Below are 144,179 nucleotides of genomic sequence, written 5' to 3' on the forward strand. Positions count from 1 at the left end.
AAGGGAAGAGTGGATTAAGGATAAGTGATAGGATCAGCTTGTGATGTATCCTTTCAACAACTTGTCCCCAAACATATGCTCAGGCAAGTGTACCCCGGGGAGTACTTATTATAGGAAAGGAATAAAACAGTCTGAAATGCTGGTGACTTGAAGAAGGGCTGGCTATCTAGATGCCATGGAGTAAAGCCGATCATGACTTAGCAAAGCAGTACCATTATAAAATTATGAAACTAAATTTCTGCAAAGGATAAGTGTTTACCAAAATGGTGTTTAAAACCCTGATATGACCTTGCATCAAACAGAGCCTTCACGGAGCACCAAGCAGTGGGACTAATCTTAAAGAAAGATATAAGGATTTGGAAGCAGATACAGGAAAAACAATAAAGATGACCAGGTTTATAGAATATCTAATTTTTTTAAAGGGTAAAAGAGTTGTGTCTATTGTGCCTCGAGAAAAGAGGAAGGCCATGGTATGATTTTAACAATCATCTCTAAGTTTATGATGTGCAATTATAATAAAATGAGAATGATATTCAATCCTGCTTCTTTTCCTTGGGAGTCAGAACTTCATAACAGCATCACTTGTAGTGTAGGTCTGTTGTTGATTTGCTTCCTCAGGAAAACTATTCTCTCCTTCCTTGGAAAAGAGTGACTCACCAAGATGTAATGAAAGCTTCTCATCTCACCTACTGGAGAGTTTCTAAGAAATTGGTCCTGTGTTTCTAAGTAATCCTGCTTTACTACAGAGAGAGGGTGACTGTGGTTTGTGTGCTTTGCACCCTTGAGGATAGAAATCTGAAGCAGAAGAGTGTGAAAACATGAAGGGGCTGGAGGAGAGATTAGGAGATGGGAGCGTACCTGATACCATCCCCAACCAATCTCACAGCAGATCCCAGGACTGAAACGGACACCCTGGAAAGGTCCAGAATCCCCACACAACTAAGTCTAGCACTGTGGTGGCATGGTGACAGTTCAGCAGAGCCCCACATTCCTGGAACTGACTACTTGCCCAAAACTCAGGATCCCTCCTGGCAAGCTGCTAACCATCAGGTGAGTGGGAATGGTGGTCCTCAGATTTGAGTCCTCACACAGCAAGAATTTAGCCTCCCCTTGAGGTCTCATGCCCACCACACCCCAGGGCGATGGGAGGGACTTACCAGATGGGGTGGGAGCATCTCCCATATGTATCTTTGAAGTTGGACTAAGACACTGAGAGCTGGAAACAAGGGGAAGAGAACACCCCTGAGACAGAGTGAAAGAGGAACTCCTGTGTAAAGGTAACCTGTGAACTTAGGCTAAACATAAAGAAATTCCTGACACAGCACAAACACTAAAGTGCCTCACAAAGATGCAAATTACTGGTCTTGTAAAGTCTTTAAAACAGACTACAGGGGTTAGTTTAATTTTACCTTTAGCAGATAAATATCCTAGATGGTTTCTGCTAGGTTTTTTCCCTCATAATTCCTTATTTAAAACAAAATAAAAAGTATTTATATTTTACTTCCTTCTGCAGTGGCTTATAAGAAAACTATAAGAATACAAAGGAACTATGGCAAAAGGAAGAGTCAAGCAGCATTGTAAGATAAAGTTAAAACAATAAAAAAGTAAGGAACTAGACCGGTTGGCCTTTGTTCTGTTAGGAGAGTAGATTGTGCCAACAGCTGTAGCTGGTCAGTTTGTGGTGGTAAGTTCATTGGAGTGGAGTGTGCCTGAGAAACTAGTCGACTTTGGCAAACGGTCTGCAGTACTCTTGAGAGCAATTCCTCACTGCCCACCTGTCATGGATTAAATACTCAGAACTACAGTGCTCCAAAAGAACATGACTTATCAAGATGCCTAGACACAGTTGTCCTGTTTGATCTAAGAACTAATAAATAAACCCAGACATTCCCAGGGCCCGACATGACTATCACTTCCCAGCACAGTCAGCCCAGGCCATGAGTGGCCACCCAGTGTGGTCATAGTGCCCACCTTTTGGTTTATTGGTTCACCTGTTTTCCTCTCTGCTTGATCTTTTAGAGAGAGGCTCTGATCAACGGCCTGCCTTAAAACTCAGGCAAATTGAGCAAACAGTATTCGAGAATCCCGTTATTTTTTATTAATAAAGGGAATGAATGAACAATGAATCAGTAAGAAGAAACTGATTCTAGACTTGTTAATTTCTGAATAAATCCATCATAAAGGGCAGGAGAGAAGCAGGAATTGGGCTTGCCTGGGCTGGAGGTCAAGTGATAGTGAGTTCCTTCTAATCTTCTTGTCTTTCCCCACCTCCCAGCAGGGAGCTGATCTCCAGGTGCTTCCTTATGCCTATTCTAGGGAACCCTACTCACAACATTCCTCCTGTTTGGGATGCTTCTCTCCTCCTTTGTAATCATCTCACCCCTGCCCCTTTCTTCGACTTATTCTTTCCACAAAATCTCCTTTGTATCCAAAGCCACCCTGCTTAGTCTTTTTACTGAATTCTTAAAGCATTTATTCAGTTCCTCACAACTTAATACTTACTCAGCTATGGCCTTCAACTTTCCTTTAGTTCTTTCATTTATATAAGTCTTTTCCCCAAAGCATCATAAACTCAACAGGGTTAGATCCCCACAGCCAGACAATTTCAAGTGTTTTGATCAGGCCCAGCAGGCCCAGCACTTGGCTGTGAACTAGATAAGAAAATGATCAAGAATCTTTTCAGAGGAAATGCCTTTTGGAAACAAGTGCTGAAATGTGAAGTAATCGTCCTTCTTTCCTCCCCCACCCCTCCCCTTCTCTTTACTGTTAATAGTAAATGCCTTATCCATTTAATGCTAATGCTAAGTGGCCCAAATGGTAGCAAATCCCTTATCAGTGGTGAAATGCTGCTCCGCTGGGTGGCTCTGAACGTGCTGGGAATGAGGACAGTGGCCGAGGCTTTCATGCTGTTATTTTCCAAGTGCATCACCGGTCTTGCCTGTGTGCTTTCTACCTCTGGACCCTGCATCACTGAGAAAAATGCTTCCCTTCAGCTGACTCATCTTCTTTGGTCAATGTCCCAATTCTTTTGCTGTGTGTTTCTAACAATTTCATAGTAGTGTGTCTTTCATATCTCAATCTTAAGCATGAGAAGTTCATTAGTTATTTGTCAGTATTCTCAGAGTGGGTGGCTTCTGAAAAAAAAATTAATAAGGGGGTATGAAAGGTTGAGCCTTTTCTCAGTGAATATTAGCTCTGATTTAAAATAAGATCTGCTGGTAATTATTATTAGGTATATCATTTTGTCTTCAGAAAATGGATTTTTTTTTTAATGGAAGCTTTTTGATCCTTAAAGTTTAGTTTCAAAGTGTTGTATACTATGAAGCTTTTCAACCTTTGATTTTTTTTTCCCTTTGATTCTTGGTATATGTAAATGTTTATATTAGCCCTACCACCCACTGCAAGAAACACAAATTTCTAAGAGATAATTTAGAAAGGAGAACTATTGATAACGTTTCTGCTCATAAAAGTCCCATAAATATAAACCACACTTGTTTCACAGCTTCAGAAAACCGTGACACAGATGATTCACAGGCACCAAAGAGACATTTGGCTCTTGAGTCCTTACTGACTTTCAGCCATAAGATGGGAACTCCTTCAACTTCCTACAACTGTGGCTACAAGTATATCTGTATCTATAGCCAAACTTTCCTCTTTCCTTCCTCTTATAATTAAAAAAAAGAAAAGCTGTCAGCCAACCAAAAGCCAGTCCTTCCTCACATATTCCAAAAGTTATTTCTTCTTCCTTCCCAGAGATCTCACTTTGGCCGCTGTATCTTCAACCTCTTCCGTGTACCAATTGCTCCCCATCAATATACTGACATAATAAATTTGCTCTACTTAAAATAAAAACAACAATAAAAGCAGCCTCCTTCCCCTTTCACTCTCTTCATGCTTTCTCAAGACAGTCTCATCCACCCAGTTGAAATACCTACAACTTACAAGATTATAGCTCCAGCCCAGCCTCTCTTCCCACCTTGACTATCCTGTTGTCATGTCTGCTTGCACGTCCCACAAAATATCTCAAGCTTGTTCAAAATTGAACTTGTAATCTTTGTTCCACTATCATCCCTCCCATGTTCACTATCTCAGAAAATGATGCCACCTATTTATTCAAGTCAGAAGCCTGAAAAGTCTTTTTGAGGCAGCCTTCTCTTTTCACCCTTCCACCTTCAGACACTCACCCAGTGTTGTGCATTCTACCTTCTGAATATAGCTCCAATCAGTTCACTCTCTCCATCTCTACTGCTAAAAATGGAGCCCAAGCTACTGATATCGCCTGATCAGTATTTTTTCAACATATTGTGGAACAGATGCTGCGTGGAACTTCTTCGTGGTTTTGTCATTGACAGCTGGGCCCCAAACATGAGGACTTCAACATGTAAAGTACTCCTTATGGTAGAAACAGTAACAAATAATTGAAGGCCAGAGAACCCCTCCAGTTATTAAGTGGTAACTAAACTGATTCTGTTACACATAAACATTGCCCTCATCCTTTTAAGGAAAAGACTAGGGAAGCAGGAGAGAAGAGAATCATTCAATAGATGGTGAACCTCTAGGGAAGCAGCATGGCTTGTCCCTCTTCTCTCTACCAGAGAAGAGAAGAGGACTCCTTTTCCCCCACGCTCCAAAGTAAAGCAATGGTGGGTCCAAGAACATCACTCACATTGGGGAGGTCTGCAAGAAGTGGAGTGTGTAAGTCTAAGTTCAGCAGCAGAAAAATAGAAAACAATCTAGTTAGTTTAACGAGAAAGAGTAGTTACAGGACAATAAGTTTATAGAATCATCATTAGGGCTGATGAAAGAATGCTAGGGGATGCCCAGGAAGCCACACTGTAGAGCCAGACTGCCAATGCGCTGCTGCCCCTTCAATGAGCAAGAAGCTATGACTGGGAAGCCATGCTACAGCCGCCAATTTCCATTAACACACTACCTTCTCCATGACCCGTTTAAGCTAAAACAAGGTCTGAGACTCTCCCTTTTCCATGAGACTCCATTCTAAACTTAGTTGAATAGTACACAGAGGATGAGCATATTTATGCTTTTGTTTATATGTATATACACACACACACACTTTCACACAGTATATATGTACATACACACATACATCAGGAATATATACACACACACACACACACACACACACACACACACACAAACATATATGAACAAAGTTCTGAAAGTTATACAGTCGTCCCTTGGTATCTACAGGGGACTGATTCCAGAACTCCCCACAGGTAACAAAATATGTGGATGCTCAAGTCCTAATACTATGGCTTAGTATTTGTATATAACCTACACACATCCTCCTGTATACTTTAATCTCTCTAGATAAACTTATAATACCTAACACAATGTAAATGCTATGTAAATAGTTTGTAAACACAATGTAAATGCTATGTATATAGTTGTCAGTGTGCAGCATATTCAAGTTTTTGCTTTTTTGGAACTTGTATGGAATTTTAAAAATATTTTTTGATCCATGGTTGGTTGAATCCACAGATGTGGAACCTGCAGATATGGAGGGCTGACTGTACTTAATGATTGTATACCTGAGACTAATGTCAACAAGACGATAGAATAGGAGGCCCCTGGCTCATATTGCCCAGCAGCAACCATCATTCAGCAAGCCATCCACAGACAAAAGTGAACTCATGGGGAGTCTGGGGATCCAAGTAGGCAGCTGCAAAGTCCCAGTGGAGCCCAGACTAGGGAGAGCCAATTTGAGAAGGCAGGTCCCTGCCCAGGTGGCAGGCTTGCCAACCATGGGTCCCAACAACAGACCATCCCATAGTCCCAACAGCAGACCATCCCATAGTCCCACCTTCCTGTGAACTTGGCTATGGGCCCTGTTTGACCTTCATCCCACCACCAGCACCATCTGCCCAGTGGCCCAGGAGGAGTTACACCACCCATGCCTCGGGTAACAGGCCCACCAACCTCAGTCCAACTGCAGATCTTGAAACATCCCTGTAGCTTGACTTCAGGAGCCGTCCTGCCCAGCAAGAGGCCTGGTAACAGACATGCCTGTCCATGCTCCCAGACGCAGGACTGCAGACCTCAGTCCTGGCCGTGGACCCTAAAACAGTCCCGTGACTCAGTTCCAGCCCCTCTCAGCTGTCATCTAAGGTCAGACTTGCTTACACAGGATCCCACCCAGTGGCCTGGTGGGTACCCTCCCAGGAACCTGGCTGGAGTCACACCTGTCTGCTTACCCGTGTAACAGGTCTGCCATGTACGGATCCAACCATTGGACCTTGAAGCAGTCCCCTGTCCCAGCACCAGCCCTACCAACAAGGGTCCCTAGAGGCAGAATCCACACACACCTGAGCAGCTGGTAACAGGACTCCCATCCACCAATGAACAGATAAAGAAGACATAATGCATAATGAAACATTATTCAGCCGTAAAAAAAAAAAAGGAAAGCCTGTCATTTGTGACAACATGATTAAATCTGGAGAACATTTTGCTACGTGAAATAAGCCAGAACACAGAAAAACAGATACTGCATGATCTCACTTATACATGGAATCTAAAATGTCAAATTCATAGAAGCAGACAGAAACGGTGGTTCACAGGGCTGGGGGATTAGGAAAATGGGTGATGTTTGTCAAAGCATCCAAACATTTAGTTATAAGATTACTAAGTTCTAGGGATCTATGCAATCTCTTGGACAGTTTTAAAAGTACTGAAGACTAAGCACCATCTTTAGAGATTCTTTTGTACTTTGCCCTCACGTAAGTATTTTTATCAGCTCTCAGGTGATCCTAATGTACAGCCAAGATTGAGAACCACTCTCCTAGAGGAAACAGATGTTTAATGGCATGCCTTATGACCAGCTATGTCTGAAAAGCAATTTAGAGCTCCGTCACTTTCCTGAATCAGTATAGACTCCATGCCGAGGAAATCTGCTTTCAACAGTCAATCCATCTTCAAGGCAACAACTTGTGTTCTCCAAATAACTATCTAATTGAAAACAGCCACAAAATTGATGGAACTTGGTGGCATTCCAGTTCTACTGGAAATTACAGATGATAATAACATGGATAAATGCAGTCATACTTTTTTTAAATTCACTAAAAAGTACAAAAATAATGAACAAAAACAAATTTCAGTTCCAGACTCTCTTGCAGCCCAAGATCAGTTGTCACATATCCTCTGCTATCTTTTTAATGTATCTAACTAAGTGACTGGGTGTCATCCCCTGAATTCATTTCTTAATTACCTACCCCAAGTGTCAATAAACATTTTTGATCCCCATTCTAAAAATGAATTTTACATCTAAGAATAAAATTACTGTCATGTAAACTCATCCTTGGGATACTTTTTAAAAGACAAAAGACCAGATGTGTGATGTAAAGGGAACTTGGAAATAAAAAAAGTCTAAGGAGGCCTACAAAAGCAATCCAGTCATGAATCAGGGACATTGTTAAGTGAAGCCCCTCTTATGATATCCGTTACATCATCTTACAATTTTAAAAGTATCAGTGTCATCCATCATAATGAACAGTAAGAAAAACTTCTAGTTTAATGTATTAATAATTTAATCAATTGTACTTACCTTATGAAATGATAAAGTTATTTTCTAGACAAGACTGACATTCAACTAGTACATATTGCACTTATGGCACCAGTAATCTGGTGGCATTGACTCTGAAGGATTTTTTTCTGTGTCACATCAGTCAAACATTTTATTCAACATGGGATCAGCGTTATGCAGGAAAAACAGCACTCCACAAAATAAAACAAAAATTGCTTTATATCTGTAGTGGTTAAATGATGACCCCCCAAAGTCCATGTCCTCATCCCCAGAACCTGTGAATTTTACCTTATCTTGCAAAAGAATGAATGCTACTTTATATGGCAAGTGATGTGAATAAATTAAGGATCTGGAGAGGCTTATCCTGGATTAGCCAGATGGGCCCTAAATGTAATTACATGTATCCTTATAAGAGAGACAGTAGGAGTTTTGAGAGAGAAGACATGAACATAATGTGACCACAGAGGCAGAGAGACTGGAGTCATGTGACACAGGACAAGGGAATACCAGAAGCCACTAGAAGCTGGATGAGGCAAGGAATGGATTCTCACCTAGAGCCTTCAGAGGGAGCACAGCCCTGCTAACACCTCGATTATCGAACCCTGTCACAGCAACTACAGAAACTAACACAGTAACATTTGCTAATTTGTGTGGCATAATAATCCCATTGTGTTCTGATTTTCAGCTACCAACATGTAGTCACTGATCAAAGTTGGGAAGGGATGCACACAGTTGGTCATCCTGAGCTGGTACAAAGCCTGGTTTCACTATGCTGTTGGCCATGGATACAGATGCATTTTTTTCCAATTCCCCTCTAATTTTTTACTTGCTTTCATTTCATTTCATTTCTTTCTGCCAGAGACAATGAAAGGAGGTATGCTGTGTACCCCCTTATGTCAAAGTCACCCAGAAAAAGTCAATATAATTGACTACAATTTTACTCTAATTAGTACATTAGAAGAAAGCTGGCATTTTCATAAACTCAAACAAATGCACTGATGAATTTAAATGACATTATAATATAAAAAGTACAGTAAGCCCGCTACATACAAATGAGTTCTGTACTGAGAGCACATTTGTAAGTCCGAGTTTTTCGTAAGGCCAACAAAGTTAGTCTAGGTACCCAACTAACACAATTGGCTATATAGTACTGTACTGTAATAAGTTTATAATACTTTTCACACAAATATACATAAAAACACAAACACAAAAATAAAGAAAACGTTTTAACTTTACAGTACAGTACCTTGAAAAGTACAGTAGTTCAGTACACTAGCTGGCATACAGGGGCTGGCATCGAGTGAACAGCCAAGAAGAGTTACTGGCTGGAGGAGGGAGAGGAGGTGGGAGATGGTAGAGCTGAAGGATTATCAGCAATAGGAGACGGAGGGCAAGCTGCAATTTTACTCACACCTGATGTTGATAGAACACACATTCACATCTTTGAAAGTTTGCAACTTGAAGGTTCCTATGTAGGCAACTTACTGTATAGCTACAAAGTCACATGCACTAAAACTTGCCTCCGCTTAGTAACAGGCTACTGTCAGTGAATCGCTGAGTTTGTTTTTCTACCTGCATGGAAAGTGCTTTTCTAGTAGTAAGTGCTCAACAAAAAGCTAGTTAGAATTATTTTCCTATCCTCGACATCAATGGTGAGAATGATAATAGCAGAAGTAATAGTAAACAAGTGGCAATGGTAATAATAGTTATAGTAGTTTATTAAAGATGGATAGACACTTTTATTCATTTGCTGAGATAAGGAAAAAAGTAAAGTTGGAGATCAAAGACCCTTACTGGGGGCTGTGCAACAGCAACTCTCACGTGTAGGGGATCCAGAGTTTGGAAGAAAGAGAAAGGAGAGGTGAGCAAAGAGCAATGTGGCAATGAAAGACTTGCAGAGGGAAGAGAAGAGAGATTCTAACAATTACCCTGGGCTTTGTGGAGACAAATGTCTAAGAGAAACTTGGAGGAGGCTGAGCCACACTCTCTGCTGTGCCACTCCTCCAGGGAAAGGAGTGGCAAGAGGTCCCACTGTCACTAAACTAACCAAACTGATGATTTGGTGATGAGTGGACAGGCAGAAATAGCCTTCAAGGTAGTCAAGAATTATTTAGGTCATATACTGCTGCTTTCATTATTATCTGGGTTGGCAGAATTGATAAAGACTGGAGCAATTATTTGGGAACCTTATCAATGAAAACAACTATAATTCTGTGTTTAGCTGGTGTTCAAAGCCTCTGCTTCCACTCTTTTACCCAGAAGGCAGGCAGGTGGAAACAATATTTGCAGGGCAGTAAGCTGCTGGTGGATAATGATGGCCTCAATTGTATTTGAGCATGTTTCAAGAACACCAAACCTTCAGTGTTCATTCTGATTGTACTTCCTCCCCAAAAGTGCATCATGCCAATCAAGTAATGTAAATTCGACACTCAAGTTTCAGAAATAAAATAGATAATGCTATATATCTAATCCCTGTCTTCACCTCCCACTCTTTGGTCCCCAGTATAAGAGACTATTCTTAGCCATGGTTCTACAAACTGATGCCAAAGGTCAAGTTTATTTAAGACCGTAATTAGACTGTTCTCTGTAAAAGAATGGTAATAGGAAACATCATTCAGCATCTTTTGTGCATAAATACCATGCAGTTTTCACCTTCACTCTTATATCCATTCCCCATTTCTGCTATTAATACTGCCAGGCAAAGATTTCTATACAAGATCAAGTGGGAAATATTTTAGAAATAGAAATTCCCATAACCATCCCCTATCTGTTACCAAACTGAACTTGGGGTCCCCTCACCTGATGCACAGCAAAGCCAAACTACTGACACCTGGTTGTGGTGAAAAAAAGTACAGCATTTATTACAGGTACCAAGCAAGGAGAATGGGCAGCTTGTGCTCAAAAACACTGAAATCTCCCATGGCTTCCAGGGAAGGATTTTAAAGAAAGTGTGAGGGAGAGGGTTACAGGGTACATGTTCAGCTTGTGCACAATTCTCTGATTTGTTGATGGTGAGGTAAAAGGGTGATGTTACAGGAATCTCAATCATCAACCTTATGGTTTCCAACCAGCCTGAGGTCTACTTACTGGTTGGTCAGGATGCAGTTAACTTCCTCCACCTGGTGGGGGTTTTAGTATCTGCAAAACAGCTCAAGGACATGGCTCAGGATATTATCTATGGCCCTTTAGGAGGAAATAAAAGTCCTTGACTTTGTTTTATGGCTGAACTATTATTAGTTTGTCTTGTTTGACTGCTTTCCTTTGTTTCTGCATTTTCTCACTTCTCTGATTAAATTTGCTCTTTGGAACTTGGGGAAGGCCTAGGAGGCTAAAGGTTTTCTGCAAAGAAGAGGCGAGGGATATGGCTTGGTGCAGGGGGAGGGTGTCTGTCCCTGGGAAGATTCTGCTGGTCCTCTCAGTTTTACTACTGAATCAGTCTCAGGGAATAGTTTTTAAATTTTCCCAGGTGATTCTGAACCTCACACAGATTTGGGAACCACATGTCATACACTGTGGCAACTTTCCCTCCAGGAGCACCTTCCAGGTGTCCACACAAGTATAATGGAGGACCATCAAGAGGTTCCAGATCTCATTTAGATAGAACTTCTACTCTCAACACATACTGTACCCTTTCTTCTTCATCCTGCCTATGTCCGCTTTGCTTAGGGCTGCCTGAGACTTTATTATAATGATCCCACAACTGCCTGAACAGATTATAGGAAGGAGGATGCAGGAACAACAGAACATACATCCACAAGGAGTATCAAAAACAAACAGAAGGCTTCCCTGGTGGTGCAGTGGTTGAGAGTCCGCCTGCCGATGCAGGGGACACAGGTTCTTTGCCTCGGTCCGGGAGGATCCCACGTGCCACAGAGTGGCTGGGCCCATGAGCCATGGCCGCTGAGCCTGCGTGTCCGGAGCCTGTGCTCCACAACGGAGAGGCCCACAACAGTGAGAGGCCCACGTACCGAAAAAAACACAACAAACAACAGAAAAATAGAAATATTTTTTATCATGTGGATCAGGTACTTTGCAAATATATTCTATTTAATCCTCACAACAATAAAGAGGTCACCTATTATCATCCACCTGATTAAACTCTGGGGCAAGAGATATTCAATACATCACAGAGTTAAACAGCTATTTGAGTTGTAAACTAGAAACAGACCCAGGCAGTCTGAATTCACATGCTTAACCACAAAGCTCTAGCTCCACAAAACAGGACATTTTGTGTTTGATGTGAGCTGGAGGAACAAAGAGAGTCACCATGTTCCCCTGAAGCATGCAGAGCAGAAGGACTGGGGCTGGGGCATCTTCAAAAATCGTGGAAACAAGATGCGGGAGGGAGTATCAGACCCCCTAATGAGCCCCTCTTCCAAATACTCAGTCTGGCAAGTGGCAGTGCAGATCTGCTGCCATTTGTCAAGGACATTTTTTAAAAACCCTTAGAATATGGAATGACCTCTGGTGCCATTAGACTAATGTACAACAGGACGCTTCCAGTGTCTCTGTTTCCAGGGAATCACTGCAAGTGGATGGACCTGAGTAGCAATAAATACCAGCCAACCCTCAGCAGATGTGATTTCAGAGCCTTCTCTCTGAAGACACTGTGTGCCTGTGGAGAGCGCTCTGCTGCTTCTGTCGAGCCTCTTACCACTGAATGGACAGTAAGCAACATAATAATTCATTACAAGCAGATACCTGAGGAAGACACTCAAGTGATTCTTTAGGCTCGGTAGGAGGGAATGGATTTATCTAGGAAGATAAAGTGATTCTATTTGAAAAATGTGTGTCAGACCAGTCCCAATTAGGGATTGGGTAAAAATTCAACTGACCAAAGGACTTGTGAAAATATGACATTGAAGATGTGATGGTTTATTAAATTGAAATGCACTATATTTGTGCTGCCTTTTATGTGCTGTAACTCCTTTCCTTCTATGTTTCAAACAATAGTGTTAAAACAAATCTTGACTAGAATTTCTGTAGCCCTTGTGCCAGAAATACTTATCTCACAAAAGGCCTGGGTTATTCATGGACATCATGATTCTTTTTATTACCACTTCCATTCCAAAACACAGGAAAATTCCTTATTAAACATCGCAGGACACAGATACCCTTTCCTTGGAACGCAAAGCACAGAGTAGCAGAGGAGAGCTTCATGAGAGGGGATGGAAAGGGGAAAACTTTCTGTAACTTTCCCTAATGAACTGCAATATCTGAGAGGCAGACAGGTGCACCACATTACCAGATGAAAATGGTAGTTAATCATCAATACACCTGATGCAAAATACTATTTTGCCATTTTTACAGTGTCACAGTCCAGTCCACGGAGAATCATGCTCCACAGTCTCAATTAACAAGTAAAAAGCTTTTCTTACCGATATCTTTTATAACTCCAATACATAATTATGCTAAAAGTACCCCCTTTCCATCAAAAATGAGGAAGAGAAGAAACAAAAAGTTGAAAGGGAACAGAGTACCTTATCCTGCCACACAAACAGAGTAAAGTAGCAGCAACCTATAGTCTCACAAGGTGTCCACAGCCCTTCAATTGTTCACGGATTACCAAATGTCCCTTGATGAGGAATTTTCTTCTGGACCCAAGTCCCTCACAACCAAAATGTCTGCTGCACCACCCTCTGCAGATCAGGTCACCACTCAGCTTGCGGGGTTTGGGTCCAGCCATTATTCTATGTTGACAGGACCAGGAATCTCCCACTCCCTCTGCTCTTTCAGTAATAACCTCTGCCCTTTCCAATAGGCATGATGAGGTCAGAAATGCCACCCTCTTTAGGACAACTTAGCTGTTTAAGGTTGAGCTGCACACAATTGACAGAAGCCCATGGAAGATGGGGTCTCCTTGACTGCTTGCTGAGGCTTTCCCTGTCGTGGCTCTCCCCCCTGAGCCTCCCAAAAATGAGGATGAGCTGAAGAATCATGGCCCAAGTTTCATTCCAGCTCAAGGGGCAAATTCCTAACCTCCAGCTGCTGGCTGGCAGCCCGTGTATTCTTCGGTTTAAGCTCATTACCACAAGATAGGCATAACTAAATGACTTAGGGCTTCCTGACACCACCTCCGGGTAATGATTGGCTGCTGAGATGGAGGGTGTGTTGGTGGGAAGGAAGCTGTCTTCAAACTTCAAAGGTTAGACCCTAGAATCTTTGTGTACCTAAATAGATCCAAGTTAATAACTAGTTGCAACAGAATCCAGATGTCATTTCTTTTTATGATGAGCAATGGTTCATTATTTTAGCCAAAAAATATTCTCTATAATAAACCAAATTATTTATTTAAACAAAATACTATACTAATAATAAGAATGTGGAGCAGTTGTTCCTCAAATTTCTATATTTCCAAAGGTTTATACTATATCATTTCCTGGGAAAATAGGTCGTTCTCTTTAAAATGTACTCCCTCTCTCTTTGTTTCTCTATCCTTGAGGAAAAATAAGCTGAGTGCAATTAATCACAAGAATTTAGCAGGTCCCCAGTTTAGTTTTACCAAAATCACTGGCTGGGAAAACTGACAGCATTTTGAATGCATGTATCAAAGTTTATTTTGTTTTGGCACCCTTGTGTAGAATACACAAGAATGTATTCTAATAAGTCAAAACATAATATTAAAAACTTAGTGCTTACATTTCCTTATTTTGCACAAGCTTATAAAACAAAGCAAACTAAATTTAAGCCCTACTTTAGCACACTTTATATCATGAAGCCTTTTCCTGATTTCTTCTCCACCCTGGCAAAATACTCATGAGTATACGTTTGAAACAGTCTAATTAAATTGCTTGACCTTTATTTGCTCTTAAGACAAAAAAGTATCTGGTTTTTTAGTACTTGACAGTCCTCCCTTCTGATTTCAATCCTCTTAGGTATATTTCTCAAACAAAAAATACTTTTTATTCCAACTTTCTCATCAGTTTTTCTGCTTTTCTTCAGGCTGTTACTTTTCTTGGTTCACACCAAGATTTAATATGTTAGTAGAAGATGCACCAAAGGCTAATTACAACAACTTTGCTGGTAAAGGCTAGCCAGTTCATCACACCTTGCCTACTGGGAGGTTATGTAGACATATCTCAAAATCTGACTCATCTTTGATGCTTTCCTGACTTTTTTTAAATGAATCATGGCACACCAATTTCCTCACCTATGCTCTCTTTCTTATATAGTTGCATAACTGGACAAACTACACTTACCCAGCCTGGAGACACAAATGGGGTTAATTAACATCAATAAATAGTTCTCAAAAGCAAAATATCAGGTTTCCTTTCACCACTAAAATGGTACTTATTAGTAGAGTGACCAACCTTCCAGTTTGCCTGTAACTATCCCAATTTTAGCACTGGAATGTCCTTGGTTCTGATTAATCTTCAGTCCAGGGCAACCTGCAACACAAATGAATAGATGTTCTAACTTGGTAACAATGTGACATGAGAAAATGTCTACTTAATAGTGTTTTCTTGGATCCATGACTTTGTCATAAGCTTTGGAATAATCTAAAATCCATAACAAACTATCTATGCTTTATCTCCCAACACCAAACCTAACTTGTCTCATATAGAAAGTATTAGGCCTTATCAAAAGTAGTTATAATCTGCTTAAAAAGTGAATCCCCAGACCTGAAACACAGGGATCTGAACTCTGGATTTGCCTCCACTTCAGAAGCAAAGAGCTACTTGACTGTAATCACTTTTGTGGATTATTACTCCCTAATGGTAAATTCCTTGAAAAGTAGGGATCATTTTTTCTTTCAATATGAAATATTTCAAAACATACAGACAATAATAATCACCTGTGTACCCACAACTTATGTTTTTAAAATATTACATTAATGATATTAACATTTAATTATATATAACTACAACCTTTATTTCAGTATCTTTTTAAAATACTTAATATTACAAATATGGTTATAGTTAGTCCACTTTCCTCATTTCATTTCCCTCCTCTTTCTAAGAATAAGGACAGGTCTGAAGTCAATGTCTGCTTCTCTTGTATGTTTTAGATTTTTGCCACACATGCATACACTTGTCACAGTAAGTGACATGTTCTCTTATGTCTTATACTTAATTGTACCCTCACATCTTACTCATAGTAACTCTGAAAATTCTTTAGTCAAATTGAATTGAATTCACTACCTAAATCTATGAGAGGGAGAAAAACAATAAAATTCCCTACTTTCAACAGGTCAAGCTAAAATTTAAATAGTCTAAGAATAAATATTAAACTGAAATCAAGAAAATTACTTTCTGAATAGTCTTGCTTAGATGTTAGTCCCATATTCCTTCAAGTTACTCAGAAACAAATGGTTTTGTACTATTTCCATAGAGTTTCCATTCTCTTATCATAACTATAATCCTCACTTTCTCTAACTCTGTAAAAATTCTGCCTACCTCCATATAAAGAGTAATTTACATATTTAAATTTTGATAAACATCTCCTCCTAAACAAAAATCACCATCATGAGTTCCACATTAATATTAATACTTTCCAAAGTCAGAATATAATTCAATTAAAAAATGTATGCTCTTCTACTTATCATTGCTTTTTTCCAAAACCGTATTATCTGTCAGCATTAGTGACACCTACCACCCAAATTTTGCCCAGGTTCTATAAATTATCTAGTGAATGTAACAAATGAATGCACAACGAATAATCTGTAAGGGGGGAAAAAAAGGAAAAATGCTTTGTCTTAATTGATTGAGCACAACTTTGTCTAACACAATGATGATTTATGGTTCTGCCAATCCATTCTTATACCTTTCACGGAAACTACAATAAAAGTTTCAAAGACCTTTTACAATTTGCACCCTAGCAAAAACCAGTTCACACTGTAAATGTTGCCTCATGACCTGGAGTCTTCAAAATGTGGTCCATTGACCAGAACATTGGTGTCACCTGGTACTTGTTAGAAAGGCAGAATCTGGGTCCCACCCAGACCCCTCCTGGATCAGAATCTACATTTTGCTGTTGTTTTTTTTTACATCTTTATTGGAGTATAAAATTGCTGTTACAATGGTGTGTTTAGTTTCTTCTTTATAACAAAGTGAATCAGTTATACATATACATATGTTCCCATATTTCTTCCTCTCTTGCGTCTCCCTCCCTCCCACCCTCTCTATCCCACCCCTCATAGGTGGTCACAAAGCACTGAGCTGATCTCCCTGTGCTATGCGGCTGCTTCCCACTAGCTATCTATCTTATGCTTGGTAGTGTATATATGTCCATGCCTCTCTCTTGCTTTGTTACAGCTTACCCTTCCCCCTCCCCATATTCCTCAAGTCCATTCTCTAGTAGGTCTGTGTCTTTATTCCTGTCTTACCCTAGGTTCCCTCGTGACATTTTTTTTTCTTAAATTCCATATATATGTGTTAGCATACAGTATTGTCTTTCTCTTTCTGACTTACTTCACTCTGTATGACAGACTCTAGGTCTATCCAGAATCTACATCTTAATCGTACAACCTAATATTGTAGCTTCTTGGTCCATGTGCGTGTAAGTTGTACCTCCATCCAAATTAGTTGAAGTGTCTTTTACAAAAGCAGACACAAAGCCTTGTGCTTATGAGTGGCTGGTCTGTATAGTATGCCTAACAGCGTTTAACAAACAGTGGTGTTGCATTGAGAATCAAGTCAATAGTCAAAATTTGATTGTTGAAACAGACACTGCATGCTCTTCTCCCTCACATTATTTCAACAGTCACTTAAGATAAAATGAATGATGATAGAATAATCACTATTATGGAAAAATATTAATAATATTAATGTTCTGTTTTCTGTCTCAAATGGACAGATACTGTTTTTGTCCTAAAGGATATAAAATAGCAGGGAAATCATCTAAATATTTATCAATTATATTTGCTAGCTAGACTAGACAGTATGGTGGTTAAGAGCAAACTACCAGCTGTGTAAATTTCTGTACTTCAGTTTCCTCCTGTGTAAGGTAATACTTATGTCATAAGGTATAGATAAGTTAACATTTGTGAAGTCTGGTGTGCAGTAAGCCTTAGCCACTATTATTATTTTACACACCAATATTTAACTTTCAGAGAAAGAATCTTCTTAGTTCTCTCTAAAGAAAGTTTTTCTCTCACTTTTATGGCTCTTGTTCTTCTTCCACCACCACCCATCTCACTTAATCTCCCATTTTTTTATTTACTTAAAGTGTGTCAAAACTGTGCCGTAGTTTTCTCCTGAGTTTTCAGTTAATGCTTCTCTCCTGCACCTACAAGCAGGAAATATAAAATCTACCTATCCAGATATGGCATCTCTCCCTTACCAATGCCTCATCCCCCAACTGCTCCCAATGTTTCCATCTGGATGCTAAGCAATGGCTATAATTTTGGAGCTTTTATCTAGCAAGAATTAGCTCCTTAATCCTTAAAGCTGTTTCTGGAGTAATTGTTACTCACTCTTTTAACTGAGGGTCAGAGAGGTTAATGACTTAATTGAAAGTCATCACTTAACAGTAGAATCGAACTGGAAATAAAACACAAACCTATGCTCTTAACAGCACATTAGACTGTCTCAAAGCCATGAAAAGTCATCACATTAGAAGTGAAAATTACCATCCCTAGCCACCAGCTTCTCCACTGCCATTAGTATAATCACCATTTCCTTAAGTTACTTCGCAGGCTTTCTTTCTTGCTTGCATTACATATTTCATCATATATTAAATACTGAAGTATTTTGACCTGCTATGCCTCCCAGACTCAGTGCTCGCCCCGCCATCAGCACTCTGGGATGAGCCTCCCTCACTTATGACATGGATTCTGAAGCAATGTCTGAACAGCTCCTTTTACCTCCAGTCTTCATAACAGCAAACAGGCTTCCCGGGCTTTGAATTATTTTAAATGTAACTAAAGAATATACACTACCTATTTTCCTATTTCGTCAAAGGTCCATTAGTCAGTAGTATTACCACTCTGGTATCTTTTCATGCCTTATATTCCCAAGTTATTTGAAATTCCCCTACAGTGGAGGTGATTGGTCATTCAATAAAACCTCAGGAAGATGCAGACAGCACAAGGGAATGCAAGGGAATGACACCCAGAGAAAGATCTTGGAATCCAAGGACCTCAGCCCAGATGCACATTTAGGTCTCCATTTGGATATATCAACATGAAAACTGATCTCTCTTTACAGGAAAGAGGAAGTCAAAACAGATTCCAAAACCTCTACCTGCACAGATATTTGAAACTTCAGGAAGAGAAGAAGAAAAGGGCAATAACTCTTTGAATAAATAGAAAGATGGAGTCCTAGGTATCATCATTTTGGGTTTCTCTAGAAGTGGAGTTTGAGACAAGAAACTTAGTCTCAAGCATTTACTTGGGGAGTGGCCTGAGAAAGTAGTGCTGAGGGAGTCGGGAGAGTGACAGAGAAGGAGGAAAAGCCAATATAAAGGTGTGTGATCAAGGTGTGCTATGGCAAAGGGCTTACTTCCACAAGACCTCAGAGAAGCACACAGAATGCTTCCCACATTCTCTACCCTGAGGACAGGAGGCCAAGCATCTGTCCATTGGTGCTCACTCCCCATTGGCCCAGAGTTGCCCTGACTTCCCTACTATTCGAAGTCCCACTTGTGCAGGCAAGAGCTAACCTGCCTCCCTTAGTTTGGAGAAAGCTCTGAGGCAAAGAAACAGGAATCTGACTAATTTGATTACATCAAACATGTTATAATATACCCATATCCCACATAAAATGGTACTGTGTTCCTTAAAATGGGAAGAGATTTTTATAATTTTGTTTTTAAAAGTACTATCTATTTTAATATTGCAATTTTTGTTTCATATTTTTAACTGATTTTCTTTCTAAGTCAAATATTTTTTAAGGTTTCAAATATTTTAACCAAATGGATAAAACAGCCCTGAAACCACCTCCAAAACTGCTCAATAAGAACAATTAGCTACAAGAACTCTACTCCAAACCCTATGCTTTAAACTGTTGTGGATAGATACTGAGAACTCAAATTCTCTGAAATAGGTATTACAAGCCCTAATGCCAGGCAGTAACCATTCCCAGTGCAAACAGGCGTGGAACAAGGACCGTGCAGCACAAGAAGAAAATCATCAGAGAAATAGAAAACAAAAGCAGAATAGAATAGAGAACCGACCAGGAAAGAGAGATCCTTATCAATTTCACCTGGTAAAGACTTATCAATTTCCCAGTTAAAATGAAAGTATAAATGAATATCGAATCATAAAAGATGATGTAATCATCATAGTCCATTTAGCCATCTCATTAACTGTTCAAAATTATGACTCAAAAATGAGGATTTATATTTCAAATTAATCTTCAGGCTTTCTTTATAAAATACAAATCAGGAGTCTTTCTGGGCATTGATGAAACAAATTGACAATTGTAAAGGTGTGTTCTCCAGAGTAAATGAAGGCAAGAAACACTCTACAAAATACTGCCTTAGCAAAGCTCCTTTTGTCTGCTTCTATTTCTTAATATACTCAGACTGAGGACCCCTTATACTGTCTTTCCTCCATTCCCCAGTTCAGAGGCATCCTTGAGGGTGTTCTCACTCTCCACCATCCCCAATAGACCTTGAGAGAATCATTAACTATCTTTACATCAATGAATCCATCTTCCATGGTACACAACCAGGACCCTACTACACAGAATTGCCTGTGTGAAAAGAAACTCAGTTGCAAAAAACATGTCCGCAATCCAAAAATCTGCCCATGAGGTTTTCATTAAAGTTCATATTTAAAGGTGCTTTTTATTTCATCTCTCTTGGGACTCTTGACCATTAGAGAGATAGCCTTTCATTCAAAACAGTAAGTCTGTTAAAGTGGAAATTCTTTATAAAAAATCACTGTATACATATAAATATACACTCACCAGTCTTTTGACATTAGGCCAAGCTTATTGTTTTTCACACCAGTAACACATAGTCTACCATGTCAAGCTTCATTAAAAAAAAAAAAATAGTAGTGAAAACTTAAGATGGAGATGAAACAATCTGAGGACAGAATATATTTTTTCTCCTAAACGTATTGCAGGTTTTTTTTTCAGTGATATCTATTTGAATGCAGTTGAAGACTGGGAAATAACAGGGTCCTAAATTTTTGCCCAGGCCCAGTTCTCTTCTATTTCTGCAATTCAGTATCCTCTGCTTTCTCAAAACTCAATCTAAAACTCACTTTCTCAAGTGTTTTCACAGACCTCTCCTTGCACTCTTTTGCTCTGAATTTCATTGGCCTGTGACTTTATATGTTCCTGCTTTCTGATTACATGCTTGTTTTCTAGTCATCAGGTCTGCAGGATAGTAATGTACATACACCACCAGGGTGTGGTATTTTTCAAACTGCTGGTCATGGTGCCCATTGTGAAGAATGATACTGATATAGTGGATCCAGCCAAGATTTTTTTTTTAATTAAATAAAATAGGAAATACCAGAGTTGCAAAACAAGTAGTAAGTACATAAATTATTTCATGGAACTTTTTTTTATTGATATAGTTTCAGGTGTACAACATAATGATTCCATATCTGTATATATTTCAAAATGATCACTATAATCTAGTTAATATCCATCACCACATACAGATAAAATTTTTATTTCTCATGATGAGAATTTTTAATATCTGCTCTTTTAGCTACTTTCACATATACAATACATTGTTACTAACTATAGCCTTTTATAGAAATTTTTTATTTTTATACGTCTGTGTATGATTGTGTGAACTGGATCACAACATACAAAGTAATTCTTACTGTGGGTTACAGTTAGAAAAATTTAAAAGCTGCTGATTTAAGCCAGTACTGCTCAAATAGTTATTAGCTAGCAAGTATTTGTTGGTAGCTTTAAAGAAAAATCATTACTCAATATAAAATTTTAATACCTTCATCAGAACGGTCTATAAAATACTAACATATGCAGAAATAGTTATCAATACTTATTTGTGCTAACCACAGCAGATACAAGAAAGAAAAACAGTTCTTTTCTTCAAGGACTCTAAAAAGCAGTAGAGAAAACAAGTAAAGCAGAAATGTTAATTCAGTACATTAGGACATAAAATCAGAAAGGCATGAGAGCACAAAGAAAGTATTCCTAACTCTGTCTCCCAGGAATGGGTTTTTCATTGCCCTAAACCTTTAGAAAATTCTAATCTCTAAAGGGTCAGAATTTTAGGCCAAGAGGATACCTCTGGAGAAATGTATTCAGCCAACATTCTATGTGATTAGCATCATGTCAGGCTACACAGTGGAAACTCAGCTGGACTAACTAGATTTTCAACCAGGTTTTTAATTCTATTTTTTGACAAGTAAAAGTTGTATATATATATTTAGGTATAAACTTGATATTTTGATATATTTATACATTGTGAAATAATTATCACAAACGAATTAACAGATCTATCTCCTCACATGGTTAGTATTTTCTTTCTTCTTTGCTTTTTCTGTGATGAGAACACTTAAGATCTACCCTCTTAAGAAATTTCAAGTACAATCAGCCCTCCAAATCTGAGGGTTTCGTATCTATGACTCAACCAACTACAGATCAAAAATACTAAAAAAAAAAAGAAACTAGAAATTTCCAAAATGCGAAACCTCAATTTGCTGTGCACCAGCAACTATTCACACAGTATTTACATTTTATTTACAACTATTTACATAGCATTTACATTGTATTAGTTATTATAAGTACTCTAGAGATGATTTAAAGTATCCAAGAGGAGGTGCCTAGGTTATACACAAATACAGTTGATCCTTGAACGATGAGGGGGTTAGGGGATACTGAATACCCCCACACATATACAGTCAAAAATCTGTGTATAACTTTATAATTGGTTCTCCATATCCATGATTCCAATCCACAGACTCAACCAACTGCAGATTACGTAGTATCATTGTACATATTTGTTGAAAAAAATCCGCACATATGTGGGTCTGCATAGTTCAGACCCATGTTGTCCAGAGGTCAGCTGTACTATGCCATTTTATAAAAGGGACTTGAGCATCCACAGATTTTGGTATCTGCTGGGGATCCTGAAACCAATTCCCCATGAATACCAAGGGATGACTATATATAATATAGTACTGTTAATCACAGTCATATTGATATATTAGAGCTCCAGAACTTATTCATCTTGCATAACTGAAACTTGGTACCTTTGATCAACATCTCCCCACTTCCCCCTCCCTCCAGCCCCTGGCAACCTCCATTCTAGTCTCTGCTTTTATGAGTTTGGCTATTTTAGATTCCACACATAAGTGAGGTCATGCAGCATTTATCTTTCTGGGTCTGGCTTATTTCACTTAGCATAATGTTTTCCAGGTTCATCCAAGTTGTCTCAAATGTCAGGATTTCATTGTTTTTAAGGCTGAATAATATTCCATTCTGTATATGTATGTTTCCATTCATTCATGGACAGTTAGATTGTTTTCATATCTTGGCTATTGTGAATAATGCTGCAATAAACATGGGGGTACAGATATCTCTCCAAGTTCCTGATTTCATTTCCTTTTGATATATAACTGGAAGTGAGATCGCTAGATCAGGTGGGAGTTTTAGTTTTTTATTTTTTGAAGATCTCCATACTGTTTTCCATAATAGTTTTACCAATTTACATTCTCACCAACAGTACACAGGATTTCCTATTTTCCATATTCTCACAAATACTTGTAATCTCTTGTCTTTTTGACAGTAGCCAGTCTAACAGATATGAGGTGATATTGTGGTTTTAATTTATGTTTCCCTGGTAATTAGTGATGTTGAACACTTTTTCATATACCTGTTGGCCATTTGTATATCTCCTTTTGAAAATGTATTTTCAGGTTCTTTGTCCATTTTTCAATCAGTTTATTTAGGGTGGTTTTGGGGTTTTTTTCGTTTTGGTTTTGTTTGTTGTTTTCTATTGAGTTGTATGAACTCCTTATATTTTTTGGATATTAACTTCTTTTCAGATATATGGTTTGCAAATATTTTCTTCCATTCCATAGGTTGCCTTTTCATTCTGTTGCTTGTTGATTGTTCCCTTTGCAGTGAAGAAGCTTATTAGTTTGATGCAATCCCATTTGTTTATTTTTGCTTTTGTTGCCTGTGCTTTTGTTGTCGTATTCAAAAAAATCATTTCCCTGACCAATGCCAAGATGTTTAAATTCTCCAGAGGGAGATGAACAAGAATCAATAAATATAATAAATAAGAAAAATATACCACATGTTGGAAATTAATAGCAATGGAAAGAAAAAGGAAAGCTAAGTAAGAGTGATCAGGAGGGCCAGGAACTTTAAATAGCCTGGCCAAAGTAATCCTCATTGATATGTAAACATTTGAGAAAACACTTGAAAAAGATGAAAAAAAAAAAAAAAAGAGATGTTATAGAGTTTTGATGTGATAGCCAGAGACTAATGGATATATAATTTAGAAAAAGTACAAATTTCTCTTTTGAGAGTGTTATTGACATTTAAGTCTATCCTAAATGTAATATATCTAAGAAAAGAGAAAATAAATAAACTCTGGTATACGTTATTCAAAATAATTTTGATTGCAAAAATTTTTTTTATAGATTTCTTTTTATTTTTTAATGATTGATCAGATGGAATAGAGAATTAAGCTTTAGAATCCCAGCTGGTGAGAACCCTGGAATATACAAAATACAGAAAGGTGGTTTTAGGATTTTGTGGTTGAAATTTGAACTCTTGTGATTTTTCTTGTATAAATTAAAATATTATTGATCCTGGTGGCTCAACCCCAGCCTCAGTCTCCTAGATAATACATGTTCATAATAGCATTTTAACTTGCTGAATCTTTGGATAGATGCTACTATGATCCTACTGAAATACTGTTTTACCAACTAATATTTTCAGGATGTTTTGAGACTAGCAAAATTTTGAGAGGATGAACCATAAATTTTAATGTTTAGTATTATATACTCTATAGTTCTTTGACATAGTAGGACATTGATAAATATTTTGACTGACATTTGCAAATATAGAGAGAAGCAAATATGCACATGTTTTTTGCTTTTTTATTTCATTTGAGAAAGTTGCAGATGCAGTTAGAAATTCTTATTTATATAGAGCTAATAATCATTACAGTGGTTTTTATATTGAACCAAAACTCCTTGTAAATTCTGTTGACCTAATTATGCCCTCCATTGTGAAAAAAAGCAATAAGTGCAACTATTTTACCTTTTATTGAGGGTGATCTATGAAAGCTTTACATATGTTGTTTCACTAAATCACCTTATCTTATAATGATTCCCATTTACACACAGGGATGTTGAACGTCAGAAAGGAGGTAACTTTGCCAGGACTGCACAGCCACTTGGTGCTGGATATAAACTCCTGTAAGTCCGAGTCCAACACTGGTGCCCCTGCTCCTCTCTATAGGGTGGGTCTCTTCTTCCTGATTAAAGCCTCACAAATAGTTGAAATTGTGATTTTCTCTTCCCCAATTGATCTATAACCTCTTCCCTTCACAGTTCCCACTACTTCCCATTTCTTTGCACACACTGTGGTTCCTTTAATCTTATTGTCTCCTCCATACCTGACAAACTGTCCATGTCTGCTGAAACGGATTCCCACTGTAAAGGATTTTGAACTAAGTACACTTGACATATTGAATGAAGTCAAATAGTGAACACATTCATAGGTCAAGCCTCCAATCTATAAGAGTTTAGTCTTTAGGATCCTCTTTACTTGGGAGATTTCTGAAAGGTCCCACATTACCATTGTTTGTCTTCCATCTCCAGCTTTCTCCCTGATGACAAAATCACCAGACAACACAGAGCAGGAGACTGGGTCCTCTCCCTTGTCATCTTCCAGACTCTTCAGTGTCTCATACTCTAGGTAAAGCTATGGCCAAAAATAAACCATTTTTTAAAATAAGACTATAACATTAGAAATCAGTCTTTTGAAATCCCTCTTCTTCCTTTATTTTACTACCTAATACAGCAGTATCAGCATCATTTTTGCTTCCTCTGGCAACTGAAGAACCACTTTTCCACCCCCTGAGTGGAGTGTAGACTGACTGCAGCATTACAAGTGTCTTCCCAAGGACATCGTGTGCTAGTTTGTCATCGCCTGCCTGAAAGGTACAAGGCATCCTTCCTGCCTTTCTCAGATTCTTCAATGTGTCAAGTGTACAAAATCGAAAGAATAACTTCATATTAAGGTAATATAGGAGAGATGGAAAACATGCTATGACAAAAATTCTTGTTGAATAAATTCTAACACCCATCTAAATACTTGTTCTCATACAATTAATCTCCCTATCTTAAAATTAAAATAAAGTTTTGTTCATTAAAATCCCACACAGAACATTGTAATGGTTTAAATACTGCAGCGTCTCATTTTATCCCATAAACCTTTACATTTGAATAGTTCTTTACAGATTATAAAGCACCTTTAGATCCATGTTATGTACTCTGAGAGCTAGAAGGGAATCTTAAAATTACTAAAACAATCCCATAATTTCCTCTGATTCTCACAGCAATTCTATGAAGTATTTATCCAAGTGTTGAGTTGATGCTGAGTCTGAGTCTCAACTGATGGTTGAGACTGAGCCCAGAGACTTTTACATACTTTTCTAGATCTCAGAGTTAAAAAGTGGGACCTGACCTCCAAATCACAGCTCAGTGCTTCTTCTAAAATATCATGCTGTCACTCCACTAACTGACGCTTACTAAGGAATTTGTTTATTTAGCTAAATGAATTTTCTAGAAAGCTAGAGCTTTATCCCATTAAGTGGTTAGGTATTCATCGTCATTGTAAATAGTCATTATTATTTTCCTTAAACATTACACTTGTATATACCTGCAGAAAATAACTCTGTGCTCTCCTTTAAAGGAAGGCTTTGTTCTATCTTGTTCCAAAATCCAACAGCAAATGATTATAGGAATACAGCAACAAAATGTGACAGAAAATGTTGAAACTGAAAATTAAACTTTTTTTTTTTAGTTTTAGAAAGATTTGGATTAAAGACTCTTCTTTGGGTGAAGGAGGTCAAAAGTTACAAATTTCCACTTATAAAATAAATAAGTCCTGGGGATGTAATGTACAGCATAGTGACTATGGTTAATAATCCTGGGACTTCCCTGGTGGTGCAGTGGTTTGGAATCCGCCTGTCAATGTAGGGAACATGGGTTCGAGCCCTGGTCTGGGAAGATCCCATGTGCCACGGAGCAACTAAGACTGTGTGCCACGGCTGCTGGGCCTGTGCTCTGGAGCCCGCGAGCCACAATGAGAAACCCGCACATCACAATGAAGAGTAGCCCTCATTTGCCACAACTAGAGAAAGCCTGCAAGCAGCAACAAAGACCCAACACAGCCAAAAATAAATAAATAAATGAATAAATAAATTTATTAAAAAAATAATAATCCTGTATACCAAAAAAGCATGCAGATGGCCAACAGGCACATGAAAAATTGTTCAATATTGCTAATTTTTAGAGAAATGCAAATCAAAACCTCACTCCAATCAGAATGGTCATCATCAAAAAGTCTACAAATAATAAATATTAGAGAGGATGTGGAGGAAAAGGTACCCTCCTACACTGTTGATGGGAATGTAAATTGGTACAGCCACTATGGAGAACAGTATGGAGGTTCCACAAGATTCATCCTTCTTGGTTTCTTTTATCCTGCCCGCCCCTCTGTAAATATTTCCTTCATAAAAAATGTCTTCAAAAATCCTAGCTAAGCGTGCTATCTGTTTCCTGTCAGGACTTGGATTGATTACACTGATCAATAAATACTGAGTATTTTTTTTTAACATTGCTCTATGATCCAGCAATCCCACTCCTGGGCATATATCCGGAGAAAACTCTAACTTGAAAAGATAGATGCACTCCAATGTTCATAGCCGCAGTACTTACAATGGCCAAGACATGGAAGCAACTTAAATGCTCATAGAAAGATGAATGGATAAATAAGATGTGATATATATATATATATATATATATATATATATATAGTGGAATATTACTCAGCTATCAAAAAGAATGATATAGTGCCGTGTGCAGCACCATAAATGGACCTAGAGACTGTCATATTAAGTGAAGTAGGTCAGATGGAAAGACAAATGTCACCTGATAATACTTATATGTGGAATCTTAAAAAATGATACAAATGACACAGACCAACATGCTGTACTCCTAGGGATCCCTTCAGAGGGTGATAGAATGAAAAGAGATTGACGACCAGGAGCCACTGAGAAGCGAAGGCTCTCCCTCCTCTATTGTGCTGATTAAGGAGCATAAAATTAGTGACCAAGACTAAGGAAATAAAATCACTTGGTCCTGCCCACAGCTACTCCTGGATCCCTCATTCCTAACAACTCCTCAGCACAGGGTGTTTCATACTCCAAAGTTGTACTCAAGTACAGTATTTGTTTAATAAATGTCAGTTCATTAGACTTTGGTTAATCATAAATATAGATATTAAAATAGTTTTCTAAACCTAGATAAAATCTATCTCTAACAGAGATTGGTATTGTGGGTGAAAGACATGATAACAACCTAAAAGAAGTATCTTTAAATTGAGACACATAACTGTTCCACCCACCTTTCCTCCTTACTGCCAGCTGGAAAAATGACGTGATGCATGGAGCTCAAGCAGCCTCATTGGACCATGAGACGAGGGTCATGCTCAGGGAAGTGAAAAGAAAGCTACAAAGAGGCTAGGTCCCTGCCAACTTTATGGAACTCTCATGTTTACTCTTTACTCCCCAAATTCCATACTTATGTGGAAGAAATGGACCTCATGTGTTTAAATCATTATTGAGTTGGGTGTTCTGCCTTTTGAGCTAAATCTAATCCAGAAAGTTATACCACACATGCTTCTTTTCACTTTCCAGATTCCAAAATGTTCTTTCTATAATCTTCTCTCCTGCTCTCCTTGTCCTTATATATTTACCAAAACAAAATAAAAGTACTGCTTTTTGATATTTTAATGAGCTTTCAGTAGAAAATGCCTATAAATATATGTGTCCAGTCTACCATCTTTAATAAAAAAACAAACAAACAAAAAACTGTCTTGATTACTGACCAATGATACAAATTAAAAAACAGAAATAGACTCACAGACATAGAAAACAGACTTAAGGTTACCAAAGCAGTTAGTGGTGGGGTGGGTGGGGAGACAAATTAGGATTTGGGATAGCATATACACACTACTATATATGAAATAAACAACAAGGACCTACTATATAGTACAGGGAATGATATTCAATATCTTGTAACAACATATAATCGAAAATAATCTGAAAAAGAGTATATATATATATATGACTGAATTACTGTGCTGTACATCTGAAACTAACACAACATTGTAAATCAAATATACTTCAATTAAAAAAACAAAATTAAATAAACCATAATGTTATAAAAGACCACAGATCCCTACAATATAGAAAAATAATAATAATCCTGTGTAACATATTTGAAGGCTGCTAAGAGAGTACACCTTAATATTTCTCATCTCAAGAAAAAAATTGTAACTGTGTGGTGACAGATATTGACTAGACTTATTATGGCAATCATTTCAAAATATATACAGATATTATATCATTGTGTTGTATATCTGAAATTAATATAATGTTTTATGTCAATTATACCTCAATAAATTTTTTAAGATAATAACTTAAGCACTAAAAATAAGAAGACTGTTCTTTGGAATTATGACATAAAATCAAATCATAAAATCTGTATTTGTCATGTTTGTCAGTAAGTGCCACCCTCAGGAAAACACAGTCTGGTTAAGAGCAGGGGCTATGTGCCACATGAAGCAGCTGACTGAGCTGGAAGAGCTTTTCCTTCAGGGGCCTATAGACCCATGTCAGTGACCTACCATCTGTATGTGTCTCACTTCTCTGTGTCTCACTTTCCTCCTCTGTAAATCTGTGATAATACCTACTTCACATAATGTCTGACATACTTTCCATTGGCCTCAACTCTTTCTCTGTACTTCTGTGTCCCATTTCTCTGCTGACCTGTAAAGACCACATCAGCTTGGCTCCCAAGCCTGTATTCTGGACAAGGGGAAGCACTGTCAGGAGATGGGAAGGAAGGAGGAGTGAGAATTCAGGGGAAGTCTCCCTCCTGCCCCCTGACTTTGCAGGGAACTTCCCTGACTACAACTCAGGCTGAACAACCCTCCTCTGGCTCTGGGTCACCCAGGAATACTGTGCCTTCTGTGTCCCTTTATGTCAGGGACTGATGACTTTCTACGGTGCTAGTCCCAGGATGAACCCACAAGATTCATCCTTCTTGGTTCCCTTTATCCTGCCTGCCCGTCTGTAAATAGTTCCTTCATAAAAAATGCCTTCAAAAATCCTAGCTAAGCTTGCCATCTGTTTCCTGTCAGGACTTGGGTTGATTACACCGATCAATAAATACTGAGTATTTTTTTAAAAACATCTTTAGTGGAGCATAATTGCTTTACATTGCTGTATAACAAAGTGATTCAGATATATATATATATATATATACACATATATCCCCATATCCCCTCCCTCTTGGGTCTCCCTCCCACCCTCCCTATCCCACAGCTCTAGGTGGACACAAAGCACCGAGCTGATCACCCTGTGCTACGCGGCTGCTTCCCACTAGCTATCTGTTTTATATTTGGTAGTGTACATATGTCCATGCCCCTCGCTCACTTTGTCCCAGCTTCCGCTTCCCCTTCCCCGTGTCCTCAAGTCCATTCTCTACATCTGTTTCTTTATTCCTCTCCTGCCCCTAGGTTCTTCAGAACCTTTTTTTTTTTAGATTCCATATATGTGTGTTAACATACAGTGTTTGTTTTTCTCTTTCTGACTTACTTCACTCTGTATGACAAACGCTAGGTGCATTCACTTCACTACAAAAAACTAACTTTCATTCCTTTTCATGGCTGAGTAATATTTTATTGTATATATGTGCCACATCTTCTTTATCAATTCATCTGTTGATGAACACTTAGGTTGTTTCCATGTCCTGGCTATTGTAAATACAGCTGCAATGAACATTGTGGTATATGACTCTTTTTAAATTATGGTTTTCTCAGGGTATATGCTCAGCAGTGGGATTGCTGGGTCGTGCAGTAGTTCTATTTTTAGATTTTTAAGGAACCTCCATACTGTTCTCTATAGTGGCTGTATCAACTAACATTCCCACCAACAGTGCAAGAAGGTTCCCTTTTCTCCACACCCTCTCCCACATTTATAGTTTGTAGATTTTTTGATCATGGTCATTCTGACCAGTGTGAGGTGATACCTCATTGTAGTCTTGATTTGCATTTCTCTAATGATTAATGATGTTGAGCAACCTTTCATGTGTTTGTTGGCAATCTGTATATCTTCTTTGGAGAAATCTCTATTTAGATCTGTGGCCCATTTTTGGATTGGGTTGTTTGATTTTTGTTATTGAGCTGCATGAGCTGCTTGTATATTTTGGAGATTAATACTTTGTCAGTTGCTTCATTTGCAAATATATTCTCCCATTCTGATGGTTGTCTTTTCATCTTGTTTATGGTTTCCTTTGCAGTGCAAAAGCTTTTAAGCTTCATTAGGTTCCATTTGTTTATTTTTGTTTTTATTTCCATTTCTCTAGGAGGTGTGTCAAAAAGGATCTTTCTGTGATTATGTCATAGAGTGTTCTATGTTTTCCTTTAAGATAGTATCTGGCCTTCCATTTAGGTCTTTAATCCATTTTGAGTTTATTTTTGTTTATGGTGTTAGGGAGTGTTCTAACGTCATTCTTTTACTTGTAAATGTACAGTTTTCCTAGCACCACTTATTGAAGAGGCTGTCTTTTCTCCATTGTATATTCTTGCGTCCTTTATGAAAAATAAGGTGACCATATGTGTGTGGGTTTATCTCTGGGCTTTCTATCCTATTCCATTGATCTATATTTCTGTTTTTGTGCCAGTACCATACTGTCTTGATTATTGTTGCTTTATAGTAGAGTCTGAAGTCTGGGAGCTTGATTCCTCTGACTCCATTTTTCTTTCTCAACATTGCTTTTGCTATTCAGGGTCTTTTGTGTTTCCATACAAATTGTGAAATTTTTTGTTCTAGCTCTGTGAAAAATGCCAGTGGAAGTTTGAGAGGGATTGCATTGAATCTGTAGATGGCTTTGGGTAGTACAGTCATTTTCACAATGTTGATTCTTCCAATCCAAGAACATGGTATATCTCTCCTTCTGTTTGTATCATCTTTAATTTCTTTCATAAGTATATTATAGTTTGCTGCATACAGGTCTTTTGTCTCCTTAGGTAGGTTTATTCCTAGGTATTTTATTCTTTTTGTTGCAATGGTAAATGGGAGTGTTTCCTTAATTTCTCTGTCAGATTTTTCATCATTAGTGTATAAGAATTCAAGAGATTTCTGTGCATTAACTTTGTATCCTGCAACTTTACCAAATTCATTGATTAGCTCTAGTTTCTCATACAGTCTTTAGGCTTCCCTATGTATAGTATCATGTCATCTGCAAACAGTGACACCTTTACTTCTTCTTTTCTGATTTGGATTCCTTTTATTTCTTTTTCTTCTCTGATTTAGCTGTGGCTAAAACCTCCAAGGCTATGTTGAATAATAGTGGTGAGAGTAGACAACCTTGTCTTGTTCCTGATCTTAGTGGAAAGGCTTTCAATTTTTCACAATTAAGCATGAGGTTGGCTGTGAGTTTGTCATATATGGCCTTTATTATGTTGAGGTAAGTTCCCTCTAAGCCTACTTTCTGGAGTGTTTTTATCATAAATAGGTGTTGAATTTTGTCGAAAGCTTTCTCTGCATCTACTGAGATGATCATATGGTTTTTATCCTTCAGTTTGTTAATATGGTGTATCACATTGATTGATTTGCATGTATTGAAGAATCCTTGCATTCCTGGGGAAAACCCCACTTGATCATGGTGTATGATCCTTTTAATGTGCTGTTGGATTCTGCTTGCTAGTATTTTGCTGAGGACTTTTGCATCTATGTTCATCAGTGATATTGGCCTGTAGTTTTCTTTCTTTGTGACATCTTTTTCTGGTTTTGGTATCAGGGTGATGCTGGCCTCATAGAATACGTTTGGAAATGTTCCTCCCTCTGCTATATTTTGGAGGAGTTTGAGATGGATAGGTCTTAGCTCTTCTCTAAATGTTTGATAGAATTCACCTGTGAAGCCATTTGGTCCTGGGCTTTCATTTGTTGGAAGATTTTTAATCACAGTCTCAGGTTCAGTGCTTGTGATTGGTATGTTTATATTTTCTGTTTCTTCCTGGTTCAGTTGTGGAAGGTTGTGCTTTTCTAAGTATTTGTCCATTTCTTCCAGATTGTCCATTTTATTGGCATGTTGTTGCTTGTAGTAATTTCTCATGATCCTTTGTAATTCTGCGGTGTCAGTTGTTGCTTCTCGTTTTTCATTTCCAATTCTATTGATTTGAATCTTCTGTCTTTTTTTCTTGATGAGTCTGGCTAATGGTTTATCAATTTTGTTTATCTTCTCAAAGAACTAGCTTTTAGTTTTATTGATCTTTGCTATTGTTCCCTTCATTTCTTTTTCATTTATTTCTGATCTGAGCTTTATGATTTCTTTCCTTCTGCTAACTTTGGGGTACTTTTTGTTTTTCTTTATCTAATTGCTTTAGGTGTAAGCTTAGATTGTTTATTTGAGATGTTTCTTGCTTCATGACGTAGGATTGTATTGCTATAAATTTCCCTCTTAAAACTGCTTTTGCTGCATCCCATAAGTTTTAGTTCATCATGTTTTCATTGTCATTTGTTTCTAGGTATTTTTTGATTTCCTCTTTGATTTCTTCCATGTTCCCTTGGTTATTATGTAGTGTATTGTTTAACCTCCATGTGTTTATATGTTTTACAGATTTTTTCCTGTAATTGATATCTAGTCTCATAGTGCTGTGGTTGGAAAAGATACTTGATATGATTTTATTTTTCTTAAATTTACCAAGGCTTGATTTGTGACCCAAGATATGATCTATCCTGGAGAATGTTCCATGAGCACTCGAGAAAAATATGTATTCTGTTGTTTTTGGATGGAATGTCCTATAAATATCAATTAAATCCATCTTGTTTAATGTATCATTTAAAGCTTTTGTTTCCTTATTTATATTCATTTTGGATGATCTGTCCATTTGTGTAAGTGGGTTGTTAAAGTCCCCTATGATTATGTTACTGTCAATTTCCCCTTTTATGCCTGTTAGCATTTGCCTTATGTATTGAGGTGCTCCTATGTTGGGTGCATAAATATTTACAATTGTTATATCTTTTTCTTGGACTGATTCCTTGATCATTATGTAGAGTCCTTCTTTGCCTCTTGTAAGAGTCTTTATTTTTAAGTCTATTTTGTCTGATATGAGAATTGCTACTCTAGCTTTCTTTTGATTTCCAGTTGCATGGACTATCTTTTTCAATTCCCTCACTTTCAGTCTGTATGTGTCCCTGGGTCTGAAGTGAATCTCTCATATGCAGCATATATATGGGTCTTGTTTTTGTATCTATTCAGCCAGTCTACATCTTTTGGTTGGAGCATTTAACCCATTTACATTTAAGGTAATTATCCATATGTATGTTCCCATTACCATTTTCTTAATTGTTTTGGGTTTTTTATTGTAGGTTTTTTCCTTCTCTTGTGTTTCCTACCCAGAGAAGTTCCTTTACATTTGTTGTAAAGCTGGTTTGGTGGTGCTGAATTCTCTTAGCTTTTGCTTGTCTGTAAAGGTTTTAATTTCTCCCTTGAATCTGAATGAGATCCTTGCTGGGTAGAGTAACTTTAGTTGTAGGTATTTCCCTTTCATCACTTTAAATATGTCCTGCCGCTCCCTTCTGGCTTGCAGAGTTTCTGCTGAAAGATCAACTGTTAACCTTATTGGGATTCCCTTGTGTGTTATTTGTTGTTTTTCCCTTGCTGATTTTAATTTTTTTCTTTGAATTTAATTTTTGTTAGTTTGATTAATATGTGTCTTGGTGTGTTTCTCCTTGGATTTATCCTGTATGGGACTCTCTGCACTTCCTGGACTTGATTGACTATTTCCTTTCCCATATTAGAGAAAATTTCAACTATAATCTCTTCAAATATTTTTTCAGTCCCTTTCTTTTTCTCTTCTTATTCTGGGGTCCCTATAATTCGAATGTTGGTGTGTTTAATGTTGTCCCAGATGTCTCTGAGACTGTCCTCAATTCTTTTCATTCTTTTTTCTTTATTCTGCTCTGTGGCAATTATTTCCACTATTTTATCTTCCAGGTCACTTATCCATTCTTCTGCTTCAGTTATTCTTCTATTGATTCCTTCTAGAGTATTTTTAATTTCATTTTTCTGTTGTTCTTTATTGTTTGCTCTTTAGTTCTTCTAGTTCCTTGTTAAATGTTTACTGTATTTTCTCCATTCCATTTCCATGATTTTGCATATCTTTAATAACAGTACTCTGAGTTCTTTTTCAGGTAGACTGCCTATTTCCTCTTAATTTGTTTGGTCTGGTGAGTTTTTACTTTGCTCCTTCATCTGTTGTATATTCGAAGATAATTACTGTTTACTATATAGAATAGTCAGTGTGGATGAACAGTGAAAACATAGCCCACAGTGACTGGAGCAAGCTCCTCTGCTGGGGACCCCATCCCTACCCTGTGGACCAGGCTGGCAACCTCTACCCGTCCCTGGATCCCCGAGCCTTTTGCATAATGCTGAAGTGGGGCAAGCTGCAGGCAGTGAAGTCCCTTGACTCAAAGTAAAGACTTGGGTGAGCACTGGGGGTATGGCGGCGGTGGAGAGGTTGGGCAGGCCCCTACAGGCTAGGTGGGGGAGCAGCAGAAGTGGAGGAAGCCAGGAGCTAGGGAGATGTTGTCTATTTTTGTTTTCTGAAAAGGGGCACACAGGGACCTGCAGGCAGTCAGGCAGCAGCTGAGGTGGGTCATGCGCTGACATCTTTCTCATCACCTGGCTTGGAGGCTTCCAGCAAAGGGTCCCTGGGACTCGTCTCCTCCTCCTCCTTGGCCTCGTTGGACTTGGAGTTGGGGACCCAGAGACTGGAGTTGATGCAATGATGCATGTGGTACTTCATGTCGGTGGGATCCATCTTGCTGACAGCATCTTGCAGAATCTGCACATCATTCACCTCAAAGCATTTCTGGAGTTCCTCAGGGAGGGACTCGTATACCTCAATGGGGTCCAGGCTGCTCGACCAAGCTGCTGCTTGCACTCCTCTTCCTCGTACTCCTTCATGACCTTCTTGATGTGCAGCTTGGCCTGGTCCCGCACGCAGTCTTTGAAGGCCTCCAGCTCGTCATTGAAGCCCTCCATGTACTGACGGTTGGCAGTCTTGAGTCTTGATCTTGGTGAAGAACTGCCAGAAGCAGGCACGAGGGTCCACCTTCAGGCTCTTGGCCAGTTCCAGGATGAACTGCATGACAATGGTCTGGTGGGCCACCTGCTCCATCAGTGCACATTTCTCCTCCGCCTTTAGGTCAAAGCACCAAATAACCAGGTAGTTGGCGGTCTCCTCGCACACCAGGTGGACGTTCTCCAACAGGTACTTCTGGCTGTCATCCCAGCAGCGGAGCATGCTGAAGTGCTTGATCTGTTTCTCATACTTTTCCATGAAGATTTTGTGTTTCTGCTCCCTCACCTCCTCCAACTCCACCTCCGCCTGCTCAGGCTTGGTATTGACCATGCTCTTGCTGAAGCCGTCCTTGCTGAGCGTGTCCATGTTCCAGGGCATGCTCTTCTCTTTCTTGCGCATCTCCTCTAGCTTCTGCTCCCAGCTTCACTCCTCCTTGCGCAGCTGCTGTGCCTTAGCCTGTAACCGTTACAGCTGCCCTCACCCTTGGCCACCTCCAGCCCCTTCAGCTTCCACTGGCACTCGGACACCTGTCTTCTCATTTTGCTTAACTTACTGTGTTTGGGGTCTCCTTTTTGCCGGCTGCAGGTTCGTAGTTCCCATTGTTTTTGGTGTCTGCCCCCCAGTGGGTAAGGTTGGTTCAATGGGTTGTGTAGGCTTCCTGGTGGAGGGGACTGGTGCCTGTGTTCTGGTGGATGAGGCTGGATCTTGTCTTTCTGGTGGGCAGGACCATGTCCGGTGGTGTATTTTGGGATGTCTGTGACCTTATGATTTTAGGCAGCCACTCTGCTAATGGGTGAGAATGTGTTCCTGTCTTGCTGGTTGTTTGGCATGGGGTGTCCAGCATGGGAGCTTGCTGGTCATTGAGTGGAGCTGGGTCTTAGCATTGAGACGGAGATCTCTGGGAGACCTCTCACCAATTGAAATTACATAGGGCCAAGTTGGCTCTGGTGGCTTAATGTCCTGAATTTGGCTCTCCCACCTCAGAAGTTCAGGCCTGACACCCGGCCAGAGCACCAAGACCCTGTCAGCCACGTGGCCATGGACGTAGGGAGTTTCTTGCATTTTGGGAAGTCTGAGGTCTTCTACCAGTGTTAAGTCGGTGTTCTGTAGGAGTTGTTCCACATGTAGATGTATCTTTGATGTATTTTTGGGGAGAAAGGTGATCTCCATGTCTCACTCCTCTGTCATCTTTTTTTTTTTTTTGTGGTACGCGGGCCTCTCACTGTTGTGGCCTCTCCCATTGCGGAGCACAGGCTCCAAACGCGCAGGCTCAGTGGCCTTGGCTCACGGGCCTAGCCACTTTGCGGCACGTGGGATCCTCCCGGACCAGGGCATGAACCCGTGTCCCCTGCATCAGCAGGCGGACTCTCAACCACTGTGCCACCAGGGAAGCCCTCCTCTGTCTCTTGAAGGTCCTCCCCTGTCACCCTCAAACTCCACGGTCAGTGAGAAAAGCAATGAGCAATGAAGGGCTCAGTGTGGGTACTGTCAATACTGAATATTATTATCATAAGTCCTAAACTTTTCATACCTTTTGTAGACACTATACATTTGGAAAACATGGTCATAAATGAAGAGCAGAGAATTCATGGAAGGTTCCTACAGAAAACAGGCACTGAGGATGTGAGGACGATCTGACCACAGCAGCTGTCTCTCCTTTAATGGCCAGGGGTGATTTGGTTGATCTGAATATATATATACATATATATTAGATAGCATGTAAGTTTTTTTGTTTATTTTACCAGAGAAAGCAGTTTTAAAATGAAACCAAGAAACTGGTAAAAAAGATAATCAAAGGTGGCTCCTCTTTTATGTGCTTACTCTCCATGGCCTGCTTGTCCGTCCATCTATGACCCCCGGCATGAGAATGCAAACAGACATTCCATTGAAGGGATTTCAAGGAAGGGAAGAAGTAACACACAGAATGTTATTATGTTTGTAGGGTGAGTGGGAGAGTTTCTGCTGTTAAAGAATTCTGCCTCTGGGGCTTCCCTGGTGACGCAGTGGTTGAGAGCCCGCCTGCCGATGCAGGGGACACGGGTTTGTGCCCCGGTCTGGGAAGATCCCACATGCCGCGGAGCGGCTGGGCCTATGAGGCATGGCCACTGAGCCTGCGCGTCCGGAGCCTGTGCTCCGCAACGGGAAAGGCCACAACAGTGAGAGGTCCGTGTACCGCAAAAAAAAAAAAAAAATAGAATTCTGCCCTTGGCCCTAGGCACACTGCCTGTTTAGGTGCAGGTGGGAGCTTGCACTCTCACTCTCATAGTTTCTGCCTCGCAAGGCTTCCTCTCCTCATTCCCTGACCTCCTTTCTCCTTGTTGCTCTCTCTTGTCTGCCACGAGGATTATAGGCATGGTCACCCAGTACCACCTGGAGCCCATCAGTCAGGCAATAGATTTTCCCAGAGTCAGATGATACAAAACTTACATAAAATCACATGTACCTACTTTGCTTTTCTATACGGAAAGCTTTTCCATTCATTAAAAATAAATTGTGGGAATGTAAATTGATACAATCACTATGGAGAACAGTATGGAGGTTCCTTAAAAAACTAAAAATAGAACTACCCAGCAATCCCACTACTGGGCATATACCCTGAGAAAACCATAATTCAAAAAAAGTCATGTACCACAATGTTCATTGCAGCACTATTTACAATAGACAGGACATGGAAGCAACCTAAGTGTCCATCGACAGATGAATGGATAAAGAAGATGTGGCACATATATACAATGGAATATTACTCAGCCATAAAAAACAAACAAAATTGTTATTTAGTGAGGTGGATGGACCTAGAGTCTGTCATACAAAGTGAAGTAAGTCAGAAAGAGAAAAACAAATACCGCATGCTAACACATATATATGGAATATTAGAAAAATGGTATTGGTGAACCTAGTGGCAGGGCAGGAATAAAGACGTAGACATAGAGAGTGGACTTGAGAACACGGGGAAGGGGGAAGGGTAAGCTGGGACGAAGTGAGAGAGTGCCATTGACATACATACACTACCAAATGTAAAATGGCTAGTGGAAAGCGGCCGCATAGCACAGGTAGATCAGCTCGGTGCTTTGTGACCACCTAGAGGGGTGGGATAGGGAGGGTGGGAGGGAGGGAGATGCAAGAGGGAAGAGATATGGGGACATATGTATAACTGATTCACTTTGTTATAAAGCAGAAACTAACACACCATTATTGTAAAGCAATTGTACTCCAATAAAGGTGTTATACTCCAATAAAGGTGTTAAAAAAAAAAAAGAAAATATATGGATCGTTCCCTCAGGACCTCAACTGGTAAACACTGTCTGCACATTTACATCACATTCTCATTTTACAGTAGATAATAAAAATAAAGTTAGCTGTTTCCAGCCCTGCTCTGATCCTCTGTGAGAAGTAGAAACTGTCAGAGATGAAACAGTAACACATAAGCAACCCTGGCATCTTTCAGTCCCTTATAGGAAATTCTGAGGTATGGAAAGAAAACAACTGAAAAATCAATGGTCTAGTTCATATTTTAAATAACGAAGAAGGCTGAAGTAGACTCTTCCATATCATCACCCTATCATATATAAACTACCCAGGCGTGTCCCCACACAAATCTCTGGCTAAATCTGCAAGGGGCAGTACCGTCTCCTCGAAGACTCCCACCCCTCGTTCCAGAAAGCCTAGATTTATACCAGAGGGAAAAATTTAATTAAAGGATTAAAATAAAAGTCATTAATGCCTGCTGAATTAAATGTGGACACCAGGTGCTATTGAAAGAAGAGCCTTCTCTGTTATCTTTGCAGGATGCATTGTTAAGAGACATCTAGAGATGCTCGCAAATAAGGCATTGACCTCTTTGGGATGCAGCAGCATTCAGGTTAGTGACATGGATGAAGTGACCAAAAGATGTGAGGTCTGTGGTGTATTTCAATAGGAAGAAGGGAAAATATATCAGAAAACAAACCCATAAAGAGGCACTTAACACAGTCCCCAAGATATATGATCTGTTAACAGAAGAACAGACCTTTAAAAACTGTTCTAGAGATGGTTTGGAGTATTCTCAGCTGCGTTTTGGCAAATTATGTGTACAAAATTGCATAGGAAGTCATTTAAAAAAATCATTCTTGGGTTCCACCCTCAGATACTGTGATGTAATTGGAATGGGGTATAGCCTGGACATTAGGATTTTTTAAAGGTTTCCCAAATGATTCTAATGTGCACTAAGGTTCAAGCACCAGTGGAAATCATTATATTAGACCATACAGGGTTTTGTTTCTATTCAACCAACATAGCATTTACCAACCCATTCTATAATTATATTTTCATTAAAAGCAAAAATTACAATCACTTATCAATTAAATATAGTGGAATGGGAACTTGCAGTGTAGAAGACCTGGGCCCGCAGCTCTGCCAGTGTATTTACACAGGCTTAAATCTCCCAGATTTGTCTGGATCTGGGCTTCATCAGCTATAATATGAAAAGAAGATTCACGACCAACAGATTTGTTCTCCTAGCACTGTGAAGTATTGTCTCATTTAAACTACACTCAGTTTTGTGGCTGTTTACTGTTTATTACAGATGAGAAGACAGACTCAGAATATTCCAGCTCATATAACTACTAAGTGTGAAAATGAGGGCTTGAAACCTGGCTTTGCTGCCCCCAGGTGGGACAGTCAGATTCATCCCACCAACATCTTGATGCTCTCAAGAGGCCCCAAGAGCCTTAAAATTCTGTAAAACTATCAGCTACAAATATGATCAACACTACCAGTTGCTCAAGGAATGTATCATACTGGGGTAAAGGATAGAAAGCAGTGGCACATTTTATTGTTTTTCAAGAAGGGTAAGTGTTAAACACTACCAAGTGTTAAACACTACCAAAAAAATTCTTCTTCTTGACGGGATTTAACCTCTCCTTATACCCAAGGGCTTAAAAAATGCATGAGACCCAATTGCACAATGTGACTCAGCAAGAAAAGCCACCAAACAAATTAATAACAAAATCCAGGTCAAAAGAAATAAGAAGAGATAACAATCCTGAAAGATGCCTAAGATAAAAAGCTAGTGAGATCCACTAATGTGCAAAACTTATCTTCAATGAAAATTTCATAATTTTATATTTTCTGAAATACTGATATAAAACTAATTAATATAAGAGAAAAAATTTTCTTAGAGAAATTTAATTAATATAAGAGAACCTAATTAATTATAATTAATTAATTATATTTAATTAATATAAGAGAAAAATATATTAGAAAGATGACTAGAAAATAGAAGACCATGGGAATTATCTGAGCATCATAATAAACAGTTATAATATTTTCATTATACATATTGGATAGATCATTTTTCTCAAAGGAAACACAAACCAAAATATTTGGTCTAAGATCTGAGTATACAAGGTTTTTAACAAAGCAAAGTAAAAAATAGATATACTTTTCATGCTGAATCTCATTTTAAGTAACTACCAACATCATTAAACACTTCTGCCTAATAATAAATAGTCAATTCCTTGTGAATCTTGCAGGGAACTGGTGAAACTTATAGGAGGATACAGAAAAATAAAGGGTACACTGGGAAATAATCATCAGGTAAATGCATTATTTCCCTTATGTCTAATCTGTCTCATAGAAACTACTCAGACCTCTTCATGGCAATTCATTATTCATTCATTCACCTGACAAAAATTTATGGAGTGCCTAAAAAGCAATTCTGTTAAGTAAGCACTGAGGTTACAAGTGCAAACAATGACACTCATGCACCTCTCAGTCTGGTAGGGAGGAGGAACATTAATCACCCAAAAGAGTAAGCACATAATTATACACTGATGTAACTGCAGTGAAAGTCGGTAAGACAGTCCTAGGACAGCATATAACAAATCATCCTCAGGTAATCTCTTGGGTCAAAGAAAGATAACTAAAGAGTGATGAGATCTCTTTGAAGAGAAACTCAGGTCTAAATATACAATCCAGGAGGGAAAATATCCTGGCAGAGGTAAGCAGCCAATGCAAAGGCCCTGAGGCAGGAGGAAACCTGGTGTGTTCCAGAGCAGGGAGCCAGGAAGAGATTAGGCAGAGGCCAGATCAGATGGGAACTTTGATCAGGCATTGGGACCTTTTTTTTTTTTTTAATGTTGAGCCTTCTTTTAATTAATTTATTTTTATTTTTGGCTCTGTTGGGTCTTCGTTTCTGTGCAAGGTCTTTCTCTAGTTGTGGCAAGCGGGGGCCACTCTTCATCGCGGTGCATGGGCCTCTCACTGTCGTGGCCTCTCTTGTTGTGGAGCACAGGCTCCAGACGCGCAGGCTCAGTAGTTGTGGCTCACGGGCCTAGTTGCTCTGCGGTACGTGGGATCTTCCCAGACCAGGACTCAAACCCGTGTCCCCTGCATTAGCAGGCAGATTCTCAATCACTGCGCCACCAGGGAAGCCCAGGCATTGGGACTTTTAAGAGCTTCCTGGGTTATTCTAATGCACAGCACATTTCTAGAACCAGTGAGAGCCATACCATATTAGACCATACTTTTTTTCTTTTCAACCAAGTTAGCATGTATCAACTTAATCTACAACTTTATTTTCATAAACAAAAATCCCACAAATCACATGTTAATTAAGTGTAGTGGAATATATGGTCATTGGAACTTGGAGTCTAAAATCCTGGGCCCCTAGTTGGTGGTAGGAGCAGAACAGTACAAGATCTGTGGTTTGTGAAGATTGCTGGCTTCAGTGTGGAGGATGACTGGGAGGGTAAGAGATGTGGAGCCCAGCTAGGAAGCGACAGTGTCAGTCTAAGGAAAGAGATGACGGTATGGGCATCGTTGCATCTTGCCTTTCTTATCTGTAAAACACAGGGAGTGGGACAGAACAATCCCTAAGGACCCTTTCAGCTTAAGAGCAGACACAAAAGGAGATGCTGTGATTGGAGAAGGCTATGTGTCCAGGACACATCCCCAAAACAGGAAATGACAGCTTGGGGTGCTCGGAAGGTAGACTTCCTCTCTATCGTTCCCACCAGCATTAAATATGCTAAAACTAATTTTTTTAATGCCTTGACCCTATATCTTCCTCTATCTACTGACACTTTTTCTCAGCTCCCCATGACAGCAAACTGTATGAAATAGAGCCTCCACCATAATTACAAGCTGATGGACACCATATTAACTGGAGTTTGTGGAAAGAGTATATTTGGCTAGAAAAGAAAACATCCTTGGTTTAAAGCCTTAGTAAAGACAAAAATAAAAGTCTTAAGACTATTTTGGATTATAAATTTTGCCATTATCCAAAATTATATACATAGACATTTTATTCACAATAAATTCCTTATTTAACTCTGTTCTCCCTTCTTTATGCAACATCCACAATAGGGCTTTGCAGATAAGGAGTGTACAGAACAGATGTGCTCCACAAATGAATAAGCAGGACTATTTACAGATTTTTTTCCCCCTTGGAGTGTCTCTTTCCCTTGGGAAATTTGGTTTTGATTTTATATTTTTTTTTTTTTTTTTTTTTGCTATACGTGGGCCTCTCACTGTTGTGGCCTCTCCCGTTGCAGAGCACAGGCTCTGCACACACAGGCTCAGTGGCCATGGCTCACAGGCCAAGCTGCTCCGCGGCATGTGGGATCTTCCTGGACCGGGGCACGAACCCGTGTCCCCTGCATCGGCAGGTGGACTCTCAATCGCTGCGCCACCAGGGAAGCCTGGTTTTGATTTTTTGAGGGATGTTATTACTCTGTGGACTGATCAGCAGCTGATTAATGTATATTTACTGCCACAAGACATGACTTGGGACATGGCTCTGATTCACTATTGAACACCTACTATGCGCAGACACTATTCTAGGCTCTGGGAAGTAAATGCAGATTAAGTCTGACTTCACTGAGCTTGCATTCTAATGAGGAAGAAAGACAACGATAAATAAATACAGAATTACATCAAATAACATCAGATAGAAATAAGAGTCGGGGGGGTAAAAAAGTAAAATCTTATATGGTTTTAGGGTTAACACTGCTCCATTATGTATAACATTCACTTTAAAAGGCATTTCAGAGGCTGGAGAGATCAGTCAGGTCTGTGATAGCAGGAGAATTCCTCTAAGGAAAAGGCATGAAAGGATGGGATGCAAAAATAAAAAAGGTGAGGAAGGTCAAGAGATAGTGACCATCAGGGAGAACTGCTTTAAATGGGCTGGTCAGGGAGTTTCCTGGTGGTCCAGCGGTAAAGAATCCGCCTTCCAATGCAGAGCACATGGGTTTGATCCCTGGTCTGGGAACTGGGATCCCACATGCTGCGGAGCAACTAAGCCTGTGCGCCACAACTACTGAGCTTGCACACCACAACCAAGAGAGCCCACGTGCTGCAAACTACAGAGCCCACATGCTCTGGAGCCCATGCGCCACAACAAAGAGCCCCTGCCACAATGAAAGACCCCACACGCCTCAACAGAGCCCCCACATGCCACAGATAAGACCCAAGGCAGACCCCCTAAAAAAGAAAATAAATAAATAGTTGGTGTGGTCAGTTCATCAAAGACCTGAGTGGGGTGAGGGGGCAGATCATGTGAGAATCTGGGGATAAGAATTCAAGTCTCCGGCAACAGCAGGTACAAAGGCCCTGGTGGGTGCACCTTTGCACCTTCAAGAAATATCTTTGTGTTTACAGAGAATATTGACGGGGCCCGCAGGGATGGAGAATTTGAAAGGTTAGAGCGGCTATTAGAGATCAGACTAGTAAGGATATGCTTATAGCAAAATTTTCAATTTTATTTTAGAGGATTGAAAGGAAGATGAAACTTTTCATTTCTTTAGAATCACAGTGGCTGCAGTTTGCAAAACAGGTTTTAGAGGCAACAAGGAGACTAATTAAGAGGCTATTAACAGTCTCCAGGCAAGAGACGATGGTGGTCCAGATGCTACTCATGGCAACATATATAACATTTTGTGCAGGATATATTGTAAAAGTAGAGTCAAAGTACTATCTGGATGTTGAGTGTGAGAGAAATAGAGGATTCAAGAAAGACTTCAATATTTATGAAATGAAAGCCTTATCAGGGACAGAGATAGAGATTCTGAGGTAGGTACATGGGTATAGAGTGACATATGTTATATGTCAACTTGGCTAGACTAAATAACCCAGATTTTGTCAAACATCAGTCTAAATGTCACTGTTAAGGTATTTTTCAGATGAGGTTAAATTTAAATCAGTAGGTTTTGAATAAAGCAGATGATAGATAGATAGATGATAGATAGACAGGTGATAGATGTAGAGTAAAAGAGAAAAAAAAATGAAAATACTGAAAAGATCTGGAGATTGTGACAGAGATAAACCAGGAGAATAGTATGCTTCACATGAAGAGAGTGTTTCAAGAATAAAGGATATAAACACTGTGAAGCTCTCTAGAGAGGTGAAGACTGTAGACTAACTGCTGGGTCTACCAGTGTGAAGGTCATCAGTTATCTTAACAAGAGCAGTTCACTGGAGTGGTACAGAATATGTGTTTTTGTCCCAAGTATTACTCTCATCTTTGCTTTGGTTGCAATTCCAAAACTCTATAGAGAATTGTAATGTTTAGTATGATATATTCTAAACTATATATTTTAATGTTTATTTAGGAGGCAAAGCCTTCAAATAATATTTAAATTCCACAAGACAAGCCTTGATCACAGCCAGTAACCAGTTTCAAGTTGCCAGAATTCTGTAATAATTCTTCTCACAAGATGCTAAAAATTTACAAAGCACAGTCAAATTTTATTTTCCTATTGTCTCCTAATTTATTACCAAAAAGTATTATCTTAACCAAGAGAATGAGAAGAGAAATAAATATTTAAACTACAAGATAATTTTTCAGAAAGACTTGTCAGAATGACATTTTAAAAGTGTGTGAAGCAATTCAATTAAGGTTTTTGCCTATTTCAAGAAAACACACTAGAAACCAAGCTATACGATTTATATGATTATATGACATATGAAAAATATCTTTATCTTTATGGTTACTTATATTTTTTTTAAAAGACTCTATAGGTGATTATCACAAACCTAGAATATTACCAGTTACTTGTATACTTTTAGCATAATTTTTGTACTATATTTTTTAATATAGTTAAATAATGCATAACAATTTCAGCACCCTTTCAAATTTTTTTCTGTTTTTATTAGAATGATGCATGAAATAAAATGACCATGTTGTCAAACCACAAGAATACTTTTTTTTCAGAAAAAAACAGTCAAAAATCAATATCCTTTTTCTTAAGGGTAAATGGAATATTAGAAAATCTTTATTCTGTGTTTTTTTTTAATTTATAGTTGAAGATATGCAAAAAAACATAATAAAGCATAGTGCAAATATATAGTCTTTTAAAATACAATAATGACACCAAAAGCAAACTTCATGAAAAAAATAATTAATAAGCTAGACTTTATTAAAATGTAAAACTGTTGCTCTGCAAGAGACTTAGAAGACAAGTTACAGGCTGGGCAAAAATATTTGCAAAATAAACATCTGTAAAAGAACTTATCCAAACTATACAAAGAACTCTTAAAACTCAACAATAAGAAAACAAAAATTTCAATTAAAAATGGATAAAAGACCTTAATAGACACCTCACCAAAGAAGATATACAGATAACAAATAAGCATATGAAATGATGCTCCACATAATATGTTATCAGGGAAATGCAAATAATTATCATCAATATATACTGATATGCATGCCTTTGGTTCTTATATCCACTTTTTTCATCACAAAAGTTATATATGTGCAACTACACAGAGGCAACTTTAATTTTTTAAATTGACATATAATATTGTATTAGTTTTAGATGTACAACAAAATGATTTAATTTACATATATTTTGTGAAATGTTTTCCATAGTAATTTTACCTAACATCCATCAACACTCATAGTTACAAATTTTTTCCCTGTGATGAAAACTTTTAAGATCTATCTCCTAGCAACTTTAAAATACTCAGTACAGTGTTATGAACTATAGTCACCATGCTGTACATTACATCTCTAAGACTTATTTTTCTTATAACTGGAAGTTCGTACCATTTGACCACTTTCACCCACCTACCCAACCCCAATCCCCACCTCCAGCAACAACTAATCATCTGTTCTTTTTTGATTAGTTTGGTTTGGTTTTTGCATTGTTTTTTAGTTTAGATTTCACATATAAGCAAAATCATACAGTACTTGTCTTTCTCATTTGACTTATTTCACTTAGCATAATGCCCGCAAGGTCCATCCATGTTATCATAAATGGCAAGATTTCCTCCTTTTTTAATGCTAAATAATATTCAATTGTTTATACATATTTTATTCATCCATTCATCCTTCATTGGACACAAGTTATTTCCATGACTTGGCTTTTTAAATAATGCTGCAATGAACATGGGTATGCAGACATTTTTTCAAGATAGTGATTTTACTTCCTTCAGATAAATATCCAGCAGTGGAATGGCTGGATCATATAGTAGTTCTATTTTTAATTTTTTGAGGAGCCTCCATGCTGTTTTCCATAGTGGCTGCACCAATTTACATTCCCACCAATAGTTCACAATGGTTACCTTTTCTCCACATCCTCACCAACACTTTTTACCTCTTGTCTTTTCATGATACCCATTCTAACAGGTGAGAGGTGACACCTTATTATGGTTTTGATTTTCATTTCCCTGACCATTAGTGATGTTAAATACATTTTCATGCACCTGTTGGCCATTTGTATGTCTTCTTTGGAAAAATGTCTATTCAGATGCTCTGCCCATTTTTTAATCAGCCTGTTTTGTTTTGTTTTGTTTTGTTTTGTTTATACTACTGAATTGTGTGAGTTCTTTATATATTTTGGATATTAACCCCTTATCAAACATATGAGTTGCAAATATTTTCTCCCATTTGGTAGGTGACATTTTCATTTTGTTGATGGTTTTCTTTGCTATACAAAAGCTTTTAAGTTTAGCTAGGTCCCACTTGTTTATTTTTGGTTTTATTTCCATTACTCTAGGAGATGGATCCAAAAAGATATTGCTGAAATTTATGTCAAAGAGTGTTCCACCTATGTTGTCCTCTAGGAGTTTTATAGTTTCCAGTCTTATATTTAGGTCTTTAATCCATTTTTAGTTTATTTTTGTGTATGGTGTTAGAGAATGTTCTAATTTCATTCTTTTACATGTAACTGTGCAGTTTTCCCAGCACTTATTGAAGAGGCTGTCTTTTCTATTGTATATTCTTGCCTCCTTTGCCATAGATTAATTGACCATGGGTGCATGGGTTTATCTCTGGGCTCTCTATCCTGTTCCACTGATCTATATGTATGTTTTTGTGTTAGTACCATACTGTTTTGATTACTATAGCTTTGTAATATCATCTGAAGTCAGGAAGCCTGATTCCTCCAGCTCTGTTCATCTTTGTCAAGAATGTTTTGGCTATTCTTTTGTGTTTCAATACAAATTTTAAAAGTTTTTGTTCTGGTTCTGTGAAAAATGCCATTAGTAATTTGATTAGGATTGCATTAAATCTGTAAATTGCCTTGGGTAGTATAGTCATTTTGGCAATATTGATTTTTCCAATCCAAGAACACTTCTATCTGTTTGTGTCATCTTTGATTTCTTTCATCAGTGTCTTACAGTTTTCAGAGTACAGGTTTTTTGCCTCCTTAAGTAGTTTATTCCTAGTTATTTTATTATTTTTGTTATGATGGTAAATGAGATTGTTTCCTTAATTTCTCTTTTTGATACTTCATTGTTAGTGTATAGGAATGCAACAGATTTCTCAGTATTAATTTTGTATTCTGCAAATTTACTGAATTCATTGATGAGTTCTAGTAGTTTTCTGGTAGCATCTTTCAGATTTTCTATGTATCATTTTTGTCATCTAAATAGTGACAGCATTACTTCTTCTTTTTCACTTTAGATTCCTTTTATTTCTTTTTCTTCTCTGATTGCTATGGCAAGGACTTCCAAACCTATGTTGAATAAAAGTGGCGAGAAGGACATCCTTCTCTTGTTTCTGATCTTAGAGGAAATGCTTTCACCTTTGAATATGATGTTAGCTGTGGGTTTGTCATATATGGCCTTTATTATGTTGAGATAGGTTCCCTATATGTCCACTTTCTGGAGTGTTTTTATCATAAATGGATGTTGAATTTTATCAAAAGCTTTTCCTGCATCTATTGAGATGATCATATGGGTTTTACTCCTCAACTTGTTAATATGGTGTACCACATTGATTGATTTGTGGATACTAAAAAATCCTTGCATCCCTGGGATAAATCCCACTTAAGCATGGTGTATGGTCATTTTAATGTATCACTGGATTTGATTTGTGACTGTTTTGCTGAGGATTTTTGTGTCTATGTTCATTAGTGATATTTGGCTGTAATTTTCTATTTTGTGGATCTTTGTCTGGTTTTGGTATCAGGGTGATGGTGGCCTAATAGAACCAGTTTGAAAGTGCTCCTTTCTCTGCAATTTTTTCTTCTCTGTTTGGTAGATTTTTCCTGTGAAGCCATCTGGTCCTGCACTTTTGTTTCTTGGGAGTTTTTAAATCACAGATTCAATTTCAGTACTGGTAATTGGTCTATTCAAATTTTCTATTACTTCCTGATTCAGTCTTGGAAGACTGTACCTTTCTAAGAATTTGTTTGTTTCTTCTAGATTGTCCATTTTATTGGCATATAGTTGCTTGTAGCAATCTCTTATGGTCCCTTGTATTTCTGTGGTATTCTTTGTAACTTCTTTTTCATTTCTAATTTTATTGATTTGGGACCTACCTCTTTTTTCTTGTTGAGTCTGGCTAAAAGTTTATCAATTTTGTTTATCTTTTCAAAGAATCAGCTTTTAGTTTCATTGATCTTTTCTGTTGTTTTCTTAGTCTCTATTTCATTTATTTCTGCTCTCATTTTTATGATATCTTTCCTTTTACTAACTTTGGATTCTGTTTGTTCTTCTTTCTCTAGTTGCTTTAGGTGTAATGTTACATTGTTATATTTGAGACTTTTCCTCTTTTCTGATGTAAGCTTGTATTGCTATAAACTTTCTTCTTAGAATTGCTTTTGCTGCATCCCATAGGTTTTGGATCATTGTGTTTTCATTTTCATTTGTCTCTAGGTATTTTTTAATTTCCTCTTTGATTTCTTCAGTGATCCATTTGTTGTTTAGTAGCATATTGTTTAGTATCCTAGTGTTTGTGGTTTTTTGCAGTCTTTTTTTCTTGTAGTTGATCTTTAGCATTGTGGTCTGAAAAGATGCTTGATAGGATTGCAGTTTTTGTTTTTTGGTTTTTTTTTTTTAGTTTGCCAAGGCTTGCTTTGTGGCCCAGAATGTGATCTATCCTGGAGAATGTTCCATGTGCACTTGATGCATTCAGCTGCTTTCAGATGGAATACTCTATAAATATTGATTAAGTCCACTGGGTTTAATGTGTCATTTAAAACCTGTGTTTCATTATTGATTTTCTGTCTGGATGATCTGTTCATTGATGTAAGTGGGGTATTAAAGTCCCCCATTATTATTGTGCTACTGTCAGTTTCTCCTTTTATGTCTTTTAACATTTGCCTTATATTTTGCAGTGCTCCTATGCTGGGTACATATATATTTACAATTGTTCTATCTTCTTCTTGGATTCATCCTTTGTGCCACTCCTTCTGGCCTGCAAAGTTTCTGCTAAAATGTCAGCTGATAAGCTTAGGGGGATTCCCATGTATGTTATTTGTTGCTTTTCCCTTGTTGCTTTTAATATTTTCTCTTTATCTTTAATTGTTGTCAGTTTGATTACTATGTGTCTCAGTGTGCTCCTCCTGGGGTTAATCCTGTGTGGGACTCTCTGTGCTTCCTGGACTTGGTTGACTGTTTCCTTTCCCATGTTAGGAAAGTTTTCAGCTATTGTTACTCAGCTAATGTTATCTCTTCAAGTATTTTCTCAGGCCCTTTGTCTCTCTCTTCTCTTCCAGGAACCCTATAATGTGAATGTTGGTGTGTTTGAGGTTGTCCCGGAGGTCTCTAAACTGCCCTCATTTCTTTTCATTCTTTTTTCTTTATTCTCTTCTGTGACAGTGATTTCCACCATTCTCTTCCAGCTGACTTTTCTGTTCTTCTGCCTCATTTATTCTATTATTGATTCTTCCTAGTATATTTTTTCATTTCAGTTACTGTATTCTTTAACTCTGGTTTCTTTATATTTTCTAACTCTTTGTTAAAAACTTCTTGTAACGGGCTTCTCTGGTGGCGCAGTGGTTGAGAGTCCACCTGCCGATGCAGAGGACACGGGTTCGTGCCCCGGTCCGGGAAGATCCCATATGCCTTGGAGCGGCTGGGCCCGTGAACTGTGGCCACTGAGCCATCGCGTCCGGAGCCTGTGGTCTGCAACGGGAGAGGCCACAACAGTGAGAGGCCCGCGTACCACCAAAAAAAAAAAAACAAAAAACAAAAAAAAACAAACAAAAAAAAACTTCTTGTAACTTCTCACTCTGTGAATTCATTCTTTTCCCGAGTTCTTGTATCATCTTCACGATCATTACTTTGAATTCTTTCTCAGGTAGGTTGCCTATCTCCACTTCCCTTAGTTGTTCTTCTGGGGTTTTATCTTGTTCCTTTACCTGGAACATATTCCTCTGCTGTCTCATTTTGTCTAAATTCTAGTGTTTGTGGACTCAGTTCCACAGGCTGCAGGATTATCATTTTCTTGCATCTGTTGTCTGTCCCCTGGTGGGTAAGGCTGGTCTAGAGACTCATACAGGCTTCCTGGTGGGAGGGGCTGGTGCCTGCCCAATGGTGGGTGGAGCTGTGTCTTGACCTTCTGGTGGGTAGAGCTGTGTTGAGAGTCATGTCTATAGGTGGCTGTGGGCTCAGGAAAGGCGGTCTGTCCAGCCTGTCTGCTGATGGGTAGGGCTGTGTTCCACCCTGTTGGTTGTTTGGCCTGAGTCCTGGAGCCTACAGGCTGTTGGATGTGGCCAGGTCTTGGTGTCAAAATGTCAGCCTCCAGGAGAGCTCATGCTAATGAATACTCCCTGATACTTCTGCCACCCGTGTCCTTGTCCCCAGAGTGAGCCACAGCTGGCCCCTCCCCCTGATACCTTCCAAGGCCAATAGGTAGGTATGGCCCAGTCTCCTATGAAGTCACTGTTTTTGGTCTGGGTCCTGGTATGCCTGAGTCCTTGTGTGTGTCTTCCAAGAGTGGAGTCTCTGTTTCCCTCAGTCCTGTGGAGCTCCTTTGATCAAGAGCTGCTGGCTTTCAGAGCCAAATGCTCTGGGGACTCCTCTTCCCAGTGCAGACTCCCAGGCTGGGAAGCCTGACAAGGGGCTCAGAATTCTCGCTCCTGCAGAAGAACTTCTGTGATATAATTATTCTCCAGTTTGTGGCTTGCCCAACCAGAGGGTATGGGATTTGATTATATCACAAGTGTGCCGCTCCTGCCATCTTGTTTTGGTTTCTTCTTTATGTCTTTGAATATAGAATATCTTTTTTGGTATGTTCCAATCTTTTTTATCAATGGTTATTCAGCAGTTAGTTGTGATTTTGGTGGGCTCATGAGAGAAGGTGAGTTTAAGGTCTTTCTACTCCACCATCTTGTCCAGGAAGCCCTCTTAAACTCTTGTTTCTGATGCTTGTTCAGGCTCTTTAAACTGTGTTTTGTTTTATTTTGTTTTCCCTTTAGTATGCCTTATAATTTTCTGTTGAAATGTAGACATGACATAATGGGTAAAAGGCCTTTAGTAACATAATGGTAAAGTGGGAGGGAAAGCGTCATATGGTCTTATAATTATGTCTCAGACCTTTGGTGAATCTGTGGCCCTGAATTGTGACTTTCACCATTGCTTGTCTGCTTTTCCCCCCTAAGGTGGAACTGGATGGCTAGAGGGAGCTGGATTTAGGTATTTCTTTTCCCCAGGTAAGTTGGTCTCTGCTAAAACCCTACCAGCTTTAGCTCTGATAAAATAGTTTCACCAGAAAGCAGGCCTTGTAAAGAAAAGCAAAATGTTCTGGTATTTTCCTGAATGGTTCCTTTCCACTCTCCCTTCCAGAAACACCAGGAGATTTTTCTTCCAAATTTACTGTGAGAACCAGGTTGGACTCTTGGTCGTAGAAGTCACAAAAGTGTGGGAACGTTATGACTGTGTTCTCCTGGAGTTTTTAACTCTCAGACTTGTCCAAACTGAGCCTGCAACAGCTTGGCAATTATAGTTCAATTTTTCCTACTCCAGCACTAGTTTCTGCAGAGGTTTTTGCTCATGTGTTTATGCTCCAATAAGTTGTGATTATCTGTCTGTCTCTCCAGGGACAGCAGTTTGCCCTGTGGCCTCACTTTTCTTCTGGATCTAAGAAGAATTATTGATTTTTCAGTTTGTTCTGCTGAGGACAAACTGAACAATTTAAGACAGAGTGGTGATTTCTAAGCTCCTTACACATTGGACTAGAAACCAGAAGCCCTGTGCTACCTTTTAAACATAATATGTTGCTCTTCACTCATGAAATGTCAATAGTAAAACTCAACATTTGAAGGGTACCATGTGCCATGGAAATGTATGGTAATTATTGTTTAATAGCAGACTGAGCTATCCTAATTTCAGTACATTGGATATGTAGAAATCTTGGGCAATATTTTTTCATTAAAATATTAGTTCACACCTAGCTTATTAAATTTTCCTTCATTTTGCAAAACAAGTTAACTGCAGGCAGTTTAATTGACTGGTAAAACAATTCTATCTGAATATCTCTATCTGGAATCAATGAATCATCCATCATTCTTAAAATGCATTGAAGCTTCCTCAAATTTAGAACTTTTATCTTCTTGTGCAATTAAACAATAACCACCCAAACCAAAGAATCACCACCCACAAGAGAGAACTGAAATTCAATGTTATAAAACTAAACTTAATAATCCAAAATTGGACTGCCTAAGCATAGTACCAATGAATTCTTAGCTGAATCCTGATAAATATAAAATTTTTTTCAAGAAAAACAGTCACTATTAAAAAATCCAATGAGTGAAATGAAAAGGAAATCTCACAATGTTTGTGAGATTTATGAACCAAAACTGATATTTTTTCCCCCTAATTATTACAATTCCCCTGATTTCCTACAAGCTATTTTCTTAACTGCTTTTGTAATGTTAGCTGCTTCAAATTCATATGCACCATTTAAGAAGGGGGAAAAAAGTAGTTAACTTGTTTTCTGTCTGCCTTATGAAGTTTCCATTTCCCTATCCTGAATCCTTGCTTTATGAGATGGGGATGGAATACTTATATCCCTTTCTTTCAAAATGAGTTCCTGCAACAAAACAGAGATGACTCAGTCTTCCAAGTGCCTGCTGAGCACCATAGGGGCAAGTTATCTATGAAGGTTTACAGGGTACAAGGATTTTGCTTATTGATTCAACCTTCCTACAAGTGTTTGGTGAGTACCACAGAGAACACACTGTTTGCTAAGGTTGACAGGGTAAGGGGGTTAGTGCCTCCTTCCAGCAGTTTATTATATGCTATGCTTAGGTAGTCTGTCTTAGCAGCTGTATTTATGGTGCCAGGAGGCTATGGAGGTATTAGCAAAGAGCTTCAGAGGGGGTTAATTAACCTAAAAACATTTAAACTAAATATAATAGACCCCCAAATAGAATTTTACTTGGCAAATTTCTAACAGTCTTGCCATCTGACTGTTGGACCTTAAAAGAATCCTAACATAATGACAAATTCCTAGATCTAGAAATTAGGCTATATTTACCATCCAATAGCAAGTGTGCTCAAAACAGTGACATCCTGGAAGTACTTTCAGTTTATTATCATAATTATGACCTTTTTGTTCACTTTAGGGCTAGAGATAAAAAAAGAGGAAAAGTAGGGTAGACCAGACTAAAAGAAAATAATTTAGTAGACTAGACTAAAATAATAGAAATCATTAATAACATCATTTTGTAGAATGGCAGTTCATATCAGTTGACTTAGAGAACAAAATCACCCTAACAGTGACTGAGATATCAGACAGGTCTCCTGACTCCTGGTCTATGCTCTGTCCTTTAAACCAGAACAAAAGCTGAACAGTGAATTTATAGAAGGAGATGACAAGTCACATCAGAATCTGAAACACTTGCAACAGTGGAGTGAAGCTGGTGACAGGGGTTGTGGGGCCGTTAGGGACTTTCCACCCCCTCACTTGTTCCCGTAAACCAATTCTTCTCCCTATCGTGCGCCACTCCTTCTCCCTATCGAAACCAATTCTTCTCCCTATCGTGCGCCACTCCTTCTCCCTATCGAAACCAATTCTTGGAGTTTTTCAGTTGACGGGGACTTGCCAGACAGCGGGTAATTTTCCAGTTGCCCGTAACAGGTATACGCCCTAACCGCCACAATGAACAGACAACTATAACGGCCAGAAGGTGGGACAAAAGTTCCTAAGCCAATGAATTCAAAAGTCACCACATTTACCCAATCATTGTGAGAATATACCCGCCCTATGAATAAATAAACCTATAAAAAGTATGTGATTCCGCTTTTAGGGGTTCCCCATCGGCCTCCTGCGTGAGGTTCAGGGAACCCCGGTGCATCGGCTCCTAATAAACCTCTTGCGTGTTGCAACGGCTCTCGACTCTTGGCGGTTCTTGGGCGAGTTGGAATCCCTCGTAGACCGCTTGGGTCTAACATTTGGGGGCTCGTCCGGGATCCCCACTCGCCCCCGGGTCACAAGAACATCGGGAGTCGGAGGTATCAGGTAGGCTCGAGCCCAATTGTCTGTTTGTTTGTCGTTTGTTTGTTGCTAGCCGCCATTAGGAAAAAGCCGTGTGAACCGGCTTGCTGTGGAATCTGTATTGGACTCCTGGCTAGGCAGACGTGCCGAAAGCTGGTGTCCACGGGCCCCGGGGGACGCCCTGGTGGTCCATCTGGAAGGAGAAACAAATTTTGTCTCCCCTTCATCTGGTTCTGGCAGGTTATATAAGCTGCCATCTGAATTTGAGTTGGTTTCGGGTTTAAGTTCGCGGCGGCTGGTTCTGGCAGGTTATATAAGCTGCCATCTGAATTTGAGTTGGTTTCGGGTTTAAGTTCGCGGCGGCTGGTTCTGGCAGGTTATATAAGCTGCCATCTGAATTTGAGTTGGTTTCGGGTTTAAGTTCGCGGCGGCAATATCAATGTGTGTCTTTTGAAATTTTATTGTTTTTCTGTACTATTATCTTTCTTTTGACGGACGACAATGGGACAAACTATGACGACTCCTCTTTCTCTTACCCTAAGCCACTGGACCGAAGTTAGGGCTAGGGCCCACAACCTTTCGGTAGAAGTAAGGAAAGGAAAATGGCAAACGCTGTGTACCTCTGAGTGGCCTACATTTCAGACAGGGTGGCCACCCGAAGGATCTTTTTTGTTAGATAAGGTTGGGCTAGTCAAGTCTAGGGTCTTTAATACAGGACCCCACGGACACCCAGACCAGATACCATATATCTTGGTCTGGGAAGATCTAGTTCTCTCCCCGCCTCCGTGGGTCCGGCCCTTTGTTTCCTCAACAGGCACGTCTGCATGCGCTCCAGCACAATCGGAGATATTGGCCCTGAAGAAAACCCCAGACACGGAAAAGTCATCTGCTGCCCCGGACCCGCCAAAGGCGATATATCCTGACCTGCAGTCTGATTTGCTTCTTCTAGATTCCCCACCTCCTTATCCTCCGGCCCTAAATCCCATGTCGCCCCTAGGACCCCCAGCTTCACAACCCTCCACACCAGTAGGGCCACCTGTTATGGCGGAAAGGGGGGGTCCCTCGGCGGGCACCAGAAGCCGGAGGGCTGTTTCCCCGGATCCTACTGCTTTACCCCTTAGAGAATATGGCCCCCCCGATAACCACGGGAATAGGCCCCTTCAATACTGGCCCTTTTCCTCCGCAGATCTTTATAATTGGAAGATGCATAACCCTACTTTCTCTGAAAACCCACAGGCTCTTACTGCTCTAATAGAGTCTCTTGTCTTCTCCCACCAACCCACCTGGGATGATTGTCAACAGCTCCTCCAGACTCTCCTCACAACTGAGGAGAGGCAACGGGTTCTCCTGGAGGCTAGAAAGAATGTGTTAGGCGCCAATGGACAACCTACCCAGTTGCCTAATGAGATTGATGCCGGTTTTCCACTCGTCAGGCCGAATTGGGACTTTAATACCCTGGAAGGTAAGGAGCACCTGAAAATGTATCGCCAGGCTCTGGTGGCGGGTCTCCATGGAGCGGCCAGGCGCCCCACGAATTTGGCTAAGGTAAGAGAGGTAACTCAGGGGCCCCAGGAATCGCCAACCGTGTTCCTAGAACGCTTAATGGAGGCTTTTAGACGATTCACTCCTTATGATCCAACCTCTGAGGAACATAAGGCCACCATAGCAATGGCCTTTATTGACCAGGCGGCCCCTGATATTAGAAAGAAGTTACAAAGGCTGGATGGCCTACAAGGTTTCTCCCTTCAGGACTTAGTAAAAGAGGCAGATAAGGTATATAATAAGAGGGAGACAGAGGAAGAAAGGGAAGAAAGAAAGCAGAAGGAACAAGAGGCTCGTGAGGTAAGACGAGATAAGAGGCAAGAAAGACATTTGAGTAAGATACTGGCCACTGTAGTCAGAGGAGGAAACAGTAGAGACAGAAATAGACAGGAAGGGCGAACAACGGATAGAAGGCGGCCATTAGACAAGGACCAATGTGCCTACTGTAAAGAAAAAGGTCATTGGGCAAGAGAATGCCCTAAAAAAAGGAACGGGGGAAGGCCAACCAGAGATAAAATCTTAACATTGGAAGAGGAAGATTAGGGAAGTCAGGGCTCGGACCCTCTCCCCGAGCCCAGGGTAACTCTTAAAGTGGAGGGGGAACCCGTCCAGTTCTTGGTGGACACCGGAGCCCAGCACTCAGTCCTCCTTCATTCAAAGGGCCCCCTTTCAACTAAAAGGTCATGGGTCCAGGGGGCCACTGGAAATAAGCAGTACTCATGGACCACCCGAAGGACAGTAGATCTTGGGGTGGGACGAGTAACCCACTCATTCTTGGTCATACCTGAGTGCCCATACCCTCTGCTAGGTAGAGACTTACTCTCTAAGGTGGGGGCCCAAATCCACTTTCAACCAGAAGGGCCCACCATAACTGACAACCAAGGGAGATTACTCCAAATCTTGACCATGAAACTGGAAGATGAACACAGGATATATGAAACACCCTCGCCTCCACAAGCTGACATGCAGGATTGGATGACTAGGTTTCCACAGGCTTGGGCAGAAACTGCCGGTATGGGAATGGCAAAATATCGGCCCCCTGTGGTGGTAGAACTTAAAACAACCGCCACCCCAGTAACGGTCCGCCAATACCCCATGAGTAAAGAAGCCCGAGATGGCATCCGTCCTCAAATACAAAGGTTACTGGAATTAGGGATCCTGGTAAGGTGCCAATCTGCATGGAATACCCCTCTTTTGCCAGTTAAAAAGCCAGGAACTAATAATTACCGACCGGTACAAGACCTACGAGAGGTAAATAAGCGGGTGATGGACCTCCACCCCACGGTACCCAACCCCTACAATCTCTTAAGTACTCTTCCACCTCAGCACACTTGGTACACTGTTTTGGATCTTAAAGATGCTTTCTTCTGCCTGAGACTTTCTTCTCTCAGTCAGCCTTACTTTGCCTTCGAGTGGAAGGATCCAGCCTCTGGGATGTCAGGCCAGCTGACATGGACTCGCCTGCCACAAGGATTCAAGAACTCCCCCACCATTTTTGATGAGGCTCTCCACCAGGATTTGGCATCTTATAGAGAATCCAATCCCCAGGTAACTCTACTTCAATATGTCGATGATATTCTTTTAGCTGCTGAAACCCAAGAAGACTGCATCAAGGGAACCGAGAGGCTGTTAACAGAACTGGGAACATTGGGATATCGGGCTTCAGCAAAGAAAGCACAAATATGTCAACGACAGGTTAGTTACCTGGGGTACTTGTTAAAAGGAGGACAGAGATGGCTTTCGGAAAGCAGGAAAGACACTGTTGCCCGGATACCGGCCCCCAAGAGTCCCAAACAAGTTAGGGAATTTTGGGGGACGGCCGGATTTTGTAGGCTATGGATTCCGGGGTTTGCTGAATTAGCAGCCCCTTTATATCCCCTGACCAAAAATGGCATCCCTTTTGCTTGGGGTGATAAAGAACAACGGGCTTTTGACCGAATTAAACGAGCCCTACTATCAGCCCCGGCTCTGGGGCTACCAGATGTTACTAAGCCTTTTCATCTGTACGTGGCCGAGAATAAAGGCATCGCAAAGGGAGTACTAACTCAGAAACTGGGCCCCTGGAATCGCCCGGTTGCGTACCTATCAAAGAAATTGGATCCTGTGGCAGCAGGATGGCCCGCCTGTTTAAAAATAATCGCCGCGGTGGCCGCTTTGGTCAAAGATGCTGACAAACTGACTTTGGGGCAGAACCTAACGATAACAGCCCCCCATGCATTAGAAAATGTAATTCGCCAGCCACCCGACAGATGGCTAACAAATGCCAGGATGACTCATTACCAAGCCCTGCTGTTAAACTCAGATCGTATTAAGTTTACCTCAGCCACAGGACTCAACCCGGCCACCTTGCTACCCGACCCTGACCTGGAAAGCACTACCGTCATCCATGATTGTCAGGAAGTACTGGCTGCAGCACACCGTAGCAGACCAGACTTGATGGATCAGCCCCTCCCCAACGCCGACGTTACCTGGTTTACTGACGGAAGCAGTTTCCTAGAGGAAGGTAAGCGTCGGGCGGGAGCTGCCGTGGTAGACGGGAAAGAGGTCATCTGGGCAGCCGCATTACCGCAAGGGACATCGGCCCAACGGGCTGAACTAATCGCCATGACTAGAGCATTGGAACTAGCAGAAAACAAAAAGGTAAACATCTATACGGACAGTAGGTACGCATTTGCTACCGCCCATGTCCATGGGGCCATTTACCAACAAAGAGGGTTGCTCACCTCGGCGGGCAAAGAAATTAAAAACAAAGAAGAAATAGTGGCACTGCTAGCTGCCCTCATGCTCCCCACTAAAGTCAGCATCATTCATTGCCCCGGACACCAGAAGGACAATACCCCGGTGACAAGAGGCAACAACATGGCAGATAGGGTGGCACGAGAAGTGGCTCTACGGGAAATCATACTAGAACTATCAGATGAGAGTCCTGGGAAACCAAATGATAGGGGAACAATTACCCCAGCCATAACTAAAGGAACATTATCTCCTCAACAAGCAAAATCCATGCTACAACAGATTCACAGATGGACACACTTGGGAACCAAGAAGATGGTATCCCTATTACATAAGACAGGTTATGATACCTCTGGATTAACCAAAATAGCTGAGCAGATTGCACGAGAGTGCATTCCATGCCAACAGGTAAACTCCCATAAAGGAAAACTTGAGGTCGGAAAAAGGCTCAGAGGAGACCGCCCAGGAGCCTATTGGGAGGTCGACTTCACTGAAATATGCCCTGGAAGGTACGGTAACAGGTATCTTCTAGTTTTTATAGATACCTTCTCAGGATGGGTAGAAGCTTTCCCGACGAAGAAGGAGACAGCTACTGTGGTGGCCAAAAAGATCTTAGAAGAAATTTTCCCCCGGTTCGGGGCACCAAAGGTAATAGGATCAGATAATGGTCCCGCCTTCGTCGCCCAGGTAAGTCAGGGTGTGGCCAAATACCTGGGGACTGATTGGAAATTACATTGTGCCTATAGACCCCAGAGTTCAGGACAGGTAGAGAGAATGAATAGAACTCTAAAAGAGACCCTAACTAAATTGTCCATAGAGACTGGCGGTACAGATTGGACGGTGCTCCTTCCCTTAGCCCTGTTCCGGGCTAGAAATACCCCCTCCCGCTATTATCTTACTCCATTTGAAATACTATACGGGGCCCCACCTCCTCTTTTTACGCTAAGGGAGAAATTAAGTCCTGACTGCCAGAATAACACTGACTTATGTGCTAGGCTGTTGGGACTCCAGTTGGTCCAAAAGGAGGTGTGGTCCCAGCTGGCAGAGGCTTACCGACCAGGAACACCAGCAGAGGCTCATCCCTTCCAAGTCGGAGATTCCGTGTACGTCCGTCGGCACCGAACCCAGACTCTAGAGCCTCGGTGGAAAGGACCATACATCGTCCTGCTCACCACCCCCACGGCTATAAAGGTAGACAGCATCGCTGCGTGGATCCACGCTTCACACGTGAAGGCCGCACCAGCATCTGCAACATCGGAATGGCGAGCCCAAAAGACCAGCAACCCGCTCAAGCTCAAGCTTCTGCGATCATCAGATTTATAACTTTAACTCTGTTACCCCTACTGACTGTGAGTAATTTTAGTCCTCACCTGCCCCAGCATTTAACCTGGCAGGTAATTTCCCAAACTGGAGATGTAATATGGTCTGTTAGCCATACTGCTGCTCCTTGGACCTGGTGGCCAGACCTTTTCCCCGATGTTTGTAAATTAGCCATAGGAGCTCCCAATTGGGACACAGCACACTCCCATGATCGTCAAAATGCCCCATCCATACCCGGTCGGGCCGGCCAATACGGCTGCCAAAACTCGGGTACGCGACAGAAACTTAGCAACCCTACCTTTTATGTATGCCCGGGATTTCATCGCCATAGGTCCCTAAATTATCAATGTGGGGGAAAGGAACATTTTTATTGTAAAAGCTGGGGGTGTGAAACCACAGGAGACACCTATTGGAAGCCCACCTCTGGCTGGGACTTTATTAAGGTGACAGCCAATTATACACACCCAACCAACCCCTTAACTTATAGGCCTGAATGTACTAAATGGTGCCATCCCCTTAAGATCTCTTTTAGTAAACCAGGAAAAAAGGATAAAAACTGGATAAATGGCCATTCATGGGGAATCAGGTTTTATAAAGAAGGATATAATGATGGATTACTAATGACCATCAAACTAAAAATTGAAACCCCTACTCCAGTTCCTATAAGCCCCAACCCTGAGATAGGGCACTCTTTGCTACCTTTGGTCCCTCCCACAGCGTTACCAGAGATAAGAAACCAAACTTCTGAGCCAAAAGGAATAACAATCAAGCCCAAGACCCCCCGGGACCGAATGCTCTCATTGGTCCAGGCGGCTTTTGAGGTTTTAAATGCCACAAACCCGGAGGCTACCAAATCATGTTGGCTTTGCTATGCTGCTCCTCCCCCTTATTATGATGCTATAGGATATAATTCTAATTATAATAATGTTAACACTCCAGATCAATGTCGATGGAAACAAGAAGGAAATAGTAAATTGACCCTGGCCTCAGTATTAGGAAACGGTACATGTGTAGGAACGCCCCCCTCGTCCCACCGACATCTTTGTGCCAATTTAAGCCTCCCACAGGGCTCAGGGTATCTCCTCCCTCCTCCGGATGGATGGTGGGCATGTAACACAGGATTGACCCCCTGCATTTCTTTAGAGGTCCTTAAAGCTTCAACCGATTTTTGTGTGTTAGTTCAGCTGGTCCCCAGACTCATTTATCATTCAGATTCATCCTTTCTAGATGAATATGAGGGCAGAGGAAGGTTTAAGAGGGAACCCATAACACTCACCCTGGCTGTACTCCTAGGACTAGGAATGGCAGCCGGGGTAGGAACGGGTACAACAGCCCTCATCCAACAACCCCACTATTATGATGCCTTAAGGCAAGCTGTAGATGTTGACCTCCGGGCATTAGAAAGTTCCATAACTCAGTTAAAAGAATCCCTCACCTCGCTTTCAGAGGTGGTAATGCAAAACAGGAGGGGATTAGATCTGCTGTTCCTTAAGGAGGGCGGACTATGTGCTGCACTAAAAGAAGAATGCTGTTTTTATATTGATCATTCTGGGGCTATTACCAAAACAATGGACAAACTTAGGGAGCGCCTGGACAAAAGACAACAGGAAAGGGAAAATCAAAAAGGATGGTTTCAATCATGGTTTGATAAATCTCCCTGGCTTACTACTTTAGTTTCCACCTTGTTAGGGCCCCTCATTATTTTATTGTTGCTTTTAACTTTTGGACCATGCATTCTGAATCGCCTGATAGCCTTTATTAGAGAACGCATTAGTACGGTACAAGTTTTAATGCTAAGGCAACAATACCAAAACTCGCAAAAAGAAACTGAAACTCCATGATTGGAATTAGTTACAAAAAAAAAAAAAAAAGGGGGGAATGTGGGGCCGTTAGGGACTTTCCACCCCCTCACTTGTTCCCGTAAACCAATTCTTCTCCCTATCGTGCGCCACTCCTTCTCCCTATCGAAACCAATTCTTCTCCCTATCGTGCGCCACTCCTTCTCCCTATCGAAACCAATTCTTGGAGTTTTTCAGTTGACGGGGACTTGCCAGACAGCGGGTAATTTTCCAGTTGCCCGTAACAGGTATACGCCCTAACCGCCACAATGAACAGACAACTATAACGGCCAGAAGGTGGGACAAAAGTTCCTAAGCCAATGAATTCAAAAGTCACCACATTTACCCAATCATTGTGAGAATATACCCGCCCTATGAATAAATAAACCTATAAAAAGTATGTGATTCCGCTTTTAGGGGTTCCCCATCGGCCTCCTGCGTGAGGTTCAGGGAACCCCGGTGCATCGGCTCCTAATAAACCTCTTGCGTGTTGCAACGGCTCTCGACTCTTGGCGGTTCTTGGGCGAGTTGGAATCCCTCGTAGACCGCTTGGGTCTAACAGGGTAAGCAACAAGAGCTGAGAGATTGCTAATAACAGCACCAGATGTGCCATTAGGAGAAAAAGGTATATTGCCCCCAAATCAAAGAGAGTGAGCTCTAAAAGGTTATCATTGCTTATGGAGATATAGTTCCCACTAAACAAAGTACAGGAGTTAATGGGAAAGGTTAACACTAATGCAGGGGCCATTTGGGTCATTTCTTGTACCCTGAGACATGATGGGATGCTGTTACAGGTCATGTTTTCTAAAACAAAAAAATAATTCAATTTCAAAGAGAATTCAGCATATTGTCAACTTCTTTCACACTGCCAGAGAAACAGTATGGATTTCAGTTTGCTTCTAGAATTATCTGTATCAGAATAATGAGGATACGTTTGTTAAAACTGTAGATTCCTAGGCCTACAGAATCAGGATCTCTGAATTAGTTGATTCTGTGCAGCACCATAAAGTCTGAGAACCATTGAAAGAAAGCTCTTACCTCTTGCTTACCTCTAAATTCTGCCTTAACTGCTGTAATTCTTTTCTGAGTCACTGAACAGAAGTTTGAAATGCTGCAAAAATCACTTAAGTCTTCCTACATTTTACTCTGAACAGTTTTTAAAGTTTGCTTTCTAATTCTCAGAGCCTTGGATAATATTGTTTTTAAGTGTTCCAAATTTCTGCTTAAACTAGGATAATAATGGTGGAAAAGAAATGCTTTCAAGAGATATCTAGGATGAGGGAGGTAATAGCCAAAGCTTACAATATGTCAGGCATTATTTTTACTGCTTTAGATGTATTAATTCAATTCCAAAACAAATTTAAGATTTATTACCGCTGATAACATCATTTGCATTTTGGAGTTGTAGAAACTGATGCACAGAAGAGTTAAATAAATTTCCCAGGATAAAGAACTAGCAAATGGAAGAAGCAGGATTCAAGTCAAAACAGTTGAGTATAATCACCAGTGTTCTTAACCATCACCCTACTGGCTCCCTGTGGAAGTCAGTAAGATTTAGTGACTGGTTGTATATGAACTGCAATGCCAAAGGTGACGCTTTGCTTCTGATAAGTTATACTCTTGATCCACATTCACTGAAATAGGAATAATTACTAACAAGTGCAATAGCAATATAGAATGGTATTGTCTCAGCCTATCAATAAGCAATGTTGTGGCTGGACCAGATCTTGTGTTTCTTATTACAATTGTAAGACGCCCTTTAGAAACAATCATCAGAAAAACTTGAAAAAAAATAAAGGCTTATTTCTAATAGGATCAGGAAATTGCACATCTGGGGTAACACAGTGAGGAGGGCATGGGTAGAGTGAGAGAGAGCATAAGAGCCTGGGGTTCTGTTTTTATTGGGGTCAAGGGTGGGGCCAAGGAATTCAAGGACTCATTCTTTATTGGTGAATTTAAAACATAAAAGTGGGAATTTAAAGCTCTGGAAGATAAAAAAAAAAGTTGCCCAAATGTCAATTATCCAAATCAGTCAAAATCTCTAAAACAAAGAAACCTCAGTGAGGCAAGGTCCTGTGACCAGCGTTTACTGCATTCCTGGGATAGATGGGAGTGATAGCCAGCTTTGAAATGGATGCCTAGCAATCAAAGCCTCAGCCAGTCATTTGCATTACAAAAAAGGGGGAAAAAACAACAACTGTCAGGTTTACACTACTGGTTCTACCGTAACAACATTTTAGAAGAAATTGCTGATTTCCAGTACCAACCAAGATGGAATAAGCCTAGTATGGACTATCTCTCCTGACAGATTACAACCATACACTCTGAGAAAATACAAAAGCAACTACCTGAAAACTCTGAAAATTAAAAGGTAGAAGAACAACCAGGAAGAAAAATCAAAACATGAATAATGGCCAGAAGCATATATTCTCATTTATCTCTAGGTTTTCACCCAAAAGTGGGCCAAGTCCCAGAACTGTGCAACTGGTATGAACAGTTGGAAACTCCAGGAAAAACACCCTCTCTCTAGCCAGAGAACCAGAAAAGAGGTCCTCTGCACGCTGATGGGTATGCAGAGATTCCCTCCTTTCTTTCTCTTTTTCTTTTTCCATCTCCTGGCCTTCCCTGAGGCCAGCCCCAGTCTCAAAATGGCAATGCTGTGGCAGCAGTAGTACTGGCAGCCATGTAGTGGGCACCCAAAATCTTAATGGAAAACCCTTCCCTCTAGCAAGAGGAATGGAGAACTGGACTCTTGTGTTTCTCACAGTGTTGGGAGGAGGGGAGGATTTCTTTCTTTTTTTATTTTCCTCTTCTTTCTTTATCCTAAGGGTAGTCGCCACTGCACAAACAGCGCAACTGCATGGGGAGCCAAAATTCTGAGAGTAAACCCAGATTCTGAGCCAGAAAACAGTTGCCCTAGGAAAGCATGGCTGCAACTACAGACAAAATTTTACTGATTGCTTTACTATGTAAGTTCCACTCCCCCTGTGGGTTTCAACTACCCTCTGTGATTTATTTGCTGATTATATTCCAGCAAAACCTGTATGGCAATAATTCTCACTCCTACACTCCCCAACAACTATAGGTAAATGGTTAGATGGGGGAATACAGCAGGGTCTTCTTCTGGGTGAGAACAGAGTCTCTTCAGTTTAGAAATTGGAGTTGGTCCCTTCCTCTTACACTGATGGGAAAAAGACAGAAAGAGCACCTTGAACTATATCCTCAACCTCAGAAAATAGTCTCCAGAGAACCACTTGTAAGGTTTGAAGTTGATAGCAGACTATAATGGACTTCTAAATACTTCAGCATAGACCATGTGATAATTTATTTCCAGCAGCTGGTTAAAACTCTAAGTCTAGAGGCAGTTGCCCTAATCAAGAATGCACAGTCCAGAGTGGTCAACTAACATTATATCAAAAAGGTTCATACTCTAGAAATTGCTATTATAAATACTTCTTTTATCCTGTACAGATCAACTATTGACACTTTGGCAATTATCATACTGAGTATCAGACATGGATCTTTACAACTGAAACTTACGGCTTTAGTATTTAGAATATAAATCTTAGAAACTGGCTCTTATTGGTGAAACAGGCAAGCATTTATGACATGTGGGCTGACTAAAATACTTGAGATATGCTCCCCATCCTTGGATGAAGAAGTTATAAAAATCTACCTATCTTTCACCTTTAGAGATAAAACTTAAGTCTTGAATCCCTAATCTGTCCTTTGCCTAGTCATTGATACTGAGAGGATTTCTGAATGTCTGATATAAGAATAAAATAATCCCACTTCTGTAATGCTGTTGTGTCTGTTTCAAGTGAAACTTTCATTCAAGGTATGGTCACCTAAGTGAATGAAGAGTTGGGACTTTATTGAGCCTATAGGATAAGTTGTAGGAAATATCGAAGACATCATATGCTAATAAACTTTAGCTTAATACATCTCTGTATATGAGGCATAAATTTTCTTTTGTTATAATATAATAGAGAGATCATAGCCAGCCCTCACCACTTTTTCTTTGGCAGCTATATTACATATCAACAAGAACCTAGTTATGGTAAGCGGCCAAATTATTTTAGGTCAATTCTCATAACTATGGGGATGTCCTCCTTCTCCACTGAGGTACTAAACAGCTTGAGATTCATGTTAAGTGCCAGAGCTGTGGAAATTTAAGGATTATGGTACAACATACCTAATACACAGAGAATATGTGGCTGTACTATGGCTCTGAAAGGGCACAAGAGGGGAGCCAGAAAGTTCCCACAATCCTTAGAGAGAAAAGCACAGAGGTTATTCTGGGGAGCAACCTCAGCAGGTTTCCCCTAAAGAGTTTTACCACTTTGAGAAGATGCCTGCACCCAAAGAGGTGGGAGTGAAAACCACTGGTATAGACAGACATCATTTGCTACGTCACCCTGCCTTGGCCAGACCATGGGGAGGAGTAATCAATACGCACATCAAGACCACTCTGGCTACAGAAATCCCCACTGAACACCCCTATGCAACTATATCCATTATAGTAATAAAATGCTCTTGAAACATAACACAGTGCTGCCAATACCAATCTTATACCAGTTACTGATTAAGCAAGTAACATCATTTTTCCAAGAAGCTCAAGGTTACTGAAACTGAGAGGAAGAAATCGTCAAAATACTCTTCTAGTCCATCAGTCTTCTCCTGGCTTCACTCACCTCCCATCAGGCCTTGACTCCAAACTCAGTCTTTAACCACTGCTCCCTATAGTGTCACGTAAAGTCATGCCCTTCCTCCTCAGCCATGACAATTTTCACCCAAAGCCACTCTCACCATCAGTTGTCTCTAGTTCCACTCCTAGGGCTACCACACTGTTTACTGGGATGACGGAAATTGCAACTTAATCTTACCTGAGTCCTTACTGATATTCAGTTCTCAGATAATCTTAGGGTTGGAAAAACTTGAGGTGATACTCAGTTCAACGTTCCCATTTAAGACAGAATTGCCCTCTACAATATCCCTTAGAAATCCAATTTATGACTAAACTCACTTAGCAATATGTCAATAATTTTCCCTGAAATAAGTTCCCTAAAGTTTTACACAATGTATAAGAACTGATAAAAGTCCACCTCACTAAGTTTTCTATCAAATGATTTTGGTTCTGTCTTCTGTCAAAAGGAAAATGAATCTGCTCCCTAAGCTATATATCATCCCCTCAGTCATTTGAAGCCCATTCCCCTGTTTCTCCTAAACCTCCTCATCATAAAATAAGGTTACGGTTTCCTTTTATGACATGGTTTTTAGATCCTTCTCCATCATGGTTGTCTCTTAAATTATAGGGAGTGAGCACAAATTAGATTGGGGTGAGGTGGTGTGGAAGTAGTGAAGAGACAGATCATCTGGTGCCCAAGGAGAACATTATTAATCTGAGGAGGAGAACTGGTGAGGAATAGAACAATGGAAAAATAGGGCACTATCAGATGTCTACTTGACAATGGTTTCCAAAGTTTCCACTAAATTAATTGGTGCCTAGTTCCACGGACTACCCTGACCAGCTTTGTTCTACAAGATCTTATCTAGAGGTACACCCCATTTAGTGCTTGCCACCCAACACACTAGATATTTGAATAAAGAAAATAGAGAAATTCTTGGGTTCTAAGAATGTCTACCTCATAGAGAGATATAAAGTTGCTAGATATTTTCATACTTTAGGAAAAACCTTAGGGTTTTTCTGAGAAAAAAATTAAAATATAAAACTTGAAATTTTAGTGTGCTTTGCAATTTTTGTCATTTCATCATTTTTGAAATGGGTCATCTATAATTTGCTCAGAAAAATCATTATATTTTAGTGTATTTAAAGGTAAAAAACCCCAGAAGAAAAAAAATGATATAATTGTTAATTTTCTGTATTGTTAAGTGTGGTTTGTTTCTGTTTTGTTTTTGCATTACAATCATAGGGAAAAACAAAAACAAAATTCCTTGGCCAGCAGGAAGAATTTCACTCAGGCCTTTCAAAACTTCAGCCTCGGGGCTTCCCTGGTGGCGCAGTGGTTGAGAGTCCGCCTGCCGATGCAGGGGACACAGGTTCATGCCCCGGTCCGGGAAGATCCCACATGCCGCAGAGCGGCTAGGCCCATGAGCCATGGCCCCTGAGCCTGTGCGTCCGGAGCCTGTGCTCCACAACGGGAGAGGCCACAACAGTGAGAGGCCCGTGTACCGAAAAAAAAAAAAAAAAAAAAAAACTTCAGCCTCTTTCCAACCAAATCCTTCTCTCCCTCTGCTCCCAAGAAATTTGTATTCCCATTTTAAAGCTACCCTGCTCGCACCCCAGGCTTAGCTCCCCCAAATGAATTTCCTAGATACCCACCAAAGCTACTTTCTTCTGATCTTCAGGTCCTACTTATGCCTGGGTACCTCTAGGAAATCACCAGCAACTTTCACTCAGCCACCTCTTTTCACATTCCTCCAAACTACTTCTGACTTTTGCTTCAAGGCCTATTGACTTACCTTTGATGTGAATTTTCAGGGATAATCTGTTTCTTCTGAAATCTAGATGTGTCTCTTTAACTCAAAGGTCCTAGAAATAATCCATTCTGTACAGATGCACAGAAATAGCTATATTACACTGGAAAGAAATTACCAACAATGGACAAATAAAACAAACAGAAGCAGACTCGTAAATACAGAGAATAAACTGGTGGTCACTGGAGGACAGGGGGTACAGGGCTGGGCAAAATAGGTGAAGGGAATTAAGAGATACACACTTCCAGTTATAAGATAAATAATTCATGGGAATGTCATGTACAGCATAAGGAATATAGTCAATAATATTGTAATAACTTGGCACAGTGACAGATTACTAGACTTATCATGGTGATCAATTCATAATATATATAAATGTTGAATCACTATTTTGTACACCTGAAACTGACATAACATTGTATGTAAATTATACTTCAATAAAAAAAAGAAAAAGAAAAATATCTATTTCTAAAGGGCCAGAAGACAGGGACTTCTCTGGAGGTCCAGTGGTTAAGACTTCTCCTTCCAGTGCAGGGGGTGGGGGTTCCATCCCTAGTCGGGGAACTAAGATCCTCCATGCCTCGCGGCAAAAATACCAAAACATAAAACAGAAGCAATACTGTAACAAATTCAGTAAAGACTTTAAAAACAGTCCACATCAAAAAGAAAAACAAAGGAGTCATAAAAGAGCCAGAAAACAATCACCAACAGGCTATGGTAAACGCAACTATAGTATAGGTAACAACTTCTTTTCTTTCAAGATTGGTTTTAGCAATAAAAAGACAAGACAACAGTAATATGAGAGCTGAAATGCAGGAATTGCACAGATTAAAATGTTTTAATAATAATAATTGACTTCTGCAGCACAGTGCTGAACCCAAGACTAATGGGCTTTCTCTGAATGATTTTGGAAATTGTGGAGTATTTTGAGCTTCCCTGAATTCTGTTCAGAGATTATGCTGACATTTTTTGGTGTGCCCAATATATTTCTCATCCATCTATACTGTTTCATTAATTCAATTAGATGCTGACTCTTCAACTGGGAATTTGTTAAATTCTGAGGCATAGTAAGCCATCTATTCCTGGCTGGGAGCCAGGAATGATGGGAAAGCATTTCACAAAGAAACTGCTTGAATATAAATGTCCCAGGATAGTTCTTGAAATTATGGTTCTAAATGCACCCACCAGCTTTAGATCATACTAGGCAATGCCAAATTCTCAGAAAATGAAATCATCAAGATAGAATGGATATTGAATAAGTTAACCTAAAAAAAAAAAACTATTATAAATACAGAAGATAGAAGATTCACATCACATTTCCAGGAAAACCGACTCACATACACTGTCAGAAAAGCAGAATCTGTGTAACTTACCCAGAAAAATGGAGGAGCCAATGCAGGGATCATTGACAGGAAAATTCAGCAAAAGAGAGAACTAATAAAGCATGTGAACTTGAACAAGGCATATAAGCTCCCTGGGCCTCTGTTTCCTCATTATTGAAATAATAAGATGATTGGAATGAGTGAATCTGACTCCAAAATTAATTATAATTTTGACCAGAAGGATTACAAGAGGAATTGTCCATTGTCCCTTCCTTTTTTTCTTCTTTCCACAATATTGATTTTAAAAATCCTTGAAAGCATCTAGGTTTGTATTTAATAATTGCCCTCATCTATGCAAAAATTTTAAACTTTAAGTTTTTTGCACACTTACGATTTAAGTGGAAGAGATATATTTACAGCAATAAAAATAATGGGAATTAAATTATATGCAATAGATGTTCAAAAAAGAAATGCAATAATAGCATTTTTTTCTAATTCACGGAGGTTATGAAAATATTAAAAGTGCCCCACTTCATATGGGATTGTGGGTAATTCATACTTTTTCTTTATTCTGTTTTCTAAATTACCTTCAATGTCCATGTGTAGCTTCTATTATCAGAAAAAGAAAATGAGTTTGTTTATAAAGAAAGGGGAAGGGAAAATAACCTATTTTGTATATCAACTATGAAGCATTCTTTTTTATATAGAATATATTAATTGAAATGCTTATCTGCATAAGTGTTCCAGTTCTTTCCCATTTTATGATATTTTCTATTTCTTAAAACAATTTTCTCAGTTTTAAGAAAAATCGAGGTAAATCGTGCTTAAATTTAGACTGAAGTTAAGGATAGAAGGGAAACATTCAACCTGAAAATAATTTGGTACCTTAAGAGTTTAGTAAGTATCACTAGTTATTTGACTTAGTTGGTATAGACAAGGAAGGAAGATTTGTCCAGAGCTAAGGGGTCTCTGCAGCCATTTAGAGAGAGCCAAAGTGTCAAGGGCTTGAGGGGTGGGGTGGGGGGTTGTGAAGGACACACCTCATAGAACATGTCAGTCACAGCACCTGGGAGTCAAGGCATGAGCTTTGGAAGACTCTTCCTCAGACAAAGGCAGGGATAGGACAGCATGAAACATGGGGGCAAAGAAGAAGGATGGGAAAGTGAGGTCCCCTCCAAATGTGGGGCCTCTGGGTTCCTGAGGAGCTATCTTTTCTCCCATCTGGAACCAAGAGTTGTCCCTTTCCCATCTCTGTGGCCCTCAGAATGCCTTGTGTAGAGTCACAATAACTACTAGCTATTAATAACTACTGACTAACATTTATGAGCAATTGCAAAGTGCCAGACACTATTCTAAATGCCTTACACATATGAACTCATTGAATCCTCACAGCAGCAAATGTTTTTACGGATAAGGAAACCAATTCAGAGTGATCCAGGGACTTGCTCTAAGGGCCAGAGTGTTGGAAGAAGCATTCAGCCCAGGTAGTCAGACCTCAGAGCTGGCATTCTTCCCTGCTTCTCCGCAAGTGGAGAAAGGAAGGAGGGAAGGAGGTGAAATATCTTATAATGAAGAGAGAGGTTTTTCCACGTATAGGGGGCAGTAAAGAAAATCAGCAAAATGTAGCCTAATAATCCACAGGGGCAGAGAGAAGACTCTGGCTTCTGGGTGTGGGTTCCTGTTGTCTTCGCCAGGAAGCTGCTTCGTCAGTTCCCAAGACCCCCAGCTAGAGAATGCCTGAAAGACAAGAAACTATTGATCAAGAAACTATTCGAGTAGGTTAGAGACATACAGCTACCATGCGAGAGGAGACTGAAACTCCAGCGAGCAGTGCCAAAATCAACCCTTTCCAGAATGAAAAAACTCATCTCTCAGTACTTCTCAATCTAATTGAAATCCACCTCTATGGGATAGATTCACAGACAGCAGATAAACTATGATTCCATAGTTGAGTACCCTCTCAGCACAAATAATACTTGGGCTGAATTCTCAGCTGCAAATATTCAAGTTAGACAAAAGCAAGAGTAACAGAAAAGCACTGTTTTTACATATCTGAAATATACACCCCCAAATCTCCACTTGGGAATAAGAATAGTTGTGTGTATATGTATTTTTAATATATTATTTGTACATATTACTGTGCCTGGTGGGAGATTGGGGTGGGGATTTTTATGAAAGAGATGTGTAAAGGGAGTGTTTTCCAGAGAAGCCTGAGGGAAGTGGTGCGGGGTGGGGTGGGGGTGGGGGTGTGGCTCAGCCAGCACGTGGCTAAGTATGGCTGGAGACAGCTCTTCCTTTTTTCCATATTTCTTGCCATAAGGTCTAAATTTAAATTTGGTTAACAAACAACTTTCATTTCAACGTCCATTTCATTTTTATTTTTCTATGAAAAGTAAATCGTATGATGCCAGTAATGCAGACATACTATAGCTGTTTCTCTTTTCTGTATCAAATCTGAAAATAAACTTGAAAAGCTACACCTTACAACTCTGACATTTTCTGAAGTTTTTGTTCTAGTTAAGACTTAGTCTTTTATACTTACAGAATAAATTCAGTTAATTCTGGTACATAGTAAACCCAGGCTCAAAGTGTTAGGTTCACAAAGAGATATCCGCTTTCCTAAATATGAAATGCAAGGAATGGGCTGCAGCCAATGTGAGAGCATAGACAAATGTGCATCCTCTAGAATTTGAACCAGGAAAACACAACCAATGGTGTCCATCCCTAAAGTGACACGAGAGGTGGCTTAAAACAACAACACGACTGATGAAAATATTTAAACTCAAAATTGTTCAATTGTAATAATTTATTTCCTGCTGACTTCAATTTGGAATTGGAAATAGCACCACCCTTAACCTATCTCATGCTATATTGAGATTATTTTGTTTGGCATCTGTACAAATTCAAAAGTATGTATATTGTAATTTTTCCCTCCTATATGTAACTCAAATGGTTTTACCAAAAAAAAAAAAAAAAAAAAAATCCTTTCTGCCCGGTCAAATAAAATAAGCTTGAATCACACCCCACGAGAGGAGATCATTCCTCTAGCTACTCTAAACATTGAGAGGGATGAAGTCATGGATTCAGATTAACCTCTGACTCTGAGCTCCTGTTTTAGCTTATGAATTGTTTTACTCTTATTCTGTACCATGTCAACCCAGATGTAAAACTGAAAACTCTTTCCTGTTTGCCACCAGAATCCACTTGCACAAGGTTTTAGTGTTAAAAGCATCGACTGAAAGCTTTGGTGAGACAGGGAGGTTTACAATTGAAACTGTAAAGTCAGATCTTAAAATAATTCTTTTTCTCCCCAAAAGTTATATTTTGGTAGATTTTTGCTTTAGTGCATTAACCAAAAACAAGTTCCTTTCTGAGCCTTTGAACTACCTGTCATCTTTGCAAGACTGAGGATTTTGTTTCCGTGCAGCTTCTTCAACCCTGTGCAGCACACATTTTTGTGCATCTTCCTTTCTCTTTCTGGCAGCCTTACCTATGGTACCTGAGTTCAAACTGGCACTCTCATCCATAATGAGGAGTTCCTGAGATCTGGTGTACACAGAGGCACATACCCATAATTACATCCATTAAGATGTTCACAATAGCAATTAAGAATAAATGTCCAAAAAGAACTTACTAGTCCGTCTTATTGGGAAGTCCAGAGGCTGGATGAGCCTTGAAGTTGGTTTATACAGAGATGTCATAAGGACACAGCGCCCTTCCTTCGCAGTCAGGGCCATCCCAACGTGGCTTCACCTAAGCCCTAGGAATGCTACTGATGTTTCCTCACTTTACCAGTAGGACACAGAGCTTGAGTTCTACAACCTTTGAACAGAATTCCTCACATTTTCAGTGACTGAACCACCCCAAACTCACCCTTGTAGCTGGGAGCATGCCAGACACTGACTGGCTTTGTTGTAAATGACCAGAACTGTAGCCAGGAGGAGGCGATTGCCCTCTGGGTTTACACCAAGCCAGGCTGGAGACAGGGTCAATGCTAATGGGGGAGGATGTTAATGGATGTTGAGGAGACTCACAGCATCCACAACAAGAATGAGGCCTCATCTGCGGGGCCAGCAGCCCAGCATGCTCTGTGGGGACTGCCTACTAGAGACTTTTAAGTTTCAGCAGCTCTTGGAAAGTCAAAGAGGATGAGAGTGATGGTGGTCAGAAGATTTTAAGACAGAGAGCGGAAAAACAGATACCTGAGATACAGAGGCGGAATATGCTCAGGAAGAAAGCAGGATGCAGCCTTGGAAACAAATCCTATGAACAGATAGACATGCAGACCCTGCCCCAGGAATCCCACTCTGTCAAGTCCTGTGTGGTGTAAGCCATAAATCTATCCCCAGCAGGTGGCAAACATGACTTAGTATGGTAGTTTCCCCACAAGCTGTTCACTCTCTCATTTCCACTTTGCCTCACCATTTGGACATGATAAATACCCTCACTTCCTCACTTCATCTTCAGGGGCTTCACAAAGCTATCGCGCTCATCCAAGCCAGCCACTGCTGCCTGCTCGGCCTTAAGAGAGCTTCACTGTCCTGTGACCTCTGCTTTATTCCTCATTCCTCCAGGCTCCTGCAGCCCTGAGGAGTACTCACCCCTGGGCTTTGTTAGTGGAATGCTAGACACTTACAAACATGCAGAAAGCACATTTCTATATAATAAATCTAATAGTAGCCAAACATTTTTCCTAGCCTAGAATGTGCTCATTTCATCTTTGTTTCCATATTATAGACACATGTTCTGTGTCTGGCACTGTACTAGATAATTTTTAAATCTTAATAAATTGTAATAAATCCTCACAACCAAAGAGTGTTTAACAACCAGTTTACAGTTGGGAGACTCAGGCTCAAGTGAAATAACTTGTTTGAATCATTTACTACAGTGGCAGAGCCAAGTTTGTCTAATTCTCTCTCCACCAGATCACAGTAAAATACAGCCTTCTTCCCGAGAACGCTATACTTATATATAAAGAGTGCAAAGAGGTGCAAAATACTTTATTATTTAGCTTAAGCTTTGGGTCCAAAATCCATTGTAGGAACTAGGATATTGGGCTGGACCACAGGAAAATTCCGTTTTTTGCCTTGGTTAGAGACTTGGGGATCCTTCTTCCCCTCAAACCCAGACTCAAAACTTGAATCTTAAAACTCAAAGAAAAAGAAAATCCACATCCCTTAGGGCCAGGGATATTGGAGATGGAGACAAGGGGAAAGAGGGAGCAGATTACTCAATACTCATCTTATATTAAAGTGGACCAGGCCACCTGCCCTAGGTTTTTCAGGCTGATATGGGAGTAGTAAACTTGGCTGCATGTGGGCAAAGTGAAAGTGAGAGCTGGCTAGGGCTGATTGAGCCCAGATTCTTAAGTCCAGACACAGAGAAGAAAACACATCCATGCAACCCACCTAGGGGACACCAGCTCTAGGAAAAAAAAAAAAAACCTTCCAGGATGTTCTAGCATTTGCACAACACATTTGCTTTTGAGAGTGATTGCTCTCGCCCTAACTTCTCTTTAGAGGGTTATAAAAGGGGTATCAGGGTAGAGAAACTTTGAATTCCCTCTTCACATAGGCATCACATATGCTAATTATAACTGGAAATGCCTTGCTGATAGATTTCATTATTTATTACGTGCAACAGAGAATAAAGTTGTAAGAAAAATTCCTTTAGTCAGGATGGGTTTAATATGAGTAAAGTGAGAATATTAATGAGTCATTGGAATACTCATTTCAGATACAAGAACACTTTTTCAGATAACCGTGCTGCACCTCCACAAACCGAAATCATCCCCATCCTTTGAGTCCTAGCGTGTGAGTGATGGAGACCCCACTCACTGCTCCTGTGTCAAAGCCACCTCAGTGCCCTCAACAGAGGATGGCCATAGCCAAGGCTGCCTGTTGACTGAGACAGGAAAAGAACAATTTGTGCAACAAAAGGAAAAAAGAAAAGAAAGAGAAAGAGAGAAAAGCCTTGAATACAGAGTAAAGCAGTTTTTTTTAAAGGGCCTGGTCTGCTTGCTCAACTGACTAAGCTAGTTCCACATAAAAGCATAAAAGAACATTCATCAATTGAAGAACCTAAGCATAGTGAACTGAGTGGTTCACCACCAAGACCAGTAAGTTGACCTTATTATCTGCCTGCTGCATACATGCCATCAGTAACAAAGGATGGAGCCTTCATTTAAAATTTGAGTCTTTGGTCCTTCCACAATAGTCTTTTCAGGGTCTCAAAACTCTTGATACTTTTCCAGAAGTTCTTTATTACTCTGGACACTTACTCCTTCCCTCCCACTCAGAACAGGAAGATGAAATTGGAGTTAAAAATATTCACAGACCCCAGAGATAAATTTGGTTTTTGTTCATTTTATTTTCCTTTAGCTAAAACCATGTTTTGTGCTACAAATATTAAAGCCCTGCTCATGTGTATTCTAAACCTCCAGATAGTAGGACTCACTGCTCATATTTAGTTTCAAGTAGAGTTTGTGTTGGACCCTTTTTAAGCAACAGATCAGGTTCATTTGCAATTATCAAGATTCATTTCAATTGTTCTTCTCTGGCAAGTTCAATGCGTTCCCCAAGAAAGGGTTTATGTAACAATATCCAGGAACTTCCCTGCTGGTCCAGTGGTTAAGACTCTGTGCTTTCATTGCTGTGGGTGTGGGTTCGATCCCTGTTTCGGGAACTAAGATCCCACAAGCCACTCAGCGTGGCCAAAAAAACAACCCCAAAGAACAATATCCACAAAGAATGAAAATAAAAGTTTCAAATCAGCCTCAAGTCAAATAATGACAAATAGACAATTGATAAAGCTGGCTTTGATGGAGTTCTGCTGTATATTCCGACCTTCATAGAAATTAAACTTTTGGGTTTTTTCTCCTAATCTTCTGGTTGCCACCAAGTATGATGGCAACTTACTGTGCCCCAAACCAATATGTGATATAAGGGCAACACTTTCTAAGTCCCAACTTCCTAATGCATAGTGAAAAAGAAATTTAAACATGCCCAATCTATCCCTCAGAAATTTTATGAAAATAAATGAGATTTTATGAAAGCACTTTGCCTTATCAAAGGAGGAAGGAGTGTGACATAAATAAAAGAGTGTGATAACTGGTAGCAAAAAAAAAATTAGTCCTCTGTTATTCCAATATAAATCATATTTCATACATTATAACAATATGGGCACTCATCAGGAATAAAATAACCTTCAATTAGATTGAAATAGAGACAGGTGTGCAATGCAATGCCTTCTGACCGAATGCCAACATGAAATAAGTCCCTAAGGGTTTAAAATGCTTAAAGAATAAGCACCACAAAGATGAGCAGCCTCACTGGGATATAATTCAATCTCCACTTTTATTTCCAATTCCCCTTTCAACCCACACACCTATTGTCTGCTCTGCATATGTTATTGATATGCATCTACATCATTATTATAATCAGTAACAGAAAAAAATCAGTGCCCTTAGTCTTGCATAGCAACACTTTTCACATCTTCTGTAGTGTCTGCAAATGAGATGAATCATAGAGACCATAAGAGAATTTGGAGAACAAATCCCATTATATAAATATAATTTACATAAAAATGCAGATTCCTATGTGGAAAAGCTGAAAGGTCTTTGCTAAACTCTTTCCCCCCCATTAGAAATACATATTGAAACAGAAAAAAAGTTCTCTATTTTTCCCGAAGCATATATTGCTACTAAAGATGATAAATCAAATGAAGGGGAAGCGACGGGCTTCTTCGAACACAGAATTGTAAGGTGAGTGGGCAGGCTGTACTTACTACAGAGTCCTTCCCATGTCATAGCCCACCTAGTCAGTTTCAATAAATTGCATGTGGATATTTGTAGGAAAACAAACAAACAAACAAGCAAAAAAACCTAGAAACTGAAACTTTTAAATAAGAAAGGGACTGGTCCAGTGACATCACATTGTTTACCCACATTCTACTTCCAGTCAGTCATCATACATCATTTCAAGGAATAGCTTTGCATCCATTGAAAGTACTTTCTCTTTCACTATCCCTCCAACCCTCTTGAGCTACAGGAACACAAAATGTTCTCATATGAATTATCACCTGGTTTGTTCTGTACTGTTCTGCAACCTTAATGTGTCCTAAAGAGATCTTTACATGGTACCGTTAAATTTGCCCAAAATTATTATATCTGTGCATGTCCCAATGTGGGTTCCCTGGGAAACAAACTCTGAGAAGGTTCACTGGGGAGGACCCTCAGCACCAAGGGGTGGTGAGGGGGAGGGAGGGCTGAGGACTGGGCCGAGGGAGGAGCGACCGCACTGCACACACAAAAGCCTCAGGTGATCCCACTGTGAGCTCAGGGGCTAGGAGGGCCCCTCGGCAGAGCCTCGAATCCATTACATTCCTTCTCAGACAAGTCATTGGCCTCAAGCTGACTGAGGAGGTGCCTGAGGTGACTTTGGGCAAGGCTGCTCACCCCAGCTGAGGGCAGTGTTTAGGGAGGGACTCAGCTGAGTGTTCAGCGCAGCCTCTCAGAGTGTTTCACTCCCCAAGGGGGAGGTGTGGCCCATGCACCAAGGCATCCCTTGCAGTGCGACAGAATCTACAGGCTTCACCAGCAAAGCAGCCAGTCGCAATATGCAGGGCGTTTACACTTTGGTGGGTGCCAAGATCACTGCTTATCCTCTCTATTACCACTTCCACAAACTTCTGACAAAGGCAAGGGTCATATTTTGTCAATTACTTATCAAGTGATGTTTTAAATATTGTCCATTCAGTGTGGTAATCTTGCTAGGGCTGTCGTGCCTGAGGTGTAACTAACACATACCAGTAAATTGTTTTTTGAATATTTACATTTTTAATACAATTTGAATTAAAATGTTAACCCAGGGTTTCTTAACAGCAACACTATTGGCATGTTGGACCAGATTATCCTTTGCTGGGGTCAAACATGTTTAGCAGTATCCTCTGTCTCTACACACTAGAGGCCAGTAGCATTTTTCCCCACAGCTGTGACAGCCAAAATATCTCCAGACATGGCCAGATGTCCCCTAGGGCCAACTTGTCCACTGTTAAGAACCACTGAGTCAGCCTCTGAGGCCCACATGCTCAGGGACAGCAGATGGGTTTGAGATGATCCAATGAGAACATCCTCCTGCATTCTGCCACTGAGACACAGACTCCTCTTTGTGGAGAACTATATGCAAGATAGATGAATTTCTTCTCTTCCACAGAGAGTCACTGAGACGTGAAGTTTAAAATAAGCCCCTGCCAAATGACTTGCTCTGCAGTTGGGCTGTGTGGTCCCATTTGGTCTTTCCTGCCTCTCCCCTCCTCCATTGTTCGCCTCCTGTGTCCTCAGTCTCTGGCCTGGGTGGGAGTGGACTTGAGAACTTGGGTGCCTGATGCTGTGCTTCTCAAAGCAGCAGCACAGCAAGCCCTCGTAGGGGCGCCACCCTCTGCAGAGAGGAAAGTGCTGTCTGGGAGGAAAGGGCTAAGTTAGCAAGGTTGGGAAAGACATTAGGAATCAAAAAGAGGGAAAATACATTGAGTTTGGCTCTGTTTTTTCAACATTTATTGAGAACTTATGTCCTCATGAACCAATCTGGATACTTGATGAAAATGTAAGTAAGACGGAGCCTCTATGCTCTCGGTTTCAGGGCTTCCATCCAAGTGCTCACATTAATGTGACCCCAGGAGAGCCTCATCTGAGACATGTTACCATGTCAGATTCTGTCCTCAGCTCTGCAGATTCTGCCTTTCATGGTTGCCAGTACCCTGAGAGTGGGTGCATCTCTCCAGCTTGACTTAGACAAATAAAGCTCATTAAAAGTCAGACAAGCTAAAACAGCCATGGATTTAGCTATGCCAATAAATATGGCTGTCAAAGAAAGCAGACACTTCAACAGGCCGGCACATTTAGGGAAACATCCCCGGAAGTCAATTTATAATGACTAGTAGACGTACTCAGGTCACAACCTTGGGTGTGCAAAATATAACTTTACACTCCTACAGCTCCCCTGAACCTCTGTTTGGTACCGTATTTTTCCAGTATGAGTCCTAAAATAGCTAAGTTGATTTGGAATTGCCAGTCTTAAGTACAAACTTGTTTTTAGGAATAGTCTCAGTGAAATTCAGTATTTTCCCTCTCTCGATTACACAGGGTGGACTTAACTCCAGGGCAAATGGTTGGTCCTTGACATCTGCTGAGACGTGGTCCCTTTCAGTCCCTGGATGGTGTCACTTCTCTTCCTTGGTGCATGCTGGTTGACCACATCTCCATGGGTGTCTGTCACAGAACTCTTTCTTGTTCTGAACCTGAAATCCCTGAATCCATCCCTCTCTCTGACACAGGCAAGGCCCGCTCATGCTTGCGGGCCTCTGTCAGGGGAGGCCGGTGGGCCCTCTCTCAGCCACACGGGAGGGTGCTTGCTGTGGGGCAGGGTTCTCTCTGAGGATGCCTCAGCCTGGTCTGCTACTCCTGGCAGCCCCGTATACACACCTCCACTCTCTTTCTGGGGTCCTAGTGGCACAGGAGCTCAGGGTGGGACTGACCATCTCTCAGATCTCCAGGCAGAAAGCAGTACACAAGTTATTCTACTCCTGGGTTTCCCAAAGTTAACCTAGAGAGTTCTATCAAACATTGCCTCCACTCCCTCGCCTACCCACCCAGTCAAGCCCGAGTCTAGCAGCCCTTACAAAGGTCTGACTCTTGTTCCCTCTCCAATTCTGCCTTTCCCATCAGAGGCTCTTCTTGATTCATGCCTGGAAGGAGGATTATGCTCAGTCAGTAAATTTTTTTTCTAATTATGTTGGTCCTATGCTGAGGCTGCAACTTTTAACACCCGAAAGCTAAGAAAACGTCATTTTTGTTTTCTTCTGTCAACTCTGAGAAAATGCAAGCTTAGGTGTCAGAACCAAATGCAGACACTTAAAACAGCAAAATATATTATTAATAAATATATTTAAGCACATCTGTCTGTGAGAAATTGACACATCATCTCCATAACAAGGAGCAGTCTGCCTCAGGGACCAGAGAGGTTGAGGGCTGATTTAGGGAAGGGGAGCTGTTCCAAATATGTAAGAACCAGGAATGACCCATCAGATGAGGCCCCTGGTGGAGAGGAAGCCAGCCACATGGAACTGAGTGTCACAAGTCCTTGCTTAGGGCACACCCATTCCTGGAAAGGGGGTCCTGCCCACTGAACTCTGGACAATTTTTAAAAACAGATGAACAAAAATTGACAGCCTAATGGTTGACAACAAAGATATTTTAAGTTCAATAAAAATAAAACAGAAACAGAAAAAACACTTTGTTCTGATGTGATGTTCTGAAACAACCAACTCTGAAAGCCATTTACTAAGAAAAGACAAGGTAAAAGTAATTATCTAAACGAAAGCAGTTGTATGGCATTTTACAATGAAACTCTCCATTTTCCCTTGTGTATTCATTACCCTTCCTAAGCAAAATATCAAACATTTGGTCCATGGGGAAATGTGTCCTTCACTAACCTGGGTTCACAAATTGTGATTTCCCACCCTCCAAGTTGGGATAGAGCTGGAACAGTGAAGAGATGTTTTGAACCAACTCTGGTTTGTATCCTTTGAGTTTTGTAATTGTGAAGCGTTTTGTTCCCTGTGCCATTAAGAGGTTGGTTAGCTGATAGCGCTGTGCCCACAAGGACTAGTGGGGCCTTCTATTTTCAAGAATATTGAACAATAAGAAGATGTGGATGTTGAAAGGCCATTGCCTTTCAAGTTTGGTCATAATTAGAAATTATAGTGAGTGAATTTTCCCATGTTTAGACAAACCTCTGTAAAATAATTTTCATCAAGTAGTAAATATTAGAATAAACATTAAAAAAATCCTACTCATGTTTTTCAATTTAAAAAATAAATTTATTATTTTCAGTTATAAAATATATTTCACATAATTTAGAAAATCAATCTAGGACTGAATTTAGAAACTCAATCTAGCACGATGTAAAAGTTGAGAATTATGTTTTATTTAGCAGACTTTCTGAGGACTTCAAGCCCGGGAGGCAGGCTCAGGGATCACTCTGAGGGATGGTTCCCAAGAGGGAGGGGAGGAGCCAGGATATGTAGTTTTTGCAACAAAGACCAGGAAAGTCAGAACGCCAAAAATATTATTGTTAATTAAAGAAAACCAGATATCTCAATTAATGAATTCAGTGCTTTTCTATGTATGGGAAGTTGCAAAAGTCTGGGCTCATTAAAATCATTCCTTTGATATGCAGTTCAGCTAGCTAAGGCCAGTACCCTGTGCTCTTTCATCCTGAGTCTCCTCAGAATGCACCATTGGGGATGGCCGCAGTGTTTAACTGCTTGATGGCAGATATCCTGTTTCCATCCTGAGTTTCCTCAGGGCTCACCAGCGGGGACGATGGCTTGACGACTGCAACATCCTTTGTTTACTGATATGGCAGGCAAGGTTTCTCATTCACAAGTCCTTGAAGCACCTTCACTGTGTTTGCCACTAGGGAGCATCACCAGGACATGGAGCAGATGGTCCAGTGCACAGTCATAGGCAAACGGCAGCAACACGACAGCCACTCAATGAACAAAGCTTAACTTGAAAACTGTAATTGTAAAGGGAATAGGAGCTATATAGGTCATTGTCCCAAAAAAGTAGTGTTTATTTGTCCTTAGGTTTGGTGCTTCCAAAACAGGCCTTCTGGGAGGGAAATAAAATGCTGTCAGAGTAACACCAGAATCTGGTCTTACCTCCTTGCTCATTTGCAGAAAGTTCAGAATGCAGTTAACTGACAGCTCTCAGCTGTAGCCCGGGATGGCAGCCCCCCAGAGAGCTCTGAGGGACTGTTCTGAAGACCGAAGGGAGGACCTGGGATACTTAGATTTGCTGGGGGAAAAAAATGTAGTCGACCATCAAGAGATTACTGCTAATCACAAAATCATTCATTTCAAGTTAACTATTTTAGTGCTTTTCTCTGCATGGGAAGATGCAAGAGCCTGGGCTTACTGAATCATTCCTTGCATATACATCTTAACTATCTAGGGCCAGTATCCAGTTTTTCTCCATCCTGAATCCCCTCTGGGTGCACCATCAGCGGTGCCTGCAGTGGCTGATGGCTTTACAGTGGCAGTATCCTTTGTTTATTGAAACAGTAGGCAGGCTGTGATATTTGTCCTCAATACTTTCAAATAAGCAGCAGACAATACAGGAGTCAGGAATCATCAAACCTTGTATTTATGTCCCATATTTAAATTAGATTAGGAAGATAAATATTCAGTTCTGGAGCTGGGAGGCCAGCCTGTGGTCCTGACTTATACCCGCAGGTTAAGTGCTTCCCGGTGTGCATGAAGCAAGGCCGCGAGGTACCTGGACCGGCGGGCCAAGTGTTGCAGGGGTTGGGTCTCCTGCACTGATTGACACTTCCCCTGTGACTTCCTCCATCCCACAAGCTGGCCAACAAGCTTTAAGGAACCCCGCCATCAAATGAGTCTTTGAGATGAGTATATGGTGAGGGGCATGACTCCTGGGCAGGGTGTGGGGAGGACTGGAGCAAAGTGAGGCCAGGCAGGGCATGACAAGGGTAAAAACAGCATAAGAATTGGCCAGAGCCAACCGAGGCCGCTCCAGCAGGCAGCCCTGCTAGGTATCTGGATACTAGAAATGAGGGGGGGGGCGGGCAAGAGGTAAGGGCAGATGATGGGCCACAGAAACAGAGGGCTTCTACCTGCTGCACCACTCAAGTTTCCCAAAGGTCACAGGCCCTGAGGAGTACTTCCACAGAGGGAAATGGTGATACAGTATCCATTGAGGACTGGTTCCAAGATCCCGGTCCACACCAGAGCAGGCGCCCTCTCGAGTCTGTTGTATAAAATGGAGTAACACAGTCGGCCCTCCTACCTGGGAGGCGGAACCGAGACGGGGCGGAACCGCGGCAAGTGGAGGTCTGACTGTATAAAGGACTTTTGGGGCAGACACACCCGGGTTCCAGTCCACGGCTTTAATTCACCAATTGAGTAACCTGGGAAATTTATGTGTCAGAGTTTCCGTTTCCTCCTGGAAATGGTAATACTTGCAAACCAATTTTGCAAACTTCCTACACAGATACATGCAATAGACATGTAAATTGCTACCAATTATTAGTAAGCACTCAATAGATATTAGTGGTTCTCATTATTGTAGTTGCTCTCCTGTTTTCTTTTTCATCTTCTCCTTTGCACTCTCTAGCATTTAAAAGGAAGCCTCCCCTGTTTTGCCGTTTAAACCTTATTTCCTTCATGTCCCTAAGGGCTCTCAGTTCCAGCTTTAGACAGGAGATCCGTGACTTACAGACTCTGAGGGGTGCTTGAGGGTTAACTGAAGACAGAGCAAAAGAGGGGCCTCCTCTTGGGTTATGCAGAGGTAGTGGTCTCGTCATTTCCTGAAGCACAAAAAAAAAAAAAAAACCTAAAAAATACCTCAGGAAAAACTTAAAAATGTTTTCACTGTAATCTTGGTACACTGTTATTCATACACTCACGGAACGCATAGACAAATTTACCAAATTTGGTCACAGTTAAAAAATGTAATTCATGAATATTTTAAAATATTATGGACAATGTATCCTAATATTGATGTATTTTTTGAAATGAAATTCTGCTGCTTTTGTGTCAACTAATTCATGGGTGATTAAGTTGTTCAAGTTTTCTAGTTTGCACACCAAGGGGCCATTAGAAATTAGCAAGTGACTGAAATAATGAGCCTTGACTTTCTCAACTGTAATAATCTAAATGTAAGTGTTTCATTCTAGAACTAGAATGTCCTTTCATTGTATGAGTAATACATCCAAATTAATTAATCCAAACCTGGATTTGGTATATAAATACCCAGGGAGAGATTTATGTATTGATATAAAAATGCAAATATTTGAAGTGAAAATGTGGAAAGTGGCCATCAGATAACTAAAGCCTTCAATGTGCTGACATCTGATAGCTGTCTGGAAAATTTACAATCAAAACTGGACTAGAACATGAGAGAAGCAAAAGGAAAAGAACCTTTGGGAGAATGTATCACTAAACAGCACTAACACGGTATGATAGGTGTCCTGAGTAGAAGTGACTGAGAGAATGCTAATGCCTTGAGGATGCAGTGTCTGGGGGGACTTGGACATCATGGCCTCCTGAGGAATTCAGGTAGGTTATCACAACATGAATAAACCTTAGGTACATAAAGTGTAACAAGAAATAGCCATGAATTAACGGGCTGGTCATCCCCAGGTCACTAAATTCCAGAGGCAAATGGAATGGGGTTTATACAACAGAAGAACAAGAGCAATCTGTTTTTATCACTTCACTGAAGGATTTACAACAATAAGGGGACAGAAGGAATTCTGCAATTATTCCTTCACTCATTCATTCCTTTAATCAACATGCATTTTTAGAGCACATCTGATGTTCAGAGCATGATAGCGACCATCTAATATTTGCTTGACCTTTTTTGTCTCTAGTTTTATCCGTCGTACCCCTCTTCCAGAAAGCAAATTCCATTTTGCTGAGTTACCTCTCCATCTAAATTCTTATCGGCACAGCCAATCACACCTCTGGGAATCTTTCCCTGGACAGAAAAGCACCAAATGTAAAGATATATGAACAAGAAAAATGGATTGCAGCCTTTTTTATAGGGGCAAAACCTGTAAACAAAAGGAATATTCATCAGTGGGAGAATGAATGAATATATTGTGGTTTATCTATGACATGAAAAAATATGCAGCTTTTTTAAAGAATGATTTCAATCCATACCAATGAACCTGAAGGAACTTCTACAACTTATTGTTGACTTACAAAAGCAATAGGGAGAGATGTATATATAATGAATTCTACTTTTGTAAAACAATGACTTAAAAACTTCCCTATAATGTGTGTTTATATATGATTATATGTCCTGGGAAAGGTATGGGGAGATGCACACTTGGCAGTTAAAAATGACAAGGTGGAGAGAGGACATAAAACATAAAAGATCTAAGATGTCACATTCAAAAGCAGCATGTTTCATATATCATTTAAGTAAAAATTTAAGCTATGTGTTGTGTAGGTATAAAATGTTAATGGTAGTTATCTCAGGGTGGTGGAACTTTAATTTACATGGCTTTCATTTTCTTCCTTACACTGTGAATTTTTTTCAACTTTACAGTATTAAAAATCTGTTAATATTACAAAAAAATTTTTTTGTAATTTTATAGTAAATCACCAGGCCACAGATTCCTCACACTAGACTCATAAAAAAAAAAAGTCCTGAATACTGGGCTGCTTTCCATATTTAATTTTTCTATTATTTTTATTGAAGTATAGTTGATTTACAATATTATATAAGTTATAGGTGTACATTATAGTAATTAATAATTTTTAAAGGTTATACTCATTTACAGTTATTATAAAATATTGGCTATATTCCCCGTATTGTACAATATATATTTATAGCTCATTTTATACCTAACAGTTTATACTTCTTAACCCCCCACCCCTATATTGCCCCTCCCCTCTTCCCTCTCCCCACTGGTAACCACTAGTTTGTTCTCTATATCTGTGCGTCTGCTTCTTTTCTGTTGTATTTACTAGTTAGTTGTATTTTTAAAATTCCACATATAAGTGATATCATACAGTATTTGTCTTTCTCTCTCTGACTTATTTCATTTAGCATAATGCCCTCTAAGCCCATCCATGTTGCTGCAAATGGCAAAATATCATTCTTTCTTTATGGCTGAGTAATATTCCATTGTGTATATATGTACCACATCTTTTTTATCCATTTATCTGTTGATGGACACTTAGTTTGCGACCATATTTTGGCAATTGTAAATAATACTGCTATGAATATTGGGGTACATGTATCTTTCCTAATTAGTGTTTTTATGTTTTTCAAATATATACCTTTTGGATATATATGCTTCCCATATTTTCTTCCCATAGGAAGATGTGGGCCAATGATACTAATGTTGATGCTGGTTTTCCACTGGCCATGTGACCACAATGTTACACTACCTTCTGCACATCTTATTCAAGCTTCACCGTATCATTTGTTTGGACTAAATTTCGCTATGGAAACCAACATATTCATTAGAGCTTATGTGAATGTTATTCACAGAGACTGGAAAGAATCATGTAAATGTTTTCCCAGACCTTGCTGCCCCTAAGTGATCATTCTGCCAAAAGCAGGCTTGATATTTACCTCTCCTACCCCTTACTAAGCTCATAACAGAACAATGTAATGATGACCTCCCTCTTATTGTTCTATAGATCTTGAGGACCTCAGCTAAGCATGCACATTCCAGTGGTCGCAAGTTAACCAGGACCTGGTTAGCTTTGCAGAGCAAGGTGGCAGAAAATGTCCATTTATTTTGTTCTATCAGAGAGAACGAAACATAATGATAACAAAAGCTTTTCACTAATGTTAAAAAGGAATTTTAACTTTTCATAAGCATTATATAGGGCACAGTCAAGAGTTTAAAAGTTCACTCAGACACTTTATGCTCAGTATAAACCAAGTAAACCAAATAAGCTCCCAATGGGTGAGGCTCCTGGAGGTGGGATTTGTAATGCCAATGAATACCCAGCAGTGGCACCAGAAACAGAGGGGAGTTTGTCCATCAAACATGATTGTCCCTCCTCCAAGAGCAAGCAGCACTGTAAAAGTCACAGGCCAATTGACCTCCAAGGAGGTCCAAGCCATGATGATTTCTGAATTAATTAGGTATGTTGCTTTCTAGTTTTCTGCATACATCATCCCCTGAATTTAACACATTTGTTGAGTATTTGTGTTCTAAGTTTTTTTTTAGTAGATAAGGAAAGTGAAGCAGACAGATTTAAGAACTTATTTAAGCAAAACAGCTGACAAGGGCTTCCCTGGTGGCACAGTGGTTGACAGTCCTCCTGCTAATGCAGGGGACACGGGTTCAAGCCCTGGTCTGGGAAAATCCCACATGCCACGGAGCAACTAGGCCCGTGAGCCACAACTACTGAGCCTGCGCGTCTGGAGCCTGTGCTCTGCAACACGAGAGGCCGCGATAGTGAGAGGCCCGCGCACCGCGATGAAGAGTGGCCCCCGCTCGCCGCAACTAGAGAAAACCCTCACACAGAAACGAAGACCCAACGCAGCCAAAATAAATAAGTTAATTAATAATTTAAAAAAAAAACAGCTGACAAAATAAGTTAAAATTTGTTGTCTGTGTGACCTTTTCAGAATATCCAGAATGCAAGCTCCCTGAGGGCAGGAGCATTTTTTACTATGTTCATTTCTGTATCTCTAGTGCCTGGGACACTCGCCAGCACATGAGAGGCTTTCGGTAAATATCTGTTGGTTGGATGAATGACTCCGTTCACTAGAGTATTGTCCTTTATATTCTATTAAAAAAATTGAAGGAAGTTTATTGATATGGGGTGTCCAGAGCCTGCAGAAAGAAACACAGCATAGATTAAACCAATTACTTTTAATTCCAAATGCTTTAAATGCAAACATTCCCCATTGATTGGAAGACAGTGTTGTAAAAAATGTAATTACACATTCATTTTGATGAGTCCTTTCACCTGTTCTTCTTGTGCACATATCTTTATAATAATTCTCATAGTGGAAAACTGCAGGGAGTCCCATGGCAACAGGGCCTATGCTTTGTCAAGAAGAGACACACAGGTTCCCTCATTTTGTGATTTAATTTACCAATGAAGCAGGGAAGAGGAACTACAGGAAGAGATAAAAAGGAAAATCATTATCTCAGTGAATCATCGATATTTTCTAGGTGGATGCATCCATGGAGTTAATAAACTGGTAGGCAGTTCTGATGTATTCACTGTCCTCCCTATCCTCTCTGCAAACACGGAGACACACCCTCAGCCCTAGCAACTCCCAGAGCCACCCACAACAGGAATGCATCACTGAGCACCCACATCATCCTTTGGCTTCTCTCTCTGAGCTCCCTGATACCCTTCCTGTTTTCTGATCGCTGCTCCCCTGCCCATCTCTCTCCCTGCCCTCTCAATGCCATCACCCTACAAGGTTCCATCACAGTTCTTGGCATCTGGGCACCCCAGCACAGCGTCCCCTTACCCCTTGCCACAGCATCAACACTTCCACTTTTGCAAATCTGGATCTCCAGCCCCAACTCTCTCAAGGGCCCAAGGCCAGCATTTCCAACTTTGTGCTTGTCATCTTCCAGAAGGGAAGGTATGTCACAGGTCAAACACTGCAGAAAGGTGGACAAAGGGAAGAACTGAGATAACACTTTGGGATCTAGGACATCATTGATGATGTGCAGGAGAGCATTTCTGTAAAGCACTGAGAGAAGCCATATTAGGAAGCTATGTATTGACCACCCAACCAAAAACCACTTGCCTAACCTGTAATCTCTCCATATTTTGACATTACCCCTTTTATCCAACCTGTATATTCCTACTCCTCATTAACTCAGAATCTCAGTCACTCTCACACTTTCCTTCCTATCTTTATTACTACTGTTACCTATGTTTCATCCATTTACAGAGGCTCAAGTTTCACCCTCTCTGCTAGTGACTCAGATCCTTCTGGATTACTGGGTTCAGTGGATCATACTGAACCACTGCACCTTCATATACCCTAGTCTATTATCCTTTTCTTGTGACGTGAACCTAATTTAGTTTGGCCATATGCACTTCTTAGGATAGACCATGTCTGTAGGTAATCCTACAAAGTTTTATTTGATATGGAGAGTTAGCTTCTCCCCCACAACCTCTCTACTGGGCTATAATAAAAGCAAGTCTCAGGGGGCTTCCCTGGTGGCGCAGTGGTTGAGAGTCCGCCTGCCGATGCAGGGGACACGGGTTCGTGCCCCGGTCCGGGAAGATCCCACATGCCGCGGAGCGGCTGCGCCCGTGAGCCGTGGCCGCTAAGCCTGCACGTCCGGAGCCTGTGCTCCGCAACGGGAGAGGCCACAACAGTGAGAGGCCCGTGTACCGCAAAAAAAAAAAAAAAAAAAAAAAAAGCAAGTCTCAGAACAAATTCTCTCATATAAATATAATTATTACACAAATATTCATTAGCATGTAGGCAAACAAATGTTCATATAATCTGTTGGAAGCTCCATGAATTCCAGTTCTTTATGTTTTTACTGTTCTAATTACCTTCATACATTAAATGTCTAATCAAGGTAAAATGATAATATTTCAAGGCAGAATTCTGTTTCCTTTACAGTTGGCATCAGGAAACCAGAATCCTTTGACTTAATTGCTGGACCCAGAATAATTAAGGATTAAATCTTGAATGTCATGCCTGCTAGCCTTGCTCTTATATCCTGTTCATGAAAGGGTAGAAGGACAGAGCGTGTCTTTAGGTTATGCTAACCAATCTACACAATTTGAATACCTTTAATTTCACCAGTGAGAACCCGTTTCTGACATTTAGCATGTTATTAAGCAAGATATCTGATGTCAACTGATTTTATTTGTTTAACACTTATACAGCATTTACTGCGTGGCATATACTACTCTAAAAATGATATCCATATTAATTCATTTAATCCTCTTAGCAGCCTATAAGGCAGCCACTAGTATTATTCCCATTTTACAGATTCAGAAACTGAAGTGCACGTAAGTTAAATTCCTGAGATTTTATAACTAGTAAATAAAAGAGCCAGGATTCCAATGGAGGCAGTCTGATTCCAGGGTTCACAGTCTCCACAAATCCTCTGCCCCTCTGGATAAAAGAAGCATTTATAGATGTTACCTCTGGAATATGGGCTTCCTGATTGGAAATGCTAGCTGATCCAGTGAATATACCAGGACGACTTGTGTCGTGGCTTAACCTGACTAATAATGACAGCCATAATGTCTCACTCTCTATATTGAAGTATTTTTAAGTGAATAGCTAATACAATAGTTAACTTTATGCTTTATTAGTATGTCAGTGAAGAATGCTGTTTTTTTACAAGAACCTACTTATTAATTATTTAGGTTTGTAGATCTTGTTTCTCCAGCTCTACTGTTTATCCCTTGTGCTGGTAAGCATTCAGTGTACTTTGGAATGCATAGAATTATAGAATCTATATATAAAGGGAATTGGAGCTCAACCAGTCTAACTGCCCTTCCAAACTTTTCAATTATCTGTCTACATCCTCACTGTCAGATGATTGTGTAGTATTTGCTTGAACAATACCCATTTGGAGGATACTCACCCTCTTGGGGGCAGCCATCTAACTGGTAGATTTTTCTGCCTGTAAGAAAGTTCTTCTTTTGTTAAACAGGATATTTTCCCCCCAAACTTCCACTGAATTGATCATGATTCTATGTGGCCATTAAGGGGTAGAACCTATGAAAACAAGACATGCCCCCTCACAAAATAGTACCAAAGATACGGTGTTTCCCAGGGTTACACACTGCCCTCATGAAGGACGTGGTCCCATGAGAAGAGTTCATTGTGGTGGGGTTAACAGACCAGCAAGTCCACGAATGTAGGACTAAGAGGAGAGAGGTCTGTGAGAACTGGTGTGGTCAGGGAGGGTTTTGGCAGAGGCGGTACCAGAATGACCAAGTTCACAGTAGGCAAACAATGCATTTTGTTGATGGATGGATTGAGCTGGTTTTAGGCAACCTGGTATCTAAGCATGGCTCCTTTTATCATAATTCTTGATTTCTGCTTTTGACTGATCATGAATCAAGATGCAGCTGTGGAAGTATCCCAAAGGTGGCTAATTGCTAATTTCTTGCAGTTTGAGGCAGAAACACAAATCAACAACCCTTGCATGATTATTTTACAAGTCTGAATCTGCCTCCAGAGAGCTGCTGATTCCGAATTACAAGTTGCTGATGGTTAAGTGTTTCACATGGAGCAAGGCTGCTATGCATTCTGAGCAAAGTATGGATAACAACTTACAGATTTGTCCACATTAGAAAACCCCAGCCTTCATGTTGAAGATAAGAATAACAGAAAGAGGATTAGGAACCAATATGGTGGAGTAGAAGGACGTGCTCTAACTCCCTGTTGTGAGAACACCAGAATCACAACTAGCTGCTGGACAATCATTGAAAGGAAGACACTGGAACTCACCAAAAAGATACCCCACATCCAAAGACAAGGGACAAGCCACAGTGAGATGGTAGGAGGGGCGCAATCACAGTAAAATCAAATCCCATAATTGCTGGGTGAGTGACTCACAGACTGGAGACCACTTATACTCCAGTAGTCCACCCACTGGAGTGAAGGTTCTGAGCCCCACATCAGGTTCCCAACCTGTGGGTCCAGCAATGGGAGGAGGAATTCCTAGAGAATCAGACTTTGAAGGCTAATGGGAGTGGGATTTGATTGCAGGACTTAGACAGGACTGGGGGAAACAGAGACTACACTCTTGGAGGGCACACACAAAGTAGTTTGTGTATTGGGACCCAGGGGAAGGAGCAGTAACCCCAGGGGGAACTGAACCAGACCTACCTGTTAGTTTTGGAGTGTATCCTGCAGAAGCGGGTGGTGGCTGTGGCTCACTGCAGGGACAAAGACACTGACAGCAGAAGTTCTGGGAAGTACTCCTTGGCTTGAGCCCTCCCAGAGACAGAAATTAGCCCCACCAAAGGGCCCAGGTAGGCTCCAGTGTTAGGTTGACTCAAGCCAAACAACAAACAGGGAGGGAACACAGCCCCACCCATCAGCAGCCAAGTGGATTAAAGTTTTACTGAGCTCTACCCACCAGAGCAACAGTCAGCTCTACTCACCACCAGTCCCTCCCATCAGGAAACTTGCACAAGCCTCTTAGATAGCTTCATCCACCAGAGGGCAGACAGCAGAAGCAAGAAGAACTACAATCCTGCAGACTGTGGAACAAAAACCACATTCACAGAAAGACAGACAAGATGAAAAGGCAGAGGGCTATATACCAGATGAAGGAACAAGATAAAACCCCATAAAAACAACTAAATGAAGTGGAGATAGGCAATCTTTCAGAAAAAGAATTCAGAATGATACTGAAGATGATCCAGGATGTCGGAAAAACAATGCAGGCAAAGATGGAGAAGATGCAAGAAATGTTTAACAAAGACCTAGAAGAATTAAAGAACAAACAAACAGAGATGAACAATACAATAACTGAAATGAAAACTACACTAGAAGGAATCAATAGCAGACTAACTGAGGCAGAAGAATGGATAAGTGACTGGGAAGACAAAATGGTGGAATTCACTGCTGTGGAACAGAATAAAGAAAAATGAATGAAAACAAATGAAGATAGCCTAAGAGACCTCTGGGAGAACATTAAATGCAACAACATCTGCATTATAGGGGTTCCAGAAGGAGAAGAGAGAGAGAAAGGACCCGAGAAAATATTTGAAGAGATTATACTCAAAAACTTCCCTAACATGGAGAAGGAAATAGCCACCCAAGTCCAGGAAGTGCAGAGAGTCCCATAGAGGATAAACCCAAGGAGAAACATGCAGAGACACATAGTAATCGAACTGGCAAAAATTAAAGACAAAGAAAAATTATTGAAAGCAGCAAGGGAAAAATGACAAATAACATACAAGGGAACTCCCATAAGGTTAACAGCTGATTTCTCAGCAGAAACTGTACAAGCCAGAAGGGAGTGACATGATATACTTAAAGTGATGAAAGGAAAGAAACTACAACCAAGATTACTCTACCTTGCAATGATCTCATTCAGATTTGATGCAGAAATCAAAAGCTTTACAGACAATCAAAAGCTAGGAAGATTCAGCACCACCAAACCAGCTGCACACAAATGGTAAAGGAACTCTAAGTGGGAAACACAAGAGGAGAAAAGGACGTACAAAACCAAACCCAAAACAATTAAGAAAATGGTAATAACATACATATCGATAATTATCTTAAATGTGAATGGATTAAATGTTCCAACCAAAAGACACAGGCTCACTGAATGGATACAAAAACAAGACCCATCTATATGCTGTCTACAAGAGACCCACTTCAGACCTAAGGACACATACAGATTGAAAGTGAGGGAATGGAAAAAGATATTCCATGCAAAAGGAAATTTTAAAAAAGCTGGAGTAGCAATACTCATATCAGATAAAACAGACTTTAAAATAAAGAATGTTACAAGAGACAAGGAAAGACACTACATAATGATCAAGGGATCAATCCAAGAAGAAGATATAACAATTATAAATATATATGCACCCAACATAAGAGCACCCCAATACATAAGGCACCTGCTAACAGCTATAAAAGAGGAAATTGACAGTAACACAATAATAGGGTGGGACTTTAAAACCTCACTTACACCAAACGACAGATCATCCAAAATGAAAATAAATAAGGAAACAGAAGCTTTAAATGACACAATAGACCAGATAGATTTAATTGGTATTTATAGGACATTCCTACCAAAAACAGCAGATTACACTTTCTTCTCAAGTGCACATGGAACATTCTCCAGGATAGATCACATCTTGGGTCACAAATCAAGCCTCAGTAAAATTAAGAAAATTGAAATCAAATCAAGCATCTTTTCTAACCACAACACTATGAGATTAGAAATGAATTACAGGGAAAAAAACGTAAAAACCACAAACACGTGGAGGCTAAACACTACATTACTAAATAACCAAGATATCACTGAAGAAATCAAAGAGGAAAAATAAAATATCTAAAGACAAATTACAATGAAAACATGATGATACAAATCCTATGGGATGCAGAAAAGCAGTTCTAAGAGGGAAGTTTATAGCTATATAAGCCTACCTCAAGAAAAAAGAAAAATCTCAAATAAACAATCTAACCTTACACCTAAGGAACTAGAGAAAGAAGAAACAAAACCCAAAATTAGTAGAAGGAAAGATCATAAATATCAGAGCAGAAATAAATGAAATAGAAACAAAGAAAACAATAGCAAACATCAATAAAACTAAAAGCTGGTTCTTTGAGAAGATAAACAAAATTGATAAACCATTAGTCAGACTCATCAAGAAAAATATAGAGAGGACTCAAGTCAATAAAATTAGAAATGAAAAAAGAGAAGTTACAACAGACACCTCAGAAATACAAAGCATCCTAAGAGACTACTACAAGCAACTCTATGCCAATAAAATGGACAACCTGGAAGAAATGGAGAAATTCTTAGCAAGGTATAACCTTCCTAGACTGAACCATGAAGAAACAGAAAATATGAAGAGACCAATCACAAGTAATGAAATTGAAACTGTGATGAAAAATCTTCCAAGAAACAAAAGTCCAGGACCAGATGGCCTCACAGGTGAATTCTAGCAAACATTTAGAAAAGAGCTAACACCCATCCTTCCCAAACTCTTCCAAAAAATAACAGAGGAAAGAACACCCCCTAACTCATTCTACGAGGCCACCATCACCCTGATACCTAAACCAGACAAAGATACTACAAAAAAAAAGAAAATTACAGACCAATATCACTGATAAACATAGATGCAAAAATCCTCAGCAAAGTACTAGCAAACAGAATCCAAGAACACGTTAAAAGCATCATACACCATGATCAAGTGGGATTTATCCAAGTGATGCAAGAATTCTTCAATATACATAAATCAGTCAATACGATAAACCATATTAACAAGTTGAAGAATAAAAACCATATGATCATCTCAATAGATGCAGAAAAAGTTTTGACAAAATTCAACAGCCATTCATGATAAAACTCTCCAGAAGGTGGGCAAACAAGGAAACTACCTCAACATAATAAAGGCCATATACAACAAACCCACAGCAAACATCATTCTCAATAGTGAAAAACTGAAACCATTTCCTCTAAGATCAGCAGCAAGACAAGGATGTCCAGTCTCACCACTATTATTCCACATAGTTTTGGAAGTCCTAGCCACAGCAATCAGAGAAGAAAAAGAAATAAAAGGAATACAAATTGGAAAAGAAGAAGTAAAACTGTCACTGTTTGCAGATGACATGATACCATACATAGAGAATCCTAAAGATGTCACCAGAAAACTACTAGAGCTAATGAATGAATTTGGTAAATTTGCAGGATACAAAATTAATGCACAGAAGTCTCTTGCATTCCTATACACTAACGATGAATAATCTGAAAGAGAAATTAAGGAAACACTCCCATTTACCATTGCAACAAAGAGAATAAAATACCTAGGAATAAACCTACCTAGGGAGAGAAAGACCTGTATGCAGAAAATTATAAGACACTGATGAAAGAAATTAAAGATGATACCAACAGGTGGAGAGATATACCATGTTCTTGGATTGGAAGAATCAATATTGTAAAAATGACTATACTACCCAAAGCAATCTACAGATTCAATGCAATCCCTATCAAATTACCAATGGCATTTTTTACAGAACTAACACAAAAAAATCTTAAAATTTGTATGTAAACACAAAAGACCCCGAATAGCCAAAGCATTCTTGAGGGATAAAAACGGAGCTGGAGGAATCAGACACCTTGACTTCAGACTATACTACAAAGCTACAGTAATCAAGACAATATGGTACTGGCACAAAAACAGAAACATAGATTAATGGAACAAAATAGAAAGCCCAGAGATAAACTCACACACCTATGGTCAACTATTCCATGACAAAGGAGGCAAGGATATATGATGGAGAAAGACAGTCTCTTCAATAAGTGGTGCTGGGAAACCTGGACAGCTCCATGTAAAAGAAAGAAATTAGAACACTCCCTAACATCATACACAAAAATAAATTGAAAATGGATTAGAGGCCTAAATGTAAGACCAGACACTATAAAACTCCTAGAGGAAAATATAGGAATAACACTCTTTGACATAAATCACAGCAAGATCTTTTTTGACCCACCTCCTTGAGTAATGGAAATAAAAACAAAAATAAACAAATGGGACCTAATGAAACTTCAAAGCTTTTGCACAGCAAAGGAAACCATAAACAAGATGAAAAGACAACCCTCAGTATGGGAGAAAATATTTGCAAATGAGTCAATGGAAAAAGGATTAATCTCCAAAATATATAAACAGCTCATGTAGCTCAATATTAAAAAAAAAAAAAAAACCTAATCTAAAAATGGGCAGAAGACCTAAATAGACATTTCTCCAATGAAGACATACAGATGGCCAAGAAGCACATGAAAACCTGCTCAACATCACTAATTGTTAGAGGAATGCAAATCAAAACTACAATGAGGTATCATCTCACACCAGTTAGAATGGGCATCATCAGAAAATCTACAAACAACAAATGCTGGAGAGGGTGTGGAGAAAAGGGAACACTCTTGCACTCTTTGTGGGAATGTAAATTGATACAGCCATTATGGAGAACAGTATAGACGTTCCTTAAAGAACTAAAAATAGAATTACCATATGACCCAGCAATCCCACTACTGGACATATACCCTGAGAAAACCATAATTCAAAAAGACACATGCACCCCAATGTTAATTGCAGCACTATTTACAATAGTGGAAGCAACCTTATGGAAGCAACCTTAATGCCCATCGATAGAGGAATGAATAAAGAAGATGTGGTACATATATACAATGGAATATTATTCAGCCATAGAAAAGAATGAAATTGGGTCATTTGTAGAGATGTGGATGGATCTAGAGACTGTCATACAGAGTGAAGTAAGTCAGAAAGAGAAGAATAAATATCGTATATTAACGTATATATGTGGAACCTAGAAAAATGGTACAGATGAACTGGTTTGCAGGGCAAAATTGAGACACAGATGTAGAGAACAAACTTATGGACCCCAAGGGGGGAAAGCAGTGGGGGATGGGTGGGGTGGTGTGATGAATTGGGCGATTGGGATTGACATGTATACACTGACATATATAAAATTGATGACTAATAAGGACCTGCTGTATAAAAAAAATAAATTTAATTTAATTTAAAAATTTTAAAAAAAGAATAACGGAAAGAATGTTACTAACAAGAATGCTTGAGCTGTACTTCATAATTGTAAATATTCAGTACTCTTAAGTCAGATTCATACAGCATTCTTTGTATGAATAAAGAAGTCATGATGCTTCTAAAATCAATCATTTCGTAAATACCAGATCTGATACCAGAGGTCAGATGTTCAGACATTCAGTTCAAACAGTAAATCTAGAACCAATAATGAACAAATGCTGATATGTATACACCTAAGATTTATGCATTTTATTATGTAAAAATTGCATCCCAGTAAAAGTATGCTTTAGTAAGAGCCAGAAAGAGATGATTGAACCAGTAATAAAGTCGAGTAGTAAATGGAAAAATAAATTAATCTATGGAGCATCTCCTATGAGCTCCACCCCTTGGTCATCCGGTTCTGTACATCATCTTACTTACTATCCTCCCCTGGAAGTCAGGGGGCTGCATTTACAGATAAATAATCTAAGTCCCAGAGAGGTAATTTGACCTTCTGGGAGATCTAAGATACCAAAACAAATGTAGATAACTCCAAAATCCATGTTCTATGTTATTATTTTTTTCCCAAAGTGTGCTAGGGATACTACTGGCAGTACATAAGATGACATTTTGGTGTACATCTTCTATGTGTTAGTTTAATGTGAACTTGGGGGAATAAAACATTTAAAAGCATGATACAAAATGCCTTTAAAAATAAATTTATGGGGCTTCACTAGTGGCACAGTGGTTGAGAGTCTACCTGCCAATTCAGGGGACACGGGTTCGTGCCCCGGTCCGGGAAGATCCCACATGCTGCGGAGCAGCTAGGCCCGTGAGCCATGGCCGCTGAGCCTGCGGGTCCGGAGCCTGTGCTCCGCAACGGGAGAGGCCACAACAGTGAGAGGCCCGCGTATCGCAATAAATAAATAAATAAATAAATAAATTTATGTGTTTAAAAGTTGCTCAATTTAAAGAAAAATATGAAATATTACAAACAATAATACAATTGGGTTGTTACCACATGATGTCATGGCAAACATTAAAACAGTAGAATGGAATGACTAAAACGTGAAAAAACTAGCGCGATATCATGTTGCATCCCCACTGGCAGCAATTAACTTGGTTAATAGCTTAAACTGAGCCCTGAACTGTTCTCCCTGAAATGTTCTCCATGTTCTCTACACATGCCAAAGAAAATACTCCAGAAGGGCTTGAATCAGAAGAGCAGAAATGGAATTTTAAGTGGTTTCTATTACATGGTACACTCCATGTAAATTTTTATGTACTCTCTCTGTTGGTGTATATGCTCTGTCTCCTGTTAGGTCCCATTTGTCTCATGCTGGGTCTTTTAGTCTGCCTGAATAAACGAGGTGGCCTTTGAAGAGCCAGCAAATTTGGGGCATGGGAGAAGAGAGAAAACCTATTCCATAGGTCATCCAGAAAAAAACTAACAATTATAAATACAAAATTAATATTTTTATTGCTGCAACCCAGTCAAAAGTATTCAGTAGTAAACAGACCACTGTCCAATGCCCCACCTTTCAAAATATTTAGGAGATTTAGATGAGAAAGAGCAAAAAAGCAATCCCAAGGGGGTTGGAGAGCCCAGGGTACTGAATTATTCACTTATTTAACAAATATTGATTGATAAATCATTGTGGCCAAAGACTTTCTTCTGGTGAGGATACAGTGATGGAGAAAAAAAGTACTTGATTCTTCCAGTAGTGTGCTGGTAAACATTTAAACTACCCACTCTCCAGGAAGGGGAAGAAAACCTTAGTCTATAGCACTTGCCAATTTCTATGGTGTAAATACATGCACGCTGGTTAACTTCAAGCTATCAATGTGCCGCCTCTGATAGTGGAGTTGGGAAAAGATACCCATAACAGGTTCTTAGAGTTGGTTCCAGCACACCACTGAGAGTCCTTCTCTACTTCAGAGAGAGAGAGAGACTAAAAAAAAAATCATACAAATAAATTTAAAATTGTAGCTGTGATAAATCTTCCTCAGAAGAGCTACATAGAGAGCCAGGAGTACCTATCACTGAGGAATTCGACCTAGTCATGGAGGTTGTGGAAGGCTTCTCTAAGTGAGTGAGACTTCAGTTTAACTATGAGATGAGAAGAAGTTAACTTACTGTAAAAGAGAGGGAAGGAGAATCTCCAGGCATTAAGTAACAGTAAAAATATAAACTCTATGGTAAGGGAGAGCCAGAGCTTAAAACAAGGGATAGAAAGAAGGCCAATATGACTACAGTATAGAAAGCAACGGTGAGAAGGATGGAAAAGAAGGCTGGAGAGTATAAGAGGGCTTGAGATTGCAAGGTTTTATCCATCATGCTAGGAAATGCTTTGTCCTAAGAGAAATGGGTAGGCAATGAAGTTTGTATTGCTTGTTTGTTTTTGCTTATTTTGGTGTGTATAGGAAGGATTATAAAATAATAGGAATTAACTTTTCAATGGATCATTCCAGCTGTAACAGAGAATAGATCAGAGGGTGGTCACCGTGGATGTAGGTAAAGCACTAAAGAGTCACCACAGGAACCCAGGACAGAGATCCAAGGGGCTCAGTTTAGGGTGGTGATGGTAGAGATGGAGAAAAGCAGAGTTTTGAGAGCTATTTAGGAGATAAAATCAAGAAGGCTTGATAAAGGATTGGATATAGACTGTAAAGGCAAGAGAAGTGTCAAGAATGACTTCTGAGAAGATATACAAAAATGTCCAATGATTTGTACTAAAAGAACATTAAAAGGTACCCGCATTATTAATCATCAGGGAAAATGAAAATGAAAACCACAATGAAAGTCTATTCACAACCACTAACAATGGCTAAAATAAAAAAGACCGACAATACCGAATGTTGGTACAGATGTGAAACAACTGGACTACTGGTGGGAATGTAAAAAGGTACAGCCACTTGGAGAACTATTTTCTAGTTTCTTATAAAGTTGAACACAAACCTACTATGACCTAGCAGTTATACTCTGTGCAATAAGGGATTAATCTTGCCCAAAGACAGGTTTGGCTCTTTGCCCCCAACTCTGGGTGGTAATCTTTTAGCCTTTGAAATATCCTGTCTAGTAGGAGTGTCTTTGTTTGCCTTGAACCATGCCAGATAGTGTTTTATGTGTGAGGCAGTGTGATTTATGGGGGTTACACAGCTTGCCTTCTGGAGGGGCTGGAAACCAAAGTCACCATGTGAACAGTCATCTGTGTCTACATGGCCAACCACTAATAAAAAACCTGACACCAAGGATCAGGTGAGCTTCCCTGGTTGGAAATACCTTGTACATATTATCACACATCAATGCCTAAGCACTGTCATTTGATTCCACTGGGAAAAAACAACTGGACGCTCACACCTGGTCTCTCCTGGACTCTGCTCTCTCAGTCTTTTCCCATTGCTAATTTTAATATTTAAACCACAATAAACCATAACCATGTGCATAATAGTTTGCTGAGTTCTGTGTGTCCTTCTAGTGAATTATTGAACCTGAGGGTGGTCTCGGGGACCCCCAACCCTGCACATTCTTAGGTATTTACCCAAAAGAAATAAAAACATGTCCCTCCCAAAAGACTGCACAAGAATGTTCACAGAAGTCTTACTCATAATAACCCCAAACTGGAGACAATCTCAGTACCAGTCATAGGGAATGGATAAACAAATTATGATATATTCATGGAATGGAATACTGCTCAACAATAAAAATGAACAAATTGCTGACGAATATAGTAACACTCACTACAATGTGTTAAGCAAAAAAATATGTTAAGCAAAAGAATCCAGACACAAAAGAGTGCATACTGTATGATTTCATTTAAATGAAGTTAAAAAACGTAGACAGAGTGAATCTATGGTGGCTGAAGTCAGAAACTCATTGGTTCTGGGGAATGGGTTGACTGGAAAAGAGCACAACAGACATTTCTAAGTGATGGAAATGTCCTCTATCTTGTTTTGGGTAATTGTTATATGGGTAAATAACTGCCAAAACTCATAAAACTGAACATATAATGGCTGTGTATTCTATAAAATGTTAGTTATATCTTAAATTTTAAAAATAAACCATAAGAAAGAATGACTGCGGGCTTTCTGATTTGAGTAACTTGGTGAAGGTTGGTGACATTCACTCTGATGGGAAACAGTGGAAGCAATAACCAGGTTTGTAGAGAGCTGTGATTTGGTATTCATTGATTTACCAATACTTACTGAATGTCAATTATATGCCAGAGTCATTTTTAGACTCTCAGAATTCAATAAATTTTTATGTCAGGCTAACTGCAATAAAACAGAGAAAGTAATTAGAAGAGGTGCTATATTTTGACAGGGTGATAGGAAATGACATTGGGTAGAGTGAGCCACATGAAAATTTAGGGAAAGAACATGACACTGGGATGTCTTTGAAACACCCATAGTTGATTTTACTTGGGTATTTGGCTTGAAGTTCAGAGGAGATATCATGGTAAGACATCCATTCACAAACATTTGTTATTTACTCAGTATGTTCTGAGAGCTGTGATAATAAGAACTAAAGGTACAGAGATAAGCAAAAAAACTCAGAGCTTAGGGGCCTAAAACACAGCAGAAGATTCAAAAAGTCAACCTGCAGACAAATGCTAAGGACTGAGGTGTGTGCAAAGTTCTGGGCCAAAGCAGAATGGGAGTCTTCTGGATGTGAAGTCCACACACAGGTTTTAAAGCCTAATTAAAAACTGTCAAGTCAGGCAAAGAAGAAGAAAGGGCATTTCATCATTTGTTCTTCATCCAAGTGCAAAGCTTTGCTCTAATGGCTTGGAATATATCAGTGACCAAAACTGATAAAAATCCAAATGCATACACTTCTTTTGTTTGTTTGTTTGTTTTGTTTTGTTTATTTTTGGCTGCATTGGGTCTTCATTGCTGCGCAGGGTTTTCTCTAGTTGCGGCGAGCAGGGGCTACTCTTCGTTGCGGTGCGCATGGGCTTCTCATTGCGGTGGCTTCTCTTGTTGAAGAGCACAGGTTGTAGGCATGTGGGCTTCAGTAGTTGTGGCACTCAGGCTCAGTAATTGTGGCACGCAGGCTCTAGAGTGCAGGCTCAGTAGTTGTGGCGCACGGGCTTAGTTGCTCCACAGCATGTGGGATCTTCCCAGACTAGAGCTCGAACCCATGTCCCCTGAAATAGCAGGTGGTTTCTTAACCACTGTGCCACCAGGGAAACCCTGACTAAAATTCTTGAATTTATATGCTGGTGGTGTTTCGGTAAAGGCAATGTGAGCATATGATCGTTGTTAAACACCTGATAGGATAGGTGATGGATGGATAGATTGTGCCAGAAATGTCTTAGAAAGAAAGAAGAGAGGAGGAAATATAACAATAGCACATCATGTTGCAAAAAGGTTCAGGTAGAACCAAAGAGTGAAACTATGGCTACTGCCAAGACTGGCAACAGAAGTTTGCTGCCAGAGATCTGACTGCAAGAGAGCTCCAACTGCAAGAGAGCTCCCGAGTGCTCTGGAGCCAGAACAGTGGCCTAGAGCAGAAACCCTGAGTGGATGATGCTTTGGGACCCAAAGTTGCTGAAGAGATCACAGTATAAACCATAGGCAGGTCCAGAAGTGAAGACTTGTCAGGGTCCCTACAACCTGCAGATTAAACTCAAGCTCTAGGTGAGTTTGGGGGCAAGAATGAAGCCCATGTCTAAAGAGTTCAAATTTATAAATTCAAATACCACACGATTGCTAGGTGTTTGCTCCTACAGACCCCCACTGGCAAAGACGAATGTGCTGCCCTCCTAGTTCCTCACATGAAGACATTGTGCCCTGTCACGTCTCTACAAATGTGCCCCTGCTGATTGTTCAGCTTATCATGGCCTGTCCACCTTTGTTTATCTGGCTACCTTCCCCTTCAATATTTTAGCTCAGATATTATTTCCTCTCAGAAGTCTTCCCTGACTCCTTTTCTTCTGCTAAGTGTCCTCCTCGACACACCTATTGTACCTTGTGACAGTATCTGTGCTCACCTGTGTTCTATGCCAAGAAACCCCCACCACAGGTCCAAGCTTTCCAGGGCTCTAATCCTCTGAGGACTCCTCAGGGTCAAGTGGAGATGCTTACCCAGAGCCCCACCCATCCCTTTCAGATTTTGCTTTAGGTTCCCTGGGCACAGAATTCTCTGTACAAATGGTCCAGAGCCGATTTCCAAGGCCTTGGGGTGTGCACCCTTAGGCTGAGAGGTAGCCAAAGGCCAGCTGTTAATGTCCACATGGATGCACTCTGCACATTTAGGCTAAGGTGTCCATATGCATGTTTGCAAGGCCCCCCACAGCGAGTGGTAACCAGGACTGGGAAGGGAAGGGGTTGGGTTATAGGTCAGGGACTGGCTTTCCTTCAATGTCATGTTTCTGTGTAGAACTCCAAGAAGCCATATTTCTAGATTCAAATCTGGTCATATAGGTATATTTATCAAGGGAGGAGGATAGCACATACCTTATTTGGCAATGCTCTGGTAGTTAGATTTACAAATTTCCAATCTTTAGACATGTGGAACATGGTCTCATTCTTGCCCTGGGCCCCACAAGTGTCATGGGTAGACCTGTCCGTGCACGCATCTATCAGAGTGCTGACCAACATTTACTCAACTGTTCTTGCTCACGAGTTTGTCTCCCCTACTAGGAGGTGAACTTCTAAAAGCTAGCTCTGTGCCTAATAAATAGCAGATGCCCCACAAATATTTATTTAGCTGAACAAAACTGAGAGGATGAAGACCAAGGACCAGTCAGAGTGACTGAGTCAGCTTTTGGAGGGAGAAAGAAGACAAGTTTCGGGGTCAGCAGAGCTAGAGCTGGCTGTCCTCTGCCTGGGATTCTCTCAGGAATACTTCACTCCCAGTAAAAAGGAGTAATAAGGGGCTTCCCTGGTGGCGCAGTGGTTGAGAGTCCGCCTGCCGATGCAGGGGACACGGGTTCGTGGCCCGGTCCGGGAAGATCCCACATGCCGCGGAGCAGCTGGGCCCGTGAGCCATGGCCACTGAGCCTGCGTGTGCAGAGCCTGTGCTCCGCAACGGGAGAGGCCACAACAGTGAGAGGCCCGCGTACTGCAAAAAAAAAAAAAAGGGGGGGGGTAATAAGTGTTAATAAGAAATAAGTCCTAAAAGCAGACAGAAGACAGTGTTGGCTTTATTTTTATCTATCATCTAAATTTTGGTATAAAAAAAGTATGGTAAGTAATAATGAAACAATCTTACAGCAACTATACAAAGCCTACAAGTTAAACTTTTTAACCTGAGAAATTAACAAATGAAACACAAAGATAATCTGATAATCAACTTTCTATACAGGCACCGATAAACTTGAGACATCTCCCCCTGCTAAATTTCTCTATCCAATACCTTTTGGCCAACATATATCTCCACCTCACACCAGCCTCCACCTCATGTTAACATCAAAGAGCCACAAAGTAGGGAGAAACAACAGGAGACCAAAGAGAGGTACAATAATATCCCACTCTTCGCTCCTCGTGTCCGCTCTCTGCTGGCCTGGCAATGAGAGGGAAGTTGGTGGGGAAGATATCCAGGTATTTGTATTCCTCAGAGTTCTCCAGAAAACAGACCCCAAAATTCCGTTTTATATATATATATATATATATATATATATATATATATATATATATATATATAAAATAGATAGATAGATATTGATATTGCTATAGATATATGTATATAAAGAAAGAGATTTATTTTAAGGAATTGGCTCACTTGATTACAGTGGCTGACAAGTCTTCAGGGCAAGTGGGCAGCTGGAGAATCAGAAGGGCCAATGGCATAGTTCCATTCCGAGGGATGGCAGGCTCAAGACCCAGGAAAAGCCATTGTTTCAGTTTGAGTCTAAATGCCGGAAAAACCTGATGTTCCAGTTCAAAGGCAATCAGGCACAAGGAATTCACCCTTACTTGCGTGCAGGTCAGCATTTTGTTCTGTTCAGGCCTTCAGCTGATTGGATGAGGCCCACCCACATTAGAGAGGGCAACTTTCTTTACTTAGTCTACCAATGGAAATGTTAACCCCAACCTGAGACACCCTCACCCAGAATAATGTTTGACCAGATATCTGGCAACCTGTGGCCCAGTCAGGTTGACATGTAAAACTAACCATTACGGTTTTCAACCAGGCATAGTTGTGATAAAGAAATTATAGCTGGTAATCAGTATTTTAGTTATCCTTGGTTTATTGACCTAATTAATTTTTTTCTCAACCCCCTTAGCATTTAAAAACTAACACACCTAACACACTTGAGTCACTTTCACATATTAAGATTTACATTCATGTCCACCATAAAACATTTACCTGTTTCAATACAGAAGAACTAAATGCCATTGGAATGGATTTCATTTATAAGAAAGTAAAAGAGTATATGTCCCTTTTAGAAATAAAGTATCTGCAACCAATTTTTGGTTACTCTGCAAATCAACTGTGCCAGAGAATGACTAGTACCATTAAAAAGCAATCCACTCCCAGGTGAAGAATAGAAAGCGTACGTCCAAAGACTTGTACATGAATGTTCACAACAGCATTATTTATAACGTCCAAAAGGTAAGAAAACTCAAATGTTCATCAACTGATTACTGGATAAGCCAAATGTAATACATTCACACAATGGAATATTATTCTGTTATAAAAAGAAATGAAGTTTTTACAAACGCTACATCGATAAACCTTGAAAATATGCTAGGTGAAAGAAGCCAGACACAGAAGGTCACATATGCTATATTATTTATATGAAATGTCCAAAATAGGCAAAAATATAAAGACAGAAAGTGGATTAGTGGTTGCCAGGGGCTGGAGGGAGGAAAGGGGACTGAGTGGTGACGGGTACAGGATTTCTTTTTGGTGTGATGAGATGTTCTAGAATTTAGATAGTGACGATGTATGCACAATTTGTTACACTAAAATCCCTGAATTGCACACCCCAAAAAGTGGCTTTTATCTCAATTAACCTGTTATTTTTTTAAAAATTATCTATCACACTTGCCTTCCTTAGAAATGGAATGTATTTGAAAACTTGTAAATATAGAAATTATTTTGGGAGAGAAAAAAGATTCAGAATGTGAATCTCCTGCCTAAATTCCAATAAAATACTTCTGAGGTTGTTAATAAATACATGAATGGAATAGTATGGGGGATAGAATTTGTTTTATTTAATACTCTCATTCTTAAAGGAGACTCAAAGTCTAACAATACTCAAAGATTTGGGGGCGTCACACTGACATGAATTCATTTCAGAAGAAAAAAGACAGCAGTTTGCCATAGTAAACATTGCACATAGAGCTGAGAGTGCCACACCTCTTGAACCACTTCTCCTGGGAAGCTGGAATGAGTGGAAAACTTATCTATCACCCCAGGGGCAGTGACTGTGCTCCATGGAAGAAGTAAATGGCACTGGGCACCTTATCAGAAAGTTTGTCCTTTCCAAAATTTCAGTCCAGTTTCTCAGAACTATTGAACTGTGGAACAACCCTCCATTTGAACTAAAATATCTAATTTTTCGAGAACTGCCCATTATCCTCAATTCTGGCCAGAACAGTGATGGAGACTGCAGAAGTAGCATTTTTATCTGATCAGGTACAGGTGGTACCAGGCCATCTGTAGAAGGAAAATATATGCTTTTAAGTTCCTTTTAACTGTTAGTGCTTTGAAAAATCCCAGTTTACTCTGAAATAACCAAATCTATAGGTTTTCACGAAAATCATATGGCCTTTATTTCTCTTTCTAATAGAGAGGAGTGTGTGAAAGGCTTACACTACTGCACACCTCTACCATATTTGTACGCTGGTCTTTGTCTTAATAATGCAATTAATGCTGAAAAAAAAAAGCAAGCATGTCACGTGATTTCTTGCTTTGTGGGCATATCTCCATTTTTTTTCATTGCAAAACAATAAAAGCCCAGCGCTCTAAGAGAAACCCAATGAGTGTTGTAGTCCCATGTGTGCCAATAGCTACCTCTGTGACCTTGAGCAAGTCACTTACTCTTTGTAGGTCTCAGTTTCTTTCACCATAAAATAGTGGACATTAACCAGATGCTCTCTAGGTCCTTTTGACATTCACAATCCTATGACTTTAGTTCTGCATTTTGTCTCGGTGGATGAATGCACTGGTTCAAGCCATGTGGCCTTGTCCTGCAGGAGAGACATGTTTTTGTGCTGTTTCTAGGCACTGGTGTCTTTGTTTTCCTGTCCCTTTCAGAGTGTGTAGCAGCTCTGAGGCAGTTACAAGAAGCAGCAGATCCAAATGTAAGCTCTGCATGTCTTTTCATATGAAGAGCTTTCTCTTTCTTTTATTATTAGCAGCTTAGAGCCCTATGTGTTCTCCAGAATGAAGGCCTCAGAGTTGGCCTTTGCAAAAAGGGAGCAAGGGTGGATCCTGCTATTTGGCTTGGGATGGGGCTTCCTCTATGGAGGTGGCTGAAATTTTAATGGAGCAACGTGAAGAATTGTTGTGGGTGAATCTGAAGCCTCAAGAACCCAGATCTCTTGAATCACCCCCTAAGACTCTCTTTCCACCTCTGAATTTTCAGGCAAGTCTGAACTCTATAGTTTCAACTGTCCATTCGACGACTTCACTTAGGGATCCTTCAGAGCCCTCAAATTCAACATTTCTAAAACGGAACTTACTGGGACTTCCCTGGTGGCACAGTGGTTAAGAATGGGCCTGCCAATGCAAGGGACATGGGTTTGATCCCTGGTCCGCGAAGATCCCACGTGCCATGGAGCAACTAAGCCCATGTGCCACAACAATTGAGCCCACGTGCCACAATTAAAGCCCACACTCCACAACAAGAGAAGCCACCACAATGAGAAGCCCGCACGGCCCCTGCTCGTCACAACTATAGAAAGCCTGCACGCAGCAACAAAGACCCAACACAGCCAAAAATTTAAAAAACAACAACAAAAAAACGGAACTTACTTTCCTTCTCCACATCAAATTAGTTTTCCCATCTTCGACTTCAAGCTTTGCACATATCTTGAGCCTTTCCTCCCCTCTCCAGCCCCTCAGTGCTCTATTATTTCTAACTGCATGCACATCACCTGGACTATCACACACTTTTCTAATAGTCCACCCCCACAGTTCTTCTCTTCTTTCATCCTGCTGCCATACTCATCTTCCCAAAGCAAAATTTCGATCATGCCACTCACCTTCCACTCTCCCTTACAAACTATCAACATTCACAGTCCTTTGCAATCGTCAAGTCCCTCCACTGTTTGGCCTCAGTACACTCCTGAAACAGCCCACTCCTGAAACAGCTCACCTTCATTGCAAACACCTGAGGCTATAGCTCTTCTCACCTAGAATTTCCCTCTCCTCTGTCTCTGAAGGAACAAATTACAAATTGCCTTTCCTGTTAGTCTCTTAGATTCTTTCTCCTTCCCACAGCTAAAAATGAAATCCCCTTCTCTGAAATCTCATGGAACATTTCCATACTCATTTTGTGATGGGCACCATTTGTTCCCTTGGATTATTGTTATTGCTGTCATATTTTATCCTCAGGTCAAGATGAAGGCTGATTTTTGTTATTGTTTTCCCCCTCCTCTGCCCTACAACTTCCCTATGGGAAAAACACTGCCAAAAAGGAACTCAACATCACAAACATATGACTGATCAGAGCCTTGATTAACTTTTAATAATATTGTACATTTATAAAATGAAGTGTCAACCAAAACATCACTTGCTAAAACTGGGAAGGACTTGTCCATTTTTAAAATTGTAAATAGATGTCTTACCACTGAATTTTATTTGATTTGATTGATGTTAAGGTGACCTATTTGGTAAATGTAACACTGGTCTACAGAACCTGCAGCACAGCTGAATGTCAAAGGTTTATTAGATGTTATGTTATCTTCTTCTGTTCCCTTAAATTAACTAGAATAGTCTTAAAAGTATGTTTTTGTTTTTTTAACATCTTTATTGGAGTATAATTGCTTTACAATGGTGTGTTAGTTTCTGCTTTACAACAAAATGAATCAGTTATATATATACATATGTTCCCATATCTCTTCCCTCTTGCGTCTCCCTCCCTCCCACCCTCCCTATCCCACCCCTCCAGGCGATCACAAAGCAGCGAGCTGATCTCCCTGTGCTATGCGGCTGCTTCCCACTAGCTATCTACCTTACGTTTGTTAGTGTATATATGTCCATGCCTCTCTCTTGCTTTGTCACAGCTTACCCTTCCCCCTCCCCATATCCTCAACTCCATTCTCTAGTAGGTCTGTGTCTTTATTGCTGTCTTACTCCTAGGTTCTTCACGACATTTTTTTTTTTCTTAAATTCCATATATATGTGTTAGCATATGGTATTTGTCTCTCTCTTTCTGACTCACTTAACTCTGTAGGACAGACTCTAGGTCTATCCACCTCATTACAAATAGCTCAATTTAATTTCTCTTTATGGCTGAGTAATATTCTATTGTACATATGTGTCACATCTTCTTTATCCATTCATCTGATGATGGACACTTAGGTTGTTTCCAGCTCCGGGCTATTGTAAATAGAGCTGTAATGAACATTTTGGTACATTACTCTTTTTGAATTATGGTTTATCAGGGTATATGCCCAGTAGTGGGATTGCTGGGTCATATAGTAGTTCTATTTGTAGTTTTTTAAGGAAACTCTATACTGTTCTCCACAGTGGCTGTATCAATTTACATTCCCACCAACAGTGCAAGAGGGTTCCCTTTTCTCAACACCCTCTCCAGCATTTATTGTTTCTAGATTTTTTGATGATGGCCATTCTGACTGGTGTGAGATGATATCTCATTGTAGTTTTGATTTGCATTTCTCTAATGATTAGTGATGTTGAGCATTCTTTCATGTGTTTGTTGTCAGTCTGTATATCTTCCTTGGAGAAATTTCTATTTAGGTCTTCTGCCCATTTTTGGATTGGGTTGTTTGTTTTTTTGTTATTAAGCTGTATGAGCTGCTTATAAATTTAGGAGATTAATCCTTTGTCAGTTGCTTCATTTGCAAATATTTTCTCCCATTCTGAGGGCTGTCTTTTGGTCTTGTTTATGGTTTCCTTTCCTGTGCAAAAGCTTTGAAGTTTCATTAGGTCCCATTTGTTTATTTTTGTTTTTATTTCCATTTCTCTAGGAGGTGGGTCGAAAAGGATCTTGCTGTGATTTATGTCATAGAGTGTCCTGCCTATATTTTCCTCTAAGAGTTTGATAGTTTCTGGCCTTACATTTAGATCTTGAATCCATTTTGAGCTTATTTTTGTGTATGGTGTTAGGGAGTGATCTAATCTCATACTTTTACATGTACCTGTCCAGTTTTCCCAGCACCACTTATTGAAGAGGCTGTCCTTTCTCCACTGTACATTCCTGCCTCCTTTATAAGATGAGGTGACTATAGGTGTATGGGTTTATCTCTGGGCTTTCTATCCTGTTCCATTGATCTATGTTTCTCTTTTTGTGCCAGTACCATACTGTCTTGATTACTGTAGCTTTGTAGTATAGTCTGAAGTCAGGGAGCCTGATTCCTCCAGCTTTGTTTTTTGTTCTCAAGATTGCTTTGGCTATTAAATGTATGTTTTAAACCAATGTTTCCAACACCATTAAATTTGTGTAGATTTGATTTGATGATTTATAGCCTTCTGAAAAGAAAGGAATATAGTCTTCCCTTGGTATCCATGAGGGATTGGTTCCAGAACCCCTGCAGATATCACAGACTACAGATGCTCAAGTCCCTTGTATAAAATGGTGTTGATTTGCATGTAACCTAAGCACGTCCTCCAGTATACTTTAAATCATCTCAGATTACTTATAATACCTAACACAATGTAAATGCTATGTAAATCATTATAAATACAATATAAATGCTATGTAAATAGTTGCTGGCATACAGCAAATTCAAGTTTTACTTTTTGGAACTTTCTAGAATTTTTTGCTGAATATTTTCTATCTACAGTTACTTGAATCAGTGGATGCAGAACTGGCAGACACAGAGGGCTAACAGTGGATCAGTAAAACACTACTTTGCCAGAAAAAAATCTATAAGATATTTTCCACACTAATCACCTGCTTTATAGATGAATGATCCATAGAGAGATTGCTTAAATATTTAATTATAAAAAATACAGAAAGGGAAATTAAGCCATTCAAAATATACTTTCTTATTCCCATATTTTCTCCTATTATATTTTAAAAAATATTTCTCATGTATGATAAGCCTACATAAAAATAAAATTAAAGCACATAATTTGGTTAATGAATACAATGCAGTAATGGTGAAATACTCTATTTACATCATTATATGTATTACCCCAGAACCAATACTATTTTTTCCTATTTTTAATATGCTGAGATTATCCAATAAATATTTACTGAAAACCCCATTATATGCCCTGTTCTGTTCTAGATAGCAGGGTATGGTAGAGAATAGTACACAGAAAATCACAGTTCTTATGAAGCTCACATTCTACTTGAGGGAAACAAAATAAGCAAGCAAATGAATAAAAAGAACAGTTTCATCGTAACCAACACTATGGAGAAAATTAAGAAGGGTGATGGAAGGGAGAGTGATTGGCTGATAGTTATTATAAATAGGGAAGTCAAGGAGAAAGTCAGTCTAAAGTCAGACAAGAAGATCAACAAAGAAACACTCTGGGAGGAGAGCAATTCCAGATTGGGGGAACAGCAAATGCAAAAGTCTTCAGTCAGGTAAAACCTGGAGGGTTCAAGGACTGGGAAGGGAGTCAGTGTAGCTGGCACAGGGCGAGAAAGAGAATTAAGGAGATAGATTTTGAGGAGCATGGAGAGACAAGGTTACGCATGGCCCCATGTTGGTCAAAGTAATAAATTTCTGTTTTATTCTAATTAAACCAGGGACCACTAAAAATTTTAAACAGAGTATATGTAATCTACATACTGTTTTAAAAGAGTACTTTGAATGTTGTATGGAGAGAGAATAGATTGAGGGAAAAGTAGGAATAGAAGCAATTAGGAAGCTATACTCAGATGCTGGCTTGGATTTGGGTAGAAATAATGAGCATGCTGAGGAGTAATCAGATTTGGAATATTTATGATTCTGTGTGTGGGATACATGTAGGGGGTTTGGGCCTAACAACTGATTGAATGGTGGTGTCACTTACTGAGAAGCAGCAAATTTGAGGATGAGGAAAATCAAGAATTCCACTCTGAATATTCTAAGTTTTAGTGAGCTATTAAATAGCTAAGTGGAGATATAGAGTAAGTAGGTGGATAAATTATCCTGGCACCCTGGAGATAATATGATTTGTAGTTCTTTTCCAAAAATTTGTACTACCTTCTTACAGATATTTGGCAAATACCCTCATTATTTTTTGTTAATATCCTGCCCAAAGCCACTAGTGGAACTTCTTTAGAGATAAACAAACAACTAATTTCTTCCTCATACTTACTTCCTCACATAGATGTCCCAGGCTAACATTGAGAAGAAGAATGTTAATTTTGTTAGATTCCTGAAAAGGAAATTTCACTGATCATTAGTATCAGTGAATACTCAGTCTTTTAATTTACCTTAATTTACTCCTTCTTGCTTTTTATAACACTTCTCTCCTTCTCCAGAAAAGTAGGAAAGAAGATCTTAATATGATTTACATACTAAAGGTCAAAATAGCATTAGTCTTGTATCACCAGTACTTACTATAGGACTTAAAATATACTGAAAATTAAATAAATGTTGGTTGAATCAATGAATCAATGATATATTTATACTCACATGTATTTCAGAATTAATTTTCATCATCAAGTTTAATAATTTCTCAAGGATCTTGAGTCATTCCAACTAACATATGAAGTCAAGCCACATATATACAAAAGAGGCTATCTAACTAGGTCAATAAGGCCAGAGATGGTGAGTTAGTTAAGTCAAGTTCATTGGGTAAAACCATATTTCCTACACATACATGGTCTATAGCTTAAGTGAACAAATACTATTTTCTCCCACAAAAATGGTTTTCAATAGGTAGTTGAAAATAGAGAATTCAAACTTAACTAAAAGATCAGGGATGGAAAGTGAGGCTTGGAGATGATTAGAGGTTGATTGGAACATCAGATCTGGGCCTGTGATGCCCTTTGTGATGCCCTTGCTTCTTGTTCTAGACAAATGTGATCAGAATTCACCCGCTCAATACTTCACAGAAAAAAGCAGTGCCAGAGAGTGGAGCACTGGTGACCAACAGGACTCGTTTACAGTTGTTCCAATTGACAGAGCAACTGAAAATGCATCTTCCTCTCTCCCTGATCATCACTACAATGAGGAGAGGCAAATGTGAGAGATGAGTTCAAGTGTAGGTTGATCTGGGAGCAGAAAACAGAAATTGTCTCTGGAAAACAATTGATGAGAAGAAAGGACGATGATTCACTGAGATGGAGGCAGGGGACAGTAAGGACAGGGCCAGTGGGTTTTTGGCAAATGAAGGGATTTTGTTCTTTGGGATCAATTTTTAGTTTGTATGCATTGTATTTTTTTTTTTGAACTTTTACTTCCAAGGTGACATGCCAATAGCCCATGAACGTATTAAAGAAAGACTATTAGCCCTTTTTCACAAAGGTTTATAGAGAAAATATCCATTTTATTATGATATGATATAGAAGAAGTATACTTTTATAGTAACCGGTATGTAAAAATTCGCTGATCTTTTCCATATCCATCTAACAAGATAATAGCTAGCCATGGTTTTGCCTTCCAAAGAACCAGTGTCAAGAATATGCACATACCTTACAAGTTTTCTGATTAAATGGCTCATTAAGGCTGGCTCCAATTACATTTTATAGTCAAAGCTGAAGTTAAAAATATAGGGCTTGAAATATTCTTTTTCCATACTTAATAAAAATGCAAATACTGGGACCCCCAACCTGGGAGACTGATTCACAAACTCTCTGGAAAGTTCCAATGAAGCTGATTTGCCTTTAGACCACACTTTGAGAAATATTTGTTTTGACTTGTGAACTTGAAGTTTTAGGGATGTTAGAGATCATCCTGTAAAGTTATTTGGCTTGTTTTACAAATGATAAAACTGAAGCACAAAATGTTTCAGTGCTGCCAAAATCAGTCGGTTATTATCAACAGAGATCTCCTAACTCTAAGGCCAGCGTTCCCATATGAAGCTCCTTCCTACACAGGACCTGGAACACAATGGTGCAAAAATAAAATAGGAACATGTGTTTGATTGATATAGCCTCCATAGGCTGCCAAATAGTATGAGGATGTAGTTTGAGAATTCCGTCACCATCCACAGATAGGCAGCAACCTTAAATGAGCAACCAAATGAATATTAAGTCTATAATGATTTACTCAGCCTTAATAAAAATAAATCCTTACCTTTGTATAGAACTGTGTACTTCACAAAGGGCTTTCACATATTATCTGAGTCTCCCCCAAAACTTCACAAGACAAATTGAGACTGTTATTTCCATTATAGAGGCAAGGAAAATGAAGCTCAGAGAACTCAAGTATGATGGAATTACAGCTTGGACATATTTAATGTTCTAAGTTCAACAGGTACAATTCAGCCAAATGAGAAAGTACAAAAGTGTGGGCCATTAGCTTGCCAATATGCTCAGTGAGGATGTGCACCAGGCTGAGCAGAAAACAGGACATGTTCCCTGCCCTCCCTCAGTCCCAGGCCCCTCCAGGCCTCTTGTGGAATGAGCAATACTCCTCACTGAATGGGAAGCTAATGTTTGTTTAAAGACAGGTATTTTTATACCTCATTTTCACTACACACATATACAATTACTACCTCTGTTGTCTGCCCAAAGAAGCAGCAGTCTGGTCCAACAGGAAGTTGGTAGAAGACTCACTCAGAAATGGTGAGCTGATCTCTAGTTACATAGACAGAGCCTAGAGAGGTGGCTTTCTGGCAGAGTTATACACCATCCCCATCTGCTCACCCAACCACCCCACACCATGGCACAGAACATGGCCACATTCAGTCTAGACCATCAAGATCGGAGAGAGAGAATTTTTTAACTGAAAAACACTGAACTAGAGTCCAAAATGACTTTTTAAGGGATATTTTGACCATATGGAGTTTTTCTTTGTCCATTGATTTTATGACTTCCTTACTGACACTTAATTAAAAATCAGTATGGCTGGTTGAATTTATATTTTCAGATTTAAAATCCAGATGTCAAGGCAACCAAATGAATGGCAAAAATATGGCTTTTATGAAAAATAGCTGCAGGGAGCCATTTAAATACGTCTTAGTATTCCCCACAGGAACACCTGGAAGAAGTACTTTACATGAGGCTATGCAAGAAGCACTAGGAAGTGAGACTGATAAAGGAGGAAGCCAGTACAAGATGCATTCAGGAGCAGGTTACTGTTGTGGGAGACCTCTGGAAAATGGATAAAACCTACCTCAGAGTTGTCTCACCAGAGGGTGGGGAAGCTAGAATTCTTATCAACAAACTCCTGTTTGGCCATTGGTTAAAGTCTGTTCTCAAGGCATTTCTTTTCCTGCATGTCTTGCAAAGCCAAAGCTGAAGGAGTTCAGCACTGCTAAAACCGGCTTTATGAGAAATGTTAAAGGGACTTCTTTAAGCTGAAAAGAAAAGGCACTAATTAGTAACAAGAAAAAATATGAAAGTATAGACCTCACTAAGTAAAGTCATATATCATAAAGGTAGTAGATTAATCACTTATAAAGCTAGTTTGAAGGTTAAAAGGCAAAAGTTGTGAAAAATACCATAACTACAATAATTTGTCAAGGTACACACAAAATATAAATATATAAAATGTGACATCAAAAACATAAAACATGAGGGGAGGAGTAAAAATGTAGAGTATTAGAAAGTGGTCAAATGTAAGTTGCTATCCTCTTAAAATGGACTGTTTTATATATAGCCTGTTACATGTGAGCCTCATGGTAACAACAAGGAAGAAACTTGTAATAATTACACAACAGAAAAAGAGAAAAGAATCTAAGCATAACACTAAAGAAAGTCATCAAATCACAAGGGAAGAGAGCAAGAGAAGAACAAAGGAACCAAGAGGAACTATAAAACACTAGAAAATAATTAACAAAATGTCAATAAGTACATACCTATCAATAATGACTTTAAATGTAAAGGGACTAAATTCTCCAATTAAAAGAAATAGAGTGGCTGAGTAAATTTAAAAAAATAAAAATGACCCATCTACATGCTGCCTAGAAAAGACTCAATTTAGATATAAAGAAATACACAGACTGAAAGTAAAAGGGTAGAAAAATATGTTCCATGCAAATGGAAACCAAAAGAAAGCTAGGTAGCTCCACTTAGACAAAATAGACTTTAAAACAAAGACTGTAACAAAAGGAAAAAAAGAGCATTACATAATAATAAAGGTATAAATCCAGCAAGAATATATAACAATTGTAAACATTATGCACCCAACATAACAGCACCTAAATATATAAAGCAAAATTATTAGACCTAAAGGGAGAAATTGACAGCAATATAATAATAGTATGGGACTTAAATACCCCACTTACATCAATGGATAGATCATCCACATGGAATATCAATAAGGAAACTTTGACCTTAAATGACACGTTATACCAGATAAACTTAACACATAGAGAACATCCATCCAAGTAGTGGAATACACATTCTTCTCAAGTGTCCATGGAAAAGTCTCCAAAATGGGTCATGTGTTAGGCCACAAAACAAGTCTCAGTCAATTTAAGAAGAATGAAATCATATCAAGCATCTTTTCCAACCACAATGGTAGAAAACCAGAAATCAATTACAAGAAGAAAACTGGAAATATCACAAATATGTAAACATTAAACAACATGTTACTGAAAAACTAAGGGTTAAAAAAAAATCAAAGGAGAAATCACAAAATGCCTAGAGACAAATGAAAATGTAGATACAACATACCAAAAATTAAAGGATACAGTAAAAGCAGTTCTAAGAGGGAAGTTCATAGTAATACAGGCCAACCTCAAGAATCAAGAAAAATACCAAATTAAATAAATTTAACTTTACACCTAAAGGAACTAGAAAATAAAGAACAAATAAAGCTCAAAGCTAATAGAAAAAAGGAAATTAAAAATGTCAGAGCAGAAATAAATAAAAGAGGGACTAACAAGAAAATATAAAAGAATGAAAAAACTATTAGCTGCTCCTTTGAAAAGATACTCCAAATTGACAAACATTTGGCTAGATTTATCAAGAAAAATAGAAAGACTATTCAAATAAATAAAATCAGAAATGAAAGAGAAGTTACAACTAATACCACAAAGTATCATAAGATACTACTATGAACAATTTATGCCAACAAATTGGATGACCTGGAAGAAATGGATAAATTCCCAGAAAAATACAACCTTCCAAGACTGACTGATGAAGAAATAGAAAATATGAATAGATGGATTACTAGTAAAGAGATTAAATCAGTAATAAAACCTCTCAGTAAACAAGAGTCCAAGACCAGATGGCTTCACTTGTGAATTCTACCAAACATTCAAAGATTTAATACCTCTCTCATACTCTTCCAAAAAGTTAAAGAGGAGGGACTGCTTTCAAACTCATTATACCAGGCCAAGATTACTCTGATATTAAAACCAGTCAAGGTCATCACAAAAAGAAAATTACAAGCTGATACCCCTGATAAACATAGATGCAAAAAAATCTTAAACAAAATATTAGCAAATTGAACAATTCATTAAAAGGATCATACACCATGTTCAAGTGGGATTTATTTCACAGATGCAAGGATAGTTCACCATCTACAAATCAATCAATGTGATACACTAAATTAACAAAATGAAGGATGAAAATCATATGATCATCTCAATAGGTGCAGGAAAAGCATTTAACAAAATTCAACATCCATGTATGATAAAAACTCTCAACAAAGTGGGTATACTGGCAATGTACCTCAACATAATAAAGGTCATGTATGCCAGTCCATAGCTAACAATATACTCAACAGTGAAAAGCTGAAAGCTTTTCTAAGAACAGAAACAAAACAAGAATGCCCACTCTTGCCACTTTTACTCAACATAGTACTGGAAATCCTAGCCACAGCAATCATACAAGAAAAAGGAATAAAAAGCATTGAAATTGGGAGGAAAGAAGTAAAACTGTCACTATTTGTGGATGACATGATTTTATATGTAGAAAACCCTAAAGACTCTACCAAAAATCTGTTAGAACTAATAAAGGAATTCAGTAAAGTTGCAGGGTATAAAAGCAATATTCAAAATTTTGTTATTTTTTATGCACTAACCATGAACTAACAGAAAAAGAAATTAAGAGAACAACCCCATTTACAGTTGCATTAGAAAGAATAAAATAACTACAAATAGGTTTAACCAAGAAGGTAAAATATCTGTACACTGAAAACTATAAGACGTTGATGAAAGAAATTGAAGAAGACATTAATAAATGGAAAAATATACTATGCTCATGGATTGGAATAATTATTATCATTACAATGTCCATATTATCCAAAGCAATGTACATAATTCAATGCAATCCCTGCCGAAATTCCAACGGCATTTTTCACAGAAATAGAACAAACAACCCTAAAATTTATATGGAACCACAGAAGACCCTGAATACCTAAAGCAATCTTGAGAAAGAAGAACAAAGCTGGAGGCATCATGCTTCCTGATTTCAAACTATACTACAAAGCTCTAATAAATAAAACTGTATGATATTGGCATAAAACAGACACATAGATTATTAAAACAGAATAGAAAGCCCAGAAATAAATCCACAAATACATAGTCAATTAATTTACAACAAAGGAGCCAAAAATATACAATGGGAAAAAACAGTCTCTTCAAAAAATGGTGTTGGGAAAATTAGCCACACACAAAAGAAAGAAATTAGACTAGTATGTTACACCATACACAAAAATTAACTCAAAATGGATTAAAGACTTGAGTGTAAGACCTGAAACAATAAAACTTCTGGAAGAAAACATAAGGAACAAGCTCCTTGACATTGGTCTTGGCAATGATTTTTTGGATCTTACTCCTAAAGCAAAAGTAAACATGTGGGACCACATCAAACTAAAAAGCTCTATGCAGCAGAGAAAACCATCAGAAAAATGAAAAGGCAACTTACCGAATGGAAGAAAATATTTGCATATCATATATTTGATAAGGGATTAATATTCACTCAATAGTAAACAAACTGACAATCCTAATAAAAAATGTACAGAGGATCTGAATAGACATTTTTCCAAAGACATACATATGGCCAACAGGCACATGAACAGATGCTAACATCACTAATCATCAGGAAAATGCAAATCAAAACCACAATAAGATATCACCTCACACCTGTCAGAATGGCTATCCTCAAAAAGGCAACAAATAACAAGTGCTGGCAAAAGTGTGAAGAAAAAGGAACCCTCATGCTTTGCTGGTGGGAATGTAAATTAGTGAGCCACTACATAGAGGTGCCCCACCCCCCAAAAAAATAGAACTACCAAATGATCCAGGAATTCCACTTCTGGGAATTTATCCAGAAAATGAAAATGCTAAAGCTTGAAATGATATATACACTCCTATGTTCACAGCAGCATTTCTTATAATAGTGAAGATATGAAAACAGCCTAAGTGTACATCAATGGATAAAGAAGATGTGGTATATATACACAATGGAATACTACTCAGCCATAAAACAGAATAAAATCTTGCCTTTTGTGATGACACGGATGGACCTTGAGGGTATCGTGAGAAGTAAAATAAGTCAGACAGAGAAAGACCAATACCATATGATTTCTCTTATACATGGACTCTAAAAAAAAACAAATGAAAAACCCAAATAAAACAAAACAAAACCCATAGAACAGAATGATGACTGCCAGAAGGGTGGGTGTTGGGGGTGAGCAAAACAGGTGAGCAATAGGTCAAGAGGTACAAACTTCCAGTTATAAAATAAATAAGTCATGTGGATGGAAGGTACAGCATGGTGACTATAGTCAATAATATTGTACTTTAAAGTTTAAACATTGTCAAGAGAGTAAGTCTTAAAAGTTCTCATCACAAGAAAAAAAATATGTAACTTTTATGATGATGAATGGTAGCTACATTTATGGTGGTGATTATTTTGCAGTGTATACAAATATTGAATCATTATGTTGTACATCAGAAACTAACATAATTTTACATGTCAATTATACCTTAATAAAAAGAAAAAACCCATCAAAACAAAAGTTTAAGGTTGTGTAGCTTCAATGTATATCTTTCTGTACTCCTGCTTCAGTTGGTCTTTACTTTTACAAATTCCTTTTGGTAACCAGCTCACTGATGCACTAGAAAAGATGATTCTAAAATATATCACCCAGTATTTTCAGTTGCTTACAGTGAGACAGATAATCAGGGTGTCTCGTATGATGAACCTGGAAATTAAGGAAATATTCTGTAGGTTCTTACTGCTTTCTAGTGGAATTCAAATGTGTACCTCATTGGGATAATTCTATTCTGGATTTACCCAAATCAACCATCCCATTTATGCTGTGAGTAGTATTTGCCCAATGGCTTGGGCAAATTAGTTTTGAAATGCAAAGACTAATTCCAAAATGCTTTAAGAGCAAGGACCCTCTCTTACTCATCTTTTATATTCCCAGGCCAGAATGAATAGAAAGATAAGTGAATGAATGATTTACATTGACATTATAGCTATATATGTTAGGATGTAAGAATTCCTCTGAGAAAATATGGAAGCAACAGAAAACAGAGTTTTTGTTTGTTTTTGCTATTCAGACTGTGAAATATATTGAGTAACTAAAGCTTGCTAAAAATGGAAATGTCTTCATCTATGCAGACTGACAAATTCCACAGAAAAGCCTTCCTATGAATTGCTATACTTCAGTTTTCTGATTATCTACCTAAATAACTACAGAAAAGAAAAGTCTGTAAATAGTACTGCCAAACAGATACATATTGTCCTGGAGTTGTTAAAAATTAATGAATTATTAGGGGGACCTTCAAGACGGTGGAGGAGTAAGATGTGGAGATCACCTTCCTCCCCACAAATACATCAAAAATACATCTATGTATGGAACAACTCCTACAGAACACATACTGAATGCTGGCAGAAGACCTCAGACTCCCCACAAGACAAGAAAATCCTCACATACTTGGAGAAAACAGAGCCAAAAGAATAGGGATGGGACCTGCACTTCTGGGAGGGAGCTGTGAAGGAGGAAAGATTTCCACACACTAGGAAACCCTTTCAATGGCGGAAACGGTGTGGGGGTGAGGGGGAAGCTTCAGAGCCATGGAGGAAAGCACAGCAACAGTGGTGCAGAGGGGAAAGCTGAGAGATTCCCGCACAGAGGATTGGTGCTGACCAGCACTCACCAGTCTCAGAGGCTTGTCTGCTCACTTGCTGGGGTGGGTGGGGACTGGGAGCTGAGGCTCAGGCTTTAGAGGTCGGATCCCAGGGAGAGGACTGGGGTTGGCTGCATGAACACAGCCTAAATGGGGCTAGTGTGCCACAGCTAGCCAAGAGGGAGTCTGGGAAAACGTCTGGACCTGCCTAAGAGGCAAGAGGCCATCATTTCAGGGTGCATGAGGAGAGGGGATTCCTTCCCTGTGTGCCCACAGAAAGCAGAGCACTGCCTAAGCAAGCTCCAGAGACAGGCACAAGCCATGGCTATCACCTCGGACACCAGAGACGGTCATGAAAAGCTAACACTGCTGTCGCTACTACCAAGAATCCTGTGCGCAAGCACAGGTCACTACACCCACCCCACCCCCTGGGAGCCTGTGCAGCACGCCACTGCCAGGGTCCCAAGATCCAAGGACAACTTCCCCAGGAGAACACACAGTGCACCTCAGGCTGTTGAAATGTCATGCCAGCCTCTGCCACTGCAGGCTCACCCCGCATTCCAATTATGACTACTGTACTCCTCCCTCTCCCCAGACTGAGAGAGCAAGAGAGCCCTGATCAGACACTGCGTTAAGCTCCTCCTCTCTGGGCAGGGAACAGACACCTGAGGGCGACCTACATGCAGAGGCGGGGCCAAAACCAAAGCTGAACCCCAGGAGCTATGCGAATAAAGAAGAGAAAGGGAAATATCTCAGTGCAGCCTCAGGAATAGTGGATTAAATCCCCCCACAATCAACTTGATGAACCCTGCATCTGTGGAATACCTGAATACACAATGAATGTTCCCAAAATTGAGGCAGTGGACTTTGGGAGCAACTGTAGACTTGGGGTTTGCTGTCTGCAACTGATTTGTTTCTGATTTTTTAAGTTTATCTTAGTTTAGTTTTTAGTGCTTGTTATCATTTGTGGATTTGTTTATTGGTCTTGTTGCTCTCTTCCTTTTTGATTTTATTGTTTTTTCAATTAAAATTTTTTTTCTTCCTTTTTTTCTTCATTTTCTTTTGAGCTGTGTGGCTGACAGGATCTTGGTGCTCCAGCGGGGTGTCAGGCCTGAGCCTCCAAGGTGGGAGAGCTGAGTACAGGACATTGGACCCCCAGAGACATTCTGGCCCACGTAATATCAATTGGCGAAAATTCCCCAGAGATCTCCGCCTCAACACTAAGACCCAGCTCCACCCAATGGTCAGGTGCAGTGCTGGATGCCCCATGCCAAACTACTAGTAAGACAGGAACAAAACCCCACCCACTAGCAGAGAGGCTGCCTAAAACCATACTAAGTTCACAGACACCCCAAAGCACACCACCAGATGCGGCCCTGCCCACCAGAAAGACAAGATCCAGCCCAACCCACCAGAACACAGGCACCAGTCCGCTCCACCAAGAAGCTTACACAGCCCACTGAACCCAACTTAGCCACTGTGGGCAGACACCAAAAACAACAGGAACTACAAACCTGCAGCCTGCAAAAAGGAAACCCCAAACACAGTAAGTTAAACAAAATGAAAAGACAGAGAAAATGCAGCAGATGAAGGAGCAAAGAAAAAAACTACCAGACTAAACAAATAAAGAGGAAATAGGCAGTCTACCTGAAAAAGAATTCAGAGTAGGCACCATACTACAGGGTACAGACTACTTGTCTGCTCGACTCTTATACTCTATATTTCTGGCCAATCCACATGTCTTCAACACAATTAATTTCACCAGCAAAAACTAATTTCTAACCTTCATTTTGCTAATCAACAAAGCAACTACTGTTGATTAGAGCTAAAAGTAGTTGAAGAGCTCACAGGAACTCTCTCCAGGGCCCTTTTGATTAAATGCCACAGCACCACCCCTGTGGTGTATATTCCCTCCTCAGGCAACTCACCACTGCCAATGTGGATTAAATCTAATTAATATACTCCTCCATACCACACCATCTCTTATGAAGGATTTAAAAAGTAAATTAACACTGACACAGCAGGCGGAAAACAGCAATAAATCCTTTAGTGAAATAGAGTAAATATTGGCAGGGCCTTTCTACCCCACATGGACATTTTGAGACACACGTGTCTCCACCTTGTTCTTGGCCATGCCCAAAGGAAATAATCCTTGTCTTCATGGTCATGGCCAGGCCTCTGGCACATCTGTATTCCAGTTCCTGCAAGAGGAAAAGAACTTAGTCTGAGAAAAGTGACTAGTCTTTAAGTTGGAGAACAGATGTAAGTTGAATACATCACTACCCCTCATGTCTACTTGGTCCAGGGTTAGTCACATGGCCACACCTAATTGCAAGGAAGAATGGGAAATATTGTCTCTACCTAGATTGACACATACCCAGGAAGAAAGAGGCAACTTGCAGTTGGCTATAGTCTTCCCCTCTGTCCACCCAAGTATCCTACACACCATTCTACCTGCAATACAAAACACCACCCTTCTCCCAAGGGAAAATACTCAAAATTCCATCCGTTTACTGCAGCCAGCTCAAAATTCAGGATGCCTGAGTGATGAGAAGCTTCTCCATCTTGGCCAGTGTGGCTCCTCAAGCCCAGAAAATGTATAACCTAGAAAGCAGGTTAGATATGTATCTACATACTTCCCAGTAGACACACAACACACAATGAGGACCAAATACTAGCCTGAGCATATCACTTCCTTATAACACTTTGCTAACAGTGTCAAAGGGTCATAGGAAAGCAAATCTTCAAATTAAGCAGTTTGGGTGCTCTAGGTCTCTGAGATCACTGGGAGTGGCTTCCTGAGCTGAGGGAGTTGTCAGTAGCTTCTTGGAGGTTCCTGAGATTTACATCTGCCTACAGGTGAGCTCTCAAGCACTGACTGGTAAGATCAGCAATGGCAACTTCTCTGCTTTTCACTCCCTTAGTCGTTCCATTAGTTGTGGAAGCTTCTAATTTCCTGTATTAAAATGTTTTATTCTTGGAATTTTGACTTTTATTTTCCTAAGCAAACCCAAACTGTTACGCCATATTTCATCAAACCTAAGTCATCATCAAATATAAGACCTACCATCAATTTTTTCAACACACGAAAAGAAAGACTATTGCTATGTAAACTATGGTATGTCATTGATTGTTAAAACATTTTGATTTCAGAGATATTTGAATGCTTAAAATATGCCTTTTAGAATCATATGGAAAGAGTTAATCCATTTGGAATTGTTTTTTGTGTATGAGATGAAGTAGGATCAAGTTTCATATTTTTCCACATGGATACAATTTTCTCAGCACGATCTATTACAAATAATAATACATTTCTTCTCCCCTGACCTGTAGTGCTGTCTCTTTCAAATATCAAGTACCCATACTTGTGTGGATATGATTCTGGGCTCCCTAGTCCATTCCACTGGCTTGTTTCTCTCCACACCAATACAAGATGCCTTAGCTACTATATTGTCAAAATAAGTTTTGATAGCGAGTGAGCAAATCTTCCCAGCTTGCTCTTCTTCAGGGTGAGCTTGGCCTTTTGTATACTGTGTACATTTTAGACTCAGCTTGCTAAGTCACACACAAAGCACTCTGGGGGTTTCAATGCCATTGACTCTAAATGAATTGGCACAGATAGTGCTTAGTCTTCCAATTTGTGAATGTAGTGCATCTCTCTCCATTTATGTAGCATCCTTTCAATAAAAAATATTTTTAAATTATTTAAATACTCTTAGAAGCCTGCCACATATTTTGGATTTATTCTAAAATGCTTCCTATTTTAAACACTTTTGTGAATGGTATCTTTGTACAATTTAATTTATGTATGTTGTCTTTGCAAACTCTTGCAAGACTTTCTGTAAATAATGACAGTTGTGTTTCTTCCTTCTAATCCTTGTACCTTTAATTTCTTTTTCTCACCTTACTGAGCTCACTGAAACCTTGAGTATAGTGTTGGGTGGAAGTGGTGATAGTGAACACGCTTGTCCTTTTCTTGATCATGAAGGGAAAGAACTAAACGTCTCACCATTAAGTGGGATGTTAGCTATAGTTATTTTGGAAAATAAGAATTCTACCTTGTCTCTATTCCTAGTTTGCTAAGAGATAAATAGACCATTTTACCAAATGTTTTATTATGTGATGACAAATGTTCAAGGGCATTCCAACCTGTAATATCTTTCTCATCACAAGCCACTTACACAACACATAGTGTGCAACACATCATCATTTTTTGTTATGACAGGACACCATCTCCAGGTACCTATTTCTGAATTTGTTAAACTATTCTAACAGAGATATCCCTGGACACATAGTTGAAATGAGATGGTTCCTTTCTTTCTTACATAGCAGTCTGTCTGTCTACTTTCACATGGGTGCTCTGTTCTATGTCATCATTCACTTGAGATTCCTTTGAACACACTAAAGTTTTACTACCTAAGGAAGAGAAGAAGTGTAATAGTGTTTTGAGGAATTCCAACACAAAAATCGCTGCTTAAAATGGCCATAAGTAATGTGACAGACTGTACTAAATATCCCTTCAAAGTCTATTCTTCCTTGTTCCCTCTTACATGTCTGCCCAGCTAAGGATGACAGTTCTGAACCTCCTTTGCAGCTGGGTGAGGCCACGTGACTCAGTAGGCCAGTGGGAAGAGAGGGAAAGGAAGGCGGAGAACTTCCAGGTATCTCCTTTTTATGGACAAGCTGCCTTTCCAGGACCTTGGCTCTTTATTCTTTCCTGCAAACTAGAAGGCAGATACACCAGCAATCCAGTTTTGAACCAGCAGATGAAGATGATGATTGACAGTGGCAGGGCAACTGGCAGAAACTTGACCTATTCTTTTTTTTTTAATCAAAATGTAGTTGATTTACAGTGTTGTGTTAATTTCTGCTGTACAGCAAAGTGATTCAGTTATACATATATATGCATTCTTTTTTATATCCATTATGGTTTATCCCAAGATATTGAATATAGCTCCCCTCCCTGTGCTATACAGTAGGACCTTGTTGTTTATCCATCCTATATATAATAGTTTGCATCTTCTCACCCCAAACTTTCACTTCATCCCTCCCCCACCCCCCTTCCCCTTTGCAACCACAAGTCTGTTCTCTATGTCTGTGAGTCTGTTTCTGTTTCATAGATAAGTTCATTTGTGTCATATTTTAGATTCCACATACAAGTGATATCGTATCTACTCCCTCAGCATAAACACCTTTTGGAAAAGACATTTTATTATCAGTCAATAAAATAAGAGTTTAAAAATTAATTGTGAAATTTCCTATTTCAGTATCTCCATTAGAAGGTAATAAAGTGTTCAGCTGTCTAGGAAAAGATCGCTGGAAATAGATTGCCAACTGTTCAAGCATTTTCTTGTTTTACATTCTCAACCACTAAATGCAAGCTTAACAAACATTTATTGCAGGCCTATACTATTGCTTGTACTAGACGTTGTAAGAGGTCCTAGGAAACAATAACCAGTAAGACAGACAGTGACTCCATAACAATAATGAATAAGACAGACACCGACACACATTTTTCCCTCTATGTCTCTCTCTACTTTCTCCCTTGTCTCTGAAATTTGGCTATGAATTCAGGTAACCACTAAAGAGTATATTTTAAAGTATTTGCTGATATAGGACAGAACTCAGCCTCAAACTAAATCAAATCCTCCAGCTGATTTCAAAAAGATATCACATAGTTATTGCTGCAGCACAAAGAAAAATTATCACTGTGGTAGTTTGTTCTGGTTCTACTATTCTGAAGAAACTCAAATATTAGAGAAGAATAAATTATACTGTAAAAAATCAGTTGTCTGCTGATCATTATTTTAAGGAGTAACTAATAATAAACTTTAATAACATTTGAAGTTCATAATCTAAGAAACAATATTGCCTAAAACTATGAAGCACTAATTATGTGTTAAGGACCTCACATATAAGTGATTCAATCCTCTATGGGTAGATATTATTAATGTCCTCATTTTACTGATAAGAAAACAAAGACTCAGAGGGGTTGAGTAACTTGCTCAGCTAATACAGTATTCAAGTGTCCTAGGCCTAGATTGTTAGTATATCATCCTTCTTTGTAGTCACTGCTTGATCTCATTTGGCTTCCACATAACCTTATCTTCCCTTTGCCTCATTTTCTTATCTATTTAAAGTGTATTTCATAAGAGTGGACTGTCTGTATAAATAAGGGCTATCTTAACTTCTTTAGAATGAAGAAAGATGTATAAAAGTTAAATAGTCACTCAAATTCTATATCTTTATGTGATGTGAAGTCTTTAATGTTTAACTTATGTGTAATTTCCAGAATAACTGTATTTAAATGGCTTTAGTTACTATAAAATATAGTAATATTTTAGGAATTTATTCTATAATCCAATGTATATAATTATCAATGAGCCATAAATATTTTTCATGTTAAGAATCATGCAAAATAGAATTTGTCAGAATTCTTGGGTTTTTAGGGCACAGTCCTATAGCAGTCTGCAAGTCATGAATGCAACTGTGTGTGAAGTCACATGTTTTATACATCCCAACTACCATCATAAAAGACAATAATCAAACAGGCTAAAAGAAAGATTGAATTATCTTTCCAATACTTCTATAAAATTACATTAAATTGTTGTCATATGGATAGGCAATCAAAGATTATACTGTCAGAAATATAGGGCAAATGTCATACAGATATGTGTCAGATAGTAATAAACTATCAGATAGTAATAAACTATATTTTATATTATAAAAATATAATTATTTTTCTGGATTTTGTGGATGATTAGGGTATTTATCATCTTTTTAAGTTTGTAACTTACTGTGATTTCTTTCTTCGTTCCAAATAAATATTCTTTCTTATATAATTTTATGTTCTTTTTCTTATTAAGCATCCTACAAATTTATTAACTTCAGTCTTCATCATAAAATCTGGATTCTTCTACGTTTGAACTTTTTGTTTGATTGACATGATTGTGATGAGGATAATGCAATATGAATTACACAAAATAAAATAATGCCTTTTAAAGAACTTGGAACAGTAAAAATTACTGTAGTACTGAAAAAGTTTTGGTGTTTTACTGCTTTGACTATGACTCGTTTCCACCTAAATTTTCCACATGTGGTAGGAAGACTTCCATAAATGGGTTTTCCTTTCCAGCTCAAAATGGAATATGGTTTCTTGGGTATAATATTCAGTTGTGGGGCATAAGTACTGAGATATGTGACATCTCAGAAATTGGAGATAAGTTCCCTGCACTGAAGAAGTTTAGGAATTCCTGAGGAATTTCTTCAGATGCACAGTTATTCACTTGTTGAGCATCTACCATAAGCCAGACAATATATTGTACAACAAGACGAGTCAGAAACAGAGCCAGCCTTCAAGGTAGTCTCAGTGATGGCATTAATCCACTGAGAAGGGATGCAATTTTTTTAAAATCCAAAAGTCATTTGGAAGCAATGGAATGGATATGTTGAACAAATTTGAATAGCATGTTGAGGCTGAAACAAGAAGTGACTAAAATAATGAGATTAATTTTTCTTGTATGTCCCTTTCAGATGTGAATAAAACTTTTAAAATATTTGTTTACAATAATCACTCATGACTTTATTGTCACAGTTTTGACACTGTGCTTTGGAGACCTGCTTATATACACACCTTCAGTAAAAGGAAACAGTGCAGCTATATATTTACAAGTTAAACGTTTTGAAGAGTGAGAAGTTCACCAAAGCAGATTTTACTGAAAAACCTCACCGTAAAGTCGATTTTTGAAATTGCATATGCACAAACATGGGCTGGAGAGAGCATGATTTTCTCTGAAGCCAAGCATCTGCTTGAATTGACATTATTAATTACCATTAGGTAACTAAAGCTTCACTCACATCTGTGAAAAACAGCTGTTGGTTTGCAATTTCAGACCAACTGTCAGGATTTCTTCTGCTTTCTTGAAGAAAAATTCAACGGAAGAAGATGTATAAAAGAAACACACGTTAATCAAATGTCAATTCAATGAAAATTTTTATGCCTATGGAAGCCCGATACAATCACTAAACTTATATGCAAACTTGAACCTCCTTAAATATCTATTCTTTTGCTTAGATTAACTTTAGTTTTACTTGTTATGGAAATCAGTTGGGTTTAATTCCTTCATCGCTTGTCTGTATTGGATTCATGGGTTTCTTTCCCATCCACAGATCTAAGAAGAAAGGTCTCAGGATGACATATTCTGAAACTTAAGCAGCATAAACACGAAAGAAGGGTTCTGCCAAATGCTGCTTAGTGCCATCCTCACAAACTTCAAAATGTATACAGCAGGCTTCCTTTTCTTCTGAAGATGTCTCAAGGCCCATTCTGAACACTGAGAGCCTATTCCTATAACGTGGAGAATTTAGTATCAACCATTTTCATTCATAATGGGCCTTTTCACAGTGCTACATATTTAACAGAAAAGTTGTGCATATTACTTATTGTAAGTAGATATTTTTTCAAAATTTATTTGTATTTTACCTTGTCCCACGAAGGTTGAGAAAATTTACCAAAAATAGATTTATTACAATCTGATAAGATAAAAATAAAAAGAGAAAATCAAGGCCAGGAGGAAAAGGCAGTAATGCAGACAGTAATAACTGGCCTGCAAAGTGTATGGCCGGGTTAGCCAGTTCTCCACGAAGCACTAAGAGGGACCCCGAGTCTGTTCTCCAGACTACCTGTTAATTACCCTCATTCTTCAGCCTGGGATTTGAGTCACTTTCCAGCTAAATTAACAAATCCCTCTTGAGCACTTTCTATGCATTAGGGGCTGTGCTCGGCAATGGAAGACACACAGCTTTATAAGGTGATTCCTGTTTACAATCCGGTGGAGAAGTCTGGCGTGTTCACAGCAGGCTCTGCACCAATAGGAAGAGTTCAGCAGTGAAACAGACATGCACACAATGAAAACAAGAGAGCAATCAATTCCACTTGGAATCAGGAAGGGCTTCTGAAGAAAGTGATATCTGACTTGAGCCTTAAGAGATAGAATTTATATTATACATTTATATCATGTGTTTAATATATAATATATTATATTTTTCTAGATAACATTTATTAATTAGATAACCTTTTAATAGCATGTGTTAAGGAATTGTGGATGGGGTGTGGAAACGGCAGACCTGTTCCCCGTACCCGTGAGGCCGTTGTTAAAGCTGAGCATTGGGCCTCTATTTTTAGCTGACAAAACCAAAGTGATAACAGGCATAATGACCCAGAGGTTGTACAGACCAAAAGATGAGCTGGAGGAGTTGAGGGATTCCTGGCGAGGTGGGAAGCGCACAGGGTTAGAGCCTGGGGGCCCGGGCCAAGCCGGGGAAGCAGAGGGGTGGGGTCAGGGCAGCACGTGTCTGCAATGTCAATTATCTTCTCGGATGTCACTCTCCTCCCTATATAAAATGGCCCATCTGGGGAATTTTCTGGCAGTCCAGTGGTTAGGACTCTGCACTTTCACTGCCCAGGGCCTGTTCACTGTTCAATCCCTGGTGGGGGAACTAAGATCCCACATCACCATGGCTCCTCACCCCCCCAAAAAAAGGCCATCAGTCACTTTCCCTTATCTCTTTTTCCTTCATAGCACTTACCAAGCACTACATTTGTATTGTTGTTAATGATCTCTCTCCTCAGCTAGAACATAAGCTGCAGGAAGGCAGAGATGTTTGCCATTTACCTATATCTAGAACACTGTAGAACAATACCCAGCACACATATAGTATCACTCTATAAGAATTTACTGAATTTATTAACTAATGAAAGCCAGTCCACAGAGAAGGTAAAGAATGAATTAGATATGAAAGTAAAGCATAGATTAGGGACTGTGAGAATGAGAGATGGTACTTGATTTTGGATGGGCTCTTTACTGCTGGTTATAATCCCTCATGAGGCCAGATTGTATTATATGCCCTTGCATTCTGTGAGATGCATACACCTGTATTCTTCCAAAATAAATATCCTTTTTTTATACAAGCTTGTTTTCACAAATTTAATTGTCTTGTAAGCAAAGGAACCCTGTAAAAGACAATTGGGAAAACAGGTATAAGCAAGACAGTTACAGTGGAGTTTAGACCTGGGTGCACCATGGAAGCCGTGCAACAAGGATGATATAATCAGAGTGAGCTCTGGGATGATCATTACAGCATCATCATCAATCCAACATTCATTCAATTAACAGTTATTTAGAAACTTCAATATATTATTCTAAGTGTTGTACATAATTGGGTCCTTGTTCTCAAGGAAATAGACAACAAACAAATACAAGTGCTGATAATATATAGTGACAAACTTTGTCAGCAGGAGAAAGTCTTTAATACAGAGCTTGACTTGAAGGCTACTGCAACAGTCCAAACAAACAAAAAAAATCTTCATTCAGGCTCTAGGGAGTGTTGGTGGCAGGTGAGCAGGATAGAAATAAAGCAAGATACATATGGAAATACAAAGGGAAGACTTTGTAACTAATGGGAGTAAGGGGATCAGTATTTTAAACCTCAGTGACCTAAAGGATGAAAGTAATTCCACGGTAATAAAGAAGTCTGGAAAAAGAATACTGTAATTGGCTTAGGAAATAAGAGATCTGGTTAATTGGATTATAGGTATGTTGAATTTTAGATATGCACAGGATATCTAGAGGGAGATTATAAAGAAAAAGAATATCTAAATAATAATAATGATAATAAACATAAGTTTTTGGTTATACACTTAGGTTTGGGGAGAAAGGAAAGATCCTTATCAATTCACTTAATTTTACTGTAGCTCAGCTTCATTGCACCACTAACATTACAGGGTTTGAAGGAGGATTAAAGAAAATAATATGTGTGAAAGTACTTGCCAAATCATATACAAGTAAAGCTTTCTAAGAAACGGCATCAAATGATGCAGGAAAGTCAAAGAAAGTGAGGATCTGGCAAAGGCCTCTGGGTGCTGCCATTAGCTGGTTGAGGACAGGGTGAAAAATGGAGAAAGTAAAAGTAACTTCTCTCTAGGTCAAAAGATAAAGCAAGATGACAACAACATGCCTTATTTATGTCCCTGAAAAACAAACATCTTAAAAATCAGATTGAAAAAATTCTTCAAAAGGTTAGCACCAAAAGTTATGTTTTTTCTCGTTGAACTCAAATTCAAAAACATGACTGTTTTCACTTTTGTATCCCTAGCACATAGCACAGTGTCTCACACAAGAAAGGCTGTCAGTAAATTGAGGGAGTGGCAGTCCCCATTCTATTCATTCCTGAATATCTCACTTGTTCCTTTAGCTTTTACCTGTGACCTGGTAGCCTTTTCTAGCTTTGCATATAAACAAACTAAATAGAATAGGTGGACAGGTATGCTTTTAGATTACGTGGACCATCTAAGAACTGTATATGCAATAAATATGGTCAGCTAAGATTTATTTAAGATAGCACACATTCTTTTAAAGTCCTTTTTTTATTAAAAAATATGAGAATAGAATTATCATTCACCCAAGGAAAATAGAACAGGAATCAAGCAGACACATTTTCAACTTTTATTTTTAAAAAGAACTTACAATCTTTACTAAAGCCAGTTTGCTGTTATTACAGGTTTTAATTTTTTTTCCTCATAAACTGGAGGATGTTTCCCCCTGCAGGAAAATTCAGGTAAGTTCACAAACTGTTACAGAAAGATACATCTGGAACAGTCATTATTTTGGTTGGGAGAAAACGTAGACCCCACCTGAAAAGAGCAACTGAGAAAAGGCAGTTTGGAGGAAATAGCTACTGAAGCGCAATCTTTTGCATAAATTTTGACAAATGTGGGTGAGGAGGACGTGCTCATTTGTTTACTCCTTCCCATACACCTCAAACAAAAAGAAGCACAGAGTATAACATTTCCCCCTTCTGTTCTGCCCTTAGAATAGCCGTGGATTCTCTGATTGTTACAGAGCAGGACTATCCAAGGAGATGGTTGAAAAGGTGAGGTAGCTTATGAGTGATTTATATGATGCCGTGATGATTTGAGGAACATTTTATGCCTGGGGTTATTCTCCCATATCAGAGTGAACCTATTTATGTATTCAACTTTTACCATTTTATTTGTTCATCCACTGAGTTTTTTGTTTTAATGAATAATGTGAGGTAGGATCTAATGATATTTCTTTTCCAAATTTTTAAGCATTTTTCCTAGATATATTTGACATTTCATCTACATTGACCTATGCAGGTTTCAATCTGACAGCTTACTCCTCCCCCAAAATTAAAATTTCAGATACTAAGTGATTAAGGTAACCAGCAACTTCGTAGAAATGGGTGCTCCATACTAAAGACAGCAAGAGATATACTCCCCATCCTGCCAGTGCAGGACATAGAAACCATTCTAGATATTTCAAGTGAAAAGGAATTTAATACAGGAAATTCTCTACATACGTAATGCTGCCTCACAATGCATCTTTGTGTATATTATTTTTCTCCCTGGAAGACTGTGCCCTCTTCTCTGCTTAGAGAACAATTTTCCTTAGTTCACACAGCATATTATCCAGAATTATCTGTGTGGCACCCAAGATCATTAATCATTATGTACTGTTTCAATGATTGTATTGGAGAATTTAAAAGGCCAGAGAGCAGCAACTCAAGAGAAATTGGCATAAGATACAAGTTCAAAAGTCAAAGAGCCTTCAGTGGGTGACAATTTGGTTTGCATTCCTCTCTCCAAAGTTGTCTGAATGTTGCCTTTTTTTTGAAGAAATGAACTATTTACTTCATTACTTTATTGGTAATAACAAATGACTTGCAACGTATCTCACAACTGATCATGACCAAACAGTATGCTCATCCTTAGAGCTTTACATATGGTTTTGTAATTTTTTTTTTTCAAAATAGTAAATGGACATTGTTACAAGCCATTCAGTATGTTTGAGTTCTTAAAAAAAATCCAGCAGTCTCTGCCTCCCTGTCTGCTTACATCAAGTATAGTTCTTTTAATTTTTTTCACCGTTGGTTTTCTTTAAGTCATTTTTTTGTCAATCTATTGCCTGTTGTGAGCCAAGCCCTGTCTGAATCCTGGAGAAGTGGCAAAAGGCAAGCCACCCTTTCCTTGAGGAGCCTATGAATGTTGCCTTTTAAGCATTACCTATTGTTGAAGAACATTCTGAAGAGCCCTTTTGTATTGTCCATGGTTACATAATCAGAGCTGAGGTGTTTTACCTTAACATTTGTGCTTTCCAGGATTTCATGACATCCCGATGTTTGTTTTATTTATTGAGGACTGAATATCGGTGTGTACACTTGTGGTTCTTAGTAATATCTCTGTTATCAAGTAATCTGGAAGCGTTGACCTAGAGGGGGCTTTTATATATTTGGTTGATCAGTACTGCCTAATTATATCAGCTCCAAGAGAAGAGGGACAATGTACAAGCAATTACTGTAAACCCAACACTAATTACAACAGGAAAAAGTAGGCATAAAATAAATAGCTGCTGAATGAATGAATATAAAGGGTCTACATATTGAATACATGAGATCCTCAAATTAGAGGTGAAAGGTGACTTGAGGCCTACTGCTCCAATCTTTCCTGAGAATGGCTTCTATTAGTTTGGAATGTCAGTATCATTGTATAAAAGGTGATTGTGAAAAATGTTTAAATGTGGAGAGACTCAGCTATATAAACATTTTTTAAACTTTATGTTGATCTGAAATACCTTATCACCTACACCTATGACATATTGGACAACAGAAGACCCATAAAGTTTCCTAAGATTCTGGACACCAGACTAACCTTGTGTTTTTACTACATGACCCTAGAATTCAGTTCCAGTTACATCTATCTAGATGCTTCTTAAAATTATCTGGCCACACCATGTCATATTTTATTTCTTTATATGTTTATCTCCCCTACAATATTGTGATTTCCTTCAGGTCAGGGACAATATTCATGTGCATCTTTCTAGAATTCAGCACACAGGATGTGTTCCATAAATGTTTGTTTAATTGAATATAAATAATTATCTCTGGGTTATTATCCCTGGTGATCCTCTTTCCGGCTAGTCATGAGACCTCTATATTACTGAAATAATGAAGCAACTGAAATTTGTGTTTTATCTATAACAGCCTTTTTTGGCCTAAGGACTTGACACAGCTGGTGATTACTTGGCTTGGCTTTGACCTTGGTATAATTCTCTCCAACCTTATGTAACACCATGTCTTGGCTAAGCAGAAGCTGGGGCTGAAATGCTTACAGAAAGTGAATTCAGGTGTGGATATGAATCACTGGTTCACATAGGGGTCATTTCTTTCATCATCCTCAAAATGTAGCACATGTTATTCTCTTATAATTTGTTTATTTCACCTACAGTAGATCCTGGAAATCACTCCATATCAGTTCATAGAATTTTTTCTTTCTTTATAATTGCATAGTACTCCATGGTGTGGAAGTGTCAATGTATTCAACCAATTTCTCATTATGACTATTTAAGTTGGTTGCCACATTTTGCGATTACAAATTGTGCTGCAATGAATAGAGTTGTACATATGTACTTTTATTTCCATTTGCCTGGTATACACTTGCCATCCCTTTGTATTCTGCCTTTGTAATTGCTTTGTTTTATGTCTATCTCTTATATAGATCATAGAGTTGAAACCTGTTTTGTGAGGCAATCTGAAGCAGACCCATTCACAACTACCTTATTATTTTATGATATAATTACTATGTGTATTAAGTTATATATATTTTTTTCTCTACAGGTAGCTTTTCCTTCTTTTTTGATTCTTTTAATATTGTAGAAGGCTTGCATTTGTGCTCTGGCAGTCACATTTTTTTATTGAAGTACAGCTGATGTACAATATTATATGTTACAGGTATATAATATAGTGATTCACAATTTTTAAAGGTTATACTTCATTTATATATATTTTTATATATTATATTTATATAATATTATATTTATATATAATATATAATATATATATTATATATTATATATTATAAAATATATATTTTTATATATGTATTTATAAAATATGTTTATATATATTTATATATATTTATATATATTATATATATTATAAAAATTATATATATTTATATATTATAAAATATATATATATTATAAAATATAGGCCATATTTATATATATTATAAAATTTATATATATTATAAATTTATATTTATATTTATTTATATATATAACAAAGGAGCATCTGAACTAAAGTGTTAGAAATAGAAGCAAGTGTGGGTTTTCTTAGACCACTTTTGTGTTTTTTCTTTCAGTGTTTCCTACTTTTGTGAATTTAATCATTAAATCCATTAAAAGATATGTTGAGAGTGAACATATGCCAGGAACTATTTTAGATACTTCAGATAAATAGGGAACAAAATAGAAAAAAATGATGCTATCATGAAGCTCACATTTTCATGGGGACAGAAAGGCAGTTGAACAAACAAATAAATAAAATGTCAGGTGGCGATAACTGCTATGAAGAAATATTAGGGGTTAAGGGGATAGAGAATAAATCCCATAGGTTTTAGATCATAGTGTTTTTGGTTTCATTTGTCTCTAGGTATTTTTTGATTTGCTCTTTGATTTCTTCAATGAGCCATTGGTTGTTTAGTAGCATATTGTTTAGCCTCCACATGTTTGTGTTTTTTGCAGGTTGTTTTTTTTTAATAGTTGATTTCTAGCCTCATGGTACTGTGGTCAAGAAAGATGCTTGATATGATTTCAGTTTTCTTAAATTGACTGAGGCTTGTTTTGTGGCCCAGTATGTGATCTCACCTGGAGAATGTTCCATGTGCACTTGAAAAGAATGCTTATTCTGCTGCTTTCAGATGGAGTGCTCTACAAATATCAAGTCCATCTAGTCTAATATGTCATTGAAGGTCAGTGTTTCCTTATTAATTTTCTCTCTGGATGATCTGTCCATTGATTTAAGTGGGGGTGTTAAATTCTCCTACTATTATTGTGTTACTGTTGGTTTCTCCCCTTATATCTGTTAATATTTTATTTATGTATTTTGGTGCTCCTATGTTAGGTGCATATATATTTGCAATTGTTATATCTTCTTGGATTGACCCCTTGATCATTATGTAGTATCCTTCTTTGTCTCTTGTAACAGTCTTTATTTTAAAGTCTGTTTTGTCTGATATAAGTATTGCTACTCCAGTTTTCTTTTGATTTTGATCAGGCCCTTTCTTTCTTTTGATCAGGCCCTTTCTCTCTCTCTGCTCCTGGGACCCCTATAACGCGTATATCAGTGAGCTTGATGTTGTCCCAGAGGTCTCTTAAACTGTTTTCATTCTTTTTCCTTTTTTTTTCTGTCCAGCATCAGTGATTTCCACTACTCAGTCTTCCAGTTTGCTGATCCATTCCTCTATAATCATTTAGTCTACTGTTGATTCCTTCTTGAGTATTTTTCATTTCACTAATTGTATTCTTCATCTCTGTTTGGTTGTTCTTTATATTTTCTAATTCTTTGTTAAAAACTACTAACTTCTTGCTCTGTGCATCCACTCTTCTCATGAGTCCTTTGATCATCTTTATGATCACTACCCTGAACTCTACTCAGGTAGATTGCCTATTTCCACTTCACTTAGTTGTTCTTCTGAGGTTTTATCTTGTTCCTTCACCTGGAACATATTCCTCTGTTGCCTCATTTTGCCTAAGTTGGTGTTTGTAGTTTTATGTATCTGGTAGGTTAGTTATGTTTCCCAACTCCAGAAAAGTGGTTTTCTGTAGGAGACATCCTATGCATCCCAGCAGCACACTCCCCTCTTGTCACCGAAGCTATATGCTTTAGGAGTTTCCCTTATGAGGGCTAAGTGGGTTTTTCTGCTGTGGCAGGCTGACTATGTGGGCAGTCTTGTAGGCTTGACTGGTCCCTGGTCTGGTTGACTGCCAGACCCTGCTTTGTGCAGAAGCTGTCAGGTGCTTTTTGGTGGGGCTGGGTCACAAGGCAGCAGACTGCAGAACCCCAGGGGACCCCAGGATTAGTGTTGGACTACTGGCAGGCAGAACAGGATCATGGAGTCTGGCTCCAGGGCCTAGGAATCCCAGACCTGGTGTCAGATCACTGGTTGGTTGGGGGACCATTCCTGACACCATTGGGTAAAGGGTCCAGGGTGTCCTGAAGCTTGTGTTGGCCTGCTAGTGGGCAGGGCTGGGGCCAAGTTGGCCCCAGGGCAGGGTCTCACCTGCTGTGGGCTTTTGGTTTCCTTGTATCTGGTGTCTGCCCTCTGATGGGTGGAGCTAGGTCCTGGGCTCTCTGGCTGGTAGGGCCACGTCCAGAGGCAGCTGTGGGCTCATGTGGTCTTAAGACAGCCTGTGTGCTGATGGGTGGGGCTGTGTCCTCACCCAGTTAGTTGCTTGGCCTGAGGTGTCCCAGCACTGGTGCCTACAGACTATTGGATGGAGTTAATGAGCTAGAGGGAGGATTCTGCAATGACACCCACCTGCACCATCATCCACACAGCAGAAGGAACTCCTGTGAATGGCTGCTGTCAATGTCTGTGTCCTTGGAGTGAGCTGCAGTCACCCCCCACCTCTTTTGGAGACTCTCCAAGACCAGCAGGTAGGTCTGGCCCAGCCTCCTATCAAATTATTGCTTTTGACCTGGGTCCCAGAGCATGTGAGATTTTGTGTGCACCTTTAAGAGTGAAGTCTCTATTTCCTCCAGTCCTGTGGAACTCTTGAAATTAAGCCCCACTGGCCTTCAAAGCCAAATGTCTGAGGGCTCATCTACTCAGTGCTGGATCCCCAGTCTGGAAAGCCTGACGTGGGATCCAGAACTCTCACTCCTGTGGGAGAGCCTCTACAATATAATTGTTCTCTAGTTTTTGGGTCACCCACCCAGGGTTATGAGACTTGACTATATCACGAGTCCACCCTGCCTACTGGTCTCATTGTGGTTCCTTCTTTATGTCTTTAGTTGTAGAAGATCTTTTCTGTTAGGTTCTTGCCTTTTTCATCTATGGTTGTCCTGCAAATAGTTGTGATTTTGGTGTGCTTATGAGGGGAGTTGAGCTTCTATCTTGGCCAGTCCCTTGGTGGTAACCTTTTTACTTCTATCTTTTATAAAGCTTTTTAGTCCCTGTTTTCTTATTTGACATTTTACAATCTGGTTTGTCAGTCATTAAAGGAATCCTCCTAGTGCTACTGACCAATTACAAAACAAAGAGCTTATTCCACCTTCATCTTTCCCTTCTCCCATTTTTAGTTGCATTATTTCTACTTTGTTATAACAACATTTATGTATATTCCCACCCTTAGCTCCACCTTTTAGTCTTAGATCTACAATTAGTGAAATGCTCACCATCATTTCTTTTCCTAAAGTTTCCCTAGTCATATCTTTGTTGAAAGATCGCTCTTTAGTAGATTCCTCAAGAAGCCTCAGAGGGATATCTCACGAGTGCCTAAGGTGCTTTTTGGTTTTGTTTTTTCTCACATTGCCAAATTCTTGTTTGAGGATATTTCGGTTTAGTATATTGTGTCATTGTTTTCTGCTATTTAGTGGGTTTTTTTTTTTTTTTTTCAGGAAATTTTCATCAGTTGAGGTGTGTTCTCATTACTGTCTTCTTTTTATAGTGGCTTTGTAAAGAAGTAGACTGATTTTGTCTACTCATTTCACCAGATAGGCTTGGCAATTTGGAATGGTTCATAAGGTTCCATGTTCAAAAATGTCCTCTGCTCTCAGTGTAGTAAAGTACAATTTTTTTAATGGATTTCTTTTGTGGGTGATAGGGGTTGTATGCTCCCTTTTCTCTTGTGGTTCTCATTTGTCTTGAAGAATCCTGAATTTCACCTTTTGCATTTTTTCCCCTTCACTATCCAGAATCCAAAGGGCATGTCCCAGTACCTTTTGACCTTCTTCTCCAAGAAGAGACTGCTTGTATATACCAGGACTTTTTCCCCACTATTTTCACAGTTGAGGTGGACTGTTAGCTTACATTAAGCTTTCTACTCCCATTTCCTTTTCTACAGTTTTCTAGACCCCTTAACACATCCCTTGTCCTCCACAAAAGTTTGCATCAAGAACTCAAAAAAATAACTCTACTGGAAGAACAAAGCTGGAGGCATCAGGCTTCCTGATTTCAAACTATATTACAAAACTATAATGATCAAAACAATATGGCACTGGCATAAAATAGACACGTAGACCAACGGAACAGAATAGAGAGCCTGGAAATAAACTCACAAATATATGGACAATCAATTTACAACAGAAGAGCCAAGAATATACAATGCGGGAAGGACAGTGTCTTCAATAAGTGTTGTTGGGGGGCTTCCCTGGTGGCACAGTGGTTGAGAGTCCGCCTGCCGATGCTGGGAATGCGGGTTCGTGCCCCGGTCTGGAAGGATCCCACGTGCCGTGGAGCGGCTGGGCCTGTGGGCCATGGCCACTGGACCTGCGCGTCCGGAGCCAGTGCTTCGCAGCAGGAGAGGCCACAATAGTGGGAGGCCCGCATACCGCACAAAAAAAAAAAAAAAAAATAAGTGTTGTTGGGAAAACTGGAGAGCTACATGCAAAAAAATAAAATTGGACCCTATCTTACACCATACAAAAAAATTAAATCAAAATGAATTAAAGACTTGAATGTAAGACCTGAAACTCTAAAACCCCTAGAAGGAATTATAGGCAGTAAGCTTCTTGATATCAGTCTTGGTGATAACTGTTTAAAAAGCAAAGGCAACAAAAGCAAAATAAACAGTGGGATTACATCAAACTAAAAAGCATCTGCACAGCAAAGGAAATCATCAACAAACTGAAAAAGCAACCTACAAAATGGGAGAAAATATTTGCAAATCATATATCTGATAAGTGGTTAATATCCAAAATATATAAAGAACTCACATAACTCAACTGCAAAGAAACAATCCAATTAAAAATGGGCAAAATAGCCATTTTTCCCAAGGAACACATGCATATTTTCAACAAGCACATGAAACGATGCTTAATATAACCAATCATCAGGGAAGCACAAATGAAAAGCACAATGAAGTATCACCTCATTACTGTTAAAATGGCTATTATCAAAAAGACAAGAAATAACAAGTGTTGGTAAGGATGTGGAGAAAAGGAAACACTTGTGCATTGCTGGTGGGAGTGTAGATTGATGCAGCCACTATGCAACACAGTATGGAGGTTCCTCAAAAAATTAAAAATAGCACTACCATATGATCCAGCAATTCCACTTCTGGGTATTTATCTGAAGAAAATAAAATCACTATCTGAAAAAGATATCTGCACCCTATGTTCACTGTAGCATTATTTAAAAAGCCAAGACAGAAAAATACCCTAAGTGTCCTACGATAGATGAATGGACAAGAAATGTGGTATACATATACAATGGAAAGTTATTCAGCCATGAAAAAGGAAATTTTGCCATTTGTGACCACATGGATGGACATTGAGGGCATTATGCTAAGTGAAGTAAGTTAAACAGAGAAAGACAAATACCATATGATCTCATGTGTGTAACCTAAGAGCAAAAAACAAAAAATCTGAACTCATAGGTACAGAGTGCAAATCCAAGGGGCTGGGAGTTGGCAAAATGGGCAAAGGGGGTAAACGAGTACAAAATTCCAGCTATAAAATAAATAAGTCAGAGGAGTTAAGATGGTGGAGGAGTAGGAGGACGTGGAGGTCATCTCTCTCCACGGATGCATCAGAAGTACATCTATAGATGCAACAATTCTTACAGGACACTGGCTGAAAACTAGCAGAAGACCTTACACACCAGAAAGGACTATAAACATCCCTGCATAACTGGGTAGGACAAAAAAAAAAAAAAGGGATAAGGAGGAGGAGAGGAAGCAGGACAGGACCTGAACCCTGGCGTGGGGGAGCTGAAGCAGAGGAGAGATTCCCGAATTTGGGGAAAACCCCTCTCTGAAGGGGAAACACCCTCTCTGGGGACAGAAGGGAAGCATTTGAGGCTGTCGGAAGAGGGTTAAGTGGCCGATCTATGTAAGACGGGACAGAGTGAGAAATACACAGACGGTCCATACTGTGGCTGTACATGCCCCAGACTGGGACGTGTGTTCACAGGTGTGCAAGGGGGCTGGGAGCTGGAGTGTGGAGATTGGAGAACAGGCCCGGAGCAAGAATTGCTGTTGGCTGTGGGAAGATGGACTGAGGGGATGAGAGGGAGGAAACCTGCAGCAAGGAATGCCTATGGAGGAAGACCAGACAGCCATGGAAGCAGGGCACTATTGCCGAGTCACATGCAGGGGGAGGAACCACTATTGTAGCCTCTCTTTCTCCACATGCCGGTGCCTGCTGACAGACAATAGAAGAAACCATCTCAGGGCAGGCTCTTGTGTACTGGCTGACAAGAAATAAAAAAAAGCCCCCTCAGGGCTGGCACTCACACGCTGGCTGCAGGGCAATTAAAAAAAATGCCCTCCCAGGGCCGGCCCTCATGCACCATATGT

General features: G+C 39.4%; 1 pseudogene; it reads right to left on the reverse strand.

The window, feature by feature from the left end:
- Positions 1-35,388: 35,388 nt before the first annotated feature.
- Positions 35,389-105,119, reverse strand: LOC116753992 (annotated as a pseudogene).
- Positions 105,120-144,179: the final 39,060 nt, after the last annotated feature.

The sequence above is a fragment of the Phocoena sinus genome, chromosome 5, assembly GCF_008692025.1.
Source record: "Phocoena sinus isolate mPhoSin1 chromosome 5, mPhoSin1.pri, whole genome shotgun sequence".
NCBI classification, from domain to species: domain Eukaryota; kingdom Metazoa; phylum Chordata; class Mammalia; order Artiodactyla; family Phocoenidae; genus Phocoena; species Phocoena sinus.